Source organism: Sphaeramia orbicularis, chromosome 3, assembly GCF_902148855.1.
Source record: "Sphaeramia orbicularis chromosome 3, fSphaOr1.1, whole genome shotgun sequence".
Classification (NCBI taxonomy): domain Eukaryota; kingdom Metazoa; phylum Chordata; class Actinopteri; order Kurtiformes; family Apogonidae; genus Sphaeramia; species Sphaeramia orbicularis.
This window is the reverse complement of record NC_043959.1, coordinates 17,963,694-18,083,291: the sequence shown is the minus strand read 5'-3', so window position 1 is coordinate 18,083,291 and position 119,598 is coordinate 17,963,694. Positions and strand designations below refer to the sequence as shown.

General features: G+C 36.2%; 2 protein-coding genes across 25 annotated transcripts in view; both read left to right on the top strand.

Moving 5' to 3' along the window:
• Nucleotides 1-12,873: 12,873 nt before the first annotated feature.
• On the top strand, nt 12,874-64,736 carry cngb1a (cyclic nucleotide gated channel subunit beta 1a). 17 transcript variants are annotated; one of them, XM_030127750.1, is made up of 41 exons: nt 12,874-13,005; nt 17,625-17,778; nt 17,905-17,944; nt 19,781-19,823; nt 20,472-20,562; nt 20,686-20,702; nt 21,012-21,026; nt 21,773-21,848; nt 23,091-23,172; nt 23,260-23,356; nt 23,746-23,833; nt 23,876-23,897; nt 23,997-24,063; nt 25,047-25,076; nt 26,697-26,757; nt 26,881-26,905; nt 30,465-30,595; nt 31,797-31,882; nt 31,974-32,111; nt 33,163-33,204; nt 35,538-35,639; nt 36,838-36,852; nt 37,421-37,679; nt 38,950-38,986; nt 41,296-41,437; nt 44,721-44,783; nt 44,876-45,033; nt 46,416-46,664; nt 48,388-48,596; nt 48,696-48,746; nt 50,489-50,575; nt 50,668-50,732; nt 51,869-51,991; nt 53,307-53,448; nt 54,877-55,036; nt 55,222-55,319; nt 57,499-57,582; nt 57,708-57,826; nt 58,786-58,932; nt 61,102-61,294; nt 63,318-64,736. In XM_030127750.1, exons 2-41 carry the CDS (start codon nt 17,626-17,628, stop codon nt 63,561-63,563), a joined length of 4,053 nt encoding a protein of 1,350 aa, XP_029983610.1. In that variant the 5' UTR covers nt 12,874-13,005; nt 17,625; the 3' UTR covers nt 63,564-64,736. The 17 variants fall into 17 exon arrangements, with proteins under 17 accessions (XP_029983610.1, XP_029983606.1, XP_029983602.1 ...); XM_030127746.1 differs by having other exon boundaries at nt 23,870-23,897; XM_030127742.1 differs by having other exon boundaries at nt 23,864-23,897.
• Nucleotides 64,737-109,967: 45,231 nt separating this feature from the next.
• Nucleotides 109,968-119,598, top strand: part of kifc3 (kinesin family member C3) — a 67,595-nt gene continuing 57,964 nt past the window's right edge. For 3 of the 8 annotated variants that reach the window (XM_030161490.1, XM_030161489.1, XM_030161488.1), the window contains exon 1: nt 109,968-111,373. In XM_030161490.1, coding sequence (XP_030017350.1) covers nt 111,089-111,373 — 285 coding nt within the window. In that variant the 5' untranslated portion in view covers nt 109,968-111,088. Of the gene's footprint in view, nt 111,374-117,035; nt 117,152-119,598 lie in introns of those variants that run through there. The other 5 variants (XM_030161493.1, XM_030161492.1, XM_030161494.1 and 2 more) reach the window with 4 other exon arrangements.

Here is a 119,598-nt window from a genome sequence, read left to right as displayed (position 1 = left end):
GCGACTGACAAGGGGAAAAGACAGGGTTTAAATACACAAAAGGGAGGGAAGACAACTAGACACAGGTGGAGCAAATCAGGGCGGAGACAGGTAATCAGGACAGAGGTCAGGATGAGCGGGGAACAGGAAGTAAAGACGACAGACAAGACACATGAGGGAAAACTTAACAAAATAAAACAGGAAGTGACACACAAAACATAAAAGACAGACAAAACCAGACTATTGTCTGGCAGCAGGTATGACACCTATACATGTACACATATTACATTTTAATGTGTGGTATTGTAGATTACAACTTCAATAAAATTCTATCTAATCTAATTTAATCCATCTATCTAATCCAGTCAAATCTAATTTAATATAATCTAATACAGTCTAATCCATTCTAATCTATTCTAATCTAATTCAGTCTAATCTAATCCAGTCCAATCCAATCTAATCTAATCTAATTCAGTCTAATCTAATTTAATATAATATAATACAGTCTAATGTAATCTACACATGAATGCAGAAGTAAGTACAAATTTTATTTTTTAAAGAGTTATCCAAAACATCAGCTGTAAAACAGTATTATACAAAACATTTACTCTTACTTATTTTTTATTTTTATTTTTTTAATTTAACAACATTTTGCTGTTTGTATGTTTGTTAAAGCAAAAATAAAAAATCAAATTCTCACGACTTAGGGTTCTAGAAAGGTAACACAATTACTGTATTGACTGTACAAAAATAAATGAGTGTAAAACTGTTAATATAATAATGGCTGATAATAACATGATATATATTTTGCCATGTAAATTAAAGTGCACTGTGATAAAAGTGTGTGAACTCTGTGTGAAGTTACTGGAATGATTTTAACTCATATATGTGGCAGTGTGGTCTGGTTTAAACCAGCTCTAAATATAAAGAGTTATAAGACAACTTTAGTTATGATGTGATTCTATTATAAATAAAATTTGATTGGTTGATTGATTGAGATGGGATGTGAACCATGTGAGTCAACCAGGCCTGTGTTCCTGTTGTTGCAGATCACAACCATCATCTGCTTCACAACAAGTCCAAAATAGATTATTAACCACCTTTTTCTGTAAATCATTCGGCTCTGTGTCACCCAGACCTGGACTCAGAGCCCCTGAGAGAACAATCCATTAGTAACAACATTTTCCTGGTGAAAGTGATATGATGAGGCCACGGATGACGGTGAAAATAGAATGGCAGCATCACATCATCACTGCAAATGAGATTGTGCTGCCCTCTTGTTGGACTCCCACTGGGTGATCGGAAATACATCCAAACAGTCAGTATTTGTTATGTTTTACAAAATATAAGAACACATGTTTACTTCTACAGTACAAAAAAACAAAACAAAAACAAAAACAATTCCTGGAAAACTTTGAACATTTTCTAAATTGCAATAATAACTAAAATTTGTGATTTCTTGGTTCACTCTAACTTTTATTTGACTGGATAAGATAAGATAAGACAAGACAAGACAAGACTTTACTCATCCCACCATGGGGAAATTTAACAGTTTACAGAAGCAATATGCTACACACCAGTGCACAAGGAAAGGTAGGTAGAAATAAATGTTATTAAAAGTATAAAAATTTAAGTATAAAGTTTTTTTTTGTTTGTTTGTTTTTTTATAAGTATGTACATATTTACGATTGCACATATACATGATGTGATATGGGGGTGGTGGAGGGTTACTGTGTACTGTTATACCAGGGGTGTCAAATTCATTTTAGTTCAGGGGCCATATTCAGCCCACTTTGATCTCAAGCGGGCCAGACCAGTAAAATAACGACTTAATAACCTATAAATAATGACAAATCCAAGTTTTTCATTTTGTTTTAGTACAAAAAAAAGCCCAATTAAATTATGAAAATATTTACATTTTACAAAAAAGATGTGAACAACCTGAAAAAACAGAAATTTCATTTGAAAAATTACTGCAATTTTTTTTTTTTTTTTTTTTTACAACATTATGCCTCGACTTATTATTTATATGTGCACATTACACACAATGTTACATAAGCATTTGGTAAAAGACATAATATTGTAAAAATTTTGGAGTTTGGAACTAAAATTTGAAACAATTTCTACAATATTACATCTGTTATTATTAACACAACTACAGATAATAGTGGAATCCATAAATGCACAAAACATTTAGTAAAAGTCAGAATATTGTTAAAATTGCACATTTCAGGTTGTTCATCTTTGTTTTTATTTATGTATTTATTTGCATTTATTGCGAAAGAATAGTTTCATAAATGTAAATATTTTCACAGTGTAATCTTGTTTTTTCACTTAAATTTTTTCCACATAATTTTTCACAAAGAAAATTTGTCCGTCATTAATTATGGGTTATTGTGTTATTATTTTTACTTGAGATCACATTGGTCTGTATGTGGAACCTGAACCAAAATGATTTTGACAACCTGGACTGTTCAGGTTAATTTTTGCACTTTCATCCTGCGGGCCAGAATGGAACCTTTGGTGGGCCAGATTTGGACCCCGGGCCGCATGTTTGACACCTGTGTGTTATACAGTCTGATGGCTGTGGGAGGAATGGCCTGTGGAAGCGCTCCTTTTTGCACAGGGGATGTAAAAGTCTGATGCTGAAGGAGCTGCTCCTCCATATATAGCACAAAGTAACACTAAATTGGGCCAGACATAAGATTTGAATAAAAAAAATAGATGGATCATACATGAAACACTGTTCTGTCAGAGTCAACATCATCAGGTATTTGTTAACATGTGAAAGGATCATGTCCTTGTCACGGCCACCATTGTGTTGTCACAGTTGTGATTATTTATATTCTAATTTTACATGTAATATTTTCATGACAAGTGTGTCTGTAAGCAGTATTTTCAGGGTAAAAACCGTAATAGATTACCTAAGACTTCGTTCCTGTTCCACTCCAGCAGGAGGCAGTAGAGCGCTTTGCTTCACTATGACTGTGTTTACGGCAGTTGTTTTACGGCTTTTGTGCCGTCACGGTTTGTTAGCCTCATATGGGTGCGCGAGACTGAGTCAACGGAAGTGAAGTTGCTCCGTGTGTTTATTTCTCTGTTCTACAGGTATGTGAAGTACAAATTCCTAAAGAGTATAAACCCGTTGATTATTGTGTGAGTGGCCCCGAGTATGAATTTTAATAGAGAATATTTGAATATGTGTGTTAACTGAAATTACCGGGTCAAGTGTGTCGCGATTCATACAAAATGGCGCCGCGATAAACGTCTCTCCATTTAATGTAATTTTCGTGTACATTCTGTGGCTGTGAGGGTGAAACTAATGAACATATGGTTGTTGATTGTTTTCATGTGACTTCCTTCTTGGTTTCACTTCTGAAAATATATTTCCCAGAAGATAAACAAAACTGTCTCGAGCAAATTTGAAATTCGTCTTGTAGTCACTAATCCAAATTAATCAGCTAATGAAAAATATATAATTAATCTAATGATTATTTTAGCTAAATATTATGTACACAAAATCATTTGGCCAAAAAAATATGCCCTATAAATTTAGAATAACAGATCTCAAAACCTAATGGAACAACATTAATAATTTGAAAAAGAAAAACAATAAATTAATCAAAACAACAAAATTAAATCACAGGTTTAAATTTTAAATTTAATGTGTAGCAGACCCCTGAGTGTTGATTTGTTATTTTCTTTTTGTCTGTCTTTTGTTCTTGTCTATTCTTTCATAGTTCTGACCTAAAAATGTGTCAAGTGAATGTATTTTTTTTATTGTGTTTGTGTTAAGAGTGTATATTAAGAATTGTTAATAAATTATATATATATATATATATATATATATGTATGTATATATTTATATATATATATATATATATAAACCCCCCCCCCCCCCCCCCCCCCCCCCAGAATTTTAGTGTTTTATTCATGTTGATTTTTCTTTGCATTATTTAAGTTTTTGTTTTTATTTTAATTTATTTTTGGGGGCAGCGGGTTGTAAATTTTGCTCTCTCTGAAGTCCTGAATAATGTAGACTTCCTTCAGGATCCCTCTCTGCTGGTCCTTTAAATAAACAAAAGGCAGTGTTTTCTCTAATACTTTACCACTTTATACTGTGTTGACTCAGCGCATTAAATGATGCTGAAATAAAACAAACCTTACAACTATGAATTTGATTCCATTTATTACAGTTTTAATAACTTAAGAATCAACATCAAACGCAGATTCACACAGTAAAACTGCATTTTGGGACAAATATGCATATTCACTAGCTTGACACTGATGCAGCTGCATCATTTATAGATAAGACAAACAATGCTGCATTAAATGAAGGAACCTCAATCTAAATAAACCCCAGCTGGGAAATGACTGGGTGCACATTACTGCTGAGCTGAGCAAAGGCATTTGAGAACACACATCAGGTAATAAAAACAAATCAATAAAATGTACCAGCGAGCATTTTTTGCAGGGCTTATTAATCAGTAAGACATTAAAGCATAATGGTACTGGCTCCTGTTTGCGATAACGGGCATTAAATTTCACCAGACCCATGTGCTCCACAGATTACAGAGGTATGTCTTTGAGGAAGGCCTGTGTGCAGCTTCAGAGCAGTTTCTAGTGACTCGCTGATGACATTAACCCATAAAAACCCAAACATCCACTGGCGACCAAAATCATTTACTGATAAAAAAGTTAAATAACTGTTGTTCCATTAATCCTATCAATACATGTCAATAATTGGTGTAAAATATAGTTTTACCTCTTTTCATGGCCATCAGATATGACCCATTTGGACGTTCAGAGGCTCCATAGTTACCGTGGAAACATCGTCATCTTCTACAACATTGATTCACCAGTAAAACCCATGGAGTTGGATCAAAGACAGTGGATGGACACATTGGGTTTATGTTCGGTGAATGATGTATTTTACTGTAAAAGTCCCTTTTTGATATGGGTGTTTCTATGAAACTGGGTACATTTTGGTACCTGGCACTTTGCCAGCTTTTTTAGACCCAATAATAAAAGAGAAATTTAGACTTTCCCCCAGGATGTACCTAATGTTGACCTCCGATAAATGCTCTGAGCCATCCCAAAATTAATGGATTTTTAATAAAATATTGGGCCAAAAATAGGACCCAAATATGGACATTAAATCTACCAAGGTGTCAGTGCATTAGATGTGAAAACATGCCCGTAAATGGTCTTATATAGACTATAAATCAAGACACTGTGTTAAATATGTTGATCCTAGTGGTTTTTCTAATCCACACATATGGGTTTTTCATGAATCTCAGTCTCATTCCAGGTTTGGTGTAGAACCCATCGTGTCCACTTGCATTACATGCAGAACCTACCCAGTTAAACGCAAATAAATTGCGAATGATTTTGCAACAGCAGCCACCAGGGCCAGAAGATGCTCCTTCAGTTAATCCCACATCTCCACTTTTTTCAGTCGCTCCTCCTGGATACAGTGGTAAATGTCTTCAGTCCAGTCAGTCGGCCTGTCACTGATAAGTCCTCTCCTAAGTCAAACTGAGCACGTAGCTGCATTCAAAGGCATGGGGTGTGCTGGGACTACTCAAACTCTGAGATGTCATTAGTTGTTCAGGTGAAGGCAGCGCAGACAATTCAGACTCATGTGGCACACAGGTGAAGCATGAAGGCAGTGTGGGCAATTTGAATATAAGAACTAAACGAACGACTCACAACGAATCGGTTATCATTCACTTAAAAGAGCCATTCAAAAGATTCGACTCGTCCGCGAATGTCACATCTCTCATGCCTGGCTGAGCGAGCCAGGATGGATAAAATCGGCCAGAATACCTCACAACATTTGAATACGGACATAAAATTGTGCCTAGTAGATAGTCAGGTAATGTTTCTATTCATTTGGCGAGTTTGGCGGCGATGGGACCTGTGAAGGGTGAGGAAAACCCGTACAAATGCCCTCTTGAGCTGCAACATTGATTGGACAAAGACCCACCAGACAAAGATGCGCAGACTGTCCATTATAGTAGGATACACCCAAAGTGCTTCCAAACTTGCTTCATAACATTAGTCTACATTTGGTTTGAATTTTTAGCTCCTCTGTCCTGTTTTTAGGACCAGTTTCATAGAAGAACCCATATAATAACCCTCAACTTAAATCTGAGCTTTTATGAACATCTACACGATCAAAGTAGATTAAATACAGGAAAATACCTCATTTTCACTTAAAAATGCAAATACTGAGCAAAATATTATGATAGACGGTGATAAATCATTCAATCGTGCATTTTATCAAACCTAAAACTATACACTTTTTCATGGTATCATATTCCTGTCATATTATTAGGAGAAACGTTTGTAATTGACACATTTCTACAATAAGTAGGTCTGAAGTTTGACAAGTAAGAAACAATAAATGATAATAGTATTTAATTCAGATTCACTTGTACATATTGAGATGTTTTTTATTCCTTTTACCATCGTACTTTATCTGGTACAGAACGTTGTATATCAAGAGCTGCAGAGGTTTGTAAAGTGCTGAGAACATCACATTGAATACCTGAATATACACAAATACTAGAATAATATCCCTTTGTTTCCCTGGTGACACAAAGGCTGTCTCTCAGTAGAATTATGGGATGTGATGCTGTTGGATCAGTATCGAAGTGAGCAGCAGAAGACGCTTAGATAGCCATTAACAAACTGGAGTGGTGATAAGAGGTTTGTGTTGGTCTGAATCCAGCTGACGTTACTGAATGCTCACACTTCACTGCAGAAACACTGATGGAACAGATACCAAAGTGTCCACCAGAGGGCACTGTGGGCTCAGATGTTACATCAGGACTGTGCAGTCCTGGTCCTCCAGAGCTACTGTCCTGCATGTTTTAGATGTTTCCCTCTTCCACCTGATGGTCGTTGTCAGGCTTCTGCAGAGCTTGGTGATAGGTTTATCATTTGAATCAGGTGTGTTGTAGAAAAGGGTTGATTTCATTGGGAGCTATTCTGCCCATTTGAGAGACGCAACCCTCGGTGTGTCCTGTCAGTAGATAAGCTTCAGCGTGTTTTTGCATGCGCAGTCAAGTTTATGCATGTTTTTACACGCTCAAACCTTTAGTAAATCAGGCCCAAAGTCAGGATCCGGAGTAGGGTCCAAATGACCGACCCCGAGGAAGGGCAGCAGGGAGAGGTGGTTTTATATGCAACGTTGGGATCCAGTGGGGTCTGACCGATCCCGACAATGGGCAGCGGCGGGAGAGCAGTTTTTTATACTTCTTTAAACATTTTTTTTATACTTAAAGTTAGGCTCAAAAGGATCCATCTGACCGACCAGATGAAAACAGCAAAAGAGTGGTTCATACACAAAGCTGGGATCCTGAGGGGTCCGACCCACCAGACGAAGGACAGTAGGGGAGAGTGGTTTTATACACAAAGCTGGGATCCTGAGGGGGTCCCTTTGACCCGACAGTGGCAGCGGGGTTGCGGTTCATACAGAAAGTTGGGGTCCTGAGGGGCAGGACTGACCCCAATGAGGGGCAGCGAGAGAGCAGTTTTTATACTCAGAGTTAGGCTCAATAGGGTCCGTCCAATCAGACGAAGACGGCAGAAGAGCAGTTTATACGCAAACAGTTGGGATCCAGAGGAGGGGTTCGACTGACCCGAGGGAGGGAGGGAAGACAGAGGGAGAGTGCGGGAATATACGGAACTGCGGGGGTCACTGCTGCCCAACAAAGGCTGTGGGAACGTTAAAAAGTAAACATACTGCATAAACAAAACTACTATTCCACGAAGTGAGTGAAAGGAACAGTTGAATATGTGCAAGTTTGATCACTGAAAAGGACAGAACTGTGTCAGATGAAAAGGTCATATGACGCAGTTATGAAGTAGATGTTAATGAAAACACAAATGAAGCCAAATTAAATTACACATTCACTCTGCTACCTCATCTGACACTGGTATTGAATTAATTATTAAAATAGCTTGGTGACTCCCACAGCATCCTTGAAAATCCTCTGACGCCTGGATTGGATCAGAGCTTGAAGCTTTGAAGACGTGAAGGACTTTCCTTGACTTTGAGAAAATACATTTGTCCTGAGATGTCACGTATTGGTTTGTGGATTGTCACTTTGTTTTTTTTATAACCGTAATGCCCATATTTGGACAAGTGGGTGGAGCTAGGGAACAGTAATTAGTGAAACTCACCATATTAACCCTTTAGGCACCGGAAATTTTCTCTTTTTTAAAAATTCAATTTTGATATCAAGATTTCAAAAAACTGTTTCATTCAGTTATGTTGGCTGTGACAATATTGTAACTTTGGTGATTAAAAGGTTAACACTAAGTTACCAAGAAAAAAAACACCAAACTCTCATGTTCGACACCATCAGGGTGATGGCACGGTGACTGTTCCCTTTTTTCCGGCAGATTTGCCTGTTATGGGACAAATGAAAGATTATCTTGTCTTACCTTATGTTGATGCACACATGCTGTCTGTATGTTTAACTGTAATATAGAGTCTGGTTTAGACCAATTCTAAATGTAAACTGGAAAGCGATAACTTTTGTTTTGATTTGATATATTGTATTTAATTGTGTTTGTTTAATGCATCTTTTGGACTTTGCTGAAGTTGAGATGTTACAGCTCAGTGTAGTGGATACTTTGAATAAACGTCCCACTTCAATAACATTAGTGACATCTTCTCTTTATTACATATACCAGAGTGTCTGTCATGTTCAGTACGTGTTGTTGTTGTGTTTCTGTTGTGGTGTAAGCAGTGTTTTGGTGCCATCCTCACCACAGAGCATATTGCAGTGTCTCCAGGTTAAAGCTGTTAATGTGGCCCCGAGGAGGATTATCTGCAAACGAGGTTAAGTCCAGCGTCAGCGAAACAGAGGATTGGAGCTTCAGGTGCTTCAGCTACCTGAGCCAGATCACAGCCTACAAACCCAGGGACTTCAGGGGCACTCATTTATCTTCCTCCATGGTTTTACACAGTTAAGGAGTATTATCCTCATCTTCACACCTCACCTCATGCTTTTTTTTTTTTACATTTTTCTTTTCATTTCTTTGTCATTTGTTACATCCACACATCTAAATTCTCTTTGCATCATTGGATCCTGCCTCCTGTCACCTCTATTTTCCATTAAACTGTAACTCCCCTTCCTCAACTGAACAAAGTATTAGTACATATATGTTTATATATACAATAATATAGCGCACAATTGGTGCTTGAAATATGTTTCCTGGACAGATGACCACAGACCACTTCAATCAAAACATGGTGAAAAGTCATTTTTCCCAGTGACACTAAAAACTATTGAGGATTGTTGAAGCCTTAAGGGTAAAAAAGGCTCCAAACCTATTGAACAGAGTCAGAATTGATCAACTTTTATCAATAAGAACAATATAATAATATGGTATAATAAAGTGCTTTAATGTAGGAACAACATGGCAAAATGTCGCAAAATTTCAAAGAACGTTCACTCAGAAACAAAGATGAACTGAAACAAAACAATTGGTTGCTAAATATAATTGTAGGTTGCTGGTAAGTGATACAAAGGTGGTAGATGTATCTGGTATCTTGTTTTTTTGTCCCATCACACCTGAATCCAATGGAAAAGTTGTTTAAAAATTCAAATTGAAAGCATTAGGGAATGAAAACACACATATTATCAGACAGATAAATTTAATCTCTGTGTAAACAACATTTTCAGTTTATAACATCTCATTCCCATCTCTGCTGGCTTCTTCTCTATGACACAACAAATCAAATTAAAATGAAATCAAATTTTATTTATATAGCACCAATTATATAGAGCCGGTTGAAACCAGACTGAAGCCAATTTACAGAAACCCAACAGAATCCTCCAACAACACAGTCAGCCTTCATAGATATAGACCTCTTTGATGACTGACATTTGGACTTTTTAGGGCAGAAGGTGAACTGGTGTAATTACATTAATTCACAGTGGCTGCATTCCATGTAGGTCCATCAGTCCCAGGGTTTGGGTTGTATATGCTGGGTTCAGTGACATGGCTAATGACACTTAACTTTGAACAGATCCATCAGTGATGCTGTTACTGGTGTGTTTTTTTCTGCTGCAATAACCCATGGTGGCATTTTTAAGAAATAAATACCAATATGATCTGTATTTGACCTATTAGAGCCCCATGTGTCTATGCTGATGATATTGTTATTTAAGTCAACTGTGTGATGTGATGATATTCAGGTTCCAGCTGTTCGGTTTGCAGTGATCTTCGCCATCAGGACTGACGCTTCAATCCAATTTTAACAGTAAAACAACACTCAATCCAAATCCCTGAAACCCAAACAACTGCTGCTCCGCCCAACTGCCGCACAGACCCGTGCATACAGGCTGTAAACACTCACACTGCACTAATAGGATTTACTTTGTTTTTATAGACAATGTTTTACACAATACAAATCCCATTTATGTATTTTTAAAGGATCACATTTTTCTCTTTTAACCAATGCATCTGTTGGCCCTTTTATTAGTCTTTATTTAATACTTTCCATAGACGCGTAGATTTATGCATAATGTTTACACTGAATAATATGCAAAGATAATTTGTAAAGCGTATGTATTAATACATTTTTCAAGCAAATTGAAACAGATTTGATTTTTGCTACAGTTTCGACAGTGGATACACTTTCCATCTGACTTATGAGTTTGTTTTTGTTTCTACTGTAAGTACAAGTCTTTGTAAATAGACAGCTAAAGTTGTTATGGACTTAACCTGGATTTCTAGGGTGAAACTTGCATTCTCCTCTGACCCTGATTTCTCTAAAGGCTCCTGTTAGGAGTGGGAGGATCAGTCTCCACAAGTTGAAAAATAGCACATATTAAAAAATGAATAAAGTTATTAAAAAATGAGTAAAGTTAAATAAAAATGCTTTTTGAAAAAAAAAAAAAAAAAGATTATTATGTCACATTCTGTTCACAGCTCTCTACTGGTGTCAACTATACAGTCAAGTCCTCCGTTTATAGGGAAAAGATATGTCATATTTTGTCAAATGTATATGTATTATAGTGGGGGATCAGAATGAAGGCAGAGTTGAGAAATACAGATAGAAGAACCTGTGCAACAAACAAAAGTCCTGTTGCTACAACCAAGTTTAACTCATCATGACTCATTCAAAGCATTAAGTTTTAACATTGATAGAATATGAGAAAATTATTTCCCTTTCCTATTAATTCTGTGTACCATAAACATTTCTCAATGTATTGTCAGTAACTTTACACGTTTTTATACTAATTCTCAGTAAATTATTTAACAATTTAATTCTTTTACTAAAAAGGGATAACATTTCAATTGTAAGGAAAATATACTGGGAATGTCCCCAGTGTAAATCACACATGGCTGAAAAAAAAGTTTCTCCTGGTATAATTTTATATTGTGATAAGTATCATTATAACTATACATTTTTCTTATGTATGTTTTGATCCTGTTATGTCCTTCACAACATTTCCATATTGTTCCGTCTTGTACAAATAAATTGAAACCACAAATCTGTTTTTCTTCAGTTTCAGTCAGCACCAAAAATGTGCCTTTAAACTCAAAACAAATGATGACTTGTAACAATTATCACCTGATATGAGCAGTTTCATCATTACATGTCTGGCCATATCACTCTGCCCTGCCTAAAAATATGACCAATTATATAATAACAGATATCCTACTATATAATGCACATTCTGTGTCCGTCCGATCGATGTTGCAGCACAGGATGGCGTTTGTACAGATTTAACTCAGCCTTCACAGGCCTGATTGCCACCAAACTTGCCAAATGAATAGAAACATTACCTGACTATCTATTAGGCACAGTTTTATGTTCATATTCAAATGTTGTGAGGTATGCTGGGCGATTTTAGCCTCTCATGCTATCGTTCAATGGCACCACGGGTACAATGCCGCTAGTAATATATAACAGAAGAATGTTTTGATACATGAGTTCTTTATTTTCTTGTCATTCTTTTATTTTCTTAGATTGGTATGTATGTATGTATATATGTTTCATCCTTAAAAATACCTTGTGGTGTGAAACTCATGCTACTCATAAATTAAAATAAGTAATATTTAAACATAAATAGTATTAAAGTTTATTTGGGTAAAAGTTAAAAACTAGGTTGTATGAAACTCGGTTTTAATCTTAAATATTGTTTTTAAAAACTTTTTGACAATGGCACTGGAGAGATTTAGTGTTCATTCCACAAACCAATCATTAAAATGAATTCAGCCACTTGTCCCGCCCATATGAGCCAGCATATTAGGTAATGTTAGCTGATAGCTAGCTAACTACCGCCATATTTTTCTCTAAGTAAACTGTGGATATATATATACTCTCTCAAAAACAGATTCCTGATGTAAGTTGCTGACCATAGATATAGTTAAGTTACACATTACATGTATGTGATGTGGTAGCATGTTATTAGACTATATTTAAGGTTTAGCTAAAATTATTGAGCTCTGGTTAACATGGCTAATGCTGCTAGCTATTAAGTTGCCAGGCCTGAACAACAGAGTAAGTTATTTTTGTGCTTTGTGGTATGAATGATTATTTTAACTCATATTTTTGTGGATTCTCAACTTTGATTTGCATTTTTACTTTTACAAGCACAATTTCCAGGGGCTTTAATGTATTCATTGTTCAACACATTGTCATTATAGCTCAGCCTTGAACAAAGTGCTGAGTCAAGACATAATATAAATTATTAGTATAATATAAATACTGATATGGATATCTGTATATAGCTTTGGATTAAATCCCACATTTCTGTATGGTTGTAGGTGTAGATTGAGGGGTGTCGTCCATGAGGTTCTCTTCACTTTCCAGCTTTTGGGAGTGTAATCTGAGCCCCGTCCCATCCAGCTCTGTCCCGCTCTGTCCTTCACTTCCACACTAATCCTGTTAGCAGAGTTCCTCTATAATCCTCCCACAGCATTTTCGATCCCTGCAGGTCTTCACAGCTTCAGCTCGGTGGGATGCTGCTGGACCCTGACTGAAGAACTCAGGTAGGACCCCCACACACAGACCACACCCACCCACACCCTTTTACCTGGACACCTGCGGCTCTGGAAACTCTGCAGAGATACTTTCATTAGGTTTAATGTACTTAATATACTTAATATGGTATACATAATTTGTTGGAGAATTTTTTTTGTTCATGTCATGCACAGTCTGCACTTTGGATTTATTTTGTGTTTCCAGATAAAGAAATGGAAGAATCAGTAACAAATGCTGTTGCACTAAGTATTTAGTAATATTTATTAATACATAGATTTTTTGCATGAGCTTCAAGAAATGGTTAAAGTTGAAGAGGTCTGTTCTCATTTTTAAATTATTAGTGAAGATGATATAAATTTCATGTTGGTCTCTAAAAGTGTGGAAGCAAAGAAAGACATTTTTGCATATTTTATTATTTTTAGCCTTAAAAAAAACTTAACGTCATTGAGATTTTTGCAAGGAGTCTGACTGCTTTAGTTTGTTTCTTCATTATTTATTCGTAATAAATAGCAAATTCAGTGCATACAAGAGCAATATGTGTATATGATTATATGTCAAACTTAAAATTTATTTATCTGTTCATGTGTAGTTGAGTCTACAATGATCAGAATTGTCAAATGTAGAGTAGCACTACATGTCATGGACATGAAAACACCTTACACATGGGTAAAACTAAATTCAGTCACTGAAGTCAGCATAGTAAAATTCACATTTTAATTTATCCAAATTCTGCCAATAGTTAAAAGACAAGTTTGGAGTTGCAAACTGCGCAGGTGAATGTTAAAAAATCATTTTAAAAAAAGTCATGCTTCAAATTAGGTTTGTTTTACAGCTAGTCAGCTATTTTAAATTGTACAATACACAGTGTTCTCTGTATCCTACATTGTTTTATTTCTGTATTTTATCTGCATATATTTTGTCCTTTCAGTGTGCCTATTTTATGCATCTAGAATTCAACGGTTTATAAGATTAACATTTTGCTACTATTTGCTTAGATCTAACAACCAAGAATCAATACAAGAATGTCTCTGTTATGAAGAAATGTTTGACACAGTTTGAGCCACAGGAAACCAAAGTTCAGCTAGATCCTAACATGTTACAGTCCACCCCAGAAGAACCTGGTCCAGGTTCAGTTCAGGCCAAACGCTGATACCTGGACCTCACATTCAGTCCAAATCAGTCTACAGTCCAAAACTAAATCTGGATTATATTGAACCGGTGCCGGTCTGTGCTTGGTTGTCTGGACAGAACTGGTGTCAGTCCTTGAGGAAACACTTAGACTTAGTTCTAGTTGATAGTTCAGTGACTGATGGTGCGTCTATCTGGTATATACGAATCTGGGGGTCAAAACAACAGAAAACTCCTATAAATGAATAGACCCTAACGAAGAAATTATGTTGCACCTGCTCATAAAACTGCAAAGAGAAGGCAAATTTTTTGTTGTGGTTTTTATGTACAAAACCACAGTGATCTTCACATATTTTTGTTACCCAGTTATGGACTGTTTTACATTACTTTTAGTAAAGAACTTTACTCACCACATTTCATCTGACAGCTTTACTTTCTTTTCAGAATACAGTTTTTCATCCCCTTCCTGTTTATTGAAAACCATGTATCTCTAAATGTCTTGGTTTTTACCCTCAGCCCTCGCTGCAGGGTCTTGTCATCAGTTCATCGTCCATCTGTCCCTCCATCCATCTGTCTGTCCGTTATGTTTAATATTTGTAATGGACTGTTTCTTTTAATGGTTTTGTCTAAATTCTCATACTTCTTAATCTAACTAATGGAAAACCTCTCTTGGATTTGCTGAAAAATGCATCAGAAAGCACCTGTTTTTCTGAGCTCATAGAAAATTGACATTTTAGTGATATGTGGTTCTCACAGGACAGTGATGCTACAAACACATGATGATGTCATAGAATATGACACTGTAGATTAAAATACACAGTTTATAAATCCTTAAGGGTCCTCATTTTCCTGAGGGAAAATGAGGACCCTAGGGATCAATAAAGTTCTCTCGAATTGAATCTAAATTATCTCAAGAAAATGTAATATACGCAATAACGCAGCGGTGAAATGACTCAAAAACAGTGCATATAATAAGGCTGTGAATGCACTGGACAGCTGTGTCCTCATTTGGTGTTTTTATCCTTAGCTCAGCCAACCTACAGCCAGAGGAGCCATATATCCTTTAGCATAAGGCTGAACTACTCCTTTCGAAACTCAAACATCTGTTGGTGGAAAATGAGGATCCCAGGCCATGTGGAGTGATGGAAGAACTGGCCTTAATGGGAAGCTGACTTGCTGACTTTTGATGTTGCTGATATTCAATAAGTTAATTCACTACTATGGCCTCTTAGTATTCATAAAGGTTTGAGGTATTTGTAATTTATTTGACCATTTCCATTTAAAGATACTTCTACAGCCTCATATTTCAGAGGCAAGAATTAAAGCTCGGAGCAAGGTTTATTAAATTGTACAAACCAATATGAGAAAATGTTTAATAAATTGTAAATGTAAAGTTTAGATCCACTTTTCATTTAAATGGGATTTGGATGTGTAAAATGTTTATACTTTATTAAGTGTATTTGATTAACTTAAAAAATCAGATTTTCCTACTTTAAATCCACTCAATAATATTTCACTGTCATCATATTTATTTTAAGTTGCTGATGGTTCATGTGTCTTTTGCTTGGTACTTTAAGTTTATTTGATCCTTCTGTATTTTTATATCGATGTATTTTAAAGGGAGGACTTTACACCGACTATTGAGTGTATTGGGTGGTACTGTAGAGGTTAAACTGGTAGTTTGACTCCCCGACTTGCTTACATGTACCAATTACTACCTGATTACCTGACCGACTGGCTGATCAGTTAGCATTGTCAGTTAGCAGGCTGGCGGTTCGACCCGCTCACCTGAAAACAGAACAGATAAACTTACAAGAAATAAACTGGAAACACCAACCAGCAGAGTTAAACGGAGCGGTTATGATTGATAAATGAATGTGCAGTGACACAGCTGGTTTCAGGTCCAGACCTCCTCTGTGGAGGATTAGGGTCATGTCCAGTCAGTTCTAATTCAAAGTGACACTCAGCCAGACATGATCTTAACTCCATTAAGCAGTACAGAGAAGACAGACAGTTGTACACCTAGTAGAGAAAGGATTTTTGAGTTTATTCTGTAAATTACCATAGGAATTTAATATTATTTGAATCTTAAACTCACATGGACTCATTTGTGGTTTCATCTTTAGAAAATCAAGGTTGAAGGAATTCATGTCATTTCACAATATTATGAATTTGATGTAACTCCGGGTATATCGTTAGCCTCTTAGCATAATTGCCTAAGTCATATTTTTGGCCAAATTGTGATATCCACATTAAATGAAGCACCAGTGTTATGACAGTAAAGTTACCTAGATATTAGTATTTAGCTAAAAATATAACTTAGGCAATTAAGCTATGAAGCTAACAATGTATGAGAATATAAATGAAATGTATGGATGTAAATTTATTGTTGATGTCGGGTTTAGACCAGGGGTTATTCCAGTTGTGTTATGTTTATTAAGAAGTTAATTGTAAAATTAGGTCTACTTCATGCTCTATCTTTTTAATGCCTGCTCTTAGATTTCTTTAGTGATGGAGTCCTGCATTCAGAGAAGCACTGAGTACACAAAACCACCTTAACCCTATAATGCCAAACATGTCATATTTGATCCATGAGTTTTACAGCCCTCTACATGATCAGTGTGGTATTTTTTTTTCTAGAAAAACCTGATGTATGGCATACAATTAGATACATGCAATACACAGATAATCCACTAGGGGGAGGAATTCATTCCCCAGAGGCCTTTCCTGTGACACTACAAGACTGTCATTAATGAGGAACGTGGCAGAACTTTGCCAATTTGGAAAAGGAATTACCAATTTGTTTGACATGTTTGTGTTATATTATGTTTTTGTTTGTTCAAAAATGATAATATTTGAGCATTGAGACCCAATGGATCAAATATGATACAAAATTGAAACTCATACATGGAAACTGATATTTGAACAAACATTTTTTTGGTTGTTCAGAAGAACCAAGAAAGGTTCCAGTTTCAAAGAACTGGAATTTTCTGTCAGTGATTTAATGGTTCAGGCTTTACAGGGTTAACCGTTTACATTTACAGATATTTGTTTGTGCTCATTAAGTTTTCATTGTTGTGTGTAAAGTATCTGCTGTAGGTAGGAAACGTCAGAGTTTTACAAACGTGGTTCTCAACTGGTTTGGCTTTAGGTTGAGTATTTGACTATTGTCATCAAGTCACAAACCTCTTTTCTACACTGCAAGCTAAAGAAATGTATTCTTTAAAAACATGCTCATTCAATGTCAGTGTGAGGTTTTTAACCAACATGAGTCTATTAATTAATAACCTGAATGAACATCACAACTGAGTTTGCACACAATACATGTAAAACAAGTTAAACATAACATTTTAGTTTTGATGAGAATATTTGAAGCACATGTGACTTTCCTAAAGCATTTCCTCATATAAGCAGAACTTTAAGTGGCTTTAATGTGTGATTATTTGATAGTGTCTGATATCCCGGGGTGGTGTCTGTTTGTGTCTCTCCTCTGATTCAGGATGTTGAGCTGGGTGGTCAAGGTCGTGCCCCAGCCGCCTGAGCCTCCGTCCAAAAATGCTGAAGAGAAAAAGGAGGAGAAACCAGCCGCAGCCCCACCTCCTCCTGCTCCAGTTGCCCCTCCAGCTCCGCCCCCTGCCGCCCCGCCTGCTGCTGTAAGCCACCCCCCTTCGATAATGCTGTTTGATTGGACATTGGCTGCATTTGTGTGTTTTAAATTCTGCATGAAAGTATTTTAAACATTTTGTAATATGATGAAAATATTGTTCTGATCTGAACAGGACAAGAAAGTGACATTTAAAGATGAGTGCAAAAATGAAGGTAAGTTTTCCCACATATCAACACTGACAAGGACACAACCACAACCACATATGATATGTATTGACCATACAAGTCCACATGTATGTTTGAAGGCAGTTTTCATCATTGAGTGAATAGGACCAACTTGTTTTATATAAGGTTGTATTTACCACTTAAGTCTATAATTCATAACCTATAATTCACATTTATGACCTCACCTGAAACTCTGAGTATGCACCTGTGTCCTTATCAGTCTGAAGCCTGCTCCTGTGTTTTCTTTATATGAAACAGTTCATTCATGGTGACATTTTCATTTGATTTAACACTTGTTTTATACAGTTCTGTGCAGCCTTTAACATGGTTGGTTTTGAAGAGTTGTAATGGACATGTGTGTATTTCTAACAGGATGTATCTGCACAATAATGAAATGCACACTATGAATATTATGATATTAATGTGATGTCCGTTTGGATTCAGTAAATCCTCAACTCTGGATGTTTTCTGAAATAATCTTGTGTTATATTACACACCTTCAGAATGCCCCAGATGCTCCTTTATCCATTTCTCTGTCCAGATGATCCCATATAGCTTCTAAAATATTCTTTTTTTTCCTGAAATGCATGACATATCTCACATATCACAGTCTTTCAGTCATTCCAATTTTTATACTTATACTTTATACTTATGTTGAATTCTTGTGGCATTCAGTATGGGCAGCAAAGTAAGATTTTCATTGTACAGGGAATCTTGTTTCTTTACTGTACACATGACAATAAAGTAGTGTTTTTCAGCCTTGGGGTAAGGACCCCACATGGGGTCGCCTGGAATTCAAATGGGGTTGCCTGAAATTTCTAGTAATTGATAAAAATGAAAATAAAAAACTTACTAATAAAAAATATATGGTGAGTTGAGAGAGACAAACTGTGAGTCTGAAACTGAAGCACTGTGGTTCTGTTTATCTGTCAAATGTTCATTGTGGTCAGTTTCAGATGCTGCAGCTCTTTCATAATTCATAGTTTGAGTTCTTGTTTGTTCAGTATTAATTGTCAGCCTTGTAAATCCAAGCTGGACTGACTGTACATATCCTGACCAAGGAAAATCAAATTCTCACTTTGTGCAGTAATCTACACCTGGCTTTTCTGCCTCTGTCCAGAAAAATATACATTTTATAGATTAAATGTCATCTAAAATTAATGTTTATTTGCAACATAATATAGCAAACTGTTACATGATTGAAAACAAGTTAATTTTAGCAAAAAAAACAAAAAAACAATTGCTTTGAATGTCTGGGGTCGCCAGAAATTTGTGATGTTAAAATGGGGTCACGAACCAAAAAAGATTGGGAACCACTGTAATAAATACCTTGAATCTTTAATCTTTTAGTAATATATGTTCTACTGGAATATACAGCAAATACATAAACGGTATGAAAACCAAAATGCATGACTAAATGGAGCTCACACTAATTCTGCCTGTTTAGAATCTGTTTAGTTCTTGTTAGAAATAGACACATGTCCATTTCAACCCTGCAAAAACAGCAAAACTAAAAGCTGCTTAATACTTTGGCACAGTACTTTATAAGTTCATATCCCTACATATTTGTAACAACTTGACCTGTTAGCGTACAGATGACAGAATTTTACTACAGTCAACAATATTTTCTACAGTAGGAAGGCTGCAGGTTTTCATTTTAAAATGACCTAGCTTTGGACTAATTGGTTTATTACAAATAACATCTACTCCAGTAGTTCACTATAATATTAGTAGGCAGATGTCCCTAAAATCTACATCCAAGCATAATAGTATATGTTTTCTATGTGTTCAACTGCCATTTATTTTGTATGATTGTTTCAAAAGCTGACAAACCAAAGCAAGACGGACACGTAGCAGAGGCAAACAGGTGAGTTGAACTGATTCTGTCAGTGATATTACATCAGTAAAGTGATTGTCAGTACTTGTGTTATTTCCTACAAATCCATTGTAGAATAGAATAGAATGGAATAGAATAGAATAGAATAGAATAGAATAGAATAGAATAGAATAGAATAGAATAGAATAGAATAGAATAGAATAGAATAGACTGTATTTGCCATTTGCACAAATACATTGCAGTATAGGTACATTGGAATTCTTGTGCGTTTCCCTGAGTCACGGAATCCAGAAAAAGACATGAACAAAAACAGAAACAAAACATAAACACAGCTAAAACATATAAAAACAGTTAGAGCACAGACAGATACAGATACACACTTGTAAAATAGAGTACTGTATCAGAAAAAAAAATAAATAAAAGTACTGGGAGGTAGAACAGGTTATTGCATATTCAATTAAAAGCATGTATGTACAGACCACCAGCAGCCATTAATCTGTACAGTGCTGTCCCTGTTTGTGTAGCCTGATTTATCTGACTTGCCTGTGCTCTAGAGTGTCACAGAAATTAATTTAATTTTGTTGAAATATTTCTTACATTTTATACATTCGTTTGACTTCATAAATGAACACAGTCTAAATAACAGTGAAGGTAATAGTGAGGGTTCTCTGTTCCCAGCTCTCAGCCTGGTGTGTTGACATGGATCAGCAGCACTCTGCCTCAGCCGGCATCCTCACCCAAAGTGACCCGAGCAAACTCTGTAAACAAGGTGAGGTCACGGACCCAACTGTGTCTTTATCAAGCTGCAAAGATTTCTTTAAACTCACATTACGTGAACTTAGTAATAATATTTCCGTGTGGTCTTTTCTTTTATGATTATCTGCATTCATAGGAAGAAAATACGACCAGGTAAATTCAGTTTGTGTAGCTGTCATTGTGTGATTACATTATTGACCTTCAAAATGTAATAGCTCAGAAAAATAACTTTATTTTTTAGTCATTTTTAATTTTTTTTTAATTTGCATTGCAGAATAGCACTAATTGGAATGACATATTTTTTCTTGCTAAAGAATGTCTGGATAACAAATGAACCCACCACCATCACAGTGGTTGTCACCTAAATGGTCACAAGACCAATGTATTACAAAGACTGAGAACCACTGAGTTAAAGTGGAACTAGTTAACTAATATGTGTTTTCTCCCCTCTGCCAATGACAGTAAAGCAGAAGAAGAGTGAGTAATGGTTACTCTAACAACCAGCAGCTCTAAATGCCAAATAATGAGCCATTTTATAGCCTATTAAAAACCAGGCTGCCAAATAGTGAGCCTCTGTACTCAGTAGCAGCAGTAAAGATGCCAAATACTGACCTTTTATTATAGGCTTTTTAAAGAAGAAAATGTGCCAAGTAGTGAGATGCTTTACATTAATATATGAGTAGGCTGCTTGCCCAATAGTGAGCCATACAAAACCTATGTAGAACCAATATATAAACCCTCTAAGATGCCAAATTGTGTGAGCTGCTTCTTTACAAAGCTGTCACCTTAACAGAAGGATGCCGAATTGTGAGATGCTTTGCAAATCCCTTTCCAAACAGGATGCCAAATAGTGAACCATTACTATGCACTATAACAAGTAGTGATCTGTTTTATATCCCAACCTACAAACAGGATGCCAAATAGTGAGCTGCCTTACATCACATTATTTAACAGGATATCAAATTGTGAGCTGCTCTACAAACCCTTGAGTTGACGGGATGCCAAGTAGTGCTGCTATTTAAAGTGACAACAAGTAGTTTGCCATCTTCTAAACCTTTCAGCGGTCAGAGTGCCAAATAGTGAGCGGCTTCATGAGCACACAGATGTCCAGTGGAGTTGGACATACTAGTTGTATTATATGATTATCATATGCTGTGCTTTAAAGTCTTTAGATTTATACAGGGAGATATTTTCAGTGGTGGTAACTTCTGTTTTATTCACAGTAAGGGAATGATAGCATGGATCGCTCAGGGTCTGGAGAAAGTTATTCCTCATCCTGATGTGAAGCAGCCAGCTGAGGTATGACAACAGATATGTAGATTACGTTTCATTTGTCTCCAAACCTAAACTAAAGATGTGCGTGTGATGTAACTGCACAAATAGTATCTGCACATAGAAAACCGTCCTGACAGGGGAGGAGCCTCTTCAACTCAACTGCAACACTCGCTCAAGTTTTTTTTTTTTTTTTAAACCTTTATTGAAGCAACACCAAGTGACAAGGAAACTACATGTACAGTATTATACAATATTTACATTTACATTAAATCATCATAATGTGGGGGAAGGGGTGGGGGTTAAGATATATGGCATGTAATATACAAAAGGAACAAAATGTCAGTCAGCAGTATGAATCAATGTCCTGTCTTGGTTGTGTAAATGTTTTGTGTGTGGTGGAGTGTGTAAGATGTGTATGCGGTGTGACTGTTGTGATGTGGGAGAGAGAAAAAAAAAAAAAGGAGGAAAATGGGGGGTGATAAAAAATAAGTACATAAATAAATGAAAATAATTAAATGAAATTAAAACTACAATTTTTCTATATTTGATGCCATTGCCCCCGCTGCCTCACTTTGCCATCACAGCACTGTTGCAACTTTTTTTTTTTTTTAACACTCGCTCAAGTTGACATTAAGACTTTTTGTGGGAGCAGTGGCTGATATTCTGGATTGCACCAGATTTATTAACCCATAAAGACCTAGTGTTACTTCTATGGCAACTCCCAAATGATTTTTTCTCTCTATTTAACCCTATTTATTATAATCTTATCTTTTGAATTTGGCATTTTTTCAGTGAAAATCATTTATTTTCCTATGCTTAATTCACTGATCATGTAGATGTTCATTAAAGCACAGATTAAAGTTGAGGGTTGTTATATCAGAAACAGAGAAAACTGAAGAGAAAGGGACTTTTTCAGCAAAATATGTCAGTAACTGAACATAAACAAGTGTCTCAAATGTTATAGAAGATGACGGGGTTTTCTCATTCACTATGGAGCCTCTGAACGTCCAAATGGGTCATATCTGATGACCAGGAAAAGATGACAAGCTGTCTTTTACATCAATTATTGACATGTATTGATAGGGTTAGCGGATCAACAGGTATTAAACAGTTTAGATCAGTAGATGGTTTGAGTCGCCAGTGGCTATTTAGGTCTTTACGGGTTAAACACCACAGAAATCCTGCAGTAACCGAAAACTAAAAAAAAAAACTGAGCCTACAGCCCAGCTCTGGTCAGTGTACTTACCTGTGTTTGTTTCTCCTCAGGTGTGTCCAGCACCTGCTGCACCAGCACCGGCACCACCTGCACCAGCACCAGCACCACCACCAGAACCAGCACCAGCACCAGGTGAGACAGCTCTGGATCCTGCAGATTCACACTGAGTGTTACCCAATGTAAAATGGATCTTAACCTGAAGCTTTTGTTGTAATTCAGCTCCACCTCCAAAGCCTCAGGTTACTGTAGTGGAGGTGAAACCAAAAACTGAGGAGAAAACAGAAAAAACTGACAACAAGCCGTCAGTTCCACCAAGGTATGAACTTATCTCCCAGACTTAAATGCACACTTATTATTCAAAGTGCTTTTTAATTTATGTTTAATGACATTCAATATGTTCATAAGCAAGTTCTATGATAAATAATAAGTATTTTTTAATAAAGCTGCCAACATAGAAACATCAAATTGTGAGAACCTTTGAAAACTACATTTTACAACTTTATTAACACTTTATCAACTTTATTAACATGTTACAAAGGAAGGCACTATATACTGAAAATATTTAGCACTGAGCTTATGAACCATCTCTTACTTGAGTTATTGATTAAAGTGACCATATTATCATAGAATAAAAGTATAACTCTGTTGATACCAAGGGGAGATATCAGCCATGAGTTTAATAATTTAAATATGTTTATTTCACAGTATGATGGACTGGTTTAAGCAGGGAATTGAGAAGGTGGTTCCTCAGCCTTCCTCGGGTCCTGTGAAGAATGAAACCCCTGCTCCAGCTCCAGCTCCAGCTCCAGCTCCAGCCCCAGCCCCAGCCCCAGCCCCAGCCCCAGCTCCAGTTAAAGGTACCCTTTTACATTTAATCTTACCTGTATTCACCTGTCGATGTTTTTTTCAAGTGTAAGAGGAAAGATGTAACGCAGAGTGTTTCCCCTCATTCGTAGTTGAAGCTCCACCACCAGAACCTCCGCCTCCAGCTCCAGCTCCAAAACCAGCTCCAGAAGCTGAGAAGTAGGTTTGAGAGGATGCCACTGGCTTCAGCCAGGCCGAGATACTAAGGTGGACCAACTTAGACGGTGGTGTCCCCAGTTAGACATCAGTCAGGGAGTCGATCTTAGCCTGTATGTCAGCTCGTTAACAAGAACACTGACAACATCTGCAGCGTCATAAAATGTGTCTGAACTTCAATTTGATGAAAAACTGAATGATGAAAAAGGCTTTCAAATCTGGCATTTTGAGATGTGCCACAAATATTTAGCTAATTTAATTTATCAGTGTTTTCACCATGAACACCTACAAATGTTATTGGTCTTTAAAGCTGTTGATTCTAATATTTGCACTTACCCCTTGGCAAAGTGTAGATTTGCTTAACCCCCTCCAATAATCATTTTCCCTCAGAAAACCTAGCTCTGAATGAGACCATATATATTCATACCACTTCATCTTTCATTACCAGTCCTCTCTCCACACTTCAGTAACTCTGTGCAAACACTGGAGACAGGTTTAGTATTATCCAAAATCATTGTGGAATAAGGGGAAAAAACTCTCTGTGTTATTTGTCCCATTTATATCCCATTAAACTACATGCTCTTACAATGGGCAGATAATAAAACCAACTATGAGCACCTCGAACAGAAGTGTATTTAATGTAACCGGACTTTAACAAGATGTGACTGATCATCACGAATAACCAGCTTTCAATGTTTTCCTTCAAATCCAATGTATTTCAGTGCATATAATGTTGGGGATAAGTAAGTTTGGTGAAAATTTTGCATGTGGAGAAGTGAGGCATGTTATAAAAATGACAAAGTCCTCACAAACAAAAACGTCAAAATTAGGTAAATTAATAAAGGAGTTAAAATTTTTGAGGAGTCTACCAAAATAAAAAATGGACTTGGAAAAATCCAGCATATGTCCACTTGAAAGGCCAAAATGACATATAGAACTAAGTATATTTGTTAAACACTATTATGTTTTATTGTTGTCTCACCCAGGCCTTCTAATGATCCTGCACCACAGTCCAAGTAGGTGGAAACATGTTCATTGAACTTTACATGAGCAGGAAAGGACACAGGTTTAGCTGGAAACTCTCAAAAACCTTATTTTTTTGATATTAAATTCACATTATCGTATCTAAACTAGAAAACCTCCCAATTTGGAGTTTGAGATGTTTATGCATTATTACAAAATCATTATCCTTGTTTCATGGAGAGAGGATTAAGCCTGTTCCTATCATGCTTATATTTATGATGAATACCAGCATACAGTAATATTACTTTTTATTAACAAGCAAAACATTAATAAACAGTGCATGCCCTTTATAGCCTCAGCGCATTAATGACCAAATGTGCTGCCCAGCTAGGAGCTATAAACACAAAACAATTCACTTCGAGTGCTATAAAGAGAAGGTTTATGTAAAAAGGTTATTGTTATTAAATTAACCCTTTAACCCCTAAGACATGTGAATTAGCGTCTGTTTCAGGTTCATAAAAGCTGCTGTGTTCCTTCTCTTTTGGTGGTTTTGTTTTACTGTGTGTTTTAGGGTCAAAACAGGTGGAATAACAGAAAGACAAAGAGAGGAATTGGAGTTTGACAGGTCTGGACTAAATAAGGCACTCAGAATGTACATCAATAAGAGATTTAGGATGTCGAACATCAACTGTGACCTGGAACACACTGAACAACAACAAGGATTTGAATTTGGGCCCAGTAGTTTTAGTTTTGGGCTATTTTTTCCTAAATCAGTCCAAGTGCTTTTTGGCACTTAGTTGAACTCCAAAAAGCAGTTACAAAGTCCAAATTCAGTAAAAACACGGTAAAAAATAAATAAATAAATGAAAATCACCACAACACATGAAACAACAGTGAAGACAAACCACAAGGAAAATGGTGTAGAATAAAACAAAACAAAAAAAGCCCAAACCATCTATTTTTATGGTGAGTCGGTCTCACTCACTGCTCTGTGTTTCACCTCCCATTCCACAGGTGGTGGAGGGTGCACTGAGCATGCTCAGATGTCTGTGGAAAGAACAAAGTCTATTTTGTCAGCCCATGTGGAATTTTTTCTTATTGAGTAAACGGTTGAATTTTTACGAATATTTAAAATAAATCATACATTCAGAACACTCACCATAGACACGTCATGGGGTTAAAGGGTTAATTAACCATTAAAGAAAAACCTCTGATGGATTTTAAAGCTCTGACAAAGAAAATTATTGGGCCTTGATTAGATTAAACATATTAACAGGAGAGGAAAAAAGGAAATAGGTACACAGAGGAAGCTATAGCACAGTGGTATCAGTATATATTAAATGTGTAAAAGGTCAAAATGTGTCAGATCTTTATGTTTAACTTATGGCTCAAAAGCAACCTAAAATAAAACAGTGTAAATGTGGCTCAAATATAACCCAAAGATGGGATACTAGTGACCTCGTGGATGAAAAGACATTATTATTTGTAGCATCAATTGTCCTAAAATAAAAGTAAGAGTGTTAGTCAAGTAAAATTTATTCATAACAATGACTAGTGAATAAAGAGATTTGCAATAATTTGTAAGACATACAACAAAAACAATAAATTGCTATGTTTTAGGGTTTGTTTTTAGAGCAGAACAAGATTTTAAGGTGCCGTTTGTGTGTTCGCAGTATGATGGGCTGGATCGTCAGTGAGATTGGTCGCATGTTGCCTCAGCCTGTACCGAAGCCGGTGAGTCAAAGGATACAACGTTTCACCTCTGATGCACATAATTCACATTCAGAGCAGTGAAGTGTTTGAATACGTCTCAGTAGCTCTGAACTTATATACACTGTATTTGTTGTCTCTATGCAGGACTCTGGTGATGAGGTGCAGAAAAGTAAGTCAAATATTTTCACAACTTTCACACTATTTCATTTTTTCACACATTAGAGACTGCAAGGAAATCTAATTTTGTGTCACACAAAATAAATAAATCAAATCCAAAACTACAACAAAAGAGAGTAAAAACTAAGTATTTTCACATCTAACTGGTTTGTGCCTGTCTGAGTAAATCTCCCCAGTCTTTATTTCTTACGATGGCATATTAGGGCCACATAAGAAAATAAAAACGCTTGTCACTACGAGAATAAAGTCGTAATATAATGACAATAAAGTTGTAGTTTTAAAAAAACTCATTATTTAATGAGAATAAAGTTGTAATATTTTGAAAATAACGTCATAATATAATGAGAGTAAAGCTGTACCCACTCATTGAATAATGGAGGACTTGGAACATTTTGTGAAGTTCTACTTTTATTTGGGGTTTACACACAAAGGCCAACTACTGAGCCTATCCCCTCATCAACACATTATTATTAGACTAAGGACTTTGAAGCCAGTTTGCATACATTTGGATTTGTTTTGTCGTAAGAACCAAACTGATTTGGAGCAAATTGCCTCTTTTGTGGAGGAGGAACTGATGAAGTGGTCGTCTGCAGGGCTATCGGTAGTTACACCAGAGAGAAATACAGAGAGGGTTTGTTATTTCTCAAGAAACTGAGGATTCTGCTGCAAGTTTTGGAGTCCAACAGAGGTGAAAGTTGCTGTTTTGCTTGTTGCGTTTGCTGTAAAACCGGAAACTCTGTTGAAATTTTCAAAATATCATGACTTTAATCTCATAAAAGTAAGACTTTCTTCTCGTTAAATAATGAGTTTGTTTTTTTTTTAACTATGACTTCATACTCATTATATTATGATTTTATTCTCGAAATATAACAACTTTATTCTCATAGTGACAAGCCTTTTTATTTTCTCATGTGGCCCTAATACACCGTCGTAGCTTCTAGTATTTCTTAAACAAATAATTCTCTTTTCTGACTTTTTGTCTATATTAAACTGAGCTTTTGTGTCCTAGCCATGAAATGCTTAAAAATGCTGCAGATGTATGGGTGGAAAACACACAAAATATAAGTACAATTCAACATGTCGCCACTTCATCATTTAATTACTTTGTAGAAGAAAAAAATGACCCGGGCAGCATCCAGAACAAAACATGACTGGAGATTAATAAACGAACATAACTTTAGGAAGACTGGGTTAAATATTGCAGATCATCAAAAACTGTTCTTATGGTATCAGGATGAGAAAAGATAACTATGTCCAGTGTAAAAAAGAGCTTAGTAGGACATAGTCTGATTAAGGATATCAGTTTTAGAAGTTAAGTTGCTGAGAATATTTTCTAATTTTTTTTTTTTTTTTTACTTTTTATTTAGATATTTTCATTTTACCCCAAAACAAAACATTCTCTAACACGGGACCTAAATAATTTAAGCACAAGTAAAAGGGAAATCACATGAAAAATAAATATTTGTTTTTAGTGAAGAAATATTTTCTAATTTTATCGTAGTTTTTTCATAATGTAAAGTGAGAACATCTTGTGTCCACATCTCTCACATTACTAACAGGACTTTTATTGGAGCTTTGAGCAAAAGCATACATAGTAAAGTAGAAAATTTATAAATACAATAAAGACATACAGGTATAAAGTTTAAAAAATGTCCAAAACTCCTTTTCTATGAACTCAAATCACATGCTCTGATTAACAGTCTGATTGGTTGATTGGGTGTGTACATTGACTGTCAGGTTGTGTGTTGATTGGCAGGCGTTGGTGTCAGTGATGAGGCGGACTCTAACCGGGCTGCTCTTCTCCTTCTGTTTCAGGGGGAAAGGCTGCAAAAGCCCCTTAAAATAAAAGGAGATGGAAGAGTGGGACAGAGTCGCTCACACTGACACTGACAACAGCCCACACTCAATGAGTTTGTCACTCACTCCCCCCCCCAAATGGAAACCTAAACCTAAGTGTAACCCAGACGGATAGTTCTATTAATGATCAGATGTCCAGACCAGCGTTTCTAAGCATGTCCACGCTCTGATCGTTCCTCCTGTTCATGATGGCCATGTGCTTTCAGTCTTAGTGACAGGGATAAAACCTTACTGTAAAGATATTTTTAGGTTTATCTGAAGCTGCTATAAGTCTCATCTTTTCATATTAGAGATGTTCAGACAATCATCCCAGGTTGTTTTAATGTAAATGATCCACACATTGATTAGTCAGACTGCTGAAAGCACAAATAACATAAATCAGATAAACATTTAAAGATATTTTTGCGCACAAACGGAATCTTTGGTCACTCTGAAAGCATATTATGAAGTAATGATTTAATGTTAAGAAACAGGAGGAATGAATTCAGTATCTAATACTGTAACATGTTTCAATGAGCGAGTTAGCATTTGAGTTTTTTTTATCAGACAAACTTGAGGAATTTCATACCTTTTACCTTGACTTTAACCCAAAGACTTACAGGTATTAAATGATGAACCCTACAACAGTTACATTGCACTTTTAGCTACAAGCACAGACAGAAAATGGTTAGATTTGATGCATAACAACTTCTTACTTTTCTGGATGGAATTTATTGATGATTTGTTCATTTGTCTTTAGAGAATCATCAGAGAGTTAATGCTGATCTGATATATTCCTGATTAATATGAAGTCCCTGCTTAGTTTAGCTTAGCTTAGCTTAAAGACTGAAAGTAAGATACTGGTTCTATACAAATGTAACAAACCAACTATGAGCACCTTGAACAGAAGTGTATTTAATGTAATTGGACTTTTAAGATGAGACTGATGATCACAAAAAGACAGTTTTCAATGTTTTCCATAAAATCCACCATATTTCTGTGCACATAAACATCCTCTCTAATCCCTCAGTCTCAGCACAGCGGTGGTTTATTTTCTTTTTTCTCTTGGTGGTGATTCATATTAGACTCACACAGGCTTTTAGCAGCAGATCATTTAGTACACGACACATCCACGACACATTCACCAAACACAATCATGAAACTAAATATGCTTTGGTAAAAGGCAGCTAACTCAGTGCTGTGAGCTCATTAAAACATCCTGCTTTGTGATCTTAAAAATAAAGATATTCATTTGGAAAAAAAGGAGTCCAGTGTTTTCATTACGTTACCCTGGTGAGTCTGAAGGAGGAGAGGAGGGGGATGATCAATCTATCAATCAACCAGTCATGAAACATCAGAGCATGTGCAGAACGAGAGGAATGAGTTCCGTCTTAATTTATGAATGATGCCCAAGGGAATAGATTTGGTGCAAAGGAGTGTCCAATACTTTCTAAAGTATGAAAGTGTGTTCTAATTATATATTATATGTTATTATATTCTATTATATATTTTCTAAGTAGTGGCTTTTACTAATTCTGTGAAAATTGAAGGATCATATAAATTAAAGGTGTTTTGCCATAAAAGATAACACTTCCTCACGATAAATGAACATCCATTTACTTTGACTATAGACAAAGCTCCAGTATCTGCTTCATTCAGTCAAAAACACACACATACTGGACATGATGTAACTCTTACTGCCATGTGGTGTGCAGTCAGCATCACCCAGAAGAAGAACGACCTGGTGTTGGTGGACCTGGAACAGAATGAACCCAAGACGGAAGTAAAGAAGGTGGAGCAAGAGCCAGAACCCCAAAACAAACCCAAACAGCAGGAGTCTGCACAGGTGAGTCCGGCCCAGTCTGGTACAGCAGGGGCAACAAAACAAACTAAATAAGGTTTTTGTAGTGTTGGTGTTATTGGGCCACATCCACTACTATCATTTATTTTTATCTCACCCACTGATGGGTCACGTGCTCATCATCTTCATTAGCAATTTCTTCAAACATCTTCTGATGAAACTACTGGTCGGATTCATTTCAAATTTTATATGCATCTTCCTTGAGACAATGTACACAAAGTCTGTTCACAGTTTAGTTTATTTTTGACAGTTTTTATTATATTAAAAATTTGCCTTTAATAATAATAGATTCAATTTCTATGGCGCTTTTTGAGGCACCCAAAGCACTTTATGTTGTTGATCCATTATTCCAGTGGTTTCCATCCTTTTTTGGCCCGTGACCCCATTTTAACATCACAAATTTCTGGCGACCCCAGACATTCAAAAAGGAGACTTTTTTTTTTTTTTTTTGCTAAAATTAATTTGTTTTTGATCATGTAATAGTTTGCTATACTGTGTTTCAAATAAATGTTAATATTAGAGGACATTTAGTCTATATAATACATATTACTGTGGACGGAGGCAGAAAAGCCAGGTTAGCCATTACTGCACAAAGGGAGAATTTTTATTTTCATGCTGTGGCGAAAGAGCGGAGGGAATATTAGCAAATGTGGGACAAAAAGGCTATAAAAACCATCAATATTTGTTCTGATTTAGACATTGTATTATAATAATTGTATAACCCTTCCCCCTGGCAAACTTGTGTTTTTTTCTGTTGTATAGATTGTATACTCTCTTCATTGAATAAGGATTTAATGGGAAAAAAAAACAAACAATTAGCTAATGTCGGAAAAATGGGAAAATGCAAGTTTCAGCAGAAATTATTGGTAGGAGGGACTATTCAGAATCTGGTTAAAGTCTGTCAATGGTAAACCGACATAAAACTATATATAAAACTATCTGCAGTTGGACATGGGCATTAAATTTGTTTAAAGTGGTATTAAAAAGGTATTAAAAAGCATTAAATTAGATTTGCTAATAACTGCAGAAACCCTGGTTAAAAAAAGGCACAAAATATGTAAAAATGTTCCAAAAACTGTTAATAAATGAATCTACTCTATATACTCTGTAAAGGACAAGTCATATAAAGGTGTAAATAAATGTGTGGTTTCGTTTAAAGTTGGTTTGGTGTTTTTTTCTGTTTCAGGCAGAGGATGTGGAGCAGTGGGCGCCTCTGAAGGACACCATCAAGAAGGAGGCCGGGGAGGTGGTTCTGGCTCACATGGAGGAAAGGTCAGCCCCTTTTTCCTTCCTTGACAGGATGGCGCCATCAGTTGTTTTAGTTTTCTAACACTTTGTACCTGTTTGGCCTCACGCTGAACAGGCTGCAGCAGGATCGACTAGAGGCGGCCCGGGCTGCTGAGGAGATGGCCCGGAAGGCGGCGGAGGAGGCGGTCCGACAGCTGGAGGTGGAGCACTCGGCCAAGATCGTCATAGAAACGCTGCCAGATACCAACGAGCAGTACGTCACATACATTTAATCATCACATACACTGTTAGGAGTAATCAGAGGAGCCTGTAGTTTTAGTTTAGTTTAGTTTAGTTTAGTTTAGTTTAGTTTAGTTTAGTTTAGTTTAGTTTAGTTTAGTTTAGTTTAGTTTATAGAATAGAATAGAATAGAATAGAATAGAATAGAATAGAATAGAATAGAATAGAATAGAATTGAATTGAATTGAATTGGATAAAGTAGAATAGAATACAACAGAATAGAGTAGAATTGAATTGAATAGAATAAAATAGAATGGAATAGAATAGAATAGAATAGAATAGAATAGAATAGAATAGAATAGAATACAATACAGTACAATAGAACAGAATAAAATAGTAAAGAATAGAATAGAATTGAATAAAATAGCATAGCATAGAATAGAATAGAATAGAATAGAATAGAATAGAATAGAACAGGATAAAATACAATACAATACAATACAATATCCTTTATTGTCACTGAAATTAGGAGTGCTACTTCAGTCAGTGCAACAATATTAACAAACACCAGAGCTATAGAAATAAAAATAGAACAAATTTAAAATTACAAAACTAAATACAAGAGATGAAAACAGAATTGATATTTTACAAAATATCATAAGAATAGAGCAAAGTAGAATAAAAAATTAAACTGGACAAAATATAAATAGACAGAATTTACAGCATTATATTTAGTATTTTCACTTTTCGTTGCAGTTATTGCATACTTAACTTTCATTGGACTTCTAATTTTTAGGTCAGTTTTTATGTAGCTTTAGTGATTTTCATGTATTATTCAGAAGGTCTTTATTTGTAGAAGCTGAATAAGATCAAATTAAATAAATCTTGACATGAAATGATGATCAGGAGAGAAAACAGCTGATTTTACCTGTAGTTGTATTTATTTTTAGTTTTCAGTCTTATTTTAATTTTCCTGCTTCTGTCGTTTTCGGGTGTTTTCTTTCCTGCTATTTCCAGTTTTTGTGAAGTTTAACAACCCTGGAAATGAACTGGCCTCATGTCGCTGTTCTGTTTGTTTCTATCAGATTACCCAACATCCTGGAGGAGGAAAACGAAGATGACCCAGAGTAAGTTCATGTAGACATGGATGTAGACATAATGAAGATGGTTCTTGTAGGATTCCTATATTTTCTGTCTTTTCCAGGGTAACTAATGTTTACTATGAACATACTGCAGCAGGAGATGTAGACATGGTTCTCTGTTATAATATTGTCAGTATAAATTCCTTTGCTTAAAGGGGTTCTATGAAGTATTAATATTCCAAAGTCTTGTACCAGAACACACTTAGGACCACCAAAATTACCAAGGAATTTTTTTCATTTCATTTATTTCATTCGTGGATGTGCATTTCATCAACAGAATTCAATAATCATCAGGTGAACAAACATTTACACACTAGGGGTGTGTATTGGCAAGAATCTGGCGATACGATACAAATATATCATACTGTCAAAAAGGCAATTTTTTTGTTTTGTTTCTTTTTTAAAAATGATTATTTCCTTGAAGAATTGAATTACACCAGAAATCTGCACAAATACTAAACACATTTTTATTTGATCACAACAGGATCTAATGCTATATCACAAAATGTTCCTGTGTGAAAACTTAAATTCTGTTTTACAGACATTACAGTTTAAGATCCTGTTCAAATGTTCATATTCTATTAGTTCAGAAGTAACATAACATTATTTTTTTGCGATACCAACAAAGGAACTAACATTATTTAAGAAAAGAGTGTTAAATAATAATAAATAAAATATAAACAAAAAAAGAAAAACAAAAATGAACCTCCACAATATCTGCATTTGAATAAATACCTAAAAATATCCATACAGTATTGTGAAACAAAATATTGCGATATATTGCAGAACCGATATTTTCTTACACCCCTAGTACACACCCATTATCGAAAAGGAGCAGGATGAAGAAAATCTTATATTTCCTGCCCCCTTCTAAATAATAATAGCCTTAATGGTTAGCTATAAAATCATACTGTATTAAGTCAGACAAACCAAACAAAATACATCCAAAGATAGTACAAAATGAATACTAAACCAAGTGCAAAACTACATATCTAGGAAGTATAAAACAAACAAAACATTGGTAAATATATACCTGATGAAATGATGCAAAACAATTATGATACCAGACCAAAATAAGTAAAAAAAAATGTCACAAGATGCCAAAACAAATTTGAAGCAAAATGTAAAAACTCATAACCGTTCATATAATCTCATTGTTCTTTCTTTATGCACTTTTTTTCAGTTGGAATATGTTTTTACAGTCCTTCAGCTCATTATAAAGAAAATTCCAGAGTTCAACCCTAAAGAGTTCAACCCTATGTATCCACAGATTGTATCAGTCACTGAAGAAAGTATAAAGCCCATTGTTTTCACACTGTATTATGGTATCATCAAGTTTTCCTCTTCAGACTAAAACTCTGAGCCATTTACTTTGGCTTACTTTGACATTTAGCTCTGTTAGCTTGGCTCTATTTTTAGACAGAAAACAACCACAGTAAAACCATAAATCACCAGTTTTCTGTTCAGTTTGTGTTGTCAGTAGCTGAATTAAAGATCTGTTTGGAATCCAACAAACATGATCAGAACTGTCACAGTTTAATCTGAACCGTGGATCAACAAACAGCAACTTAGCAAAGATAACAACATCCCATAATAACTTCATACCTTCATAAGTCTCGACTGTGTAGAATAAACTCTACCATTTCACCATCAAACTCCATTCTTTTCATTTACATCTGAGTCCAGTGGAGAAAACAATAGCTTAAATTTTTATATTTTTTTCTTTTCTTTAGCTCTAAAAGTTGTTTCTTCGTGGTTCTCATCCCATCTGGTCACATTCTGACACTTTGCTCAAAGACCGTGGTGTTACTCACTACTCCCTCTAGTGGTCACATAAATCTCTGCATGCCTGTCACTGGAAATAAATTCTCTTCATATCTTTACAATCCATTAGATTTGCATCTTTGGCAGAACTTCACAGCTCTTTATTCTAAACACTTTTATGATAATTTCAGGTCGTTTTTTAATATTTGAAAGTAGAAATACTACATATAACCCCTTTAACTTCAATTACTGCTTAGTTTCTTTGTAGTTCCTCTGGTGTAGATAAGTTGCAATACATAATTTGACTGATTCTGTAATTTTGTGAAGCATTTTCTGCATATATTATTTCTATCTATACTTCTATTCTATTCTCCACTTCTATAATACTAAGTGCCTGTTGCTTGCAGGCCTAGAATCCAACCTCTTCCTTCTTCCGTCCTGTTCTGTGTTAATCCATCAGCTTCCACATCTGCTGCTCTCTACCTCTGACTCTGAGGTGTCACTGTCTGACAGGGCCTTTCTATTTTGTTTGTCCCTCACTGCGCACCGTCCAGGTTGCAAAATCTACACGAAGAAAGTGAAGACAGCACAGAGAATCATAAATTGACAGAGGATATTAACAAAAACACAGCTGACGAAGACAAAAAAATTGATGAGTAAGCTTTAACCATAGATAAGTGCTTGCCTTGCACACTAGGATACGTCAGTTTACACTCATGTCCATATATATTTGGACAGTGACAGTTTGCCTCTGCACACGACGGTTGGAATCAGTAAATGGTTAATGTAATATTTTTATAAAACCACTTCAGTTAAAGCTGAAATTTTTTTGATTTTGTTGATTATTTCATTTTTTTTAATTTATGTTTGATTTGTTGATTACGTTGGTCTTTTTTATACATTTTGTTGATTCTTTTGTCCATTTTTGTTCATTTATTTTTATTATTTTGTTCGTTTTGTTGATTATTTTGATCGTTTTGTTGATTATTTTGTTCATTTTTGTTCATTTATGTTTGATTTGTTGATTTTTTTATCCTTTTTTTACTCATTTCGTTGATTATTTTGTCTATTTATATTCATTTTTAAAAATGATTTTGTTGATTATTTTGTTCATTTTTGTTAATTTGTTTGATTTGTTTATCTTTTTTTACTCTTTTTGTTGATTATTTTGTCCATTTATGTTCGTTTTTATTTTACTATTTTGTTTGTTTTGTTGATTATTTTGTTCATTTTTGTTAATTTATCTTTGATTTGTTGATTATGTTGGTCTTTTTTACGCATATTATTGGTTATTTTGTCCATTTTTGTTGATTTTTTTTTTTTTATTATTATTTTGTTTGTTTTGTTGATTATTTTGTTCATTTTTGTTAATTTATGTTTGATTTGTTGATTATTCATTCATTCATTCATTCATTTTCTGAACCCGTTTTATCCTCACTAGGGTCACAGGGGTTGCTTGGAGCCTATACCAGTTACATAGGGGCGATTATTATTATAATTTTTTTTTTACTCATTTTGTTGATTCTTTTGTCCATTTATATTAATTTTGTGATTATTTTGTTTATTTTGTTAATTATTTTGTTGGTTTTATTCCAAACTTCAGTCATATCTCGATTGCTTCATTTCAATCCACTGTTGTGGTGTAAAGAGGCAAAGTTACAATATTTGTGTCACTTTCTAAATATATAAGGATCTGACTGTAGGCACACTGAATAGTTTTATTAAGCTTCAAAATTCTGCAAACTGCTGCATGTTTTACCTTTAACAACCTTTTTCTCTCATCATCATGTGTCTTCATGGCAAAAATGTTGACGTTTTTTGTTGCTTTTTGCTTGTCTGTTCTCCTTGAATCAGTGAAGACCTTAAAAGGTACGTTCAACATATATAACACACGTCAACCAGAATAATACTGTATGTTTCTGTAATCCCAGCTCAGGTTTAAATTACAGTCCACAGTCTCATTTATGCACATATAGCTTCTTTTTAGGCAATCAGCAACTTAAGTACAGTTTAACCCTATAAAACCTGACCCATTAAAAACTAGCCACAAAAATTACATTTTCGGGAATTGAAATGTTTATTAGCCCTTTTAAGCAAATGTCCTTGTTAATCCGTGTTAGAAAAACAAAAAAAAATCACTCATTTCAGTCCAGGAGATGTCCACAGATCCTTCCCATTTCACATTTCACAGGTTAATCCAGGAAAATGTCTCTCTCAAAATCATGACTCATTAAAATCTGAACACATGGACTCAGTGAGGCTAGAATCAGCAAAACATACTTAGAAAAAAAAGAAGAAATAGTCACAATATTACACAACAGGGTTAAGGGTTAATGATCACAAACTACTGGCTCCTAGGTCAGCAAAATGTTTATTAAAGGTTCCATTTGGCTTTCATGCTTGTCGTCTTATCATATGTTTTGTGGTTCATCATCAGATCCCTGGTAGACGTCTGTCCAGCTGAAGACAATGCTGAAGCTCCGACTCAAACAGACAAAGTGGAACCTGCTCCAGATGAAGCCAAACCTGCGACTCCGAGTGAATCTGAACCGGTGGACGAGGCGGACGAAGGTACTCCATCTTCTACAGAAGCAGAGCCGGCGTCAGAGAGAAGGGAGGTGGAGAGCCCTGTGTCACAACCAATCACCACACAGCCTGAGCCACAAAACTCAGAGGCTCCGCCCACCAACGCAGAGGTAAAGTTGATGAAGTTAGGCTTTACAAAAATACATATTTTTGTTTTTGCAAAAAGGAAAGTGTTCTGATTGAAAAAAACATGTTTTTATATTGTCTTAAATTCATTCTAAATTGGGGTTTGTAAACTATTAATCCTTATCAATATCACAGTAGCATATGATATGGTCTCAGAAATAGAAAAATATTGGATCAGACTTTTAGAAGATGTATTTTGAACATTAACTTACATTAGAAGAGTCCAAACCTAGAGGAGAGAGGAGCAAAAATGGGTAAGGGGTTAGTATCCTGTCCCAGTTACATAAACTGTTGTAATTCTGGTAATTATTATTAGAATGATTGACTTATTCTAAAAGAAAATGGGTTTGTTGTGCCTGGAAGCACTTGTTTATTGTAATTTAAATTAATATTTAAAAATAGTGGTGCATGTGCTTTAGCGTGTCCAAGTGGTAATATGTGGTTATAGTGCAATCGAAAACAGACTTAGATACTGCGGCACCAAAAAATAATTTCACCAGTCGCCACTGTTGACTTCAATGAGACATGAAATACAAACAAAAATAGTTGCGAGTAGGGTTGCACGATATTGAAACTGACTGACATTGCAATTTTTTTTAACCATGTGATATATATTGCGATATGAAAAATTACTCAGGAGGATATAATAGCTGTGTGGCGCCGATGTCAATGGTCCAACAAATTAGTTGTGTTTCCTCTCGTTGTGACAACAGGTGGAAGTCACTGTCGACACAGAACACGTGTTTCAGTTTCATCCTTCTTGTAGCCGAAAAAATTCCATATAACTGGCTTTGCTTTTCTTTTTGGCACCAAGTCTTTGTTTTTGTTGATTTCCTCTTGTTCGTTGCTCATTTTTCAATGTTGTTACCAGCGATGCACTCCATGTGCAGGGGCGTGGTCTGCTGCGGCAAACTGATAAAGAATGATTGTGATTGGTAGATCGACATGCACAGTGTGTGTCAGGTACTCAGGATGAAATTAGATGAAAACATGTTGAGTTCATTTCCTTCCTACATTACAGGACCTGCAGTGTGACTACTGTGCACATGTACATTGCGATGATGATGCTCAAACGATATACTGTGCAGCTCTAGTTGCGAGTCATCAGTATAGTGGGTTAGTTTAAAAGTTACTTGAACTGTGGTAACTGTAGTAATAATTATTATAATGACTGATTTATTCTATTTGTTTGTCTATTTCTATTTATTTCTATCTGATTTATATTTATTAAGAATAATGCTTCTCTTCTTTCAGGGCACTGAGGCAACAACAGAAGAAGGAGGAAGTGGAGGTAAGATTTATTCATTATTTTTATTTTTGCTCTTATTGACAGTTTCCTCAAACAGCTGCATGGGTTTCACTATGAACAATAAAAACAGCAGCACAGAAATAATGTCTCAGTATCGTTGAACACATTAGTTTCCACTGGAGTTTCTGTTTTAGAGCTGAATCACCGTTTGGTCTCTAAATGATCTGGCAGATTTCTCATCTTGTTGCCAACTCTCTTTCCCGTCCAGTTCCCGTTGCTTCTTCTCCGATAAAGAGCTTTCTGCTTCGGTTTCTGCCCGTGGCCGAGTGTCTGGAGAGCTGCCAGAAGCTGATGCATGACAATTACCTGACCCCTCCCAAACTGTCCATGCCTGTCCCATCGCTGGAGCTCGCCCCGTTGACTCAGTGCTGCATGAGCATCGTCAGCCGCTTCAGAGGCCTTAACTCCAACTCCCAGCAAACCCAAGAACCTTAACTCCCACCTCCCCACCGCAGACGCTTAGAGAAGCTTCTAGACACTGGTTTTATTTAGATCAAACATCTGACGTGCCAAACATTCTCCTCTATCGTCCGCCTCAACATCACTCCCATCATGCCCTGCACCACTGCACTGCTTCAACATAAGCCGGCTCAGGTGACCTCCGACACTAAAAGGACGTGGGTGTTTGTGCTGCTGCTGGGCTTTGCTCCTCTGCTGTGCTGCATTACCGTTCACTTGTTTGTTTTTAAGTGATTTTGACACTTTTTGTCTTATTTTTTAATCACTTAGCAGAGACACTGGGACACGACATGTTAGATTTACAGTCCTGTGGATCAAAAAACACATATAACAACAAAATAAAAACTGATTTGGGTGTTTCTATGAAACTGGTCCCTGAAAACAGGACAGAGGGGCTAAAAATTCAAACCAGATGTAGACAAATGTTATGAAACAAGTTTGGAAGCACTTTGGGTCTGTTTGAAAAAGAAATACTTACTGAGATAAAAGAGAAACTGTTCTTCAGATAAAACACATTTTTATATTATTTTACATTATATTTAACCCTTAGGGGTCCATGGTCACAGCCCATGACTGAATCCCATAACATTTTCAACACGTCGTAGCGTCAGAAGTCGAGGAAACCAATGAAAACGCCTTTGTAAAGATCTGCTTTTATGTCAAATATTTGAGTATAGTTTTAATTTATTACAATTTGGATTTTATATACCTAATATTTGGAACCAATATTCACTTTTAAAGTCTTTAAAAAGGTTTGTTAAGCATCTTTGTGTTATTTATGCAATAGATTATATACATTTTTCAACTGGGATTTTATTTTTTTTGTGTGTTTTTTGTCCTTTTGTGTTGATATAGTAGGTTACAGTGAAAAAATAATAGGCAGATGAGATAGATGAAGTTGTGCTGAAAAAAAAGATACCAAATATCGGTATAGTAAACATTTCTTTATGTAGTATATAAAGGCAAAATCAAAAGTACTCAAAAATGGCCAAAGTACGTTCAGACCCCTAAGGGTTAATACAAAAATCTGCATGTAACACAGTCAAAAGGACACGAAAATTACGTGCTACTATTTTTTTTTAATCTCTCTTTATCCTCTCAAAGGTGCCTTTTTGGAATTGAACTAATTATCCAAGGCAGAGTGTTTCACAAAAATGACCACTGTTGAAAAATCATTTGTGATTTATTTGTGTTTAAATGTTCAGGTTCTGTATGTAACACCAGTGGACACGATGGGTTCCACACCAAACTGGAATGAGACTGAGACTGACGTAAAACCCACATGTGTGGATTAGAAAAAACACTAGGATGGACACATTTAACACTGTCTTTATTTATAGTCTATATAAGACCATTTACAGACATGGTTTCACATTTAATGCACTGATACCTAGGGAGATTTAATGTCCGTATTTGGGTCCTATTTTTGGCCCCAGTATTTGATAAAAAAAAAAAAAAAAAACAATTATTATTGGATGGCTCAGAGCAAGAGTTTAATTTTTCTGTATTTATCTGAGGTGATCATTAGGTCCATCCTGAGGGGAAATATGTCAACATTTACCTTTTATTATTGGGTCTAAAAAAGATGGAAAAGTGCCAGGTACCAAAATAAACCCAGTTTCATAGAAGCACCCATTTAGATGTTTGGGGTCTGCACAGCTGCATATGAACAGTAATAATCGGGGAATATTCATTTGCATTAGTCATGTAAACAGGTTGTGCTTTTGTCTTTGTCAGAATCAGCGCAAAAACCACCTTATGTGCATGTAAACATATAGAAGTGCACGAACTAAACCAAATTCTTCTTGTTTTCCCTCTGGTCTGTTCTTTAGGAAACTGTGATAATTGTAAAGCTCCAGTGCTGGTGGTGGAGGATATGGATCAGGATACAGTCCTGGGAAAATCTCTGAACATCCCTCAAATTGTCACAACCCCAGAACCAGACTCTGCTGTCCTCAACGCCCCTAAACTCGGGTAAAAGTGGGTGGAGAACAAGAGGGTTAACTGCAGTCAGGTTGAGTTTATGGCTGTTTGGTTTGGATTCCACTCACAAACTAACACTGGTTTTCCTGTTGTGGAAGTCAAAAGAGACACCAACTTTTAAAGCCTGGATAACAACAATGATGGATCCCCTTCACTTAGAAAGGATTAGATACGCACTTAACGACAAACTGGGAGAATTTGAAAAATTTGGAAACCAATGATGTCATACATGGAAGGGCCAGACAGTTAAGATCCACTATATAAGCAGTAGTCCACAGCATAGCACTACACTGACCTATCTTAAAGGCTCTGGGGATGGGGGGGTGTTAAATTGTATGTTTGGTTTTTTTTGTTTTTTGTTTTTTACCTCTGCCAAGGAGGTTATGTTTTTGCCGGCGTTAGTTTGTCTGTCTGTTTGTCTCCTCATGTGCAAGATAATTCAAAAAGTTATGGACACATTTGGATGAAAATTTCAGGAAATGTTGTTACTGGCACAAGGAACAAATGCTTAAATTTTGGTGGTGATTCAGGGGGGGGGGGGGGGGGGCACTGATCAGCCTTGGCAGAGGTTTGTGCTCTCCAAGTGCTTCTACAGTCTACTCTCGTTATACCGCCAACTTCCGTTCACGGCCAAATTGGCGGTATAGCGAAAATGGCGTTACAAGGGGTTGCGTCCATAATGTGCATGTCTTTACTATATGATGTCTATGCTGCCTCCGTTAACCCGTTTTAATTGTGTTTCTAAATAAATCTTGATTCTGTTATGTTGTAAGGGATCATTTAAAGTGGGGAAACATTTTAAGCATTATTATACCGTGTCGGGAAATGACACCCCATCATCTTGAGGCTTTGGCTTAATCCCACGTCCTCTTCCCGACATCCTGACCTACTGAGTGTTCTGCGATAAATGAACGGTGGCCGTTCCGTAGACCTACTCGTATCTTGTCGCAATCAGCGTCTGGTGCGTTTGTTTCAGTGCATTGTTAAAATTTATGTGTACTCGATGGCAATCATGCTGGCGGTATAACGGTCGGGAAATCAATGGTATAAGTGTTGTTTGTGCATGGAACTGGGCTGGCGGATGGCGATAGCCGGAAATGGTGGTAGCTAATGGAATAATGCATTGGGGATTTTTGTGCAATGGTCTTGGTCGGCGGTGAGCGAAAATGGCGGTATAACGGCGGGCGGTTTAACGAGAGTAGACTGTAGTTTTGTTTTGTTTTGCTTTGCTTTGGGGTTTTTTTCTTTTTTCCTTCTTCTTCTTTCCTTCCTCTTTTCTCACTCTATCAGTGCTGTTTATTTCTGAATATGCGTTGTTGTGTTGATATTAAGCATAATGTACCAATCAGTGGATTTCAAACCTGTACTATGATCAAGCTTCGAAATAAAAATATCTGAAACACACAAACTAACACAGGTTTTTTTTATAGCTGAAGTTGAAAGGTTAAAGATGAAATGCAGTAAACTAAAATATAACATTAAGAGTTCATATTAATTTGATATTATTTAATTTTCTGTATGTTTCCATTTAACATCATACAGAAAAAAGTAATTAACTTGCACTTGAAGTAGAAAAATATAAGAATTAAGTAAAGACCAAGTTCAGAAACCACACGTTTACATATCATATTATGATTTTTTTCTCAATTATAATATTACCCATGATATATTATTTCTAATATTTCACCCAGAAACATGGAAGCTTGTTCCTTGATTTTTTTCCCAGTTATAATCGAAAGGTTAAAATAAAAGTACAGATTTTCTATATTTTCTATCCCGATAACATTGGACATAGTGTTTAAAAATTATAATATTTAAAACTGTCTCACTCTGACTAAATACATATATAAACATGCATAAAAAACCACACAGTGGAAAAACAAGAAGCTGTATTTTTATGTTTGTTTTTTATATGTAGTCCCAATTTAACCCATAAAGACCCAGCGCTACTTTTGTTGCAGTTCTCAAATTAATTTTTCTCTATATTTAATCTTTCTTCAGTGATTTATCATTGTTCAGTATAATATTATGCTCAGTATTTTGCATTTTTAAGTGAAAATTAGGTATTTTCCTGTATTTAATGTACTGTGATCATGTTGATGATCATAAAAGCTCAAATTGAAGTTGAGGGTTATTATATCAGAAACAGAGAAAACTGCAGAATATGTGACTTTTACGGTAAAATACATATTTAGCTGATCATAAACCAATCATCTCTAAACACTGTCATTAATCCAATTCCATGGGTTTTACTAGTGAATCAATCTTGCAGAAGATGACAGTGTTTCCATGGTAACTATGGAGCCTCTGAACATCCAAATAGGTCATATCTGATGACCATGAGAAGATGAATAACTGTATTTTATACCAACTATTGACATGTATTGATAGAATTAATGGATTAACAGGTATTAGACAGTTTACATCAGGAGGTGACTTTGGACGCCAGTGGTTGTTTGGGTCTTTATGGGTTAAGTAGAGGAGAAGTTAATGTCTAAATGCAGACAAATGCATTGTTTTCATGTATGTATTTGTGTCCATTTGTCCATGTTTCTGCCTCTAAAGCAGAGGTCTCAAACATGCGGCCCAGGGGCCAAATCCGGCCCACCAAAGGGTCCAGTCTGGCCCCTGGGATGAATTTATGATATGCAAAAATTACACTGAAGATAAAATTCATTTTAGTTCAGGTTCCACATGCAGACCAATTTAATCTGCAGTGGGTCAGATCAGTAAAATACTATCATAATAACCTGTAAATACAACTCCAAATTTTCCTCTTTGTAAATGTAAACATATTCATGTCATTTTACTGTATTTACACTCAAATAAACTATCATTTCACAAAAAAAAACATGAATAACCTGAACAAATATGAACATTTTGAAATTTCTGAAGTGCAAGTTTACCAATATTCTGTCTGTTATTAAATGTTTTGTGTATTTGTTGATCCACTGTGATCTGTAAGTTGTAATTTACATGTATAAATGATAAACTGAGGCATAATATTGTTAAAATTGCACTTAGTTTTCTTAAGAAATTTCAGTTTGTTCATGTTATTCACATTGTTTTAAAGAATAGTTGGTAGATGTAAACATTTTCATCGCATATGTTTACTTTTTTCACTCTAAAACATAGAGGAAAGTTTGGAGTTGACATTATTTATATATTATTATATTATTATTTCACTGGTCCGGCCCACCTCAGATCAAATTTGGTTGAATGTGGCCCCTGAACTAAAATGAGTTTGACAGCCCATCCCTCTGTTTTCTTTCAGTGATGATGATGATGAACTGAGGATGGATCTGAAGACTCCAGGGGGTCTGACTGCAGATGATGAGTAAAAGAAATCACATAACTGTAAAACAAATTTTCTCCTTTCTCGTTCCTTCTTTGTCATCCATTTTTCCATATGTTTTCATCATCCTGCAGTTTGCGTCCGATGTCAGCGGCCAGTATCACCAGTATGACCAGCGTGGTGGTCCAGGACCGGCTGACGGAGCTGGTCAGGCTGTTTAAAGGTCGAACAGAGCGCCAGAAGGACCGACTGGTGGATCCCGATGAATCTGAGGAAGAAAGTCCATCTGCATGTATGTACTGACTGAAAAACCTGCTTACACATTTTACAATAAAGTTTAGATTTTACAGGGAAATGTGGGGTTTTTTTTCCTAAAATGTAGCTTTTAAAGGAACAGGATCAGTAAGCGTGGTGAGAAACAAGAAATAAATAACTTACATATAACAAAAACTATATATCAATCTTATGTTTTGTCAGTAAGAAGCAAGAAATTCTACTAGAAGCTAAAAATAATAGTAAGAGTTGATATTTTATTTATTGTATGTGCTTCCATTTAATATCATACAAATATTAAGAAAAAGACAATTCATTTGCTCTTCAAGTAGAAAAAAAATAAAGATAATGTAAAGTAAAGCAACTAACAACTAACTTAGCATCCACAAGTTTACATACAGTTTTATGGATTTTACTCAGTTATAACATTGCCCTTGATATTTTATTTGTAGTCTTAGCTTTGTTTTGTTTACACTTTGTTATACTCTTTTTATTGGACATTTTTCATTGCAACAACACAGAGAGACAATAACACAGCAACAATAGACTGACTAAAGTATAGAGAAAATAAAATAAATAAATAAAAATAAAATAAACAGGCCATCTTGTTAGAGATGAGACAGTTCACCAGACAATAATTACAAATAAGAAATAATTCGAATTACCATTGGGAGTAGAAAAGGAATGTAACGAGCAGATACTGTAAACTCAGATTCAGGAACTGTTTCCAGTTTTTCCAGTGTCTTTCACATTTTTCAGAAGAATGTCTCAAAGAAAAAGTTCTACTCTTCATAACGTCAGCTTTTTTGTAGTCGTAGTTTAATGTCTAATAAGGAGAAATGATTGAAATAAAACAAATCTCAAAATAATTGATATTATTCACAAAAATCTTCTTTTTGATAAGGTTGAGTGTTCTCTTGACATCTCCTAAACATCTGTGGAATTATGAAGGTAGATTTGTTTCTTTATTGGTTTTACCAAAAAAAAAAATATTTTCAATAAAAAAAACTTCACTTCAATCAAAAAAACCCTTTTCAATCAAAGAAAAAAAGTGTTTCAATGCAAAAATATGTTTAAGATCCAAAAATGTGTGTTTGAACACTTTTTTCTTTGATTGAAAAGGTTGTTTTTTATTGAAGTGAGTTATTTTTTGATTGAAGTCATCTTTTTTGTATTTGGGACATATTTATGGGTAGGATATTTGTGTCGTTATTATTCAATCCCAAAAAATGTCACTTCAATAAAAAAAAAAAAGTTTTCAATCAAAACAAACTTCTTTTTTTTTTTTCCATTGAATTTTTTTTTTGTTGTTGTTAACACAACAAAGAAACAAATCTACCTTCATATTGAATTACATTACAAATACAACATAACTAAACAGATGTTGTGTGATGTTTGCAGCTCCAAAGAAAGCTCCACCTGCTGCACCTCCTCCTCCACCTCCACCAGAAGAGAAGAAAGACGGTCCTGCTGAAGGAGGAGAAGGAGAAGAAGGAGGAGAAGGAGGAGAAGAAAAGCCAAAGAAACTGTTTGAGTTTGAGCTTTTGGGACATCCAGTAATAATTCCATTTCCCAAACTTCCAAAAATGCCTGAATGGCTACGACCTATTTTGGAATATCGCTTCCCCGCCAGCATCGACCCCTTCACTGGTGAGAAGAAACGAACTACAATAATAATAGATCAACAAAATATCATAAACACTGATAGATTTACCTTAAGTCAGATTATACTTTATATTCAAAGGAATATGAAATAAAATAAAATGTATTCAGTAGGAGCTGAGAGTCAGGAAGTGAAAAAATACGTTTACTTAAAATAAATCAGATATGTGGTAGATCACAGGTGACAAACACACGGCCCAGGGGCCAGAACCGGCCCACCAAAGAGTCCAGTCTGGCCCGAGGGATGAATTTGAGAAATGTATTTATTTTTACTTTATTGGTTTATTTAATAGGGACTATGCATATTCATGAACATTGCTGTGTAACAAATACACCCATGTAAATATGCCAGAATTAGTAAAAATAACTACTTTTCATCTGCAGTCCCTAAGCTGGTAACAGAAACAAAACATAAAACAGCCAAAATTAATACATCACTCATAAAATCCAATGAGTTGTGATATGACACCCCTGTGGTAGATGTTACAGACAGTGATAAAAATGTTACAACTTCAGCTGCAATTGTATGCCACCCCCTAGTGGCAGAGATGAAAGAGTGTTCAGGTTTCAACAGAAAATGATCATCAATAGTAAACCAAGTTCAAAGCTTCAGTAGACAATGTTTTGTGGTGTTAAATTCCAAAATAGTATTTATGTTGTTCTAAGAGGAGACACTACATCTGCAGCTCCTGTTGTTGAGTGTTTTCAGAGAGGAGGAGATGTGATTGACAGCTGTAATGACCAATCACTGTTATACGATTGGTATTCCATGCAGACACACCCCTCCTCTCAAGAGAAAATACAACATTTGAGTCAAGTATTAGAAGATTAAACTTAAAGTCAAATTTATTCTTACATATCGTTAGCCTCATGGCATAACTGCTTAAGTCATAAACAAATGGACAAAAGTACTGGGACAAATCATGGCTACAGCTGTAAAATGTCATGTTTATGCTGATTTGACATTTAAACATCAATATTAATAATCAATATGATATTTATCCCAATATAAAACTATATTAATACATTTGTCATTATTGTTTTGTATCCCAGACCCCTGTTAGAAAAGAAACACCTGGATCCACATACTTTTGTCCATTTGTGTATGAATTATGCTAACGATATGTTATCTTTAACTCAATGAAAAATCCAAAAGTAATAATCCAAATCATAAATATACAGTTGCAGAAAAAATTATTAGACCATCAAAAGTCATCAAAAACAATGGTTTTGCAATCCAGTCCTAACTCCTGTGTGTGTCATGTGACTAAAACAGACAGAAAAGAAAACATGGAATGCCTGAAAGCACTGTTTTTGTTAGTACAATGCCATGGATATTGATGGGAGAACTGAAGTGATTTTGGTTTTTATCAAGAAAACATGTTAAATGGATAGATGTCAACTCTGAAATTAAACTACTATGAGCTATTTTTGTTGGTATCATTATATTTGTCCAAACAAATGGACCTTTCATTGGACCAGGCATTAAAATAAACAAGAAACTGAAGAAAACAAGGGGTGGTCTAATAATTTTTTCCCCTACTATAACCATATTTTCATGAACTATGAACCAGTGAGCTGAAATCCACAGACAGTGACAGATGCACTTAGGATAAAAAACAGAGAAACAGCCTTTTCCTTGTGAATATGGTTTCTGTGATCATATGAGTGTCTGTAAAATTGTATTAAGTGTTCTCCTCTGTCTCTGCAGATCTGATCTATGTCATCTGGCTCTTCTTCGTGGTTGCGGCATGGAACTGGAACGTATGGTTGATCCCCGTGCGCTGGGCGTTCCCCTACCAGACCGACGAAAACATCCACTGGTGGCTACTGATGGACTACACCTGCGACTTCATCTACATCATCGACATCCTCGTCTTCCAGCCCAGACTACAGTTTGTCCGTGGAGGAGACATCGTGGTCAGTGGCATCACCAGCAAACACACTATTTTATTTAAAGTTGAACTGCTCCTTAATTTTTATTGCCTAAATCTTTAATGCATAAATTGTTTTTTACAGGTTGATAAAAAGGAGATGAGGGAACATTACATGACAACAGAGAGATTTAAGGTAAGAACAGAGTTTTGTGGCAGCCAGGTAAAGTAGAAAAACACTGGAAACAGCAGCAGGGTTTAGAAACAGTCAAAACTTTATTAATAGGGGGTTTTTTGACCCGTAAATAGTTTGAAACGACTCACTTTATGTATCGTTTCTGCCGGTTTACTTGTCAACAGTGGCTGAGGCCACATCGAAGTGTAACTGCTGTGTGCCCCAATGCTCATCAAATAACCAAAGGCAACTGTGTTCAAGTTTTCATGGTTTTCCTTCAAATCTAGTTGAGAAGAAGAAATGGGTCATCGCAATTCATCAAGATGAGGGGCCAAGCTGTAGAATCCAATCTTCCAGAACAGATCACTAAAGAACAAACAAAAGCGAGATTTAAAAGACAACTGAAGCAACATCAAATAACCCAATGTCTGTAAACAATTCGGAAGACATGTAGATATAAACATATGATATTAGCAAATGCATGTACACACACACGCAAAATTACAATTAGGTTTATTTATTTAATATTATTGCTTAGTTTTTGTTTGTTTGTGTTGTTTTTAATTTGATCTTGTAGTATTGTTATTATTGTTAATGTTGTTTTGTTTGGCTGTTGAGTGTTCTTAAGAAGGAAATATATGGGTGAATCACATTGTTTTTATGCTTGGAATGGGAGGACCCCAGGAAGAGTAGTTGATGTACTGCATCAGCTAATGGGCATCCTAATAAATAAATAAATAAATCAGGAAGTAGGTTGGTGTGTAACAGGCGTCCTGAACACCGACATTTCTAGGAAGAGGATTACCAGGGAAACATCAGCGGTGTTGTGAAGAGAATAACCTTAAACCTGACACCTTAATAACTTTAGTGTCATTTTTGCACTTTCCAAATTCATACTCTGGGACAAATTAGAACCTTTGACAGGCTGGTTTTGGCCCACGGGCCATATGATTGCCACTGCTGTTGCGTGTCTATGAACAGGTCCGTCCAGGTATTATTTGGGGGTGTGTTAGTGATGTGCACATCAGTGGGTTACTCGCAGGTCAGGTTGGGGCGGGTCAAAAGGATGCCACTTTATTCGCGGGGCGGGTTGGGTCGGGTCAAATAATTCCATAAAAGCCCCACGGGTTGAAAAAAAAACCGACTTGCGTATCACGTTAAAGTGAAAGTGAAACTTATGGATGTTTTACTAATTTCTCTAAGCCTCCTGCTGTTGTGCAGCTAATTTTCCTTTTCCCTACCTTCAGAAAATTTAATTTGAGGGGGCAGGACATGTGTTTACCCCTGCCCCACAACCGGGTCCAAATCGGCCAGATCGCATGATTAAATCCAATCTGATCTTCTAAAAAATGCCAGATCGGCAGCCAATACCAATCTGTAGATCAGATCAGGACATCCCTGCTAGTTATAGACGTAACAAATTAAGTAGGATTTAAAAGCGGTACTAGAAATCCACTACATTTTTACCAAAATGAATATAAAGATATCTTTGCAGCACCTAGAGGGTTCAAATTCAAACTGTATGAAATATTAGGGTCCAAATACACAAATAAATGAACCACAGACTAATAAAAGTGGGTTTAGATAAATATGAGCCCTTTAAGTCTGTAAAAGTGATTATGCCTTTTATTTTACTGGTACGGGCCTGCTTGTTCTGTTTGTGGCCCCTGAACTAAACTGAGTTTGACACCCCTGTTTAAAATTGTTCATGATGTGTTTTAGCAGAATGTTTGTATGTTACGCTGTTGAAATGTGTTCCACAGATGGATGTGATCAGCCTGTTTCCTATGGAGGTGTTTTATTATTTCACTGGAGTCAACTCTCTGCTGCGTTTCCCTCGTCTGTTGAAGGTCAGGATGTTTTTCAGCTTCATGCACACGTCCATGCTGCTGCTTCAAGGAAAAGATAAATGACTGTTTGTTTTGTCTTTTTTTTCTCTCAGTATTCTGTTTTCTCTGAGTTCAACGACCGAATGGAATCTGTGATGGCGAAAGCGTACATCTACAGGTGAGGAGTGTTTTGTATCAGTTTCCATAGGGTTCAGCTACAAAAATGATTAGAATCTGGTTTGTTTCTTGTTTATTATCTGCTCAAAGATTAAAATCACAAATAAGGTCAAATAAGAGACTTAGCACATGTGTTGAAGCCCCGATATTTATTCATGAATATGTTTTTGTTAGAAATCAGATCTTTGACCATGACCATGTCGGATTATTGTCCATGAAAAATTATGTGGTATAGAGACAGTGTGCTAAGTGTGTTTTTTTCTTCCGTGTTACTTAATCACAAAAGAACAGATGAAAGTGAGAAAATTTGCAGTAACATAAAATCAAGTGTCATCTGCATATTGAGTAATTTCTATTTACACAAAAAGAGATAATTATTCAGAGCACATTAAGTTAAGTGTGTAAATTACGGAAGAGGATTAGGGCCACTGGGGAAAAAAATTAGGTCCAATATTTTTATTATTATTATGAGAAAAAAAAGTCAGAATTCTGACTTTTAAATATTTTTTAAATTATTGTTCTGAGATTAAAGTCAGAATTCTGAGGAGAAAAAAGTCTGAATTCTGACTTTTTTCTCAGAATTCTGACTTTAATTTTGCGATTCCCACTTTTTTCTCATAATAATAATTTAAAAAAATATATTGGACCTTAATTTAGATTTTTTTTTCCAGTAGCTCTAATCCTTTTCTGTAGTAAAGTTTAAATTTTTACAATTATATACTATGTTTGTGGTATATTTGGATTAAAATGTCTGTACATTTGTTAACAAAAGCTAAAAACCTTATAATAAATATGTAGATTTTTTGCATCAAAGACTTTAAGTGTGTTTCAGGTTCATTGTTTGTCTCCCATCTTGTTTTGTTTTGGTTTTTTTAAAGTCTTTGCAGATATACCCTGAAGAACGTCTAAAAAAGTCACAGTTAAATAGTGTTTGCATGTGTTTAAATGTTTTAAATTCTATCTTTAAAGACAACAAACTGTTTAATAGGTTGTTTTCAAGTGTCATTAATAGTAAAGATTATTTATTTATTTAACCTTTATGTAACCAGGTAGGTCAATTGAGGCAGCAAAACAGGCAGAAAAAACAGTAAAGAAACCAGTTACAAAGTTACCTAATTTTGTGTTTTTGTGTTCCAGAGTGATCCGAACCTCCATGTACCTGCTTTATTCTCTGCACATCAATGCTTGTCTGTTCTACTGGGGCTCAGACTACGAAGGCCTGGGGTCCACGAAGTGGGTCTACAATGGAAAAGGCAACGCGTAAGACCCCCTTTTATCATCCCTGCATGGACATGTTTCTTCTTTATGTAGATTTGTGTACGGTACTTTCCGGGTTATAGTGCACACCTGAAAATAACCCACCAAATTTTAAAAGAAAAAAATATTTGTACATATATATATATATATATATATATATATATATATATATATATATATATATATATATGTATACAGGGGTTGGACAAAATAATGGAAACACCTTCACCTCAAGATGATAATGCCCCAATCCATACAGCTAGAATTGTTAAAGAATGGCATGAGGAACATTCTAATGAAGTTGAGCATCTCGTATGGCCGGCACAGTCCCCAGACCTCAACATTATTGACCATTTATGGTCAGTTTTAGAGATTCAAGTAAGACGTCGATTTCCACCGCCATTGTCTCTAAAAGAGTTGGAGGGTATTCTAACTGAAGAATGGCTTAAAATTCCTTTGGAAACAATTCACAAGTTGTATGAATCAATACCTCGGAGAATTGAGGCTGTAATTGCCGCAAAAGGCGGACCTACACCATATTAAATTATATTTTGTTGATTTTTTAAGGTGTTTCCATTATTTTGTCCAACCCCTATATATATATATATATATATATATATATATATATATATATATATATATATATATATATATATATATATATATGTATATGTGTGTGTGTGTAAGAAAGACCATTTAAACCAAAATAATCAAATAAATGAATTAAAAAGTAAATAAATAAAGGTACCCAGATATTGGAGTACATATGTTGGTAGATACCATACCTTCTACAAGGCAGATAAAGGGCTGCCAAATGGCATAGAACTTTCTGGTGGAACCCCTAATGGTATATTTATTTTTTTCTAGATGAATATGATGCATAACCTTTCTGATCCATTGTCCATACATTGGAGGGAGAACATCCTTCCATTTAAACAAGTGTTGTAGTGTAGATGTTTGGATGAAATCTGTATTTTCTGTAACTTCTGCTGCTGCTGTCATGGCCACAATGCTCTTGCAAAAAAAAAAGTTTAATCTCAAAAAGTTTTTTTTTCTTGGTAAATAAAGGTTAATAATAATAATAATAATAATAATAATAATAATAACAAAAAAATTTCCCTGAGGTACCTAAAACATCAATTTCCATTCAGCTTTTTTTAACCAGATTTTAAGTTTGAAGATGAAAAAAGTGAAATTAACTTTTTTCAGTCTTTACTTTGAAGCCCATTTTGGCTAAATCCTTTTTTTCCTGATAGTTAACTAGAGGAAGCACAAACACTGCTTTAACTTTGTATCTTTTATCTTTATTTTCCTACAGTTACATCCGCTGTTATTACTTTGCTGTAAAGACTCTGATCACCATCGGGGGGCTGCCTGATCCCACCACAGTGTTCGAGATCTGCTTCCAGCTCATCAACTACTTCGTTGGCGTATTTGCGTTCTCCATCATGATCGGTCAGGTCGGTAATTCAATAACACATGTTAACTTCATTTTACATCTGCTCCAGGTAATCTCATTAGAGCTTGCTCGACGTTGACAATAATTAGATTTTCATCCCTTTTTTTAAGAGTCTGTGTGCTGTATGATTCAAGGGCTCTGACTTTTCACAAAACCCTCAATGACCCTGTTAAGGATTTTTTTTCTTTCTTATTTAAAAAATGACATATCGTATTTCTTATTTTTCTCTTTATATATTATTTTCACTCATTTGTGGTTTTTCTGCTTGTCTTTTTCTCTGCACTTGCATTGTTGTATGTTGCTGCTGTTAACCGTAAAATTGTCTTCTCTTCTCTTCTCTATAGTATGTAAACTGTACATATGGGGTAAAATGCATGATCTGATTAATATGATAAGGTGATGTGGCTTGAAGACTCAAAACAGCCTGAAAATTATGTATGTGTTTTAAGTTAGATTTGAAAAATTTGCAAAAATTTGGATTTAAAAATTATAAAACATGATCTGAATTTCTGGAATAATCAATGTTGACAGTGTAATATTCTCAGTGTCACAAATCTGTGCCAAACTTTAAGTAAAGTAGTTAAGTAATTTCCCCATGTATGTTATCTTATCTTATCTTATCTTATCTTATCTTACATGATCTTTAAATTGTCTTATCTTATCCTAAATTATCTTATTGTACCTTGTCTTATTTTATCTTATCGTATCTTATCATATCGTATCTTATCTTATCTTAAATTATCTTAAATTTTCTCATCTTATCTTAAATTATCTTATTGTATCTGATCTTATCTGATCATGCCTTAAATGATTTTACATTTTCTTATCTTAAATTTTCTTATCTTGAATTATCTTATCTTATTGTATCTTATCTTAAATTATCTTAAATTTTCTCATCTTAAATTATCTTAAATGTTATCTTGAATTATCTTAAATTATCTTCTCTTATTGTGTCTTATCTTAAACTGTCTTATCTTAAATTATCTTATCTTGAATAATCTTAAACTATGTTATCTTATCTTACAAATGACTTCTGTAAAATATCACTAATTGGTGAAAATGTTATTGACTACATAGATTTATATAATATGATCCAACTACATGGTGCTTTATGTGAGATGTCAAAAGACAAAAAGTTTGGAAAACAAACAATCTTTAACAATGTGTCGCAGTTAAATCCTGTTACGTTATGATTGTGTCAAAACCTGAACAGTAACTAAAGCTGTTGGACAAAGTAGAGTATGAGGTATGAAATAACATTCTTATATAATCCAGTAAACTGCACATAAATGAAAAGTGTCTTAAACATGGTTAATGGTTGATGGTTTCAGTTCTCAATTTCTGGATGTAACTTGTACATGTTTACAGTTTAAAACACACACACACACAAAAAAAAAGCATTTCCATCATCTTGTCTTTGTTGTGTCAGATGAGAGATGTGGTCGGAGCTGCGACGGCTGGTGAAAACTACTACCGGGCCTGCATGGACAGCACCGTCAAGTACATGAACTCCTACAAGATCCCCAAAGAAGTCCAGAACCGCATCAAGACCTGGTACGACTACACCTGGATGAGCCAGGGCATGCTGGGTAAGAAACAGTAACACATCAGTAGACAAACCAGGTTGGATCCTGTAGCTTAGCTCTAGGTCCAGCATCTGACACAGATGTTAGGAGAAAGCTGAGGATATTTCTGATTGTTTTTTAATATTAAACCCTCAGTCAAAGTGCACTATCACCTGTGAGCAGTGGAGTTTTCTCTGTTTTCTCTGCAGACGAACAGGAGCTGCTGATTCAACTTCCCGCTAAGATGAGGCTGGACATGGCCGTGGACGTCAACTATTCCATCGTCAGCAAAGTCTCACTTTTTCAGGTCAGAACAACAACAAACAGCAACCGACGCTAAACACATCAGATTGTCCTCATTTGCTGACGTCCTGGAATGTGGCTCATACAGACAGTAGTGCATTGTTCATTGTTATTTACCAGGATGATTGGTGTCTGTATCTATGAGATGAATGTGTGTTTAAGAGTTAGGTGAGATTTCAGAAGGTACTACAGCTGTCAGATGTGTGGAAGATGGTTAATGGGATTATAACTGATAACACTTTATTAGTATGTTTCTAATATACCTTTGAGATTTTCATTATATCCTCAAAATCGAATTTTGGGGTTATAATGGTTTTATCCTGAATGCCGCCACCGCTGGATCTCCTTGGTGTTTTGGTGATAACTAGGGCATATTTGGTTGGATTTCTTCTCCTTGATAACCAACATAGAAGACCCCTAGTGGAAGAACCGCATGGATTTCAGCTTCTCTATGAGTATTATAAGTCATCCACATGGGGGCGCTTTAGTTGAAAATCAGTTTTTTTGGACATAAATCCATCAATAATCGGCCGATTGAGATCAAATTTGGTTCATATTGATGGTCTTCCAAATGTCCATGTTCTGTCTAGCGTTCAGAATTCATATGTGGTCATTTTCATTCACTAGGTGGAGTTTTGTGGGAAAAATCGTTTCTCAGACCATTATTCTGCCACTGTTGGGTCCATGTATCTCAAATTGAGTTCATATCAATTGTCTAACAATTGTCATGGATAGACTTATATATAGCAGAGGACTGCGGGGATTTTGGGGCTATACCCTTGCTGTTGACCCCCGATAGCAAAAGCTTTGTTTCTTCACTCATGATCTTTATTGACTACCATTTTAATTCTTAACCAATCTTCTACATGTACAAAAAAAATAGCTGATCTGGCCAGAATGGATCATTATAAAAGTCATAAACATTGTAACTTGCAAGTTATCATCTTACAAAACTTTGGCCAATGTTAATAATTCCCTCTTTCAATTTTCAGCAGCATTAGGTGCATTTCCATTCATCATAATTTACATTAACATTTTCAGTTTGCACATTGGAAATGCCAAAAACATATGGAAGCATGTTGAGGTGTAATACCCCTGATGGCCAATAGACGCTGCAAATATATATACAAAAAAAAGAAATTCCCAGTTTATATTTTCTCATTCATTCTATTTGTACCGTCTAATAATTGATCTGGTTGTCCATCTTTATGGCTTTGTAAGTAACATTTAGCTTTGTTTGACAAGTGTGTTTGAGTGTTGCTCACTTGTAAAGTCAGATATTCAAAGCTTCTGTTTACTGATTAAAATATATATTTTCTGACAGCTTCACTGTAGTTGTGGTTAATACATTAACAAGACTGTGAGATGACTTTAGTTTACTGTTTTGTGTCATTAACCCATAAAGACCCAAACATCCACCAACAACCAAAACCATCTACTGATCTAAAATGTTTAATACCTGTTGATCCATTAATCCTATCAATACATGTGAATAATTGGTGTAAAATACAGTTCTTCATCTTTTTGTGGTCATCAGATATGACCCATTTGGATTTTTAAAGGATCTGTAGTTACCATGGAAACACCGTCATCCTCTACAACATTGATTCCCCAGTAAAATCCATGGAGTTTGAACAATGACAGTGGATAGGGACGCTTGTTTTTATGATATATTTTTACTAAAAAAAGGATGTTTTCTACAGTTTTTTTGTTTTAGATATCATAATCTTCAACTTTGACCTGAGCTTTTATGAACATCTACATGATCAGTGGATTGAATATAGGAAAATACCTGATTTATACTTAAAAATCCCAAATACAGAGCATAATATTAGAATAAATGGTGATAAATCACTTAAGAAAGGTTAAATAGAGAGAAAAATTCATTTGTGAACTACCACAAAAGTAGCACTGGGTCTTTATGGGTTAAACTAGCATTAGCTTGAGCATTAGCTCACATTCCTGCAGTTACGCTGTTTTTTCAAAATACGGTAGTTTCTGGAAACATAAAACCAACACGGTGATGGATCAAATGCAACTTCTACACTTCAAAACAAAACCAGTGGATGGCATCACAGTTACCCTAACGCTAACCCACAGCTCAGTCCACTTCCTATGTACAGTCTGTGAACAGGATACAATAAGACCGAGTGTGAATTAATATGTGTGTGTTTATCTGTCAGGGCTGTGACAGACAGATGGTGTTTGATATGTTGACAAGGCTCAAGTCTGTCGTGTACCTGCCGGGAGACTTTGTCTGTAAAAAGGTAAGAAACCAAGAATACAATCAAATAAACTCTGCTGTTAAACCTGCTGATTCTGATTCCACCAATGTCCTGAACTGTGTGTGTGTGTGTGTGTGTGTGTGTGTGTGTGTGTGTGTGTGTTGTAGGGGGAGATTGGTAGGGAGATGTACATCATCAAACAGGGTGAGGTCCAGGTGGTGGGGGGTCCTGACCTGCAGACAGTGTTCGTCACCATCAGAGCCGGATCTGTGTTTGGAGAGATCAGGTCAGAGATTCCACCACTTATCCTGTTAAACACAGACTCATTGAACTGGACTTTGTGGTGCGTTCAAGGTGCCTCTGGATTATGACTGTTCATTGAATGTCAGTTTAATTTATTAAGTTGGTGTAATGAGGCCAAACACAACCTCGCTTTTTGACTATATAGGTCAGGGGTCAGCAACCGTGGTCCTAGAGAGCCACTATCCTGCATGTTTTAGATGTTTCCTTCTTCCAGCACACCTGACGGTCGTTATCAAGCTTCTGCAGAGCTTGATGATAGGCTTATCATTTGAATCGGAAGTGTTGGAAGAGAGATACATCTAAAACATGCAGGATAGTGGCTCTCTAGGACCAGGCTTGCTGACCCCTGATATAGGTATTATATCCTTTATATATTCAGTATTATACACCATGTAATAGTAGCAGGTTTATGGTCAGGTGGCAGGTTTGTTATATGGGACGTTTGAATCAAACAAGTGACATTATGTACTTGTTTTTATTTTATTTGTTAAAAGAAAACTCTAAAATGTTGGTGAACTTTAGTCAAACATAATAATAATAATAATAATAATAATAATAAAAATTGCATTTATAAAGTACTTTTCATTTAAAGGAATCTCAAAGTGCTACAGAGAAAAAGAAAGTCCTTGAAGAAATACATTAAAAAAATAAAATACTACATGTAAAAGAAGACATCATGATAAAATCAAAGTCAGTATCAGCAAACTGAAGAATTATCTGGCAATGTATTGAACAGAACATGTTAAAATGTTGGATTGTGACCCTGAAGACAACAACTACTTCTGAGAGTAAGCTTCATTGTTCTTTGTTTTCTTTTACTTAACACTCATTTAACTACAGTCACTCAACTGATCAATAAATCGGTCAAATAAAGGACGACAGACGGACGCACTGTGCTTGAACTTAAGTGTCTGACAGATTTCCTCTTCTCTGATTGGTCAGTTTGCTCGCGGGAGGCGGAGGTAACCGTCGAACAGCCAATGTGAAGGCCCACGGCTTCGCTAACCTCTTCATCCTGGATAAGAAGGACCTGGCAGAGATCCTGGTGCACTACCCTGAGTCCCAGAAGCTGCTCCGCAAGAAGGCCAAGTAAGACTCAGCCCGACGCACTGGCACCTGCCGGGGTCAGAGGTCAAGGGGTCATGTGTAAGACTGACCTCAGCAGCGTCCAGATCATGTCATACAGTCTGTGCCAAAGACAAACACACACAAACGGCAGCTTTTCTGCTTTTATACATGATATTGGAAGGTTTTATACACTGTGACTAAATACTTTCAATTCTAAACATTTAATATCTGATTTGGTATGACCCGGAAGTGACTGACTTCTTCATGTGTTCTGTGAAGTGTCTTCTACTTAGATTGTCTACCATGGATGAACTGCATTAGACAAAACAATACCTGAAGATCGGTCAGTGTATCTTTTGGTAACTGGATTTTCTTTCCCGAAACAAAAGAAAAACTAATGGTTTATTGATTTTCGTTTTGAATTACAACAATTAAAATGGAATTTCAAGGCATTTTTCTTGTTTTGTGTCAAAACAGATAAACCAATTTTTTAAAAAATTAGTGATTTTCATTTTCTCTTTCTAAAAACAAAAAAGAAAGTTACTACCTGACAGAAATGTAAAAACGGACCAAAAACACCTGTTTTTTTCATTTTCTGAGACTGGATGTTGCCATTTTCAAGGAAAGAGTGCTAATGCCTCGGTCACAAAGATTCTTACAAACAATGTGTTTGTACGAATCTTCCAGTTCGTACGAAATCTGTAGTTCGTAGACATTCATGGAGGGAGCATGTCTACGATGTCCAGATTTCGTACGAACTGGAAGATTCGTACAAACCCATCATTCGTAAGATTCTTTATGACCTTGGCATTAGTGCTCTTTCCTTGAAAATGACAACATCTGGTCTCAGAAAATGAAAAAAAAAGCCATTTTTAGTCAGTTTTTCCATTTCTGTCAGGTACTAACTTTATTTTTTGTCATTAGAGAAAATGAAAATCAATCTGTTTTTTTAAATTTGGTTCATCTGTTTTGACACTGAAAAACAAAAATGCCTTGAAATTACATTTTAATTCCTCTATTTTAAAATGAAAAATCTATTAACCACTAGTTTTTCTTTTGTTTCTGGAAAGAAAATCCAATTACCAAAAGATACACTGACCCGTTTGCTGCCTACACAAAATTGCTACTTTTGCTAAATTGCTACAAAATTGCTACACAAAATTCTCCATTATCGCAGAATGCATTAGGCAGAATACTAGCAAACCCACAACTGTCCAGCTCAACACATGAAGTCAGTAGCTTCTGGGTCAAACCAAATCAGATATCAAAAATGTCAACATGAAACCCCACATTTGCTCCATTTGCTTATTTACAATTTTTAATTTGCACTTACAATCAAAAGAATGAAAAACAACTCGTGTTTTCATTTTTGATTTGTACATGAATAATGATATATTGAATCATTTTTTCGTTTTCCAACTGTGGATTCTCAATTGAATATGAAAAGAACGAATGATAGACAGATTTGGAATGAGTGAGTTCAGCTTTAAGGTCTGAAAACTGAAAAGAGGAGCAGCCGAAGGAGGCGCAGGCTTTGGGTATGATGCACTGTTTAGTTTATTTTGATTGGTAGTAAATAAATATTCAGTGTATCCTCGAAGTGCAGAGTTTTTTCCATGATCTGAATGAATCTGGCAGGTTCTTGCAGTCTGTCCTCCTCCTCCTCTTCTGTCTGGTTCTTCTCCGTCCTCTTCCTCCCTCATGGCGTCTGTTCCCGTGAGGATTAGGCTGGTGTCTAATCTGCTCACCCAGGTTGTTCTACTTCCTGGTAGACGGTCACTCACTCAGTCAGTCAGTTAGTCAGGGAAGCGGGTCAGATCAGAGGAGTCCTGTGATCCTGATCCTGCTCAGCCTTTAGTCTTTCAGTCAGGACATGGTGCAGCAGCAGAGATGGTGGACCTGCTGTAGGTGGTGGGATGGAAACAGGTGGGATATTTATCTGTTTAGGAGGTTAGAAAACTGTAGGAGAATGCATTAATGTGGAGGATGTTATTTGTTTTAATTATGATTCTGGTGAAAGAACTTTAAGACTAGTGGCTGTGGGTGAGTTCTGATGTTTTGCGTAAGTTGTAAAGTAATAACATGTTTAAGCCCAACAAAAAACAGTATCGGACAAAAAAAAAAAACCTGTTGTTTAATGTGTAATGTATTGTGAAGCTAATCTCCTCATGTTTGTTGTCGTCCTTGCAGGAAGATGCTGACAAAGGACAAGAAACCGGAGGAGAAGGAGGGCGTGAAAGAGGCCGTGCAGGTCATCCCTCCCAGACCGGACACCCCCGAAATGTATAAGGCGGCTCTGAAGGTGGCGGAGAAGGCGGGCATCGAGGGAACGGGAACCTTCGCCAAGCTGAAAGCAGAGTATGAAGCATCGCAAACAACAGAGGTACGATACACAGAACCGAACCCGTAAAGACAGAGATACTGTTGTGGCAGTTCCCAAATGAGTGTTTCTCTCAACTTAACTTTTCTTAAGTGATTATAATATTATCCTCTGTATTTTACATTTTTTCTGTGAAAGTCAGCTATTTTCCTGTATTTAATTCACTGATCATGTAAATGTTTGTAAAAGCTCAGAGTAAATTTGTTATTACATCAAAACTGAAGAAAAAGTGACTTTTTCATTAAAATCTCTCATTAACTGAACATAAACCCAGTGTCTTCATCCACTGTCATTGATCCAACTCCACGGGTTTTACTGGTGAATCAATGTTGTAGAAGATGACAGTGTTTCCACGGTAACTACGGAGCCTCTGAACGTCCAAATGGGTCATATCTGATGACCATGAAAAGATGAAGAACTGTATTTTACACCAATTATTTACATGTATTGACAGGATTAGTGGATCAACAGGTATTAAACAGTTTAGATCAGTAGATGCTTTTGTTCAATGGTGGATGTTTGGGTCTTTATGGGTTAAAATCATCGACATCAGTGGGTGAATGTAGCTGTTAAATACACATCCGAGTTATTGATGTTTTACTTGAGTATTTACATTTTATTTTAGCTTTATACATCTACGTATCTGCTTTTCTCAGGGAGGCAAATACCACACGTTTTACTCCATTACACTGTGATGATCGTTATTTTTAATATTCTTTACCTCCTTCATCTGCAGTAAAAATTACATATATCCAAATGTATTGATTTTGATGTTTGTGTTAAACTGAGTTTAACCCATAAAGACCCAAACAGCCCCTGGCAACCAAAAGCATCTACTGATTCAATACCTTTAATACCTGTTGATCCACTAATCCTATCAATACATGTCAATAATTGGTGTAAAATACAGTTTGTCGTTTTTTCATGGTCATCAGATATGACCCATTTGGACGATATGAAAATACCTGATTTTTACTGAAAAACATGCAAAAAATCAGAAAATAATACTGTAATAAATGGTGATAAATCATTTAAGAAGGGTCAAATACATAGAACAATTTATTTCGGAACTGACACAAAAGTAGCGCCGGGTCTTATGGGTTAAAATTCTCCTCGTCCTTCAAATGAATAAACTCCTTAAAAACTTCTTGATTTAGCAAAAAAAAATGCCTCATCACAAACCTTGACTGATTAATCACAGCAATAGGACACTTTATGAACTATGAGAACATGTTGGCACCAGTGGCTTAAGTGGAAACTTTGAGATAAAATAAGAGCTTGAAAGATTTTAAGATTATTTTTTTGTTAAGTTCAAAGTTTATATATCCAGTTATACTGACAGTGATGCTTCCTTCAATACTTGTCTGGATAATTTCACACACATTCAGATGCATAAAGCGAGGGAGAAGGTTAGTGATGATCAGCTGATTAATCTATGACTGGCTTCTCCACGTTCCAAACTTTACCCATAAAGACCAAGGCCAGTACTTCTTTTATGTCAGTTCCCAAATTAATTGTTCTCTCTATTTAACCTTTCTTAAGTGATTTATCACCATTTATTGTAATATTATTAACTTTACTATGTATTTTTTCAGTGAAAATCAGGTATTTTCCTGAGTAAAGTTGAGGGTTATCAAATCAAAAACAGAGAAAGTAAAGAAAAAATGACTTTTTCAGCAATGATTTCAGTAATTGAACATAAACCAAGTTATGTTCAAACTCCATGGGTTTTACTGGTAAATCAATGTTGTAGAAGATGACGGTGTTTCCATGGTAACTACAGAGCATCTGTCCAGAGGGAAATGATATGTAGTGAAGACTTTAGATCAAGTTAATTAAAGGTAAAGTATATTTATAAGGTTATCACCATAGATGACAGAAACTGATAATAACAAAATGAATGTGATAAACACTAGTCAGAGCACAAAAAGTTAAAACATTAACAAGATTAACTCCACAAAAGGGAGGTTAAAATATTAATGAACGTGTAAATAATAAATAATAATAAACTCTATTTCATGGTCAGGTCCTGCCTGCCGCCATTTCTCCAGTTCCGCCTCCATCGCCGATGCACCGCCGCTCTCCGGTCCCGGTCATCGCCATCCAAGACGATGACGACACGGTGGCCGAGACCGCCGACAGCTCCGTCATCATCCGCATGACGCCGCGACAGGAAGGGGAGGAGCTTCTGACGGTGGAGGTGTCACCTGGGGAGGGGGAGAAGGGAGATGGAGAAAAGACGGAGAAAGAGGAGGAAACGGAGAAGAAGTAGAAGAAACAGGACGCATTTGATCAGCCTGCCTCCACTTGGTCTTCTACTACAGCTGGTGAGCTCCCAGAATGCCTTGCAACAACCTCCAGCACTGAGGCGGGACAAAACAGACCCAGTTGATTCTGGTCTCTACTCATGTGATGGACGACTTATTCTCTGGTTCTTCTCCTGTTTGGCACATTTTGCTCTTAGTCTCATTTTATTTTAAACATATGCAGCAAAAGAAAAAGTCAAAATATCCACAAAATATGTCTTTGTCTGTCAGTCGTGTCCCTGTTGTCATTCTTTTTCCTTTTTCCTGCTTTTCTTTCTTTTTGTGACGACTTTTCCCACACTTCAACAGAATTTCAACATGGACAGGAGCTACAGAATTTGGTTTCAGCTTTTTAAAATTAGAATATTTAGCTTCTACTCGCCATAATCTAAAGTTCTGTGAGTGGATGTGGGTGAATTGCATCTTGGGAGTTGTAGTTAAGATGTTGCTTTCAGTTTTTAAGTCCTTAGGGGCTGATTTTTTTTTTTCTTTACTTTTATTTTTATCAATGAACCAGATCTTTTCTAACCCCTTTTTCTGTCACATATTATTATTGTTACTATAATTAACCATGAGGGGGTTAAAATATCTGGTTTTATCTTGGTTTGAGTCCATGATGTTTGATGTTTTCTTCTCATCATCAGATTGATACTGAAGCGTCTCTATAACATCGACTGTGTCTTTTCTTCTTTTAATCAATGCATGTGAATATAAATGTAATATAAAACTCCCAGAATCCTTAGCTCTAGGGCTGGGAGTGCTACTTATATGGAGCACTGTGGAATGTGCACTGTGAGATTTGGCCCATTTAAAATTAATGTTAGAAGAGTATGAGACTTTCGCCAATGCTTTTATTTACGATGTAATGCAGTAGAACTGTAAATAATGTTGAGTCAATGCACACGTACACACACGCACAGCTTTTCTACATTTGTATTTATGGATATTATGTTAATAGACTAATCCAGGTTGTTGTTAATAGGTTTATTTTTTTTGGAGTGTTAAAATGTGGGTGCTGAAACAAAACTGTTTAATGTTAAACCACATTATGGGAACTAGGTTTATATTTTTTATGTTATAAAACTGCTTTGAGTATATAAAAATGCAGAGGAGATGAAAATAAAACTAAAGATTTGTACGATGGTGTGTAAAGAAATTTTCCTTTTATAATATTTTATAATGAAATGTGTGTACAAGAATGAGTATTGACACCCAGATACTGGAACAACAATATTGAGCACTTCTGAACTCAAAATGATCAAATGTATTTCCATAAATGTATTTAAAGTACATTTTAGTGTTTAGAGCAAGGGAGTGAAACATACGGCTCATGGGCCAAAACCAGCCCGCCAAAGGGTCCAATCCAGCCCATGGGATGAATTTGCAAAATGGAAAAATTACACTGAAGATATAAACAATCAACGATGTTAAACTGGTTTTAGTTCAGGTTCCACATACAGACCAATATGATATAAAGTAAAGCAAGTGGTCCCAGGCACAACAAACCTCGCCCCTTGTATGTATTGTAGCTTATTCTGGCATCGATCCAGCTGACATCATCATGTCTATGTGTGTGCTGATGTCATCATATCAGTTGCCTCTATATATCTGCCAAGTTTGAAGTAAATTGAAACAAAATTGATCTATTTATAGACGTGAAATTTCGGCCATTATAAGTAAATGGGGGGAAAAAAAAGATTTAAAAAAATAATTAAAAATTAAAATTTCATCTACTTTTCCCAAAATGTAACTACATCTATTCTGTTTCACTGGCAATCTATAAACTCAATTTGGTATGAATTCAACCAATAGTTTTGCTGCTAAAGTGTTCAACAAACAAACAAACCGTACCAAAAACACTCCAAGTTTTTTTCATGGTTTAAGGTGAAAAATATTATATTAAACAAGTGATTCCAGGCACAACAAACCCTGCCCCTCACACATATTGTATCTTATTTTGGCATCGATCCAGCTCATGTCATCATGTCTATGTGTATGCTGATGTCAGCATAGACATGTCAGCCATTATAAGTAAATGGAAAAAAAAAAAAAAAAAGATTTAAAAAAATTCCTAAATATTTGAACTTTCACCTACTTTTCCCAAAATGTAATCACATCTATTCTGGGTCACTGGTCTATAAACCCAATATGGTATGAATTCAATCAATAGTTTTGCTGCTAAAGTGTAAACAAACAAACAAAGAAACAAACCGAACCAAAAACAATACCCCTTGCCTTGCCTTCGGGGGGCATAATAATGACAACTCCAAATTTTTCAATTTTGTTTTAGTGCAAAAAAATATAGCATTAAATTATGAAAATATTTACGTTATATACAATATTTACCAGTCTTTGCTGAAAAAAGTCACTTTTTCTTATAATAACCTTTGAATTTACTCTGAGCTTTGATGAACATCTACATGATCAGTGAATTAAATATGTCAAAATACCTCAATTTCACAAAAAAAAAAAAAAAAAAAAAATCCAAAATACAGAGGATAATATTATAATAAATGGTGCTAAATTGCTTAAGAAAGGTTAAATATTGAGAAAATTCATTTGGGAACTGACATGAACATAGCTCTGGGCCTTTATGTGTTAAGTTGACATAACTAGTCTATATACAGTCTATCTTTATATAAAAACCATGGGGTCACATTCATTCATTCATTCATTCATTCATAAATTCCTTTTCCAAACGCTTTAATCCTCCAGTGGGTCACAGACTGGTCTCAGATTAAACAGACAAACCAAATTCCTCCAGCGTGGAATGTCTTGGAATGTGGCCTGTACGCTGAACAGCTGACTTAGCTCCTCCCACTTCAGTCCAGTTTATCTGGGCCTGGGCCTGGGCCTCTGGGACAGACCTGGACCTTCATGGACTAGCCAGGAACCAGCCTTAAACTCTGTCCACAGTGGGAGTGGAGATAATCACCGGGTCAGTGTGGCCTCGGCTCGGCTCAGACACTGGTTATCTGTTAACGTTGGATAAAAGGCTGATAGTACAGATGTGTGTTTTTATTTGTCTGTGGCAGAAGGTGAACATCTGCAGCGCTCATTGATGCTCTTATTTCATGCTGTGAATTCTTTTCCTGTTTCCGCTGGTGATGACTCAATAACCACGACACAAGCAGAGCTCTAATGATTTTCACTGAGTTTACTGCAGTAGTTTCCAGGTCAGTCAATGCTTATGTCCTGCAGTGGGTTTTCATTTTAGGGTCAGTGTGCACGTTCAGTCGTCCTAGTGGAAAATACAAGTCAGTTTGGGACAACTGCTGCATTTTCCACTGATTTATATTTCAACTTTATGTGCAGTTCACTATAAAACATGGGTCGTCGGCTATATTTGTCTAACTTTTCAGAGACACTCTTTCAGGCCTAATGATCAGCGTCCAACACTTTTGACCAAAGAGCCAAGAAGAAAAACACCAAAGAAGAAAAAATATACCTAATGTGCAAATGCATGTACGAAAGAGGATTAGGAACACTGGGGAAAAAAATTAAGGTCCAATAGATATTTTTTATTATTATTCTGAGGAAAAAAGTCAGAATTCTGTGAAAAAAGTCAGGATTCAGACTTTTTTTTTCCGACAGAATTCTGACATTAACCTCAGAACAATAATAAAAAAAAATTGAAACAGTCAGAATTCTGTGAAAAAAAGTCAGCAGATCTGACTTTAATCTCAGAATAATAAAAAAAATATTTTAAAAAGTCAGAATTCTGAGATTGAAGTCAGAATTATGAGGAAAAAAGTCAGAATTCTGATTTTTTTCTAAGAATTTTGTTTTAAATATTTTTTTTATTATTGTTCTGAGATTAAAGTCAGAATTCTGCTGAAAAAAGTCTCAGTTCTGACTTTTTTTCACAGAATAATAATAATAAAAAAATATATATTGGACCTTAATTAATTTTTTTTCATTGGCCCTAATCCTCTACTGTATGTATACCTATTTAATTTAGCTTTTTTTGTTTGTTTTAAATATTGCTTTAAAAAACAACCTCTGAACTATCGGAGTTTGTGCAAGAATATGGTTGCATTTCCTCCCAACAATGTGTCGTCCATACATGCAGCTTCACTGAGCTATGGTCAGTTTCTATTGTTACAGTGACTACAGCTAGAGGGCGCTGTTCAGCTGAGCTTTATGATGTAAATGAATGAGGTCAGAGTTATCTTAGTCGTTTGTCTAGTTCTTGAACGATGTTGAGTGCAGGATGCTGCAACAATGCATTTGCAAAACAGTGTTGGTAGAGAAGTTGTTTTGGTGGAACCTGCACATGGGAAGGGTCTTTTAGTACTAAACTGACAAAAATATGTGTGTTTGTCAAAATTTTTTTGGGAGGTTTTACAGCTCAGGTGTTGTTCCTTCACATAGCGATGGGGACTTTTTTTTTTAATTTACTTTTATTTTTGTTTTATAGAAAAACCTAACACCAATATATACAATAATAGAACAAACAGACAGCAGGGGGAGAGTCCAACATTCGATTCGCATTTAGACCACACATACATCAATATGCTCATATACCCATATCCTCCTGAGACCCAGCAATGTATTTTTGTTCTCTGTAGTGGACAAGAGTTTCACAGCTTTATTAAAAAAAAAAGAAGAATGTCCACTGCAAAGGACATTTTGTTAAATAAAAATTTTAAAAATGTATCTGAAATGTGTGGCATCATACGGTTTCCAATCAAGGCAATTATTTAATATAAAAAAACAACAACAAAACTTTTACTTACTGAGTCTCAGGAGGATATTAATTTTTTTTTTCTTCTTAATGGTAAAGTTTGGGGGTAGTGATGAGGACTTTTAAAGTGATAATGCACAGGTAGCAGAAAGAAAGAGAATGACTGTCCTGCAGCTGTAAAATGTTCTGACTAGTGCAGCGATAGAGACATTAATGATCTGAAAATGAACTAATCCTATGCCAGGGTCATAAACCATCACCTTCTCCATCTCCATCTCCTAAACACCAGCTGAGGGAACATGTTTAGTTTGAGTCCTGTTCCTCCAGTAGAATTCACTGACTGTAGAATCAACACCAAGAAGCACCGAAGCTCCTCTGGAGACTCAGAATGACCCAACGTCTGACTGAGACACTCAGTGTGTGGTTTTCCTCTAATTCTTCACACTTGTTTAGGGCGGTGTGAATATATGTGTGTGTGTGTGTGTGTGTGTGTGTGTGTGTGTGTGAGTGTGTGTAAGTGTGTGTGTGTGTGTAGAAGGAAAAGCTACAGGATGCAGAGGAAACTCTCATTGTGTCGGTCTGAGCCAGAGAGGAAAGACAGAAATCAAGAAAAAGGCGGGAAAACGGGAACAATGCAGAAAAGAAAACTGAACACAGGAAGCTTCTTCATCATCATCATCATCATCATCATCATCACTCTTAATCAGTGAGAAAGAAGAAGAAGACAAAGACCAGGACTGGAACAGAAAATGACCAAAGAGTCACCTTCAAATAGGAAATGAGACACTTTTCTTTTTTTTCTTCTTTTTTTTTTCTCAATATTATATTTATTGAAATTTTTGGCTTTATATACAAAACCATATAAACAATCAACAAACAGACAAAAGGGTACATTTAAAACTAGAAAAATACTTGGAGAGCGCAGACCTCTGCCAAGGCAGATCTGCCGCCCCCCCACCCCCATCCCCACCCCGATCACCACCAAAATTTTATCATTTGTTCCTTGTGCCAGTATCAACATTTCCAGAAAATTTCATGAAATTCTGTCCATAACTTTTTGAGTTATCTTGCTAACAGACAAACAAACAAACAAACAAACAAACAAACAAATAAACCCTGGCAGAAACATAACCTCCTTGGCGGAGGTAATCAATGTTTTGAGTCCATGAGAGTCTTTCCAGATGATCAGTAGTATTGTCAGAATGCAGTATATGATTGTGGACCCGTACAGGGAAAAAAAATTACGGTGTCCCAGATACCAGCAACAGATGAGTTAAATCTTTGTTCTTAATATAATTAATGAAATGGACCCACACTTTTTCAAAAATGTCTTGTTTGTCTTTTAAAGTGTATGTAATTATGAGACACTTTTCGATTTGTCTAAGATTCACCAAAAAAAGATCGTAAATGTTAGATTTATTGGATGTTTGAGTGAATGTTTGTGGGTGAATTGCATCTTGGGAGTTTCTTGAGACTTTCATGTCCATCACAAATAACTGTTGTTTCCATAATTAACCAAAGGGTTTTTTTGTGTCTGTTTGAGTCCTTGGTGTGTTTGAGGTTTTCTGTTCATCCTCAGGTTGATGTTAAAAAACACAAGGTCAGTGATTCCAGAAACCAAATGATTTACTAATAAGCACCAGTCATATTATAGTATATAGTATAGGTCTGCTTAGACTAGGAAGGTTATTATTGTTAGTAATTATATAAGGAGAAGGGGTGGGAGTTTATAAGTTATACTTTGTTTCACTCCTTTTCGAATATGTATTATATGTCTTATGTTTAAGTGTTTTGTTTATTTATTAGCTCCACCAAGGAGGTTATGTTTTCATCAGGGTTTGGTTGTTTGTTTGTCTGTCTGTTAGCAAGATAACTCAAAAATTTGAATTGTCATTTAATTTTCAGGAAATGTTCATACTGGCACAAGGAACAAATGATTAAATTTTGGTGTGGGGGGTTACTGATATGCCTTGGCGGAGGTCTGCACTCTCCAAGTGTTTTTCTAGTTTTCTTCTATTTTAATGTTCATATTCAAAATAAATACATCAATCAATCAATCAGTTCTGAACTGGTGGGTCGTAAACCCATTTTCAGTAGATCCCAGGTCTTTGAGCAAAAAATAATATTAATAAACCAATCAGTCCTGAGTCTGTGGATTTGTTGTAAATGTAGGATTGAAAGTGTACTGGACTGTAGATTCTTACTAATAAACATAAGGACACAGTCACTGAAATGTGCCACATTGTTTTAATAATCTGTTTTTGGGTCAGTTTGACCTGACATTGAGTTAAAAATACCGACCTGGTGCATTTGGTTGGAGATGTGACCTGAAACTGAGGCTCATCAGTATTCACAACCTACTATTTTTGTACAGAGTGTCTCGCGGGGGGCACGACTCAGTGGTTTCCCTATATGTGTGTTAGGTTAATTAGACATATTATGTGTAATTTTGTCTATTTTAACATTTTTTGTTGGGTCACATTCATGATCCAACCTGATGGATTATAACAGTGAATGGGTTTGTCCTACATGTTCTAAAGACGTCTACACAAAGTCATGACAGTTTGACACAGTTAAAGGGCTCATATTTATTTAAATCCACTTTTATTTGTCTTTGGTTCTATTATTTGTGTATTTGGACCCTAATTATCCATCAAAGCGGTTCACTGTAAACAACACAACCACATCGTATTAAGTTTTTTCCTTCTTTTACATTGACTTCTATGTGAATGAAAACCAGTGCTGTATGGACCTAAAAACACTAAGAACCCATGAGCAAAGGGCAGAACGTGACGACCTGCGAATGTAAGGGTTGGCCTTGATTTACTGGTGTTATCTTGTGTTTTTACTAGACCATAAGTGTGTTTTTGTCCTGGAAAACCTTGGAAACTGTTAAAGCTGCAGGAGCTGAAATCATGTGAATGAACGAATGAATGAATGAATGAATGAATGAATGAATGAATGATATGCTTTTATTTGTACAGGTTTATTTGTACAGCATTTTCAACTGTGCAAAATTCAGACTTGTACACACTTGAAGATCGATTCTGTTCATTTAAATGTTATTTTGTTTTTGCCTTATTTTGCTTTGTTTTGTTTTATGCTGTTTCTTCGCATGTTCTAAGTAAATAAATGAATAAATAAGTGCTAATTTACACCTGTAGTCCCTGGGCAGGCCGATGGTTAAAAATAAATATATAAAGGCAAAGTTTGGTGTATGTAAATTATGAGACCAATTAACAAGCTGTCACATGAATGAATGAATGAATGAATTAACTTTATTGTCATTTCACAACATATAATGAAATCTGTGGGCAACTCCACTGGCAGAGGAACAGATAAAACATATAAATAAAACAGCATCTCAGCATAAAAAAGCAATAAATGAGAGGAATCAAGTAGTATACATACAGAATCTGATAATAAATAAATAAATAAATAAATAAATAAATTTTTAAAAAACACACACGTGTTCCTTCTGCAGCTTTCTCTTCTAAGTCCAGATATGGAGATTTCTTTTTAATTAATTTGTTTAACCTTTATTTAACCAGGAAAAAAGCTCATTAAAATTAAAAATCTCTTTTCCAGAGTGTCCTGGCAGCAGAAGTTACACAAAATAGAAATCACAGCCCCACATCCACACTAAAAATATACATAAAACACAATAAAAGTCTGTTTTAAAACCATAAAACACTAAACTAAGAACAAACATAAAAAACACCACCATCAATAATTTAAAAGGTACTAAAAGTTTAACAACAATGTTCCTTAAAAGCATCTCCAAGCGGAACCCGATTCAATCAGTTAGAAAAACATCTACATCCGGATGACCTATAAATATAAATAAACCTGAAACTGTTTCATGCTTTTATGGAAAACTGAAACCGTTTATTCAGGTTTCTGTGTTTAGACGTGGACTAGAGCAGCAGTGACACATATTATTTACAGTCACACATTAATCCCATATTTAACCCCCCCCTTAGATATTTGAAGACACCTGAGATGAGCTCAAACCTGCTCCTCACAGTCCACTCAGATTATAATATAATGAAAGGAAATTATGGACAATGCCAAATACTGTCAGGGCTGCAGCTTTAACACTGGTTGGTAATCGCAGCTGTCAATCATGCATTTATCCCTCCTACTGTTTAATAACACCTATGAGAGACCAAAACCTTCCATCATGGAGTGGATTTTCCACAGACAAGAGGCTAAAAGTCTAATTTCCTCTAAGACCATGAATCAAAGGCACCAAAAATGATCATCTACTGCAGGTAAAATATCAGTTATTTGGTTTAGTGCAGCGCTGTCAAAGTCAATTTAATTCAGGTTCCACATTCAGCCCAATAGGACCTGCAGTGAGCCGGACCAGTAAAATAATAATAGTGGAAAAAAGTAAAATTACATTATGATAATGTTTACGTCTACAAAGTTTAATTAACCCATAAAAACCCAAACATCACCCATTGACCAAAACCATCTGTTGTTCTAAACTGTTTACACTGTTTACTGTTTAAACTGTTTATTTATTTATTTATTTATTTGCACATCATAAAACAGCAAGAGAAAATTTTAAAAAACAACAACATTCAAACAAGTAACATCATTGTGCAGGAGAGGCTAGAAGCCAAAAAAGGCTTATATGAATACCTTCCCGGAAATAAACAACACACAGGAGAAAAACAAAGAAAAGAGAATTAGAAATACAATATAACTGAAATAATAAACTAAAGTAAAAACAATAAAAATACAAATCAAATTACGAATCATCAAATACAAATCAAATGATATACAGCCGTACATTTTTTCATGAATCAGGGTCCTTTTCAGATGCTTTTTAAATAATAAAAATAAAGAAGATATTGATTGAAGTTCAGGTTGTAGATTATGATCCACTAATCCTGTCAGTACATGTGAATAATTGGTGTAAAATACAGTTCTTCATTTTTACATGGTCATCAGATATGACCATGAAAACAGCGCTAATGCCTCGGTCACAAAGTTTTTCACGAACAATGGGTTTGTACGAAATCTGGATGTCATAGACATGCTCCCTCCACCAATGTCTACGAACTCCAGATTTTGTACAAACTGGAAGATTCATACAAGCCCATCGTTGGTAAGAATCTTTATGACCGAGGCATTAGCGCTCTTTCTTTGAAAATGACAACATCCGGTCTAAGAAAATGAAAAAACAACAAAAGAAAAAAAAAAAAAAAACAGGCGTTTTTGGTCCATTTTTCCATTTCTGTCAGGTAGTAACTTTATTTTTTGTTATTAGAAAGAGAAAACAAAAATCAATCGTTTTTTTTTTTATTTGGTTTATCTGTTTTAACACTAAAAAAGAAAAACGCCTTGAAATTCAATTTTAATTAGTCTATTTTAAGACAAAAATCAATTAACCGCTAATTTTTCTTTTATTTATGAAAACAAAATCCAATTACCAAAAAAATACACTGACTGTCCACACATACTGCACCTTGTTTCTTTTAAAACTATTCTTCTTCTCTTGTTGTACCATCCATCAACATCCATTTTTGGGGTCTTTTGGGTCATGTGACTCTAGTTGTCCAAAAGGTCTTTCCATTGCAGTTTTGTACAATATACCAATTTCACTACACCCACAAAAAAAACACCTCTTCCAAGTACAAAAATTTTTCAAGAGTTTTGGCGAAATTGTCATTTTTCCATTAGACAAATTTTTATGCACAAGGTCTATTCACGTAATTCGAGTCAATGGAAAAGTGACTGCAGATGATTCTATGTGTGGTTTTTTTCTGAATGTTTGGACTCCAGGTGTGTTGTGCTTCGCTCTAAACTCAGCCTTCTCTGTCTGAGCTCTGGAAGCTTCACATTTTCCACATCACACAGGAAGTTCCACACTGTCATCTCCACTGACTCCAGACCAGCTGTGACAGATCCAGCTGCTGGAAACACGCCTGACACTGAAACATTTAATATGAGCTCAGAGAAACGCAGAAATGTGTCACTGAAGAGACAACAGTCCAGACCAGGACCAGGACCAGGACCAAAGCCAGGACCAGAGGGCCTCAGGAGGACCCACATGAATGTGTCTGTGTGGTTCTCAGGGTTATTTTACATCACTTTAACCCAAACACTGTTGAAAGAAAACAACAGGGAACAAAGCAGATATGTGCTATCATCAGTGTAGCCGTTTTCTCCGTTTGGTTCAGGGTCGACAGAAAATCTGCTGATCGGAGTCAGTTTGATTAAATTCATCTGTAAAATAAACGTTAAACTGCTCCACTGTTAACTTTAACTGAGTTAAACTAAGGACATGATCTGTTCCACGTGTGTGTGTGTGTGTGTGTGTGTGTGTGTGTGTGTGTGTGTGTGTGTGTGTGTGTGTCTGTGTGAGTGTGTGTGTGTGTGTGTGCGTGTGTGTGTGGTTGGCTTTCCTCTGAGACATAGGCACTGTTGCCTTCAGGGCCAATCGTATATTCCATTTCGGTGAAAAGTCCCCTCTGAAAAGTCCCTCCAAGTCTTTTTAACAAGTTTTAACCCTTTAACCCCTGAGCCCTGATTCCAGGTAAAGGTTCACATATTAACTCCATACAGCAGTTCCACAGTCAAAACTCAGTAAAAACAAAAAAAAAAGAAAAATCACCACAACAGCGGAAACAACAGGAAAAACAAAAAAACACAAGGAAAACGGTGTAAAAAAACAAAGAGAAAAAAAAAGCCCAAACCGTCTATTTTTATAGTGAGTCAGTCTCACTCACTTCTCTGTGTTTTACCCCCCATTCCACAGGTGGTGGTGGGTGAACTGAGCATGCTCAGATGTCTATGGAAAGAACAAGGTCGATTCCATCAGCAGATTTTGAATTTTTTCTTATTGAATAAACTGTTTAATGAATATGAATATTTAAAGTAAATCCTCCACTCAGCGTCACCACCTGCAGGTCAGTGTTCATTCTGACTCTGTTAAAACATGGTGGCTGGAGTTAATGGAAGGTCACCTACACCCTGTGTAGATGTAAAAGGCTCATTCTGAGAAAACAAAAGCACAATAACTCTTATTTCTGGTGCATGAAAAAATACTCATGAATATTTACATGCTTTCTTTCCTCTATGCCAGTGTTTTCACCAGAGGAAAAACTACTCATACCTTCTCCAACTACAGACAGCTGATGAATTAAAGGATAAACCACTGTAAAGTGTCGCAGTACGGAGGTGTTTCACTTCAGATCAGCTTCCCAGCTCCTTGGCACTGGTTCTGTAAACAGTCTGTAAACAGTCTGTAAACTCTGTAGAAACTGGATGAATGAACTTTAGATCATCCCATGTGTTCAGTCAGGTTCAGATCTGGTGACTGTGAAGAATGGAGCATATGATTCACATCATTTTCATCAAACCATTCAGTTGAAAAAAAAGAACATTCCCTTGGAAATAATCAGGTCTGTAACAATAGTAATCTGTAAAGTTGGTCATTTTTAAGACCACTTTAACTCAACTAATGCATATATAATATCATTTCAATACTTTGAAGAGTTACTGCCTTTTACATTTGTGACCTGAATGAATGTGAATGTTGTTACAGAAAGCTGGGGGGTTAGGTTAGTGTCCGAATATTCATGTGCATTAGGTAGAAATGTGTGCATATTAGTCTGTAGTTGTGAAAAAATAAATATGTGTGAACTCTCAAATGAGTTAAATCGTACATAAAATATATTGTGTGGATTTTATCAGAATACAAATGAATATGTTTTGACAAGAATTACAAACACAAAATGTAACTTTGCAATTGTTCTTTCTCCATCATGAATACGAATTCACCAACGTAACTCTACTGTTCAAAATCCATCCCCACTTCACAGCCATTATTTCTGGAGCAGAGGATCCATGGATTCACAGACTGACCATGAGTTCAGGTTCCTTCTCTGTGGTCACAACAGTGGACTAAAGGTTGGATTTGTGTTAATGTTCACTGAAATGTGTGTATATGTAACGTACACACTGATATTATTATTATCAATATTTTATTTTATTAATTGTAAATCTTATTGAGGGTGGGAGGAGGGGGGTTAGAAGGGTTTTTGTTTGTTTGGAGTGTTATGTTGTTGTGTTTATGATTGTATGTTCATTAAAATGGAAAATCAATCAAAATATAAATTTTAAAAAAAGGTTGGATTTGACCTGATTTCTTTTTTTGACTTCGTCGTCCATCTTGTACAGCAGTAGCGATTTCTCACAGACTGCAAGGGAAGCCCGGCTTCCCCTAAAATTACGAAAATTAAATGGTTAAATATGTTCGGTTGTGTTGACATTTCATTGACTACAAATGTGTTAGAACACGTTCATCTTAAAGAAGAGTTCGTTCAGAATCAGCTTTATCACAAATCAACGGACGCGATGATGTTCACTTCTCCTCCATTCCCGTTGCGCTGTTTTCTCCTCCATCTCTGCTCAGTGCATTTGTCCGTAGACTGCGGGCGTCTCTGGGCTTCAATGGGACTGAGTGGAACAGTTTTTTTCATTGCCTCAAAACTGGACGGTAATTGGATAAATGCCACGATGTTGTTTCGTCCCCGGACGCTGGGCGTCTCTGGGGGTGAATAGAGCTGTGGGCGGAGCTCGGCCAGGCTGGGCGCCAGAATCCTACGTGCTGATTGGAGGATCAGTCGAAAGGCTGAATCCCGTTTGATTGACAGCTGTTTTCAGATCTACTTCTTCACTGACACAGTTCAGTTTAATACCGTCACACATTCTGCTGTGAAATCAGAGAAACCACTACGAAATTACTCGTTCATTTCTTGCACTGTAAATAAAACACACTCATTGGACTTCCTTGTTTCAATTTAACATAATTTCACTGTTTTCTTGTTTCAGTTCCATAATTTAATCATTTCTTGTTCGAGTTTAATATTGTTTTGTAAATAGTTAAATCAATCAAACTGTCGGCTAGGTCGGAGTGAAAGGAGCATCTGTAGTTTAAAAAGGCTGAAGTCTTACACCCACAACACAATGGGCCAAGGCAATCTAAGCAGAGAGGACACTGGTCCAGTCCCTGGAAAAGACGCCTACTTGGTACGATAAGGTTACTGAGCATTTTCTTAAAAAGGAACGGAGGGCCGAATGTATGCTTAAATAACTTGACTTTTTTTTTTTTTTGATGTAAGCCGACAATGAGCTTCCCCTGTCTGAAAGACGAGCAGCCACCACTGTTGTACAGTGATCCTGCCTGATCTGGAAGCTGAACTCATGGTCAGTCTGGGGAATCCATGGATCCTCTGCTCCATAAATAATGCCTGTGAAGTGGGGACGGATTTTTTTTTTTTTTTTTTTTTTCAACATTCTTTTTATTGAAGTCAAGGTAAAAGAAAGTGGCAGTTATACAAGAAAAAAAACAATATGTGGGGGTGTATTGTTGACAGCAGACTCACATTGGTGAATTCGTATTCGTAATGAAAAAGCACAATCACAAAGTTACATTTTGTGTTTGTCATTCTTGTAGAAACGTATTCATTCCTATTCTGATAAAATACACACAATACATTTTCTGTATGACTGAACACATTCAAAAGTTTACAGATATTTATTTTTTGCACAACTATAGACTAATATGCACACATTTCTATCCTATGCACATGAATATTTTGACAGCTTCCTTACCCCATAGAAACTTACTACACAGTTGAGCAGGGTGTCAAACATGCGACCCGGGGGCCAAATGTGGCCCGCCTAAGGTTCCAATCCGGCCCGTGGGATGAATTTGCAAAGTGCAGAAATTCCACAATCAAGGTTGTGGAACTCATTTTAGTTCAGGTTCCACATACAGACCAATATGATCTACAGTCAAATAGTAGCATAGTAACCTACAAAAAATAATGACTGTATTTTCTTCTCGTTTTGATGTGAAAAAAAAAACAAAACTACATAATGACTATAAATAATGACAACTTCGCATTTTTGTCTTTGTTTTAGAGCAAAAAATAACATTAAATTATGAAAATATTTACATTTACAAACTATCCTGTAACAATAAAATGTAAATAACCTGAACAAATATGAACAACCTGAAATGTCTAAAGAAAATTAAGCACAATTTGAACTATTTTCTACCTGTTCCTCAGTGTTCAGTGTCTTTGTAGATCTGATCCATAATGAACATATATAAATAATAAGTTGAGGCATAATATTGTTAAAATTGCACTTATTTTTCTTAAGAAATTTCTTTTTTTTTTTCAGGTTATTCACATCTTTTTTGTTTGGGTAGTTTATAAAAGTAAGTATTTTCATAATTTATCCCTTTCATGCATGAATTATGAGAACATTAATTAAGACTTTTTTCTTTATTCCTCTTTAGGCATTTAAAAAAACAATGAGATTATTATTATTATTTTTTTTTTATGAAGCTATTTTTCATGGAGTTGCAAAAATGTTCGTTGAATTTTTAAAGTAAAGAAACCTTTATTTACTGATATACTGTGTGAAAACTATGAAATAAAAACATTTGATGCTGCTAATTTGATGTTGTCTCACATTTGAACATACACTACAACTAAAAAGGTATGGATATTTAAAATTTCTGGGCTATTTTTTTTTTTCAGTTGGGATTTTTGCGCAGCGGTTTTTACCTTTTTTTGTGTGAATTGAATTGAAAAAAAAAAAGAAAAGAATGACCAGACATAGTTTTATTTTACAAATGGCAAAATGATCAAAAAAATTACAAAAAAAAAAAAAAAGAAGAAATATCCTTAACTTTTTGTTTGTAGTGTACTCTAATACTAGTAATGACTCACTTCATGGAGATAATATGCCAAAAAAAAAAAAAAGAAAGTTAATTACAGTCTAATAACAATAACAAGGAATTGATTTACAGTCGAACAGGTTAGATCAGGTTTATCTAGAACAGCAAAGTTACAGTAATGTTTTCAATGTCAGAGTATGGGATGGTGCATAAGTGTCCACCGTGTTGGCTGATATGAAACTAAAACAACAAAATCCATGAATATACAAGAAAACAGCTGGAGAATGACTGTCCACTGTAGTGACCACTATGCATGAAAGGGTTACTGTTTTTTTTTTTTTTTTTTTTGCACAAAAACAAAGACAAAAATTTGGAGTTGTCATTATTTATAGGTTATTCTGCTATTATTTCACCGGTCTGGCCCACTGGAGATCAAATCAGTCTGAATGTGGACCCTTAAAGAAAATGAGTGAGACCTTCTTTACGTCTTTATGGTCTCACTCATAAAGAAGAAAAGAACAGAAAGAGGAAAAAAAAAAAAAAAAGAGAAAGAAAGAAGAGAAAAAGAAAAGAAGAGAAAGAGAAAAAAGAGAAAAGAAAAAAAGAAAGAGAAAAAAGAAGAAAAAAAAGAAAAGAAAAGGAGTGAGGCCCCTGCAGTTGAGTATTTGTAGAAGTTCTAATGCGCGTGTGCAATGTTGTTAAAATTAGAATTGAACTTTTTTGCAGGAAAATAAAAAGACATTTAGAGTTATTATTTATAGGTTATTGTGTTATTATTTTACTGGATCAAAGGTCTAATTGGGCTGTATGAACTAAAATGAGTCTGACACTCCATCCATCTCCATAAATTTACACTTTTTTTCCGCTCATGCGCCTTCAACGTCCTAGTCCTAGTCATTATTTATAAGTTATTCTGCTATTATTTCACCGGTCTGGCCCACTGGAGATCAAATCAGGCTGAATGTGGACCCTTAAAGAAAATGAGTGAGACCTTCTTTACGTCTTTATGGTCTCACTCATAAAGAAGAAAAGAATAGAAAGAGGGAAAAAAAGAAGAGAAAGAAAGAAGAGAAAAAATAAGAGAAAGAGAAAAAAGAGAAAAGAGAAAAGAAAAAAGAAAGAGAAAAAAGAAGAAAAAAAAAAAAGAAAATGAGTGAGACCCCTGCAGTTGAGTATTTGTAGAAGTTGTAATGCGCATGTGCAATGTTGTTTAAATTAGAGTTGAACTTTTTTGCTGGAAAACAGAGACATTTAGAGTTATTATTTATAGGTTATTGTGTTATTATTTTACTGGATCAAAGATCTAATTGGGCTGTATGAACTAAAATGAGTCTGACACCCCACCTATCTCCAAAAATTTACACTTTTTTTCCACTCATGCGCCCTCAACTTCCTAGTCCTAGCCCTAGTCATTATTTATAGGTTATTCTGCTATTATTTCACTGGTCTGGCCCACTGGAGATCAAATTAGGCTGAATGTGGACCCTTAAAGAAAATGAATTTGAGACCCCTGCAGTTGAGTATTTGTAGAAGTTGTAATGCGCATGTGCAATGTTGTTAAAATTAGAATTGAACTTTTTTGCAGGAATACAAAGAGATATCTAGAGTTATTATTTATAGGCTATTGTGTTATTATTTTACTGGATCAAAGATCTAATTGGGCTGTATGAACTAAAATGAGTGTGACACCCCCGCCCATCTCCATAAATTTACACTTTTTTCCGCTCATGCGCCTTCAACGTCCTAGATTCCTACATTTGGCGCGGTCCGTGGAGGCAGCACAGCCAGTCACGCAGCGCCGTGGTCTTGACGCACGGAGTGTCCGCAGCTGGAAACCGGGAAAATACCGACAAATGCGGCGGAAAATACACTGTTATTAAGTTTTTTTTTTTTTATTTTTTTTTTTAAATGTTGGAACCTTTCATCTGAAATAACTCTGAAGGAGAAAGTGTGGAGAAAACGGCGGAAACAGGAGGAGGAAGAGGAGGGAGAGGAGTTTGGACCAGAGGTGAGGAAAGTTTGGAGAAGTCAAGTTTTTCACGCGTCAACTTGCGCGTCTTTTTGCTTTTTTGCGTGTTTGTGTGTCCGTGTGGTGACATGTTGTTGTTGTGGTGGTGCTTGCCTGGGAGCAGCTGTTAAAAGTGTCCAACTGCAGATCTGTTTGTGTTTGTGCGTCTCTTTTCATGCGGACGTCCAGCAGTTTCCACCGCTTCAAAGCTCTTTTCTTTCCTCAGCGGTTTTTGATTTTCAACAAAAGAGACACGGCCTCACCTGGTCACGCACGTGTTGCTGTTTCCATGGCAACAGAGGTGATTGAAAGGCCGCAGGGTCTCCGTTTATTTATTTGTTTATTCCGTTTGGAGGAAAAGGCGACAGTATTAAACCGAGGATGTCAGTGTCAGACCGGTGCTGCCTTCAGGGCCGCAGCAAGACGCAGTCTGGACCCGGGGGGGCCCAGGGCTGGGGTAGGGTTAGGGTTAAGGTAAGGTAAGGGGGTGTTTGAATCTGTGTGGAAGTAAATCTGTCTCATTAGATTTTGAATTATAAAAGCCATTGAGTTTCTAGCACGGAATTTTTTTGCAGTGAAATGAAGTATTTTTTTTTCCACTGAAATGAAGTATCTGCTTTTTTTTTTTTTGCACTGAAATGAAGTTTCTGAATTTTTTTTTTACACTGAAATTAAGTATTTGAATTTTTTTGCACTGAAATTAAGTATTTGATTTTTTTTTTACACTGAAATTAAGTACCTGAATTTTTTGCACTGAAATTAAATATCTGATTTTTTTTGCAGTGAAATGAAGTATCTGAATTTTTGTTATACTGACATTAAGTATCTGAATTTTTTCTGCACTGAACTGAAGTATCTGATTTTTTTTTTTTTTGCACTGAACTGAAGTATCTGAATTTTTTTTTTTTTTTTGCGCTGAAATGAAGTATTTTATTTATTTTTTTTGCACTGAAATGAAGTATCTGAATTTTTTTTGCCTTGAAATTAAGTATCTGAATTTTTGTCTCTGAATTCAACTATGTTCATAAATTTTGAATTAAAAAATTCAGATGCAAAACATTCAGATGCAAATAATTCAAAAGCAAAAAATTCAGATGCAAAAAATTCAGATCACAAATATGCGCTGACCATCTTCCTGCATCGGCGTCACTTGACCAGCCTAACGCAATTTGATTGGCTGGCTGTCGGTTCAACTTGAGATAGAAGCAATTACTTATCCTTGGTGTCCTGGATGTGTGATTGGAATTTTTTGCGTCTGAATTTTTTACATCTGAATTTTTTTTATTTTAAATTTATGAACATAGTTGAATTCAGAGACAAAAATTTTAGATACTTTATTTCAGTGCAAAAAAATTCAGCGCAAGAAATTCAGTGGCTTTTATAATTCAAAATCTGATGAGACAGATTCACTTCCATAACTCTGTAGAACTGGGTATAATATTAGCCAAACTCATACTTATAGTCACATTTTCATTTACATCTGACCTAATTATTGCCATTAAATATTCTTTTTTTTAAGTTTTCAAACTTTTAATATCAGTTTTATTAATGATACCATCATGTATTTAGATTGAGGGGGAAAAAAATAATATTTTCAATATACTATATGTGAAGTAGAGTTTTTATGTTGAATTATTGCAGACTGCTTAGTGAATGATTAGCAGTGTTTATTTTTGTGCAGTGTCAATTACTCATACTAATCTATGGAATGCAATGGATGTTTAAAACTAAGGTATTCAATAAATCTAAAATATTAGGATAAACTAAGACAATTACCAGTATGAATCTAAGATTTTGCTTAGATTATATTATTATGTAGTTCACCACCACCAGAGGGAGAATGTTAGAGTGAATGAATAATGGATAAATAATGTAAAGCGCTTTGGGTGTCTAGAAAAGCGCTATATAAAATCTAATCCATTATTATTATTATTAGTAGTAGTAGTAGTAGTAGTAGTAGTTTATTTATATTATTGTTTAAAACTACACCATCTTGTTTTTTTGTTTTCTACAACTTTCCTTTTTGTAAATAAGGTAGGCATAAATAAGCTGTTGCTTCAGCCTACACCTTTTCACCCACGTTTAATGTAGAAATCCAAACTGTATGTATGTATATATCATGTTTTGTTGAATGGACGAAGAAGTTACTACTACTGACTACTACTGAGCACAAAAAAATGCTCATTATTTATATTTTGATTTGAATGGGATTTAATTGCACATTTTTTGCACTTAATAGTATGAGTTTGTATGCAGTGTATTCTAGACTTTCTGCAGGAGCTGGAAATAGGATGGACAAAATACACAATCTATCCAAAATTAAAAATTCTTATCAAAATTAGCAAAGAATGAAGAATAAAAAGCTCATAAAACAGACCCAACACTGATTAATTACTAGGGATGCACCGATACCAATACGAGTATTGGCATCGGCTCCGATACTCAGTGTGTGTACTCGTACTCGTACTCATAAAAGATATCCGATACAAATGCACCGATACCACTTACGGCCGTGTGACATTCACAGTTCAGTGCAGCAGGTACGCGGCGGTGGATTAATGTGTGGGGAGTGTGAAGAGTGTGGAGATTTTTCAAAATAAATGACGGTGATAAAAGTAACGCTGACTGCAAGTAACATTAAAGACACAGACGGATACGGACGCAGCGTTCTGTCCGTCCTCTGCGTACATTCCATCCATTTTCCAGGTGCTCGCGGATGCATACCCAGAATGGGAATACCAGCGGGAGTATGGAGCAGTGCGGACCGCCGCCAACGGAAGTGAAAACGAAACTTATCACTCATTTCTCTTTTCTCTACCTGCTGAAGCTGTTAAACCTTACCAGTGAAAACGCTGCAATATTAGTATCACATTAGTGTTGCCTCTGTCGTCTACATGTTTGTTATTACTGACTTTCTTCTTCTTCTTCTCAAAAAACTTTCCCCATCTTCGTGGTATTTGTCCAGTATGGTTAATTCAGAGCGGCGCCCCCTGGTGGATTAATTGAGAAATGTTCATTCCAACACATTAAATGTCAGTAGCAGCACTTTGTTCCAGTCAGACTAATGACAACAACTATAAAGCACATTTACAAAAGGAACTAACAACTGGAATGGGATTATTAAGTACTCGTATTGATACTCGGTATCGGCAAGTACTCAAATGTAAGTACTCGTACTCAGTCTGGAAAAAAGTGGTGTTGGTCCATCCCTATTAATTACCCAACATCTCTGTTGTCCTTGGAGAGTTTATTATCGACTTGATTTAAGTAATAAAATACTCGTCTAAGTCAGAGTAATATATGCTTCAATATATACATGTGAATCGGATCATGAAACTTCCTGTCGTACATCTCTGATTCTACGTACAGTTTATACTTTTTCATCTTATTCTCCAGGTCATTAGTTCCAGTTGTGACGCCTGATGAGCTCTGCTGATGTTGATAGTTTGTCAAACATCCTGTTGTCACTGTTAAATCGGTCAATGTCAAGGTTATAGTTGGACAAATGATTGTTGAAGCTGCTCTAGAATGATAAACGTAGCACTTTTATTGAGATTACACTGTTGTGATGGGTACTACGTATCTGTTTAGTGGCTGATTTGTCAACTGTTTTTTGCAATAATTATGATAAACTGAATTAGAGGTGGTCTCTTTATCCTGGTTTGTTTCCTTTCATGTGTCAGTAGATGATAACTGGAGGTAAAATCAGTGTTTCTAGGCAGACAGGGCAGACGATTAAAGACACAACTCAACAAGTCATTAGTGGAAAAAACTGCGGTGACTTTTCAGTGATTTTTGTTTTTTTTTGTTTTTGTTCATAACTGTTTTGGACTGTCAGAAGTTTCTTTCCATGTCAGACTTGTGTTTCAGTCTGAGTCGCTGCTAAACCAAACCTCCCAGACTGAGATGAGCCATGGAGCGTCCTCACTCTGCACGATTTATGTCTTTTTCCTGTGGTCGTCCAGACGTCCAGGCCTCAGACACACTCCCTGCTTCCTGTTCTTGTGCTGTGTGCGTTCTTTGTGCAGTGTTGTGGGCTTGAATCCGTGCACTGATGATGACAGTAACATCAGTGTGTTTGGTGGAGGAGGCGGCCGCTCTGGGTGTGTCTGCGCACACTGACCGCTCCAGCTCAGGCTTCTCTATAAATAACACATGTTTTGTCTTTTTTTTTTTTTTTCTGCATCACTGAGGAGCAGCCACATCACAGAGGAAGTGAACCACAGTGGAAAAAAGTAAAGATAGATGGAACACTGTGAAAAAGTTTCCTTCAGTTTAAGAGTCTGTAATGATGGAAGATGAACAGAAAACAAGAAAAACATTCATTTTGCTAAAAGTTTAACACATAAACATCTGAATTAGGGCTGCAAATTAGAATTATTCAGATAATTTTAAGGCAAAGGCTTCTGCCACAGTACTGTGGCACAAAATATGGGTTTGTCTACCACCACAGAGCCAATCAAATGTTAGCATTGAGGTTTCTGCTGTTAAAGGTAGTTTTTCCTTCCACTGTCTCCACTCACTAGTGTTTACTCCTGGAGGATTCTGTTGGGTTTCTGTAAATTGGCTTAGAGTCTGGTTTCAACCGGTTCGATATGTAAAGTGTCATGAGATAACTTTTGTTATGATTTGGCGCTATATAAATAAAATTTGATTGATTGATTGATTGATATGATTGATTGATTGATTGTAGAGCTTCAACTGATTAATCGATTAGGTGCTTGAAGCTAATGCAAAAATTCCCGATTTGATTAATGGACTTGAATTAATTGAAGGGAAATATTCTATTGCAGTTTTCCTGAACTGAAGCTTCTTTGTGCGTCACAGTAAGCGTCCGTGTGAAACACAACAGCGGAACCAATGTTTAACAGCAAAGAAATGAAGGAAACAAAGCTTTGATTCAGGAGAATTGTGGTTGAATGATTATTTTGGATCCCTTTGAGTCGATTAATCGGTTGCAGCTCTGATTGAAGTATTGATTGATTTGTCCCAGAGCCAATCATGGATACTGTTCATGAACTCATTCTCTTGTTTCCACAGTACTGTGGTCATATATGCAGTATTCTTCAGTTCATTCTTTTGTGCATTTTTCTATCACAGTACTGTGGCAACTGATGGAAGAAACCACCAATTAGTGAAAATATATAGTATAGAATAGGAATTATTGTTGTAAATACTCTATATGTTATTTTATGGTGTTCTTTGCTCTGTGCAGTCAGTGAGGCTGGAGAAGGTGGGCGGAGCTACATGTTAGATTCAGTAGTGTGTCATGTGACTTCTCAGTTCTGTGGCAGTTCAGTGTATTCAGTGCTGTGGTTCGAATCCTGCACTCTGAACGTTGTCCCAGTGGCTGATTTACATCAGTGTTGGATGTTACCTACCATAATGTGCCCCCGACATTTAGTAAATATCGGTAAAGTTTGCACAAATGTCCAATGGAAAAGCATCTGATGAAGTAGAACCATGATCTGAATCATAGTCTTCTTCAAATACAGACCAGTTTCCTCTGGTTCTGGAAGTTAGACACGTAACGAAACACGTCCACATTTTCCTTTACATTCAGCTGCAGTGTTTCCATTTATTACCTAGACTGTGGTGAGCTTTTTTTGCCCCTGGTGGAATTTTTATCAAGACTCTGGTCAAAAACATGTTACTCTCTAGCAGAACTCTAAAGCAGTGATTGTCAACTAGTGGGTCATGACTCACTAAAATTATAAAATTATATCTGTATGAATTTATTTATACAAACTGGAGATAGAAGATATGACATAACTTACTTCACAAAGTCCATAATTAAAGGATCAAATGAAGGTACCAAATCACAGTAAAAGGCTGTGGTGACGTTCTGTTTGGATCTCAGAGCAGAAGAAGAATGAAACACAAGCACATGTTATTAAAAAGGAACCAGAGAAACAGTGGATTAATTATGATAAAATGGAATGTCTGTTAGTTTCTTCCAACTCTTTTCTACAGATGAAGACAATCACTTTAAATAAGCTCAATCATTTCAGTTGTTGGAGTTATGGAGGTTATGTAATAATGATGGCAGTGACTTCCAAAAGAGCAGCTGTGGTGATGAAACAGTCAGAGGAAGTGTGTTCGTTCCACATGTCCAGTGTGTGACCATGTTTATGTTTATGTGTGTTGTGTGTGTTTTCTGCACATTTCCTGTGTGTTTCATTCTTACTCTGGCCCGTTTTCAGAACCACAGCTCTGAGCTCTGTCCACAATCAGGGGGTTTGTGCAGGTCTTTAAAGTTTTAAACTATGGAATTTTGATGCGTTGTTTTCCAGATCTGGAAAAGTCTGGAATTTTGTGTGAAAGACTTGATGAAGTATGGAAAAAGTTTCTCTCATAGTTAAATTTTAGAGTATGTACAAAGGCCATAACCTTGTAAGATCAGAAATACATGAGGAAACATATAAAAAATAAAAGTGATATAATTTCACAAACTGGTCAGTTCTGGAATGATTCTAGTGAAACTGGTTTGTGTGATTTCCACTTTTGTGATTTTCATATGATTTGAAATAGTTTGTGTCAGTAAAACATGATTTGCCGTGAATCATACATTCATTCATTCATTCATACATTTTCTGTAAATTGGCTAGAGCATCTGGTTCCAAATGGCTCTAAATGTAAAGTGTCATGAGATAACTTTTGTTATGATTTGGTGCTATATAAATAAAATTTGATTGATTTTGACTGACATTCATACATTTATTAAAATGAACTTTTCTACTACACACAATAAGTACAACCTCAACCAAAAAAGTAGGAACGCAACTATAAAAGTACATGAAGTCAAGGTTTGGGGGGGTTAGTTTTGAAAAAGTCCATCCATCCATTTCTACCGCTTAGTTTTCAAAAAGTCTGGAATTTTTATTTGGATACAGAGTGAACCCCCTGACAGTGTAGAACCTCCAACTGACAGACATGATCAGAGAACAGCTGAAGACCAGATATTTGTCTCAGGAGTCAGTTGAAATTAACCCAGAACTCAGTATTTTACCTTTTTATTTATTTATTTATTTAACCTTTATTTAACCAGGAAGTCCCTTGAGATGAAATCTCTTTTTCGAGGGAGACCTGACCAAGAGGCACATCAGTACAATACAAATGAAGTAACAGAGTATAAAACTACATACAATTAAGACAACATAAAATGACTAGAAACATAAAAGCTAAAAACCATTTCCTCCAGTTTAGATGACGTCAGACAGACCTGCCCATCAGAGGAACCCTTTGAACCAGCTCGAGTACTTTTTTCCACTTTGAAAATTAATGAAGGAATCTGTGGATTTTAACCTAACACTGAAACTTTAGTAATGTAGAGTTTTGTGTTCTGGATGAATGTGTTTTTACTGATTTAGGACACTGCTGTTCTCTGTATGTTCTGCTGCTGTTCTCTGTATGTTCTGCTGTTCTCTGTATGTTCTGCTGTTCTCTGTATGTCCTGCTGTTCTCTGTATGTCCTGCTGTTGCTCTGCTGCAGAATGTACTTCTTTACATGGTAAAAGGACACAGCGTGTCCAGAACAAACACATACCAGCAGCTCCTTTCTCCGTCCGCTCACTGAGCTGCAGTCACTTGGAGCTCATTAAACATTAACCATCTGTTCACTGAGGAGCAGAAGTCAAAGTCACAACTGCAGCGTTCACACACACCAACAGAAATTTACACCTTTATAATTTATGACTAATACTATCATACAGTATGTTAATGACTAATACTATCATACAGCCAGAGTACAGACATGTAGGTTCAGTACAGAGTGGTTAGAAAGTGTCAAAATGAACCAGTCCAATGTTTGATTCAGAATTATCCATCAAACCAGTTAAATGCCCTCTTGTGACTTTGTTGTTTACATTTTTCAGTATTTTGTGATATTTTTTTGCACAGTCCTTTTTTGGATTAATTGTTTTGCTCCTAAATGAATGTTCATTGTTCCTGTGACAGTGACAAAGTTCTATTCTATTCTATTCTATTCTATTCTATTCTATTCTATTCTATTCTATTCTATTCTATTCTATTCTATTCTATTCTGTTCCACACATTTTTAGTTTACTGTCATTTATCAAGTTGAAGACATCACCTACAGAACGTTCAACCTGTAAATATGACTACATTTGTGTAATTAGAGAATTTTTCCAACTGCCAATGCGATGAAGTCAAAATTATGATCAAAAACGGATCCGTATAGATAGAATTCAACAATCCTAGAAAAGCTGCAGTTTACAGGTGCAGTGTGTGTCTGATGTTTTTGGTTAAGAGAAACTGAATATGTAGAAGCGCTGCGTAAAACATGCAAAACTAGAAGCACTTGGAGAGCGCAGACCTCCGCCAAGGCAGATCAGTGGGCCCTCGTGGCCCCCCCACCCCCAATCACCACCAAAATTTAATCATTTCTTCCTTGTGCCAGTATCAACATTTCCTGAAATTTTCATCCAAATCCGTCCATAACTTTTTGAGATATCTTGCACACAGACAAACAGACAGACAGACAAGCCAACAAAACATAACCTCCTTTGTGGAGGTAATTAAAGTTGCCACATTTATCAAAATTCAGTTGAAGGTTTTATATTTTTTGACCTAGTTCAAGTTTATGAGGAAAAAAGATAAGATATGACTTTATTTATCCCACCGTGGGGAAGTTTCACAGTTAAACAGCAACAAACAGCAAGCAAGTGCAGAGAAAAACACAGAAAAACCCCCCCACAAATGAGTGAAAAATGAAATATAAAGAGGAAAAATAAGTAATTTGGTATTTATATAAATATAGTATTAGAATGAAAGTTAAATATTTACATTGTGGTTGCACATAATAATAGATGTAAATAGTAAAATTTTCCTTAATAATCACTGACTTTCACCAAAGCTTGCAGCTCTGATTAAGTTGAAAAATCTGTGTGTCATGTCTGTCAGGTTCACCACTTTGAGGGAAAATAATACCTTAAAAAATGTAAACATGACCTCTGATAATGCCTACATTTTTCTAGATTCTATTTTTTGGCTAATTTCTGATATTAAGTTCAACAGTTGTTGATTAATCACTTAGACTTTTATGTCAGTGATTCATCTGTGGTTTGGACTTGCATGTAAATTTCTACATTTGTCCATTTTGTAATTGTCAGATACTCCTTATTTTTGAACATTTCCTGTTTTTAAACTATAATAATTACATCTGCCTTTAAAAAGCCTCTGTTGGTCGACCTAGAGTTTGGTGATGTAGACAAAAATATTGGATCTTTTTTCTTTTTTCTGCGTGTGAAACATATTCACAGTTTCTATATCACAAGAACTAAACAGGTTGCATCATGAATTTTTGTCAAAATAACAAAGCTCTTCACAGGAATGATCTTTATTTTGGGATTCAGGATGTTTTCATGAGCAAAACCTCAATTAATCTAATTATTATGATATATTTCTCAGTCCTAACTTAACCTTTACTTCATTCTGTTTTCCTTATTTAATCTATGTGATACTGAAACTCCATCTTGCTACAAAAATAAGAATTAGACGCTGAAAATGACCCATCTCTTTTTTTTATGGGGCATTTTCTTTTGCAGGGTTTCATTCACTGTAATCTCACTGGTGTTTTGCAGAGGCAGTGTTGAAGTATGGGTTTGTTTAAAGAAATGCAGACCTTTCCTCCTCCTAATCCAGAATGATAGCGCTGGTGCCAGACGGATCTGCAGTGCACAGACAGATCTGTCATATGAGTTTACAGGAACATCCACATAATGTCAGCTGATGTGTTGGCTCGGCTGCTTCATCAGTGTCGCTCTTGTTTATATTTAGTATTTTCAGTTTGTCAGAAGGTGATAATGCAGACTGATCTCACTAAATGGTGTTGTATGTCACACCAGTTCTTATGGCATTTGGCGAGCTATACGAATGCATTTTCAACCTTTCACGTTTTATTCAACGCCATTTAATTGTGTCAATTTACGTCAAGATCTTTGGTTCACGTGACCTGAACTATAACCTAAGGGTTCATTTATGCTCGACGTTAAAGACGCAGACGAACACGGACACAGTGTTCTGTCTGTCCTCTGCGTACATTACGTGCATAATTCTGTCCGTTTTCCGGGAGCTTGAGGATCCATACCCAGAGAATACAGAGCAGTACCAGAGGGAACCACAGGGGGCAGTGTTGAGATTTGAACAGAGTAATTTCCATACACTGAAAGAGTCAAAATCTTCCCAAGTGTATTTTTCTCATTTCTTTTCCAAATATCCCATCACACTTAAAATAAGACAGAATCACCTAAAGAGTTATGAGATATAAGAACTGATTTTTAGACAATAGATCTGGAAAATCTTATTTCAGGAAATCTTACAAGATGATTTTCACTAGTTCCTTTGGCAGATTTTGTTTGCTTCATTCAAGATTTTTTTTCTTTATCCAAGATTTTTTTTTTTTGCTTAAGTCAAGATATTTTTTATGCTTAATTCAAAATTTTTTTTTGCTTAATTCAAGGAAAAAAAATCTGCCAATGGAACAAGTGAAAATCATCTTGTAAGATTTCTTGAAATAACATTTTCCAGATCTATTGTCTATAAATCAGTTCCTATATTTCACTGAAAAGTTACTGTTTAGGTGATTCTGTCTAATTTTAAGTGTGATGAGATATTTGGACTAGAAATGAGAAAAATACACTTGGTAAGATTTAGATTTTTGCAGTTTATAAGAGCGACTTTGTGAGTTAGTGAAAAACTACCAACATATTTATGACCACTACCCTTCTGAATGTCATCATTAGTATCACATGAGTAAAACCTCCTCTGTCGACGCCATGTTTGTTATTACAGACTTTCTTCTTATAAAAAAACTTTACTCTTCTTCGTGGTATTTATCAGCTATGCTAATTAAGAGCAGTGCCCTCTGGTGGACTGATTGAGAAACGCTCATTCAAACGTACAGGACGCATTGGAAGTATGAAGGCAGTGACACATGATGACAACATTAGAAACAGACGAACCTATTAATGTACGTAAAGCGAATATAAAAGAGCCTTAACTCTAACTCTCAGCGCATCGATTCACGTTGGACAGGGGGCTAGTAACGGCCTGAACATACATGTGGAAAGCTTCTAATGTGCACAGATAACACGACAATTAAAAGTGTCGTGTATATTGATGCGAGTCATGATATCACGCTGGATAATGCAGTAAATCTGAAGAATGCAGCAGCACGAGGTTTGGCCTCATCTGTGAAAATTTGATTTACTGGTTCAGGGTTTAGAAGATGATGGCTCTGTGGGAAAAGCTGGAGGTGACGATGATATTGTTAATTAAATACATTCTATTAATCGTACAGGACACTGGTGTAGTTTTGGAAAATGAAGTAACTGAGGTGTGGTTTTTCCACCAAAAAGGCCGTCTCTGTGTAAAATATTGTGGAATGTGGAAAATATTGCAACACCATAATGGTATCATGGGTTTTTGTGTGTGGTTATTAGTGGAAATGCGCAGATTATTGCTGCATGTTTAAGGTGCTGTTACTAATCTTTTGGTTTACTGTGTAATGTGGGGACTTTCCCTTTACATTCTTTACCCATAACCTCTTTCTGCTCAGTGTGTGTGCAGCTAAACTGTTGGTTAATATGTTTTCTGCCTGATTGAAATCAGTCTGATAAGAGATTTGAACTGAACTCTTTACACAGCTGCAGAACAGATAAAAGGATTCGATTAGATGTGGATTTCTGTGCCTTTTAGCGTTAAAATAAATTGCATGTCATACTTGTAACTGTAGAAATAGAATGTAATTTTCAAAAATAATTCTTTCATTAGTGAATAATCACCATAAAGCAAGGATCATTTTCTTTTTTTTTTTTTTTTTTTTTTTTTGAACGTGGAAACACCGTCATCTTCTACAACATTGATTCACCAGTAGCAGCAGTGACATCAAGGCTGGAGCTGACAGAATGTGAGGAGATATTATTTACAGTCACGCATTAATCCCATATTTAACTTCCACTACACGTCTGAAGACACCTGAGATTAGCTCAAACCTGGTCGTCACAGTCCATTCAGATTACAGTTTGCTGAAATGATTATGGACGAGGCCAGAAACATCTAATACTGCAGCTTTAACACTGGTTGGTAATCGCAGCTGTCAATCATGCATTTATCCCTCCTACCTGTTTAATAACATCTGTGAAAGGCCAAAACCTTCGATCATTGAGTGGATTTTCCACAGAGAAGAGGCTAAAAGTCTTATTTCCTCCAAGACCATGGACCAAAGGCACCAAAAACGATCACCTACTATCAGTTATTTGCTGTAGTGCAGGGCTGTCAGTCATTTTAGTTCCAGTTCCACATTCAATGTTTACGTCTACAAAGTTTCATTAACCCTTAAGACCCAAACATCCACCTTTAACCAAAACCATCTACTGATCTAAACTGTTTAATACCTGTTGATCCACTAATCCTATCAATACATGTCAATAATTGGTGTAAAATACAGTTCTTCATCTTTTCATGGTCATCAGATATGACCCATTTGGACGTTCAGAGGCTCCGTAGTTACCGTGGAAACACTGTCATCTTCTACAACATTGATTCACCAGTAAAACCCATAGAGTTGGATCAGTGACAGTGGATGGACACACTGGGTTTATGTTAGTTATTGATATCTTTGTTGAAAAGTCACTTTTACCTCAGTTTTCTCTGTTTTTATTATAATAACCTTCAACTTTCATCTGAGCTGTTATGAATATCTACATGATCAGTGAATTAAATGTAGGAAAATACTTGATTTTCACTGAAAAAAACACAAAATACAGAGGATGATATTATAATAAATGGAGATAAAGCACTTTAGAAAAGTTAAATAGAAAGAAAAATTCATTTGGGAACTGCCGCAGAAGCATCACTGTGTCTTTATGGGTTAATATGGGCGTGGGGAATGTCCAGACTCCATGGGACACATTTTTCTTTAATTAAACCACAGGCTTTTGTGGTGATGTGAATTTACAAGCTGCCATGGATACTACAGTTAGATGAATGTGGAGCAATAATGGAAATATATGCATCAGCACCATGAAACACAGGCGTCAAACTAGGGCTGCACGATACTGGAAAAAACTGACATTGCGATTTTTTTTTCTTTTACCCTGCGATATATATTGTGATATGAAAAAATACTCAGGAGGATATAACAGCTTAGTTGTGTTTCCTTTCGTTTTGGCAACAGGTGGAAGGAACTGTCAACACAGAACACATGCCGAAATAATTCCAGATAACTGATGTTGCTTTTTTTTTTTTTTTTTGTGGGGCACCAAGTCTTCGTTTTTCTGTGATTTTTTTTTTCTTGTTTGTTGCTCATAATATTGTTAAAATTGCACTTTTTTTTCTTAAGAAATTTCAGTTTTTTCAGGTTATTCACATCTTTTTTCTTTAGTTTGTAAATGAAAATATTTTCATGATTTAACGTTGGTTTTTTGCACATTTGTCATTATTTATAGGTTGTTTTCTTAGTATTTTACTGGTCTGGCCCACTTCAGATCAGATTGAAAGAAAGAAAATGAGTTTGACACCCCTGCCATAAAAGACGTGATGGGAATGATGCCACTGGTTCCATGTATTAAGAGATGAGAGGAAAGAAATGCAGAAGAGGCTCATGAAGATGTAGTGGAAATGAATCAGAATCAGAATCTCTTTATTGCCATTGTACAAGTACAATGAAATAGAGGTAGAGCTCTCTGGTTTAGTGCAAAAATTAGAAAGCATCAACAAATAACAGTAAAAAGGCACACTTATTTACATTAGAAAAAAAAAGTATTGCAACTAGGAATATTTGTAAAAAAAATAGAATTAAGTTGTGCAAATAACATGATGTTCTTAAAGTAGTCCAACTCGTCAGACATGACTCCAACACCCAGGTTTGAACCCTGCAGGATGTGAAAGAGGGCGTGGCATCAGGTCTGACATCAGTGACTTCATGATGACGGTGACGGCAGCTTTGATCCAGAACTCTGAACAAAACTGCATAGAAAAAAGGAAAAAGTGTGGAAGTCGAGGCGGTGTCGGCAGCATGTGGAGCTGGGAGTGTCCTCTGTGTGTGTGTGTGTGTGTGTGTGTGTGTGTGTGTGTGTGTGTGTGTGAGAGAGAACCTCAGCTGTTACGTAACATCTGTGTGTGATTAAAACCAGACCTCGGCTGCAGACCGTCACCCCGTCCCACATGAAACCAGTAGGTGGAGCTGTTGACCCAGATCACCCATGATGCCGCGGGGCGTCTGCTTGGATGCCTCTGCTGTCTGTGGGACGATCACAGCAGTCAGACTTCATTTCCTGCTCCGTAATGCTCCAATAAAACAACAAATACAGCCACAGGACTTTCACATACTGACATCAAGAGGCAAGATTAAAGGCACAAGGCCTGAGGGTTTATCAAGGCTTTAATATTAGGTGGTCTGGACTTTTTTCAGTCTAGGAGGGGGTTTTCTGTTTGTTTTTTTTGTCCCTATGCTCAAGTAAAACCATCTTATCTTTCACATCTTTCCTGAAACTCAACGGTTTTCCCAAGGTTTTCAGAAAACTTAGCAGCTGCTCAGGATCCATCTTCCATACACTGCAAAAATCTAAATCTTACCAAGTGTATTTTTCTCATTTCTAGTCCAAATATCTCATCACACTTAAAATAAGACGTAATCACCTAAAGAGTAACTTTTCAGTGAGATATAAGAACTGATTTTTAGACAATAGATCTGGAAATTCTGATTTTAAGAAATCTTAGCAAGACAATTTTCACTTGTTCCATTGGCAGATTTTTTTGCTTGAATTAAGAAAAAAATGTCAAATTAAGCAAAAAAAATCTTGAATTAAGCCAAAAATCTTGAATTAAGCCAAAAAATCTTGAATGAAGCAAAAAAAGACTAAAAAATTATATATATATATATATATATATATATATATATATATATATATATATATATATATATATATATATGGATTTGAGTAAAAAAATCTTGAATTAAGCAAAAAAATCTGCCAATGGAACAAATGAAAATTATCTTGAGATTTCTCAAAATCAGATTTTCCAGATCTATTGTCTAAAAATCAGTTGTTATATCTCACTGAAAAGTTCCTCTTTAGGTGATTACGTCTTATTTTAAGTGTGATGAGATATTGGACTAGAAATGAGAAACATACACTTGGTAAGATTTAGATATTTGCAGTGTAACTTTGACGAAGACTTTTTAATTTCAATAAAAAAATGTATAACAACTTTGTTATATATGTGAATAATGGATACAATGAATAGATGAATGAATAGAAAAGTGCTAAAAATATATATAAATCTAACTTATTATTATTATTATTATTATTATTATTATTATTATTATTGTGGATCATTACTCCAGCCATATCTGTGCTTTAAAACTTGAAAAAGGTAGAACAGACTTAAAATAAACACTATATAAAAAATTGCAACTATTACATTTGAGAGAAGTCACTTAAGTGTATTCTTTCCACACTGACTCTATATTTAATTTACTTGATGTGCAGCTGAAAATCGCTCAGTTCAGTCTTGTTTTCAGCAGCTGATTAATCCCATCATGCACTGGGTTTAGTCAACGGTTACTGCACAATGTTTTTTTTTTTTTTTCACATGGTTTATTTTCTTTCACATTGTTTTTGTCATTCCTTTTCAAGCTGCAGAATAAGACATAACCATAAGAATTCACACTTCAGTGGAAATGGTTGATTGTTGGTGTTTTGGATCCTTTCTGACCCCAGATGTTCGGCTTTTGGGTTTTTGCTGCATTTGCTGTTGGCGTCTATTTTTTTCACAGACAGACAATGTAATTTTTTCAGGTATTCATTAGTCAAGTCAAGCCAAGAAGAAACAGTTTGCAGAGACATTCAGAATATTTTGGCATGAGAACAGTTAGATGTTAATGGATGTGTCACATAAAAATGTCAGAATGCTCCTGTTAGACTCACGGATAGTGGAGCTCTAAACATATTCATGCATATAAACAGGTTCATGGGTGTAAACGTGTTCAGAATGTGCTGTGATGGAGCAGCTGTAGTTTAGGTTCAGCCGTCCACTGTTTACATACCACCATGCATGCTGAAGTCATGACATCACTTCCTGTCTAGCCGCTGTTCCACAAGCTTCTGTCCTTCAGTTCAGTCTCTGGTCAAACTGTGTCACTGTCCTTCCTGGAAAAAAAAAAAGGCGGAAATTTTAACCTTGAAATAACAAATTAAATACTGCAACTCCCATGAAGCTTTCTCACAGATGATGGAACTCATGGGTAAATGTTCCTGCTCTGTAGCTGCGTTCCCATCCTAGACTGAACATAAGAACTGGACGGATCTACCATGATGTTTCCCTTTGGTTTTTCATCTGCTGCTGTTTAAGCAGGTTGTGTTTTGGCTTTTTGGAGCAGGAAATGACTGTATTTGGACAAAAGGCTAGAGCTAAGGCAGCATGAAGGCTGGTGGATGAGTCAGTGTTCATCCTAATTGTTCAGTAAAATGATAAACTTCAGCAAAACATTTGTGTAAAATAGTTGAATGGTTTTGTTACTGTAACTTCAGTACAATTACAGTCGACTGAGTCAGCTGTTTACAGAAACTCCACATGACAACATGTAAAAGCCTGTTATTCACCTGGAAAAGTTATTAATACAGCCAGGGTGTGATTTGTCGGGGGGGATCAACCCCCCCCCCCCCGTGGTTTTTACATCCCTACTTCTGCTGAATGCATTTCATCCTTGGGGGAGAAAACCAACCAATGTAAATAACAGACAGGTAGGAACTGAGTTTTCTTACATCTATGTCCTACATTAGTGGCACTAACTTCAGTCTCAGAATGTGCGAACGTCTCCATACACATAAATACATGTGTCCCCTACCTATCTCTGTTTGTATATACTGAACAACAAAAGAAACGCAAGTATGTTTCGGTATTGGTTTATATGGGAGTTTTATTATAAATATTGGTTTCATATGCAATATTTATATCCAGCTGTGAAATTTACAGTGGGTCTCTCTTGCTGTCCTTGTAGCACTGAGTTGACGGTCACGGAGATGGGCCAAGCGAATATGGCGATCCTGATTACAGGTGGTCACACGTGGTCTTCCGGATCTTGGTCTGTCCCGAGTGGTCCCTGTGTCACGGAATCGTGTCCTCAGCCTACTGATGGTGGACTCGTGCATTCGCAGACGTCTGGCAACGTTGCGAGCCGTTAAGCCAGCATCAAGCATACCAATGGCGCATTCTCTCAGATTATCGTTAAGGCGAGGCATCGTGGTAATGCAGTAACTTTTGAATCTTACCATTTCTTTTTATAGCCCCCGGATAAACAAAGGGAATTGCCACTCCCATTTGTTGCTCCCACTACCATATCACTCAAAACATACCGCACCTCCGATACTTTGTACACGTGCTCAACACCACTCGTGGTCGTGTTTGCCTGCAAACACATGCTCCAATGCTTACAACTCACTTATTTTAATGTGTATCTCAGTTTACCACTCAACAGGACAGCTGAACTCTTGCCTAAATTAACAACCAAAAGTTGCGTTTCTTTTGTTGTTCAGTATATATCAGAAGACATGCCTACAGACCTGAATTCAGAGTTGCATACAGATCCATAGACCGGAGGCGGGGGTGGTCCATTCTGTACCAGTACCATGCAGCCACTTATAAGAAGGGGGATCAATAAATCGTAAGATGGGGAAAATGAATAAAACGGGGGAATAATACGTAAGAGCAAGTGGAGGGAGTTCTCCCCAAGTACCACGACGTACCTCTCTTTCTCTTTCGCTCGCTCACACAACTGTACAGGATGTACACCTGCAGGCGCCATTGTAACATGTTCAACTGCATCTTTAGGTTTTATGTTCTGTTTTGCATGATTACCTAACTCAGACAGAAATGGACAAGAGTATGTGGACATGTTGAATTCAGATGTTTCTTTTCTAACAGGTCTAGCATGTGTTGTTTTTAGATTTTAAATGTATTTTATCTCTTTATTGCTGCTATTGCTCTTTATGGCTGGACCCTTCAGCTGTCCTGTCCAGTGCATTGTATAGTGGAATGTGTGTCTAATGTCCTGTCCTGCTAACTGAACTGTCCCTAGGGGATAATAAAAGTTATCTGAATCTGAATTATTATTGATGTTGTAGCTACAGTGTGTCCCAATATTTTTGTCCATATAGTTTATAAACATCAATATTTCCTTAAAGTTTAATGGGAGAGAAAGTCAATGGTTAGTTGTGGTAGAAAATTATTTAGTCAGAACACGAAAATTATTTAAAAAATTTAGAGGAAGAACATTTAAATCAATAGTCATGGATAAAAAAACACAGGTTGGACAACGACAACTATGGTGAAGTCGGTGGTGGTTATTTGGAGTTGTTTTTGTGTTGTCCTGTTTTGTAAAACAGGGGAAGAAAGTATCTTTTTTTTTTTTTTATATCAGTGTTGGTGATGCATGTGAGGCAAACAGGGTTGGACTCCATATCCAGTGTTTCATCAGTGGTATGGCACTTAGACGGACTTGTCTATTGGCTTCTCTTTGGCCCTCGGTTCAGTTTCTGTCTGATCTCACCCTGTCCTCTAAACTCTTACCAAATGTGAGCACTAACCTCTACAGAAAGTCTAAAAATTACAGGACAAATCCACTAATCCCTTTTCCCACCGCTGCAACGGCCTCAGACTGTCTATCTGCTGACGTTTCACCTACAGCAGTGTGGTGGTTGGGGGAATGGTGTTCATTAAAAGCCACTGAAAAACCTAAATATACATGAACAAGGGAAAAACGAAAACCTAAATATGACATGAACAAGGGAAAAACAAAAAACCTAAATATGACATGAACAAGGGAAAAACAAAAAACCTAAATATGACATGAACAAGGGAAAAAACTAAAGAGGGGAAAGTGGTGGAGCTCAGCTCAGACTCTGAATAAGGGCTGTAGTGTTATTTTTATTTTCTAGAACAAAACCTGGACTTTTTGGTTTCACTTCAATTGTTAATCAGTGCAACAGTTTTTTCTTTGTTTTTTTTTTTTTTTTTAAGTAATAGATGTACATGGAAACTTATTAACCCTTTAACAACTGCAGTCTCTCCGGTGCTGCACTTTGCACTTTACACTTTACAACATTCACACAATTGTAAGTCCTGAACTGTTTGTGCTATCCACGAAATTCAAACGGCATCAGAAAGCTGAGATCTGTCACTTTCAAAAACTATATAACACTTTACAGCAGCAATTTGGGAGTCTATTACAAGTAAAGGAAATTTTGTGAGACTTCCACAGAGGCTGGAAAACACCTGGAAATAACAAAAAATATGAAGGTGTGATATGGATATGAATGTACAATGCAAAAAGCATGTTTGAGCACATTTAAAAGAGTTGAAAGTTTATTTTTGCAAAATCAGAAAGTTTGATCATGGACATTTACAGTTACTTCCGATAGTAAATATGTTAAATATTTCAAGTCTGTTTTTTTTTTTTTTCTTTTTCAGTAAAACACACTGTTTTAAGCATTTATTATTTATAATAATGATAATTAATGGACAGATATTGAAAGTTAAGTTGTTACTGAAAACAAAGGTGCAAAAGGGAGGAGGAGGAGGAGGAGGAGGAGGAGGAGGAGGAGGAGGAGGAGGAGGAGGAGGAGGAGGAGGAGGAGGAGGAGGAGGACCTCTTTCCTGTTTTCCCTGTTGAGTTCTTTCCTTCTCTGTCAGCTTTTTCTCTTCCCTCGCTCTCATTTCTGCCTCTTTCCTTTTTTTCCCTCTTCATTGGACTGATGTCATGTCACAGTCATGTTGCATGGCCTGTAAACTTGTGTGTGTGTGTGAGAGTTTCCACACAGCTGGTCACTCTGTAATTTCCTCCTAAAATAGCTCAGATGTTGAGCTGAAAATGGGTGTGTGCAATGCATTTTGGGATTTTGTAAACCACCAAAACCTAACAACTCCAAACATCTCCACTCCCACCCCGCCCTCTGTTTTTTCTAGTCTCTTATCTCTGTGTGTGTGTGTTAAGTGAAATCTCAGTCTTTATCTGAAATGGTTGAGCATTTATTATATTTTACTGAAGGTGTTTTGTAGCTACTATACCTTGAATAGAACCAACAGTATTTGAAATGAAATGTTACTGTACTTAATCTGTGATACTTTCACCTTTTTGTTCAACCACTTCCCTCAAAATTGCTTCCTATAATGTGCAATAATAATGCAATATTTATCAAAATATAAATGAACTATTTTTATATAGACTTGGTTCATAGATATACATACTACTTGTAAAATTTATATTAAATTTTCTTTTATTTTTAGTTTTTGTAATTTTGTATTCGCTCTATTCTTCTCTTCTGTAGTACTGGTGTTTTATTAATCTTGTTGAACTGACTGACGTAGCACAATGATAACAAGAAAAGCACTCGGAGAGCGCAGACCTCCGCCAAGAGAGATCTGCACCCCCCCCCGTGATCACCATCAAAATGTAATCATTTCTTCCATGTGCCAGTATCAATATTTCCTGAAAATTACATGAGAATGCATCCATAACTTTTTGAGTTATCTTGCTAACAAACAAACACACATGCACACATACACGCAAAGCAATCACAGTACCGCCTGGTGGAGGTAATAATTCTATTCTATTCTATTCTATTCTATTCTATTCTATTCTATTCTATTCTATTCTATTCTATTGTTAAAGCTGGACGTTTGCCTGTGTCCTCTGCTCTCCCAGGAGAAATTGTAGCTTAAATCCTGTATTAAAAGCTCCTTAAATGAAGACAGTTGCACGTTTCCACTAATCTGCTGTAATCAGAGGGTCTGAGCCTCTTATCGTCCCTCCTACACCTGATACTCCCCCCATCACAACAAACACACACTGATGCAGCCGACAGGAGGTGACCCTCTGGTGACCAACAGGTTTAATTTAACTAGAGTTTATTGAGTTTTATTGTATTAATAGGTGACTTGGATTTAAAACAGTCTGATTTGATAGCTGACCTACATCAGAAGGACTTTAATTCACCACAGCCCATGTTTACTTTCTCTGGAAGCTATATTTTATATTGTTTTATTGTTGTATTATTGTTTTACTGGCACGTTTCAAAGTAGATCAGGCAAACAAGAGGGTTTATTTAAGGGTGCGTCTATGATTTAGCTGTGACTGTTGTACAGCAAAACAAAAGTGGACAGAAAAAGCATTCTGTTATACTTTTTTCATTCTTTTATTATTGTTATTATTATTATTATTATTATATATCTTTATTTAGGTGGGACAGTGCACATTAATGAACACATTTATACATTCAGTTTCAATATAAACATATAAATATGCCGTAGTTAGTGTCAGTGCTAAGTTTCATCCGCAGTCCCCACTTAATAAATAAATAACCATGATCTGTGCAATACAAAGCAATACAGTAGAATAACTGAAGTACAGAACAAGACAACGTAATACATTACAAAACAGTACAGTTTAATACACTACAATATAGTACAAAACCACATTTGTGCCTACATGTCAAGGACTACAATAAACATTACTACTTAAAAGACAATACAGTACAATACATTACATTACAGTACAGTGCAAAACGACATTTGCATCTCATACAGATTCTATATTAGACAGTGTTTATAACTAAACATATATGAAAACCTTTCTATAAATTGAGTAAAAGGTGTGAATTGTTTTGTGCAATCTTCAATATTCATATGACAGGGTGTTTACACAGGTCTTGAAAGTCTTAAAAACATATGGGATTTTGAAAAGTCTGGAATTTTGTGTGAAAGTCTTAATAAAGTCTGGAAAAAAGTTTCTCTCATAGTTGAACTTTAGAGTATGGTCAAAGGCACATAAAATAAATGTGGAAAGCAAATAAAAAAAACGTGATATGATTTCTCCAGCTGGTTGGTACTGGAATGATTCTAGTGAAACTTGATTGTGTGATATTCATGCACTTTTGTAGTTTTCATACATTTTGAAGATGTTTCTTTCAGTAAAACAGAATTTACTGCGAATTATGCATTAATTCATTCATAAATGTATTAAATGTTTTCTACTACACACAACAAATACAATGTCAATCAAAAAAGTAGGCACACAAGTATAAAAGTACAGAAAGTCAAGGTCTTGGGGAAAAAAAAACGCAGTTTTGAAAAAGTCTGTAATTTTTATTTGGATTAAGTGTAAGTAACCTGTATCAGCTTTAGCGTGTCGTCATATTTGTGAATAATATGCGTTATAGCTCTGAATCAAGAGCAACGGCAGTTATTTGAGACCTTTTCAGACAAACACTGAGCAGCACAGTTTGAATTTCAAGAGACCGAAAATGTGTGGAAAACATGCCAGAAAAATGCACATCCTGCAGTTCTGTCCTCTGTCTAAACCAAAAAATGTGTGTGCAGATGGATTACCTGACACAGTTTCATGCTTCAAATGGAAGATGAAACCATATCACTGTTTCAGACGCTGTCATGTAGCTCCAGTAATGATGGAGGAGCTAACAGAGTCATGGTGTAGAGAACATGTTGACCTGTGATTGGCACAATTTTTTCAAAACCTTGAATCTTGGGGTGGATTTGTAGAGTCCAGGGGAGGTGCAGAAGTCATATTTCCTCTCAGACCACTGGAATTACAGTATCCTGAAATGGAATTATGGAATTTTTCCCAAGTTGCACAAAACAAACTTCATAAATCTATTGCCCACAGAATATACTGTATACTTGAGCTGTAATTATACTTTACATTGTCATGTCTGGATTTGTTTAAGAACTAAGTTGCATTGCTGGGATTATTGCTTTTTCCTTGTAGACAATGGACATAGTTTTCTGGTTCGGCTTTTGGTCTTTTCTTAGTCTGCTGGTTAGATATAGTTTTGTCTTGCTCAGTCCTCTAAATTTAAAAGTCTTTTAATGTCTTCCAGTTTTGTATTCATTCTCAGTCTGTCCTTTTTAGCCTTTAGCTGTTTAAAAACTGGACTGACCTCAGTCTCGACCCCATCAAACAACTCAGCAATGAAGCTGAACACGAACAAATGCATTTTATCACCATCAGAGATGGACCTCAGTGATGGTCTGAGAATGAATGACAGTAAATATATGTACCAAGATCAAGTGAAATATATGTACCAAGATCTAGTGTTGTAGTTAAGACCGGCTAGACCCAGACCAAGACACTGCCAAGGCTGGAGGGTATCAAGACCAAGACCATGACACACTAAGGCGAGACCAAGTCCAAGACTATGACTGAAAACAGACTAGAGTTAGAATCAACCTGACATATATCAATTGTAGAGCAAAAGGCATTGGTGTAAAGTGTCATGACTAGTTCAGTCAAAATCATGTGATCTTTTCTATTCCATTGTCCTTATGTCTTTCATTTTAAATCACCCAGATTTGTTATAGTTACACGTTAGGCCTATATTTCATGAATGTAACACTCCCTCTAGGCCTGATGGAACATATTATTCTCACCTGTCCTCTTCTATGACCAGTTTATCAGAAATCGTCAAGGGAAAGAGATGGGATCCACGAGGAAGATGTTCATATTAAGCCTGAAACAGTGGAACTTGTTTTTAAAATGGGTGCATCTGACTGGTTGAATTTGAAGAGAGCTCGAAATAAATAATGATACTATTGATACTCATACCCATATATGATACCCAACTGGTCAAGGCAGATGTCCATCCTCCAGGAGTCTGGGTCTGCTCCAGGTTTCTGCTGTTAAAAGGAAGTTTTTCCTTCCACTGTCACCATTCGCCAAGTGTTTGCTCCTGGAGGATTCTGTTGGGTTTCTGTAAATTGGCTTGAGTCTGGTTCATTCCAGCTCTATATTTAAAGTGTCATGAGATAACTTTTGTTATTATTTGGCGCTATATAAATAGATTTTGATTGATTGATTTCATTGACTATTCTGTGATGATGCGGTTTTTTTTTGTACAAATCCCATCGAGACTGCTATGTCCGAGACCAAATGAGTTGAGTCTGTGACAAGACCAAGACCACAAAAAAGGTCTCAAGAACGACATCACTGCCAGGATCAAAGGTTATTTGATAGACTGAAACCAAATGAAGGGATGCTATTATAGCCATATGACCAAATTACCAAATATGGCTCTTCATAGCTTTGGCCACATATTTCTGGGAGTTTACTCCTATTTTCTACAACATCCATGGTTCTTTTGAGATTTCTCAAGAACCTCTACAGCATTCTAAAGTCTGGCTAATGCCCATGAAGAACCCCTAAAACCTCTTCAAGAACATTGCAGTCTTCTTTGTGGTCTATGAAAGCATCTTAAGGATCCCTGCATCCTCAAAGACCCTGCTGGGATCATCTCAAAAGTCCACAAAAAGACAAAGCTGTTACTTGCATTTGAAGGTTCTATTGAACTCTACAACCATGACATTTTCCACAAAGCTGCTGAAAACCCCTTCAGGTGACTCTAAAACTCATCTTCAGAAACCCCTTAAGAAACCTTTTTATGGACTCCTTGAACCTCCTGAAGGGAGTTCAGAATCTAAGTGGTCTTTTTTGGGCTGTAACACAGTAAGACTGTTACACTTGGTAATGATCTTGGTCTCTGGGTAGAAAAGAATCCAGTGTTTCCTGCTGTGGCTCCGCCCCTTCATTAGGTCCCTGAAAGGACTTGGTGGACTGGAAACATCCTCTTTTGTTTCTGCAGAACATGCTACAAAAAACTTCCTCGTAGTGTTTACAGTGCGATGCGGTGCTATATACGATGGGGTCCTGAACTTACTTTGGCCAATTGAATCCATGTGTCACAGTCCAGGAGCTGTGATTCACACTGTCAGTTCCCAGGCTCCACGGTTCTGTTGGCGATTTCCACAACACTGAGCAACAAGGTCACATCTAACCAGCACAACTACTGACCAGCTCCTTTACGTGGTGGATTCTCTGTAATTTACAGGGATTCAACAATGGATTTGTAGACTTCACAAACAATACCGGTGGCGAGTGGAGCCGCAGCACGTAGCCACTGGAGATAAAGCATCAATAGATCAATATGTCACTGCTACAAGAACTGAACTGTGGTTGGAGCTGTGGTTATGTCATACAGTAACTAAAAGAATGCAAACACTCTAAAATAAAACCACACGCCTTGGTTATCTGTGGAATTAACTCCTGTAAACACGGTGATGAAAGTATGGGTTGGATTCAGGACTGGGTGGAGCACCATAGCCCTTAAACCTCAAACACTGATACAAGATGACCTTTAACTTAAGTTGATAAATTTGTAGTAGATTTTATTCGAATGTATTATTTGTATTAGATTGTATTTGAGTAGTTGAAGCATAGAAAAATATATAAATGCAAGTTGGGATATATGGTCTTTTCTTTTTTTTACTTTTCCACTTCTAAGCTTCAAAGGTTCTTTATTGTCACTTGACTAGATGCACAGATCATACAGAGAATTGAGATACTGATTCTATCTCACTAGTATAAGAGTAAACTAAAAAAGCACTCTGAGAGTGCAGACCTCCACCAAGCCAGATCACCCCCTCCCCCGATCACCACCAAGATTTAATCATTTGTTCCTTGTGCCAGTATCAACATTTCCTGAAAATTTCATCAAAATCCATCGATAACTTTTTGAGTTATCTTGCAAACAAACAAACAAACCCTGATGAAAACATAACCTCCACCGTTCCCTGACAGAGGTAATAAGCGATGTAAAGAATAAACTATAGCAGAATATAAAGTGTACATGTCAATCTATTTACAGTAGCAGCAGTAGTTCAATACAGTAATGGTTATTTTTAATTATATTTTAATATTTTATCTTTTTTTAACCAGGAAGTCCCATTGAGATTAGAAACCTCTTCTGCAAGGGAGACCTGAGAAGGTGCATAATGGAACCAAATAGCAGCAGATATGACAATAGTGCCATTTTTATGATGACATGCTCTTAATAGGGAGTAGATCTCAGATTGGTCACTGCATTTATGACAGCTGCTTTCCTCCAAAAATGATCCTGGAAATGGAAATTGGCTGAATTATCTTGCACTTGTAAGTGTATTACAGTAGATAGATAGTAGATCAGTAGATGGTTTTGGTTGTCAGTGTCTGTTTGGGGCTTTATGGGTTAAGACGAGCATTATCAGCTGACTGGAACAGGAGTTTGACACTACATAGATGTTCATAACTGTTGTACTTTTTGCCTCCGCAGTCATCTTTACCATTAGCTACTGGTGTTAATATCACCTTTAAAACTTCTGTAAATGTGGACTCTGAAAGATTAAAAAAAACTGTTAATGTTTTTGGCAGCGAGTAAAAAGACTGTCATTAGAAAATGGTTGAAGTCTGAAGCACCAACAGCTGAAGAATGGATGGATATCATATGGGATATTTACATTCTGGAGAAGCTGACATTTTGTTTTAATGGTCAAAGGGAAGCTTTTTTGACTATTTGGTCAAAATGGACAAACTAAGTAAAACCTGTAATTGTGGTGAATTGAATATATCAGTTATGTGAAAACATTTATATGATACACATTTCTGTTTCGGTTATTGTAAGCATACACACCTGAGTGCGTTTTATCTTGTTGATGAATAAGCAGAGCGAGCCCTCTCCTCCCACCCACTTGTTATATTTGTTCTATGTTCTACTAAAAGACTTGGATTAGCAACTCAATCTTTCGTTCACATTTGAGGTGTGGGCATTGAATTGTACCCAGAAAGGAAGTTTTGTATGATTTGCTTCCCCGAATAAACAAAGAGCAGAGAAAACTTCTCTAAATGAGTTGGTTTATTTTTAAAACCCCTGAGTCTAATCTTATCAGCTGGGGGTTTGATACCAAATTAGACATATATTAGTCTCATTTAAGGCTAATGATACTCATTTTGTCTTCTGTTAAAGTAGTTATACTTTTTTTTCTTATTTTGTTCAGACAAGGTATAGTTTTTGGATGTTACCTGCTTGACAGTTTCGACTGTGACTCCAGTCTTCCTCAGAAGCGTCATTCAACGTGCTGCTGACATGTCATTTATTACCATGTCAGCTCGATGGGCTCTGATTGGTCCGTCAAGCTGATCAGCCTCCCCTGCCCTGGGTGGTCTCTGGAGGAGGGAATCCCAGGTGTGTGACAGGGTGTACGCCCCCTCATCCCGGTTGATGGTGCCACTCGCCCGCTTCCTGATCTCTATTGCCTCCTTGATCCAATGTTTGAGTTTGTCTCAGATATTATAATGGTGCCCTTATCCCAGTCCATGATGTGGTTGTGTCTTCTGCAGTGATCTGTGATGGCTGATTTTAGGTTCTCCTGTTCTGCTTTGTTTTGTTTTTTTTTTTGAGTCCGTGTGAATCGCCCCACTGTCGTCTTTTCGCATTCTTTTTGATGTTCCTTTTCCTTGTGTTGAATGATCGTCCTGTTTCCCTGATGTAGGTTTTGTCACATGATTTGCACGGTACTTCGTAAATGACATTGCATTTTTTTCCCCCAATATTTTTATTGGTATTTAAGTTTTATAATGAAAGCTAAACAAAGTAAATAATAATATAATGAACATGAATCAGAACAACACAAACACTCATACACACACCCATGCACACCACGTAGACCACGTAGATTTTTGTCCGGTGCTATTTCGTCTTCTGGGTGTATGAGTAATTGACGGAGTTTTGTGTGTGGTTTTATAACAGTGTTGATGTGATGTTTTTTCAAGACCTGTTGTATTGGTTCTGTTATCCCCTGGATGTATGGTATGGTTATGAAGTCTTTTTGTTTGGCGTTGGTGTCATTTGTTTTCGTAGACAAAGCTCATATGATGACACATTTACATAAATGCATCATGAAGAATCGTGGCCTGTTACATCAGCAGTGACCGGCTGAGTTTTATCCTGATTCCACAACAGATGGTCCCAGGACGGACCGGTGGGGAGGGGGAGGGAGGGAGGGAGGACCGGGCGAGAGAGGTACACACTGTACAGGGGACTCTCTCTCTCTCTGTCATTCACTCGGTGTGATGGAGGTGAAGACCCGACCTGCCACGGCTTTAATCTTCTTGAGTGTCATAGAGGATAATGAAGCGTTGAGTGGTGTGGACACTTTCGCCGTCAGACCGTCCCCACGTCCAGTCGGGACGTGAACTCTGTCGACAAACTAACGAAGCAAATGCAGAAGAGTGACCAAAACGTCGAGAGTAACGGTCCGAGTTGAAGAACATGGAGGAAGGACGGGGACTGTGTTGATTTGTATTTTTTTCTTTTTGGCCTGAAGAACAAACCTGGAAAAGTTGGGAACATTTACCACTTTTATTGGATTTCAGCAGCTAGGATCGGATACTTCCATTTTTGTCTTTGCAGTCTTTTGCTTTTGTGTCATTGGGTTTACCACGACTGGATCACAGTTTTTGGAGCATTAATAATTCATTTATTTTTTCCGTTTCCATAACCTCTCAAGGAAATCTAAATGTGTGGACTATTTTTGAGTAGGTGACTAGTAGTTTTAGTTGAACTGACTGAAATACTAGAATTCTTTAAAGATGTAACAGGTTTTTTTTTTCACTTTCACCACACAACAGCAGTGAAAACATAAAATTAGCTATAAGTGCCGCAACAGTCATGACTTCATAGGGTTAAACTTCAACAGAAGTGTTTGTGCAAGTGCATTGAGTTGCATTTATTTGAATCAGGCTTATATTAGAGGCAGCTGTTTCATTTCTAATTCCTTTGATTTCATAAGTATTTGGTAAGATTAAACTGCAAATTATTTGATTCTTGCCAAGATAAAAAAAAAAAAAAAAACCTAACAACTTAGGCCTAGATTTAGAAGTGTTAGATAATTTATCTTGTTCTAAGAGGTAATTTCTTATTTTAAATGTTCTCACATCTGTAGACCTGCTTATTTATAGATTTTACAATCTTAATTCAAGAAATCTCAAGTAAAATTCTCTTGCTGTATGGACACATATTTCACTTGTTTTGAGAATCTTTATCCTCAGATTTAGTGTTTTTATCTTTTTAAAAAACACCCCTTTTTTGCAGTGTATATTTAGCAAGAGGTAATATTTTAATTCATCTTGTTCATGTTGCTGAATTATATTGTAAATATGAACACAACCCTTCTTGTGACCTTTGCAGTAGAAATAGAGATGGAGATAATTCTTAAGAGGCTTTTATTTAGAATCGTGTATTGACTCGCTGCGTCCCGTTATAGACTGTTTATAAGAAGTGGTTTGAGCCCCTTCACTGATTCACACTGCTTTATTGAAGCAAGGAGTTTGTGTTTTTGTCATCATTCTTGGCTTTTTGGAGCCATAAGTGATTTTATTAATGTAATATTTTAATTTTCATATTCAGCATCTAGTGGCCGTCAGTGGTATTACACTTTAAAACACTTGAACTTATCCAAACGTACTTCTAGCCTCTTATTGCACTTTTTGGTTAAATCGACTGAAATGTTAGGAGTCTTTCAAGATTTGACAGATTTTCTTTCACTTTCATCTCACAACAATTGTAAAAAAAACAGAATTAGCTATAATTGCTGTAACAGTCGTGACTCCATTGGGTTAAACTTAAACAAAGATGTTTGCACACAGCAATTTAAGTGCAGAGTGTCTTAAGTTACACTGAGAAACTGAAGCCGCCGCCTCCAAGCTCTGGTTACCTGCCTGCTGTCAAAATTGTAGACGTGACACAAACTGCAGCAGTTGCTGCGGGACAAGGTCCAGAGGGATTTTATCAGTTCTGTGGAAATGTTGATGTCGTCTGTTATTGGGCGGGATTAAGGACAGAGGTGAACCAGGTGAGTTATAAAAACAAGGGAGTGAAGGAGCAAGAAAAGACTGTACGACTGAATCCAACAGGAATAATGTAGAGGTGAAGAACTGAGGTGGACGTTCTGGATGAAAGCTGAAGTTTTGACTCTTTGCAGATGATGATGTCACTTAAGTAACAACTGACTTTTAGAAAGAATAATGTGAACTGAACAAACTAAGAGGACAAAGATTCCAACTCTCACCTGGATCACACCGGCATCGATTTCACTTGTTCGGATTTGGATACGATGACACCAACAATCACTTCAGTGGACGTTTTGGCCAAGTGAACTGGACCTGTCCAACGGGGTCATGTACGTCCTGTGTACCCTGGCAGTCCTGACCCTCCACAGCCTCTTCAAGAACAGGAACAACAAGGCTGTGGAGGCTGGCAGGACCTCAGAGGCCGCAAGGAAGGAAGGTCCACCTGAAGATGGAGACCACACCGCAGTCCAGGCCACACCGAAGACTCTGGGACAAGGACACATTTCGGTAAAGGGTGGGGGTCACGGCCGCCCGGTGAGCTTCAGATCAGATGGGAAGCGGAGGCGAGGGGGTGGCACGCGTAATGTACCTGACAGCCGCAAACGAGTACAGGTGAGAATATACAGGGTCTTGAAAGTCTTAAAAAGTATGGAATTTTGCGGTTTTCCAGACCTTGAAAAGTCTAGATTTTTGTGTGAAAGTCTTAAAGTATGGAAAGAAGTTTCTCTCATAGTTGAATTTCAGAGTGTGTTCAAAGGCACATAATCTGTACAATAACAAATACACAAGGAACACATTTAAAAAATAAATAAATAAGAGGAAATCATCTGAAAAAACTTGATATGATGTCACTAACTGGTCAGTACTGGAATGATTCTAGTCAAACTGGTTTGTGTGATATTCACGCACTTTTGGGATTTTCATTTGTTTTGAAAATGTTTCTATCAGCAAAACAGAATTTACTTCGAATCATTCATTCATTGATTCATTCATACACTTATTAAAATGAACTTTTCTGTTACATACAACAGGTACAATCTCAACCAAAAAAGTATGAATGGAAGTATAAAAGCACATAAAGTCAAGGTCTTGGGGAAAAAAATTGCAGTTTTGAAAAAGTCTTACATTTTTATTTTTATAAATTGCAAACACCCTGATTATAGACATTTGTGACGTTGTGAGGTTTGTCTTTTCCGTTGCTTTTCCTGTTCTGGCAGTAGCTTCAACCTGATGGTCCAGGTTTTTAATTTCTGTTCTTTTTAGTTTAATTTTCTGAATGAGTGCTGTTGTTAAAACACTCTAAGAACGACTCTAATATGTTGGCTGTCAGGCTCTGCAGCAGTGACATGGTTGTGTTTTGTTTGTTAGTAATGTGCAGACTGTTACAGCTGAGACTCATAAATGTTAACTCTGCTTTTTCTTGACGCCTGCTCACAAAAGCAGGAAGTAAAGTCGATTTTTCCAGTATTTATGCTACTTTGATCACAGGAGGAAGAAACTACTTCAAACTACAATAAAAATAGAATGTGGAGTCTTTTTAGAGATTAAAAAATAGGATGGAACCAGACAGACATGCATTTTCTCCTCCTGAATGAATGCTGTTGTGAAAATACTCTGCAGCAGTCACCTTGTTTTGTGGTTGTGTTTTGTTTGTTGGTAATTTGCAGACTGTTAAAGCTGAAACTCATGAATGTTAACTCTGCTTTGTAAAACAGCAGTGATCTTTTGAATATAGTGAGACTAAACTGCTTTGGTCCCATATTTCCTCAAATGGTTGCCAAGGCATTTATTTATTTATTTGCATTGAATTGTATTTATGTGAATCAGGGTTTTATTAGAGGCACCTATTTATTGCCAATTCCCTTTATTTCATAAGTCTATTTGGTCATATTTTAGCTTGAGGTCTTGTTTGAATTCATCCCGTTCATGGTGCTGAATTATGTTATAAACGTGAACTCAACATTTCTTGTAACATTTCACTGAAAACATAGGTGGAAATAATTTTCGGGAGGCTTTGAAAAGCACTTCGGGCACCATGAAATTGTGGAAAAGCTTTATACAAGTACTGACCATTTACCATTTCATTGAGAAATGTGGTTTTAGCCCCTTCACTGGATGTCACACTGCTTTTATTGAAGAAAGGAGTTTGTGTTTTTGCCTTTATTCTTGGTTTTTGTGGAGCCACAAGTGGTTGTATTAATGACGTAGTATTTTAAGAGAGGAGTTCATTATATGCCGATGGGAGCCTGACCTTTTCATATCCACCATCTAGTGGCAGTCAGTGGTATTACACTTGAGTACACTTGAACTTAAAGGAGCGATATTTATCTAAACCCATGTTTATTAAGGCTAATGACGTTCATTTTGTCTTCTGTTAATGTAATTATACATTTCTTTTTTTTTCTTTTGTTCAGACAAGGTATAGTTTTTAGATGTTACCTGCTTGACAGTTTTGACTTGTCTGAACAAAAGAAAAACAGAAAAGTATAACCACTTTTCTTAGTCTGTGGTTCATTTCTTTGTGTATTTGGACCCTAATAGTTCATACAGTTTGAATTTGAACCCTCCAGCTGCTGCAAAACTATCTTTATATTCATTTGGACAAAAAACCAGTGGATTTCTACAACCTGTTTTAATTCCTGCTTAATTTGTTACGTTTTATAACTAGTTCCGTCTCCACATTTGCACATATAAGGTCCAGACTTCAGACGAACATTTCTCCATAATTGTTTGTCAGCAGCAGAGGTTGTAGTCCAGACTGAAAATATGTCCAAATTTGGAGCCCATTGCCTAAAATGTTCAGTTGTTGGTTGAACAGGACAGAGCAGCACAGCCAACAACCTGGAGGGGGCGGGGCCTGAAGTGGCTCATGTGCATTTAAAGGGCCAGCGCTCCAAACCACCTTTCTGGTGTCATTACTCAGAAATAGTGTTGAAGATGGACCTGTGGAGTTGAATGAATGAAGAATTCAGACCCAAGCAGAGCATTTACAGTTTATAGAGGCCACAGGGAAATGTGGGAAAATGAAGAATTTATTTATTTATTTATTTATTAGGGACAGTGCATATTAATGAACATCTACAACAACTGCAGCTGTAAATATGCCAGATTGTAGCAGCAGTGCTAATTTCCATCTGTGCTTAGAAAAGACAAATATCGCTCCTTCAAGCAAAAACTCATTGCTCCATAGTTCCCTTATTGCACTGTGTAAATTTTGTGGCTTTGAACGCTAGTATAAAATAGTGATTAATAAATGTGTTTACAATTTAGTGACTGAAATCTGACAATAGCTCCTGTCTAACTGTCATGGATATTATATGAAGGACATTATTATGTGTTAAGCTAACCTTATTTTTCCCATCTGTTTTATTTGTTTTTGTCTCCAAGCCATTTTTGAGATCTGATTTTTAATTTGATATCAGCTTTTTGGTTTAGTGGAGGAAATCTAGTACACATCACATTGATTTTTAGAAAAATTGTATTGGTAGCAAACACCATTCATGTAGTTTTATTTAGCAGATTTCCTTTACCACCATTAACACTGACACAGGCTGGTGTGTTTTATTAGTGTGTGTGTGTGTGTGTGTCCACTGCTTAATGTTGTGTGTTTCACTTTAATGTGATGTTCTGGCTCTCAGTGGCTCTTTGATGTATGACAGGACATTACTCATCATCATCAGATTATATATGAAGCATGTAGATCTGGTCACATGATATGAAATCCTCTGGCCTTCATTCTCTGCACCGTGTCCATGGAAGAGTCTGTCAGATCAGCTGTTACATAACTGAGGAGGATGATGATGATGATAATGATGATCCTTTGGATGCTGCTCTGACCAGGGATCACCAGCCCTTATCCTTTGGCTTTTAATCATATTTTTATAAGACCCGCCTCTTTAGCTCCAGGAACAGGTTTATTCTCTGTATACGAGACACAAGTCGCTTTTCCATTGACCCTCAAATTGCGCGAATATAACTTGCGCATAAAAATTCACCTAATGGAAAAATGAGTTGTTTTTTGATTAAAAGTTTTTGCGCTGGCAAGAGGTGGTTTATCGGGCATTGCGCAATTGGTATATCACGCAAAACTGCAATGGAAAGATGTCTTTCCGCAACTAGAGTCACCTGAATAAAAAAACACGGATGTTGACGGACGTTACAACAAGACAAGAAGAAGAGTTTTAAAAGAAACATGGTGCGGTATGTGTGGACACGCCAGGAAACCCAATCATTTTTTAATTTAGTACGGAATAGAGGGATAATATATAATAATAATGAATATATCTGTAAATCAACACCATATTTATGTTCATTGCCATGTTTATGGAATGACTTCTCTTGTCATTTCGCAATAATAAATCATCTCATTTGTGATTTAATGGAAAAACTAACATTACGCACCTCTGTTTTTTCGACATTTAGTAAATATTGGTAAAGTTTTGCGTAGATGTCCAGTGGGAAAGCGACTACACTGTTGGGTTTTGTCGATTAGTCTTTGAAAGATAAAAATTTTTTGCTAAATATTTGGTCTTGGGAAGGCAGTATCGGTCCCTCCCCATGTCTTTCAGTATATTGGAATTATTCCATATATATATATATACTGTGTTTTTACACTTATTTCTGTATATGATGCACATATTCTTGAGTGTTTTTATTTATTTTTTATCTAGCTGAGAGCTACCTGTAAGCAAAATTTCATTATGTGCACATGAGGACAATAATTCTTGAATCTCATGTCATCAGTTGCATTTATTTATATATTTGTATAACCTCTAAATTAAAGAGGAGCAAAGAATAGATAATGAAAGGCAGGTTAATATTAAGATCCATTCTTTACTCAGATGTTATTAAGAGTCATTAGAAATAATTTTTTTGCATCTACATAAACTTCAGGAATGTTCTATGAAATATATATGTTGTGTTGACTAGAACTAGTTTCTGTTACTAGATAACTTTAGATTTTTTTTTTTTTTTTTGCTCAAACATGTTGTCAGACCCCACAGTCCTCAGTAAGTATTTGATTTCTGTATGAATCGTCTTTGATGAATATTTGGTGCTAAACATTTGCATTGTTGCACTTTTGAGTTGAGTATTTCCACCATTTTTCAGACTAAAACTGTGCTTTTTTTCAAAATGGTTTCAACAAACCACAAGTTTTGTCCTATGTTTTCTTCTTTTTTTCTTTTAAAGATTTGTTTTTATTAACAGAAGCTTTTACAGGATGTTTAGGGTGTTTAGCAAACATATACAGGTTGATACAGTGAGATAAGGTGCATTTTACAGACGGAACATTCATACATGTATAAACTTACAGATACACCACACAGGGATGATATTTGAACATCAGAAAAGAAAAAGAAGAAATAAACAAATTTTAATAAAAATGTAAGTCAAAACAAAAATATTACATAAACTCTTTTTTCTGCTTTTTTTTGTTGTCAGTTTCAGTACAGTGCAATACCAAACCAAACAGCAGCAGATATGACAGTAGTGTAATGTTTAGGATAAAGTGCAGAAAACAGTCAGCAGCTAAAGTGAGAAAATCACAGTTTATTCAGAGTCATAACTGAATCACCCACAACTGCAATAAGATCTAGACTCAGAATAGTTAAAGGGTAACTAAACCAGGTCAAATCTGGACCAGACTAATCAGTCAGTGTAGTCCAGGCGTACATTAGTCTAAATTGTGTTTATGAACCCTTATGTTAAACAGATTTGTTGCATTAGTCGGTTCCTCCAGCCTCTCAGTTCATTCAGGTTCCTCTTGGGAAGTTCAAATTTCTCCAGGATTGTTTTTTTTTTCTGCTTGTTCAGCTTTTCCTGTTGTGACTGGTCTTTATTTTCTTGACGCCTGCTCATAAACACAGGAAGTAGAGCAGATTTTTCCAGTATTTACGCTGCTTTGATCACAGGAGGAAAAAGCCACTTTAAACTACAACAATAAAAATAGATCGTGGAGTCTTTCTAGAGATTTAAAAAAAAAAAAAAAAAAATAGGATGTAACCAGACACAGACATGCAGGCAGGGCTGTTGAATATTTCAGGTGGGGGGAGGAGAACGGCGTAGTGTCTCATGCTTCATTTAAGGCTGAAATATTTATCCAAGAGGGGAGGAGGAGGAGGATGGGGGTGGGCGGGGCTAAACGAGGTGTGATGCTGCCTGTGTGAGTGTGCTGTTGCTAGGGGAACAGAGTGGGAGGCAGCAGTGTGTGTGTGTGTGTGTGTGTGTAAATGTGTGTCTGTGTGTGTATGTGTGCGGTGCTGAGGGGGTCGGCGGCAGTGTCGACACTCGTCCCGCTGCTGCGTGTCTGTCGCTGTGTGATGGTGTGAGGGCGAGGAGCTGCAGCAAAGATGCAGGGATGATGGAGACGGAGAGGCCGCAGGGAGGGAGGTAAGAACGGACACAGACGGACAGACAAACGGACGGACACAAAGAGGGGAAAGATGGAGGATGGAGGGAAAGCAGACAGAGGTTTGGCTGTAACCTGAGGCACAGGCTTATGTTTCCTCTCATATGTGTGTGTGTGTGTGTGTGTTCAGAGGACGGCGGTGCAGCTCTGTTTGTTCATTCCCATAATCCTCCTTCATCTCATGCTGCTTCGGCTCCTTCGTATGCGTATTTATATTCTACCTCCTGTCGCTTTGAGCACATGTGCAAATCTAGCGGCGGATGCTCAGTTGTTTTTCATTCTTGAATCAGTTGGACTCATGTCTCTTTACAACTAGTCCCGTTCCTTCCCTTTTTTTTTTTTTTTTTTTTTTTTACAGCAGGTGGAGGAGGAGCTACATTCAGGTAATTGTAGCTGCACCAGGTGTCATTAGCGCCCCAGTAACCCAGTAGCAGTGTGGCCCCCGTGAATGAAAGTGTCCTGCCATTGCTCCAAACTGAAATTTCTCAACAGTTGTCGGACGGACTGATGGGAAATTTTGTGCAGATGTTTGGTTTTGCAGCGATAGACTGAGCTTTCATCTACCGCTACTCAGGTCAGACCGCAATTTATCCTTTTGGTTTAAACCCTGCAGAGTTGACGGTATTATAGTCGGCCGCCTCTTGCTAAACTATGGCGGTAACCATGGTAACAACAGAAGGTCAAGGGCTGCATAGTAATAGAAAATGCTGACACTGCATTGAGTTTTTTTTTTCCTTTGGTGATGCGATAGTGCCTACATTTTCAACAGGGGACTTTGAAAAACTATATGTTAATGCTGCGCAAACTGCTTTTTTTTTTTTTAGAGGAATTAGGGTTGTTTTATCCCGTTGTTGACTCGCAATTAAGGCACTGTAGACAGTATTTGTTCATCATCACCTCTTCTGTGGGTGAATTAATTCCATGTAGATGATGTTGCTTTTCTTTTTGAAACTAAATCTATTTTTTCTGTATTTTTTTATTTTTTTTTCGCCTGTTTATTGCACATTTGTACTTTGTTGTTGATGACTAGACAGGGCGGGGCCGATGTAAGTAGTTTATCTGGTCAACACTGATTATGACTAGAGGTTCACAGTCCTGCAGGTTCCTCAGTAGTATATACAAAAATCCATAATGTAAAATCAGAGTGAATCAGGTTCTATCAGAACTGTTGTAGATTGATCATGGAGAATAAGAACGATAAGAGTTTTCCTTCTGTATTTAGAAGAACAGAGCAATAGCATGATGTGTTTAGCCTTACTTGACATGTGTCCTGCAAGATTGAATTGGGTTCTTCTATGAAACTCAGTTTATTTTGGTACCTGGCACTTTTCCAGCTTTTTAGACCCAATAATTAAAGGTAAATGTAGACATAGTTCCCCCCAGGATGGACCTAATGATGACCTCAGATAAATGCAAAAAAAAAAAATTCTACTCTTACTCTGAGCCTTGCCATAATTAATGAATTTTTGATCAATTATTGGGTCTAAAAATAGGACCCAAATATGGAAATTAAATCTCCCTAGGTGTCAGTGCATTAGATGTGAAAATATGTTTGTAAATGGTCTTATATAGACTATGAATAAAGACACTGTGTTAAATGTGTCCATCCTAGTGGTTTTTTTAATCCACATGTGGGTTTTTCATCAGTCTCAGTCTCAGTCTCATTCCAGGTTTGGTGTGGAACCCATCGTGTCCACTAGTGTTACATGCAGAACCGGAACATGTAAACACATAAATTGTCAATGGTTTTGCAACAGCAGTCATTTTTGTGAAACACTCTGCCTTGAATAATTAGTTCAATTCCTAAACTGTACCTGTGAGGGAATAAAGAGATATTAAAAAAAAAAAGTAGTGCATAATTTTCATGTCCTTTTGACCGTGTTACATGCAGATTTTTGTAGTAAATATAAAATAATATAAAAATATGTTTTATCTGAAAAATAGTTTCTCTTTTATCTCAGTAGGTATTTATTTTGAAAATACACCCAAAGTGCTTCCAAACCTGCTTCATAACATTCGTCTACATCTGGTTTGAATTTTTAGCCCCATGTCCTGTTTTTGGACCAGTTTCATAGAAGCACCCAATAAATGAATTCTACAAAACAAAATCCTTTACATTGTGGTTTTTTTTTTTGTCTAAAATTATTTTTTTATTTATCTTTTTTGAACAATGTAACAGTACATACAAAGGAATATTAATCCTTTACATTGATTTACCTGGAGATTATCTGTCAATCCATAAAAATTTCTCCACATTTTCAGTAAAAGAATTCAGTAAACATTGGTCTGGTGCACTGTACATGCTTCATAAACTCAGAAAAATGGTGCATTTGGTCTTGGATTTTCAGTCTGAGGGATAATTGAAGCTTGTGCCTTTGATTCGTACCTGCTGCTCCTTCATGGCAGTGATGGGATGTTTTTTTAATAT

What these genes read in the sequence shown, in the direction of transcription:
- cngb1a (XM_030127735.1), top strand. Translation starts at nt 17,626, where the DNA reads ATGTTGAGCTGGGTGGTCAAGGTCGTGCCCCAGCCGCCTGAGCCTCCG. An exon ending in CTCAGCCTGTACCGAAGCCG is followed by an intron (nt 26,758 to 26,880) that starts GTGAGTCAAAGG and finishes GTCTCTATGCAG; the next exon opens with GACTCTGGTGATGAGGTGCA. An exon ending in TGGTGATGAGGTGCAGAAAA is followed by an intron (nt 26,906 to 30,464) that starts GTAAGTCAAATA and finishes TGTGGTGTGCAG; the next exon opens with TCAGCATCACCCAGAAGAAG.